Raw genomic sequence first — 138,036 nt, 5'->3', positions numbered from 1 at the left:
ATATGCTGTCCCACAGCGGAGTTTGGGCCAATAAGAAATAACCGAGGAGAAAAGGGAAAAGAAAAATAAAGGAAAAGAAAATAAAGGAGAAAGTGAAGAGAGGAGGGAGAAAAGAATGAGAACAAAGGTTTATCCTTGTGGCTTTTGAAGGCAAGTCTTTTGCTTGGAGCACTTGAGAGGGTCGGAAGACAAGTTTAGTCTAAGGGATGAGGTCAAGGTTTCACGCCAGTATTGCCTCCTCTAGGTACGTCTGTCTCCTCCTCGATGAGAGCAGCCCTGCCACTGCCGTTCCTTTGTCCTGTCAGAGCCAACAGCTGGGACATCTAACACCACGAAAAACCATAGCAGAAAGAAACAGGCCTTTCTATCAACTACAATGCACATTGCATACCGGATGATAAAGCTACCTAAGTCTTCAACTGAGCCAACCAAAGCCTTCCTCTTCCTCACTCAAAAAGTAGCTCATTTTCCAGATTTACTCTCTTCTCCTTAAATTATAATGAACCCACAGTGCTTGAAGATGTCAAGCTGATTGGCAGAGTCTAGACATTTTCATCCGAGCCTAGAATATCTTGCAGGAAAGGTCACCGGCAGATGTGTATTCGGCCCCATTTCTTTTTCCGCTTGGTCATCCAGGATGGCCCAGGGTGAAAGTTTGGAAAAACTAACGTTTAATGCCTTTTAATTTAGGACATCTGGGACTACTTAGCAAAGTGCTGAATCTACACACCTTCCAAATCTGGAAGACTCAAGAGAAATGCGGGGATTATTCTTTATGCCCTTAGGAAGAGGCCTAGAGAGGTCATTAAATATGGGGTGTGGTGCGGGGGGCGGGGGACTGCATTTTCTTTCAACCTATTGGACCAGGGTAAAACATGGTGAAATCGGTTGGCATTCTTTTTATATCAGATCACTTGTGAAATTCCCGATTTATGAAAAACCGGCTTTTACCAAGATCATCATAATCTGCCTTAGGTCCCTTTAGGGATATAAAAAAGGCTATAAATGAAGTTTGTCAAATATCAGCAGACACTGAGCACTGCCATGTGCGGGGCACTCTTCAAAAGTGCTTTCTGTGCGTTAAAGATCTTTAATCTCCACAAACATCTAGAAGGTAGACGCTATTACCATCATCCTCAAGACACCAGCGAGGCCAGGGGTGCCTGGCTGGCTCAGTTAGTAGATCATGTGACTCTTGATCTCGGGGTCATGAGTTCAAGCCCCGTGTTGGGCATGGAGCCTACTTAAAATAAAAAAAAAAATAACAATTAACAAAAAAGACACAAATGAGGACACTGAGGCACACAGATGAGATGAGGATTTGCCTCAGTCTCACAGCTAATAAGTAGGGAGCTGGGGGGGGGGGTCAAACCTGGAGATTCTGTCTCCAGACGCTATGCTTTTTTCACCATGGAGCTATTTTACTCCCATGATACCATCCCTGGGATGAGTGCTTTATATTTCCTGTTTCATGTAATCCTCACCCCAGCTTCATGAGTAAGCAATTATTACCACCCAGCGGCTCAGAGCGGTAGGTTTGTCAAACAGAAACTCAAAGACATTTGGGTAATTACCAGCCGGCTGTTTTCCTGCGTACAAAGCAATACATTGATTTCATCCAACAAAGTCAAAAAAGATGATTCTATAACAGAGATGGGGGGGGGGGGAGAAAAAGCCTGCAGAGTAAGAAGAGGATGTTACGTTTGTGCATTATTTTTAGTCTGGACAATCTGTTCTTACACAGACCAAGGAGGACTTTCAAAGAAAATAATTAGCGATTCTTCAGAAACTCTCAAGATTGTCTGTGGAGCACGGGACAGGCTGTCTCTGCATAGAATATTCCTCCATCCCTCAGTCACCACCACCATCTTGGGTAGGCCATGTCTCCACCATTTCTGGCACAGGAATTTCTCAACTCCCCCACGTTTGACTTTGGTCAAAAAAGGTATGAGAGTAATCACACACATATAAGTATTTGAAGTCAAGGTAGTCTCCAAGTGTTTAACTGGCTTGTCTTACTTAGAATAGTTCTCAAAGATCATTCTGATATATTTTAGTTAAACGTGTATCATTTTTCTTGACTATTTCCATTGTAATTTGAGCCACAGTCAGAAGCACTCATTCTTGTTTAGGAAATTTTAGCCAAGGTATGGAGGTCTAGGCTCTGAGGAATCCTATCCTATTCTATTCTATTCTATTCTATTCTATTCTATTCTATACTGAGGAAGACCAAATCCAAAGTCGAATTGTTGGAAAGACGGATACTGGAGAAAAAGGCAAAACAGAGAGGAAGAAAAAGGAAGAAAACAGTCGACTCTAGATCTCATCTTGATCTGTAGAATCATAAGAGCAAGACTTCTTATTTCCAGAATTCTGGAGAGTTTTTAATGAGTCTCGGATTGTGTTTCCAATAGGAACTTAGACCAAAGTGGTGAGATTCCACATATGTCTGCACTGAGAATCAAATATCCCTCTGTCCTGGAGCGTAAAAACAATGTTTTTAGTTAGAAGTCCTGCAGATGGCCTTTTCTACCATTGCTATAAAGCTGACATTTCTATTTGATTTTATTTTACATTACTATTTTATTTTATTTTATTTTATTTTATTTTATTTTATTTTTTAGAAAGGCAGACTGCCACGTGCAGGGCCTCATACGGACGTATCAGGAATCTTGGAAGCTTGAGTCCCCTACTTCCTCCTACAAATGGACCTTGAGAGCTTGTTGGGAGATTCTGGCGGGAGAGCACAGCTACTCCCGTACCTTTGACCACAGAATGGTCCTCCTGTATTGGGGAAGGTCATCCTCTCCGACCTAGCACAGCCCCGGAAGGGACTCACATGGAGTTGTGAGGGAGGAAGGGGGACGCCAGCCTAGCCAGCCAGACCAGCCAAATCAACCCTGGCCAGCAGTGGGGTGACAGATGTCATAGCAAGACACTTCTTGAAGTCTCTTTGAATGCAGTCTATAAGTGTATATTTTGTAGAAGTGAGTGTGGTGACATCTTTTCAAAGGTAACTTCCATTTGCTCAATTATGATAGTGTATGAATAGCATTAGTTATTCATAATATACAACAACGTCAGAACACCCCAAAGCAAAACATGTCAAAAGAGAAGAGAAACCAAGCCACACGGATCTTTTGGTACAATCTCTAATGATAAGAATTTATGAGAATCTTCAGGGGTGGACACGTTATCATTATTATTAGGGGAAAGAGTAAAATTTTGGCACCGTAAGTTTAAGTTGTTTGGGGCAAATTTTACTTTAAATTCTCTCATATAATCTACTCAGTAGATGGGGGATGATATGGACAGATGTCCAATATAATACTTTCATACAGATTTTTGAAGGTATTTTACCTATGATCTTTTTATCATTCACAAATAGTAAAGGCATTACCATGGGGGGGAAAATCCATAAATTTTAACAATAACATGAAATTGATTCGTTAATGTGGTTCTTAAGGTGGCTGTTGCAGCCTTGCCCCACCTTTATAGTTTTGCAATTTATATTAATTATAAATAAGGTGAGATTCAATCACTCGTCGCGTCTTTGGCCTAATCAACATATTGTAAAATTTGAACTGGTTTGTGCTTGTCGTGGGAGTTATTTTTTTGTTACATGACTGTAAAGTCTGGAGATGATTGGGCTATACAAGAGTTGTGAGAGATTTGTGATAGTCGATTTTCAATATTTTTTTAGTGTTAATTTATTCTAGAGAGACACAGAGACAGAGTGCAAGCAGGGGAGGGCAGAGAGAGAGGGGGACACAGAATCCGAAGCAGGCTCCAGGCTCCAGGCTCCGAGCTGTCAGCACAGAGTCCGATGCGGGGCTCCAACCCATGAACCGTGAGATCATGACCTGAGCCAAAGTCGGACACTTAACTGGCTGAGCCACCCAAGCGCCCCTGTGATAGTCAATTTTTATTGAGGGGCCGGTTATATTTGATTTTATTTTCAGAAATCAAACTAGAAAATTGTTGTTATAGTATTAATGGTGATGAAAACGTTAAGGGCTGTTTTTCACACTGCAGTTGGGGTATTTTCTTTAGCATTACCTTTAATTGTAACTACTCGTTCTTCCTTTTCCTCTCATGAGTAATTATCCTCCCCCCACTGAATTATTCATTATAGGGAACAGTTAAGTTAAAACATAACAGTAAAAATCTACCCGGATTACTCTTCAGAAACAATTAACTACCAAATAATGTGTCAAAAGTGTAATCAGGGTGGGACATCAGACAAACCAGCATAAAACGAGCTTAGTGTGAGAACAGTTGTTACAAAGTTATATGATTTACTCTCATCAGGAGGTTGGGAAGCTGGGTTTAGACTGGAAAATTTAGGAATTCAAGGTTCCTAGGTGGCTCAGTTGGTTAAGCGCCTGACCTCAGCTCGAGTCATGATCTCATGGCTGTGAGTTCAAGCCCTACATCACCATCTGTGCTGACAGCTCAGAGCCTGGAGCTTGCTTTGGACTCTGTCTCCCTCTCTCTCTGCCCCTCCCCCACCCGTACTCTCTCTCTCTCTCTCTCTCTCTCTCTCAAAAATAAATAAACATTCAAAAACAATGTGAAGGCAAGAAAATTTAAGAATTATATAAAAAGCAGACCAAGCAGTGATTTGGCAGTCAGTATTTGAAAAATACCAAACACACCTAATTATTTTATCGTCCCTCCTCTCATTAAGTGGAGGGAATAAATCGTTGGTTACCCAATGGCTGTCAAGCAAGGCCCAGTGTAAAAGAAATCTTTTTGGAGTTTTGATCTGTAGTCAGAGCTTGAATCTGGGACGGTGAAAAATAAACTTGTCAGAGCAAACTGCTTATTACATTAAGACGTAACCATAGGGGCGCCTGGGTGGCACAGTCGGTTAAGCGTCCGACTTCAGCCAGGTCACGATCTCGCGGTCCGGGAGTTCGAGCCCCGCGTCGGGCTCTGGGCTGATGGCTCAGAGCCTGGAGCCTGTTTCCGATTCTGTGTCTCCCTCTCTCTCTGCCCCTCCCCCGTTCATGCTCTGTCTCTCTCTGTCCCAAAAATAAATAAACGTTGGAAAAAAAAATTAAAAAAAAAAAAAAAAAAAAAAAAAAAAAAAAGACGTAACCATAAATCATAGGTATATAAAAATGGGGAAATGGTTGCAGTCATATTTTAGAGTGCCCTGTAAAACACAGCATAAAGTGATGGGAGCAGGTTCTTTGACACAAAGCACTTTTGTTGAAAATTATCTTACACTTGGCAGAGAGACAATATATTGAAAGTTCCATTTGAATCCTGAATTTTTCTCTTTCTTGTAGTGTTTTTTGCTTCTGTTTTTAACGAATCCTAGTAAACCTTCCTGTGCATGTGTTTTTAGATATACCCATACCATAGATAAATATAATGATAAAGTCTATAATGATCAATTCAAAGCCTTTAACTTCACTTCTGAAGTATATTTAACTAATCAGCATGCATAAAACACATATTAAGCTGAATTTACTACGTTAACAAACGGTAACAACTTCCATTTGTTACCGTAATAAATAAACACACTAAATACAGCCATGATCTTGTGTGCATATTTGTGTCTTTCTACAGCTGTAATACTTAATAGGATCAGAACTCTGTGTGTTAACAACAGCCCTTAAAAGAAGCAGGTGTGTGGGGCGCCCGGGTGGCTCAGTCGGTTGGGCGGCCGACTTCGGCTCAGGTCACGATCTCGCGGTCCGTGAGTTCGAGCCCCGCGTCGGGCTCTGTGCTGACGGCTCAGAGCCTGGAGCCTGTTTCAGATTCTGTGTCTCCCTCTCTCTGACCCTCCCCCGTTCATGCTCTGTCTCTCTCTGTCTCAAAAATAAATAAACGTTAAAAAAAAAAAAAATTAAAAAAAAAAAAAAAAAAGAAGAAGGTGTGACTCAGTCAGTTAAGCCTCTGACTTCAGCTCTGGTCGTGATCTTAAGGTTCGTGGATTCAAGGCCCACATCAGGCTCTGTGCTGACAGCTCAGAGCCAGGAGCTTGCTTTGGATTCTGTGCCTCCCTCTCTCTCTCTGCCCCTCCCCTGATTGCTTTCTCTCTCTCTCAAAAATAAATACACCTTAAAAAAAAAAGAAAAGAACCAGGCGATTGTGTTCTCTCCTGGCAAAAATAAGCGAATATATCTACCTCCATTCTCCTAAAGCATCTCCACATTCTCTAACTTTTAATCTAGGGTCATTCTCCACTGTGTAAAAATAAGGGCCTTGCATAGACCAAATTGTTTTTAGGGATGCATATTTTGTACCCTCTAATTCAGAAATTGTCCAGGTATCCAAAGATTAGGCATTTAAATACTCAATTTAATATGCCTTAAAATTCTTACAGTTATGTATAGGTTGTGAATTCAGCATTTAAGCTGACACGCTGAGCTTTTGTGATTTGTATGCAACATTATGAACATTAACTGTTTTAAAAATATTATCTATTATGATTTAATTTAGTTCAGTGTGTAATTTACAGATGTGTAATTTTAAATAAAGTGATCTTAACTCTTCTAACCAGTAAACCTACTGGAAGAAATTTAGTAAGTTCAAATTAATTAGGGTTGCTTTCTTTCTTTCTTTCTTTCTTTCTTTTTTTTTTTTTTTTTTATTTTAGAAAATAACCCTACCTATGACCCAGCAACAGCCCTGCTAGGAATTTACCCAAGGGATACAGGAGTGCTGATGCACAGGGGCACTTGTACCCCAATGTTTATAGCAGCACTTTCAACAATAGCCAAATTATGGAAAGAGCCTAAATGTCCATCAACTGATGAATGGATAAAGAAATTGTGGTTTATATACACAATGGAATACCACGTGGCCATGAGAAAGAATGAAATATGGCCTTTTGTAGCAACGTGGATGGAACTGGAGAGTGATATGCTAAGTGAAATAAGTCATACAGAGAAAATATCATATGTTTTCACTCTTATGTGGATCCTGAGAAACTTAACAGAAAACCATGGGGGAGGGGAAGGGAAAAAAAAAAGTTAGAGAGGGAGGGAGGCAAACCATAAGAGACTCTTAAAAACTGAGAATAAACTGAGGGTTGATGGGGGGTGGGAGGGAGGGGGGGGTGGGTGATGGGCATTGAGGAGGGCACCTGTTGGGATGAGCACTGGGTGTTGTATGGAAACCAATCTGACAATAAATTTCCTATTAAAAAAAAATAAATAAAATGAAAAAAAAAAAAAGAAAATAAACCCTAGACTTGTGTGAACTAGAATAGCATGCTAATGTTATTTTTACATCATGACAATAACAAAGAAAAAGACAAAAAGCCATTTCTAAAGCAAAAGTGTGAAGCCAATGAATGTATCCAAAAAGTTACTTCATTAAAAATATGTGCTATCTTCCTATAAAATTACATACCATGAACTAAAAATGTTAAGTTGTTCAAAAATGATAGAGTTCTGTTTTGTTTCTTATCCTATAACCTCTTACCTAAAACCACTAATTTGGGGCACCTGGCTGGCTCAGTGGGTTAAGCATCCAACTTGGGCTCAGGTCATGATCCCCCAGTTCGTGAGTTCAAGCCCTACGTCAGGCTCTGTGCTGACAGCTCAGAGCCTGGAGCCTGCTTTGGATTCTGTGCCTCCCTCTCTCTCTGCCCCAAACCACTCGCATTCTGTCTCTGTCTCTCTGAAAAATAAATAAACATTAAAAAAATTTTTTTTAATAAATAAATAAAACCACTAAATTCACAGTTAAACTTTTCTGTTTTCTCTGAATTATAGTTGAAAGGGGTAGCACACTTAAAACATTGGGAGAACGTTTATTTTGATTTGAGTTTCTCTTTTTTCAGTTTTTATTTAAGTCGCAGTTAGTTAACATACAGTGTAATATTAGTTTCAGGAACACGACAGGGATTCAACATTTTCATGCATCACCAGGCGCTGTTCACAAGTGCCCTCCTTAATCCCCACCATCCATTTAGCACACACACCCCCCCACCCCCCAACCTCCCCTCTGACAACCCTCAGTATGCTCTCTATAGTTAAGAATCCATTTCTTGGGGCGCCTGGGTGGCGCAGTCGGTTGGGCGTCCGACTTCAGCCAGGTCACGATCTCGCGGTCCGTGAGTTCGAGCCCCGCGTCGGGCTCTGGGCTGATGGCTCAGAGCCTGGAGCCTGTTTCCGATTCTGTGTCTCCCTCTCTCTCTGCCCCTCCCCCGTTCATGCTCTGTCTCTCTCTGTCCCAAAAATAAATAAACGTTGGGGAAAAAAAAAAAAAAAAAAAGAATCCATTTCTTGGTTTGCCTCTCTCTCTCTTTTTTCCCTTTGCTGCTTTTGTTTCTCAAATTCCATATACGTGTGAAATCATACGGCATTTGTCTTTCTCTGACTGACTTATTTCCTCTAGCGTTATACTCTCTAGCTCCTAGTGTCTCTTACGTGCAATTGTGTCTTTCAGTCTTTATATAAGCCCTTGAAAATGTAAATAAGTTTCCACTGTAATTTACTGATCCCCTGCTGAGGTAGAGTAGACAACTTGCTCCAAATCATTTGTATTCACAAAACAGAAAATATTCTCAAAAAAAGGTATCCGAACCCTTCACTTTTGGTCCGACTCAGTAGTGTGATTTATGATACCACGTGTCTTCTCTCTTCTCTCTAACCTTGAAAAGCCTGAAGCGACAATAATTTTGTGTTGCTGAATCATAAACTTCAGAGGCTTCTGCCTCGCAAGAGACAGGCCTTTGCACGCTGGAGATTTGCTTAACTTGTTTTCTTTCTTGTCATTAGTCTCCTGTAAGGCCTAACCGCTTTCTTAAAGTCAAAAGTTACTACGGATTGCCAGTCTGTGTTTGCATTATCTTGGAAGCAGGGATGCTGTTTTTGCAGATACTGACGACTATTTGGATATGTAAGGAGAAAACACAAGAAAAGAACGTTTGGAAAGGAGGAAAGAGACTCTTATCTTTAGTTTCAGGAATCCACAGCATACAAACATAAAACACCAAACCCAGGGGATCACATTAAAGGCCAGAAAGAAAAGACCAACTTCCTGTTCGTGTGTTCTCAAATGCCAGAGAATTATAAGAACAAATAGTACATAAACACAATCAACCCCAGAAAAATTAACAAATGATCTAGACTTCAGATTCCCTGTCCTTTGCCACCAACTAATCTCTTCACGATCTGACATAAAGCCAGCAGGGTGTACCCGATCTGCAAAGGGCAATCAGGAAAAGCCAAAATAAGAAACAACTTTGGGCAAGAATACGTTGCAGCCATCAAGAACCAAAGGAATATAAGCACAAAACTCCCAACAGCCCAGGGCTGGACAAGGTTCCTTTCCAGGTCACACATTTCTATTGATTCCTATGGTAGGACTTAGGTAAACAACATCTTGGTGGAACCTTCAGAAATAAATGGTCAGGTAGTTCATGAGTAGCCCGCCCTTCACTTGGATAGAAGGGAGAACAAACTATAGAATTATTTCATCCAACAAAGGCAGACCAGAATTTATATAAGACAAAAAGGGGAGAAGCGACGGAAAAAAACAAGAACACAAACAAACAACAAACAACCCCTTGTAGTCAACCTGGTAATAGTGAAGCTGCACGTTTTGGGGGTAACCTGATTCGCTGACAGGTGGTCAGTCTGGACTGGACCACCAGTCCTTAAGCAGGCTCAATAGGCACATAGGAGAATTTAAAAAATCCAATTTCAGTTGCTGAAGGACTCAGGAAACCTTCACGTTTGGCTGAGGAGCTAGTGACCAGCGTCTGCCACTGTCCTGCATTTTATCCGAAATTGTACGGGTCTTTGTGTCCTTTGTAACAAAGTGTATTCCCTGTACCCTCCCACGTTTTTAATGGAAGAAGCAAACTTGACCACTTGGTACTGAAACGTGTGACTTGAGTAAAACAAACGTAGAAGGCGCTTTTTACACCTTAAAACTTTTGCCTGGAGCAAAGTCCACGAGGGAAGTGCTTAAAGTGGAATTTCCCCACACACAGACTGCCTGCGGTATCTGGTACCGGAAGGTTCCCTATTGGGAGACTGAGTGTGCCAACTTCAATGGCGTCCTTCCCGTCGACCCACCTCCTTTCTCCGCCCCTAGTACTTGCTTGCCTTCAGTTCAGACTCCTTGGAGGCAAGTTACCCAGCAGTTTTGACCAGGCGTCTTCTACAGCAGTATGTGGATCCTAACTACAAGCCACCAGCCACCAATGAAGGTTGGGAGTCGCATAAGGCAGACAGCACGGACCCGAAACAGCATGCGTTTTCACTGAAAACTCCCCGGAGCATAGAGTAATGGAATAGAACATTTCGCACAAAAAATTCGGCAGTGCCTAGTACCACCTTCACTTCCGTCTCTTAGTACCGTTAAAAACAAACAAAAAACCTTATTCCTACAGTGCAATGGCATTTTCTAAAGTAGAATACCTTAAGGTAAATATCTTGCTAACTCCCCCATGCAAACTCAAGTGTTTGATTACAGCTCTCTTAGTGGACATGTGGGTGGCCCTGAAAAGAGCCTTTGGGGTTGGGTAAGAGGGCGCTTACTTGGCGAGTCTACTTGGAGCTGGTGTACTTGGTGACGGCCTTGGTGCCCTCGGACACGGCGTGCTTGGCCAGCTCCCCGGGCAGCAGCAGGCGCACGGCCGTCTGGATCTCCCGGGACGTGATGGTCGAGCGCTTGTTGTAATGCGCCAGGCGCGACGCCTCGCCCGCGATGCGCTCGAAGATGTCGTTGACGAACGAGTTCATGATGCCCATGGCCTTGGACGAGATGCCGGTGTCGGGGTGCACCTGCTTCAGCACCTTGTACACGTACACCGAGTAGCTCTCCTTGCGGCTGCGCTTGCGCTTCTTGCCGTCCTTCTTCTGCGCCTTGGTCACCGCCTTCTTCGAGCCCTTCTTCGGGGCGGGAGCGGACTTCGCTGGCTCAGGCATCTTAAAACCTCAGAACGCCAGAAGTGGAGTGAAAGCAGGAAGCGAATGTCTGCTACTTATAGGGCTTTTATGCTAATGAAGGATGCAGACCGCGTCTTAGTTCATTGGAAGACCAGCCGTGAGGCTGTCATCCATGGGCAGAACTATGCAAATGAGGTATGGAAATAAAGCTTTTCTATTGGCTACTTGACTGAGACTCGTTACTAGCCAATCAGGCAACCGGGTTTGCTCCCCAGGAAATGGCTATAAAAGCAGCGATGTTTTACCTACTTCCCGGCTTGCTCTCTTTTGGCAAGTGACTAGTTCTCTTGTCTTGGGATTTCTTTTCGTTGCTTACGATGTCTGGACGTGGCAAGCAGGGAGGTAAGGCTCGCGCCAAGGCGAAGTCTCGCTCTTCTCGCGCCGGGCTGCAGTTCCCGGTGGGCCGCGTGCACCGCCTGCTCCGCAAGGGCAACTACGCCGAGCGGGTGGGGGCCGGCGCGCCGGTGTACCTGGCGGCCGTGCTGGAGTACCTGACGGCCGAGATCCTGGAGCTGGCGGGCAACGCGGCCCGCGACAACAAGAAGACGCGCATCATCCCGCGCCACCTGCAGCTGGCCATCCGCAACGACGAGGAGCTCAACAAGCTGCTGGGCCGCGTCACCATCGCGCAGGGCGGCGTCCTGCCCAACATCCAGGCCGTGCTGCTGCCCAAGAAGACCGAGAGCCACCACAAGGCCAAGGGCAAGTGATCTGGCAGTCCTCTGAGTTTCCGGAAGCGCTTTCATACCCAAAGGCTCTTTTCAGAGCCCCCCCCACCACTTCAAAGGAAGAGCTAACACCACTTTTTAGGTTAAGGCGGGGAAGTCGATAAAGGTAAGTTGACTTTAGCCCAAGCCAGGATAGTGCGGTTCCTCGGCTTTTGAAAAAAGGTGTCCAGGTGTTAAAATCGCCCGGTCCTTGTAGGTAACGGCAAATCGAGTGTCCGACGACTGCTTGTGTTTTCTGACTTCACGAATCTAGGCACCTCGGATAGTAATGCCTAACTTAAAACTCGGCTAACTGCGCAGCTCCGCAGTGATTTCTTAAGCTGTCTTGCGAAGTTGCTCGGATGCCCTTGAAGGTAAACTTAACCGAGTAACACGGTAACTCCCTGGCCAGTCTCGTAGGTGCCTCGTCTTGGGCTGCGAGCAACCCGTCTTAACTAATCTATAAAGGAGTTAGCGTCTGCTCCTGTAAGTTTTCAAAGATTATCTGAAACTTCAAGTATGGGAAAGGGTCTCTGAAAAGTGGCTTTCCCCGAACAGGATAGTTCACAATACTGACTGAATCCACATTCGAATTGAGGCTTCTCCTGTTTACAAGTCAATTGGCTTTGGAACCAGTTTCTAACTCCTGGTACTCGGTCTTGTCATCCATAAACTGGTGGGAAATTGGTGTTTTCATTAGACCTTTCTGCCAATCAATGCATTTAGAGCCCCTAACCTAGAGCAGTGCTGGACTTTCAACCAACTGCAATTAACACTTTATTTCAAGAGGCTCAAATGCCTAGGTTCCTAAGGCAGCCTGAAAAAAAGGTAGAATCGGGCCACAGGCCTCTCCAAAGCAGTTGCTACTAAGGATCTAGTCATTTAGCTGCTCCCAACACCAAAAGCTGCAATCTGGGACCGTGCAAAACTTCCTGCAATCTTATTTTCTAGGATTGAGTCTCCAAGTGATTCTTTGGGGTGACTGGGTTAGTGCTCTGGAAAGTTCTTAGGCAGAAAGGGTGAGTGGGCCACGGGTTGCCCACACCCCTGCACTCGGAGACTCTGGCGGCCCAAGGAGAAACAAACAGCTTCTTGCACACGCTCTTGGAGCTCCCACTGAAGCATTTCAGGTGGCAGTGTTGGGAGCATTCATATCGGAATATGCACGGGGAGGGGAGGGGAGATCGTCTAAACAGAAGCTGGTTCCCCGTGGACATGCCTCCCACTTTCTAAATGGTGACGCTTCTGGAATGGTCTGGAAGCAGCCTCCACCCTCCCAGCCTTCCTCCTCCTCCACTCCCACCCACCTCCCTCCTTCCCCGAGTCCCGCCTCCTGCTCCCCCAGCCTGATAGTCACCCTGGAAAAAAGGGGCTAGGGTGTCTGGGAGTTTGGTGACGACAAAGCAGCAGAACAAGTGAGCGCCTTGATTCTAACACGTTAGAGTTTTCTGAGTTTGTAAGGATTCTAAGGGGTAGGCTGGCTGAGACTGCACACGGGGAGGTTCCAGCCTGGCAGCGGTCCAGACTGGGGTCCGCCCAGAGGACCAGGTTCTTTGCACCCAGAATTTCTTGTATGCTGGAGAACGTGGATCCTTAGGTCCGAATTGCTTTATACGAGCCTAGCAATGCTCTTCATGAACTTTCCAGGTTGGTTTTGAGCCCAGCTCCAGCACTGACCAGGTGGGTGACCTTGGGCTTCGTGGTCAATTCCCCCCTGCCTCCATTTCTTCCTGTTCACCTTCGCTCACCTAGTGGTGAAACAAGTAGGCTCAGCAGTGTGGGTTCTGAAACTAGAACACAGGCACTCAAGGGCAACAGCTGACACTAAGCACTTTACTGTGTCAGGCATAGTCCTACCTGCTTCCAGAAAATTCATTTAAGCCAACAATCTACAGGTAAGTGCTATCGCTCTCCAGACTTGAAAGCCTAGGTAACAGGAACAGAACACAGACTTAGACCTTGTCTAAGTCCCAAGGTCAGGAAGCCAATACTTTAACTGCTGGCTGTTCTGCTGTAAGCACAGCTCCCTTAATAGGTGATTGTCGGAATAATAAAACCGGTAAAAACTCAATACATAATGGCTTAACTTTGTCCATGTACCCGACTGTCACCAGTTGTATCCTCAGCTGTGAAGAATTCAAGGGAAAGAGGAGAGGTGTTCTCCCTGGAATCTACACAAACGGAGGAAGGTCACCCATGGTATTAGCACTGCAAACCCAGAGGAAAAGCCCCTCGGCTTGAAACAAGGGGAACAATCAGGAGGTGGTTCGGTAAAGAGTTACAGGACTTTATCAAGTAATTTCTTGTGCATGAAGAAGGAGTTAGTGAAGATATGATTTTGAATTCTCCCCTCTGGGCTTCAGTAACAAAACTCTGTATTGTTGGGTTAAGGATACATTGTGTTAATTTTATTTGTTTTCTCTTCAGCAAGACCTCCTTAAAGTCAAAGACCCCATCTTGTTAAATTAACAGTCAGCATGGACCCTTACATAAGATAAACACTCGAAAATTCGGCAGTGTGTAAATGTTGAGCTGAGTCAGTGGCTGGGCCATCAGGAAGCACTTTGTTCTAGAGGGTCTGCTTATCACCAGAGGAGACTAACAGGTTGCTAATAACATCTTCTCTTTGCAGTAGAAAATCTCTTCTGAAAAACTAGTTTGCATTGGCATCTTATTTGGGGAGCTTCGGAGAAGCACAAAAGGTGCCAAGTGACCAGCTCTTACCTAAGAGGACAGCCAAGAGGCCGTTCCCCGAGCAGAGGACACTGCTTAGAGATGTGTCCTAGCTCCCCCTCTCCAGCATACTTCTTTTCCTTCCTCTTTGAAACGTCACTGTTTATATCCAAAAGCCCTAGCTACTCCTTTGGAAAATTCTCCAGTGAGCAATAAATTCTCAGTAGCTTCAGTTGGTTTCCAGCCACCGAGCAGGTCTCCATCCGCCGTGCCTCAAGGGTCCTGGGGAGGACCATTTCAGTTGGGGCAAGTTGATGAGAATGATAAACCCAGGCCTTCCAATTACTGGAGACACCCGGACCCCAGGGACAAAAAGTTGATCTCGGGGATTTACTGAGATGTGAGGCTAAGCTGAATCATTATTTGGTTATTTAGGGCATCCCCAACAATGCAGACCAGGATGATACAGCATCACCAGCTAGAAAACCCCTTTTTACATTTTGAAACCACCTATGCAGTAGGTGTTGAGGCTAGAGTTGAGGCTGTTTCCCAAAGAAGTGAGTGTGCTAAGCCTCAGGCTCTTTGTCACATGTGGTTTGTCTGCCAGGTGGAGCTTAACCCTTTCCCACATTCCTCACTCTCGGGGACACCAGGCGGTGGTGATACCCAGAACCGAAAGAACAGGACTTGACCTTGCACCACAACAAATTGCCTTTGCGTTAAAGATGGATCCCAACACGGTCAGACTAGACCACGTGCCCTAAAGTTCAGAACCTTGACGCTTGGTACTTGTTCCCGGTCTTTCCCCGATGCCCTTGATGTTCCATCAAAACTGCAGTTTCCGAGGCTGTTTTATGCGCAATAAACTTCCAATTTTACATCTCCAGCCCCGACCTCCACTGTGAAATGCGAATGCGTGTATGCACGTTTCTCCCCAACTCCTTTACGTGCAACTCTCTTTTCAGCCTGAATCCACCTAAGACACAGGAGTTGACGTCGTAAGCCTGTTACTCCCTCTATTCCTTCCCACTCAGGAAGTGACACTACCCTAAATCCATTCGCTCAAGCCAAAACTTTAGGGGGTGAGCCTTCCTCGCTTCCCTTCCTCTCCACAAATCCAAACTATCCATAAGTCATGTCACCTATACCCTCAACACGTGTCTTCCTGTATTCTCTACGCTCCTTGCCATGACCTGAGGGGCCACCCATGACCACCTCAGGCCTCTGGCCTCTGGCCTTCTCTCGGACTTATCTCCATCTTTCTGTTCCAGCCGCACTGGTCTCTTTCCACCTGCCAAGCTCTTTCCTGTTTCAAGACATTTTCACTGTTGCTCTTTTTCTCCGAAATACCTGTTCCCTGACTTGTCTTCTGGAAAGCTCTCTCTCACCCTTCAGGACTCTGCTTTTCTTCAGACAGTCCTGTTCTGACAGACCTACCCAGACAGATCAAAGATCTGGATACAAAATACAAATACTGGATGACACTTTAGGAACCATCTTAACTTCAGGGGTGTGTGTGTGTGTGTGTGTACGTGTGCGCGAACACTGAGGGTCAGGTGTTATTGTTAAGCAAGGCAGGAAACAAAGCCGTAGAAGACAGGACATAAATTACATAGGCCAGAAGGAGATTTAAGACAATATAATAGAAGAAAATGACCAACCAGGATATTTTGTATCTTTTATTAAATTCAAGTGGCCAGGGGCGCCTGGGTGGCTTAGTCGGTTAAGCGTCCAACGTCGGCTCAGGTCACCCTCTCACGGTTCTTGAGTTCGAGCCCCGCATCGGGCTCTGTGCTGACAGCTCGGAGCCTGGAGCCTGCTTCAGATTCTGTGTCTCCCTCTCTCTCTGCCCCTCCCCCGCTCGGTCTGTCTCTCTTTCTCTCTCTCAAAAACAAAATAAATAGACATAAAAAATTTTTTTTAATAAATTCAAGTGGCCAATGCATATCGGGGTAAAAAAGTTAACCTTTCTAGTAGTTAAGCTTTGTATATACCAGTAATAACGGGATGCCTTTTCCGCTCCATGGAGAGACATCCACGGAAACTAATAGTACACAGGACTACTGAGGGCGGGGAAGGATTGCCACGGCCTATACTCTTTTGAAAAATTCTCCTGGAAATATCTATTTAAATGTAGTATTAGACCCTTGGCCTTGTGTACAACAAATCAGTTCTAGATAAATAAAGACAGAAACCAAACAGGAAAAAAAAAAAAGTTGGCCCTTGAAAAAAGAGGACATCTACCTTCTAGAAACAAGCCCCCATGATGTAAGGTTATAGGAAGAGAGGTTTTTCACCTTTACAAGCATCTGAGTGTAAAGTGTTAAAATGGGCGTGTATTAAGTTGGTAACTTCAAGTGTCAAGAATAAAGTTAAAAAGTAGCCTCCCTCTGCTCGCTGCTCCGGCAGGTCACTCTCTGGCCGTGACCCTGTGTAGATTCTTTGAACTACAGTCCCAGATTTTACCTATTGGGTCTCACAGCTCTGGCGTCTCCCCATTCCAGCCTCCGCTCCATGAAATGGGGACCTCTCTGCATTCTCACTGTGCCTTCCCTGCATCCAGCAGAAGGTCTGGGAAGTGGCAGCCACTCAACTCCGCCGAACGCGCAGGGAGGGGATGGCGTAGCCCAGAAAGCCCTCTCTGAGCCCCGCACGTGGTTGTCTACACGTCTGCAGAGAGGGGTCTGTCCACTCACCGTCACCCGCAGCTCACCCCGTTAGCAGGCGTGCAGCGAGATCGGGAAGTGCGCCCCGCTTGCCTTCCACGCTCCCCCTTTTCGGCTGTGTGCACTAACCTCCCCAGATTTAAGGTCTTCATGACAACCCTCAGGAAACCCTTCATTCTTTTAAGGGCCTCTTCTCTGCCGGCTGATACCCCCGCATAAAAGAATCCTCTTTAATGTGCTACTGGGTCTGTGGTTATTAAGGGTTCGCTTGGAATCCTGGAAAGAAAAGAGTCACGCAGCGGGTGCGTGTGACAAAGTCAATACTTTTTCATCCACTCACAGTGTCTGCTCTGCACAGAAGGGCAGCTCCTGGCTCCTACATTCCAACGCGCGGATTATCCAGTTAACACGCTCCTCTCCAGGCTGTTTGTGGAAGAATCTATCCCACCCGTGTCTATACCCTGGCACTTTACATTCTCCCCACATGGTGGAGTTTCAGTAAATACTCCGAATGAACGTGCTGACCACAAACCTTAGATGTGCCCAGAAATGGAATAGTCACCAAGCCGCAGGGCCTTGAGGGTTTATCCCTGGGGTATGTACCATTTTAGCCTCCACCCAGGCTTACATCCCAGTTACTCACTTTGGAGGGAGATCCATGATGGTTCTACAGCTGCCGTGTCCAACACAGTAGCCACTGGCCACATGTGACGTTTTCAGTTTAAATATAGCATAATTAAATTAAAGAATTAAGTGAAATTAAGTTGAAAACTCAGGTTTCAGTTGCACTAGCTACAGTTCAAGTTGCTGGTGGCTACGGTCTTGGATAGAAAGATACAGAGCACCTCGGTCATCCCAGAAAGTTCTATCGGTAGGCACTCCTTGTCCTTCTAATTGTTCACGGGCACTTACTCGATGCCCTCCAGGTGGCATCTGAGTGTGTAACGTATGGTCATCAGACCAAATACAGGATGCTCAGTTACATGTGAATGTCAGATAAGCAGCAAATAATTGTTGAAGACTAAATATGCTTTAAACTATTGCACAAAATATACGACGCTAAGACGAAAATTGTTGTTTATCTGAAATTCAGATTTCACCGGGCATCTTGCATTCTTATGCGCCAAATCTGGCAACGCTGCCTGAAGAACAAAATGAGAGCATCTTCCCTGGGAGCCTGGGTCCTCTTGACCGTGCGGAGTTTCTATAGGAGCAACTGAGAAGGTCTGACACCAGAGATGAGCCTGTGGGTCTTTCTGCCTGTGTTGAGAAAGGCCGAGGAAGAAGTTCCTAACGGCCTTTACTTTGGTTTCAGATCTTTCCTTCGGTTTCCAAAGCTTCTCACTACAGAGATGTCTGGGTGCAGAAAGTGTCTGTGAAAGTCATCGGTTCTCAGAAATAAATGGATAAATGGGGGGCCATGTTCAGTCATGGCTGACTGATTCTGCACCTGCAATTTTTTTCCTCCTGAAAACTTATTCCGGGTCTATTTCTTTGTGTGTACACGTATAGCTTGGGGAGGAGAGTAAAGGCGGGAAAATATTATTGAAGAGAAGCTCTGTCTCGTAGGCAGTATGTCTAAAGGTTTGAACAAGTCATCGATTCAGAGGGTTCAAACAAATCAAAGTAACAAGGTATGTGTTGAGAATCCACCCCTCCACTGGATTACTCTACGAGGTAACCATTAATTCCCTTGTATACCTACGCACTAACTCACGCAGATGTGAGTCAAGCCACCCCCTCCCGCCTTCACTGCTGAAAGACAGCCAGCTGTATACACTGTTCTGCCCTTACTCTTTTCCTACAACAGTGTATTTCGGAGAACTTTCCAGATGTGAAAACAGGGAGCTTTCTGTACACTATCCTGTGGGATTGCACTGTGTCCCTACCTCTTAGTGTATGTGACCCGTCCGCTATCGGGGGGCGTATAAAACGAGATGATAAACCCGGATTCACAGCACGTCCTGTTGACGGTCCTCCCGTTCTGCTGGGGTTGTGGAAAGTGAACAGAAACGCGTCACTCTTGGGTGAGAGACTCAAGGTTCTTTGCCTTAGAAACTCTATGGCCCTAGCCGAGGTAGCAGTTTTGAACCTCACTTTCTTCATCTGTACAATGGAGGTAATGCCTCCCTTACGTGACTGTAAGAATGAAAGAGGACCGTGTGATTGTTTGAAGCTCAAAAGAACAACACGGATAAGATCGTGTAACTTTCAACACCATTTCGCTTGCGAGAGTGAGAGATGATACGTTGTAATGGGAACAGTCTCCAAAGTCCAGCCTGCTGCTGGGGCGTGAGGTGGTGCAGGGAGGCAGGAAGGCCGGCTCTCAATTACCTGCTTGAGACATCTCCCGGGTGACATGGCCCTGTCCTGCCCACCGGAGTCAGAAAATACCCTCTCCCAATTTCCCCCGGTCCTTCTCCCTATTGCTTTTTTTCCTTCAACCAAGGCCAGCTTTTGTCTATTTGTTTTTTTGTTTTTAAGGTCACGTTTTAAGAATGTCTCTGCTAAGCTGTAAAGTCTGTGTGTGTTGGGGGCTGGGGGCTGTGCTGCCCGCTGTGAGCCTGGGGACTGACGTTGCCTGGCATACACTGGTCAGTCCAGAAACAGCTGGCGAATCCATCAGGCAGGCAGGTGTGGGAAGGGGGCATCGATGTACCGAGTCTATACAAAGTGGCTTGTGCACGGGCACGCACACACAAATACATGTAGTTGCACAGCAGACACGCAGTGAGACCTTCCGGGAAGGCATGGGAACCTGGAGTTAACTGCTGGGGTTTGTGTCCTACCTCTGCTCCGCCCCTTACCACGTGTCTGACTGGGCGTAAGTCACCTGCCATCCCTGAAGATCAGACTTGCCATCTGTAAAATGGGACAGCGCCTCCCAGAGTTTTGAGAACCAATCCAATGGGAGGGTACCTGAGGAAACACAGTGTTCCTCGTGAAGCTTAATATAAACATGCGCGAAACGATGCGGATAGAGATCCATCCCAGTCTATCTATCTATCATCTATCGATCCATCTGTCTATTTCCAAATATGGAAAAGCAAAAGCAGGAGAGGATATTGGGATTCCCCTCCGGGATCTGCTGGCTCCGCCTGTAGAGACAGAAGTAACCGGGCTTATGCTAAGCTGGAATACTACCTGCTGCTGGTGGCAACCAGGCCCATGGCAGGAGGAAGCTTCTAGAAGAGAGGGCCCAGCAGACATTCGCCGCTGAAATGGCAGCGGATGCTGCCACTCACCTCCCCCCAAGTCTCTTCCAGGTACGGGAGCAGCAGCCCCAGTGGAACGGGTGGGCCTTTCGAACCCAGCTGAGCTGTCTTTCCAAGAGCAGAGGATGTCAAGGCACGGATGCCCCATACGCTGCCCCCTCCACTTTGGGCTCGGTTCACTCCCTGGACGTGGAGAATTCACCCCGACCGGGGATCTGAGCAGCCTTGACACAGGAAAGAAAAATGCAGACGGCTATTAGAAAGAAGGGTCCTGGGTAGATGGGCCCTGGGGGAGGACAGAATAAGTGAGCGTAGAGCACAGAAGGAAACTTCTGTTTCCTTTGGCTCAGTCCCTGCAGGTGGTGAGTGAAGAGACCAGGGCCCTGAATCAGTTGGCCTTGTGCACGGTTGCTAAAGAGATCAGTGGTTTGTACACGTCCACACCCTGAGGTATATTTCTGCCCTTGACGTCCTGACTGTCTCACGCCTCCAGTGGACAGCTTACGTGCCATTTTGGATCTTTCCTTCCTCTCTTGCTACTCTGTGTTCAGTGTAGGGCTGGTAGCCTTAAAACCGCTGCTGCTTACGGTACCAGTAGTTACTAATGGGGATTAGTAAATGCGACACATCAGGGTGTTTGGTTTTCTCCTGGAGAGCCAGTTGTTAAACAGTGAGCAGCACACCGCCGCCTTGAACAACCGTCGCTCCTCTCCGGTGAGGACACACACGTTTGCTCACACTATTTTCCTACCCGGAAAGGTCCCGTCTCACTTCCCATGCTTCTGGGCTAATTTAAATCCCACACTCCTGCCCCCCCCTCCCCCCCCGAGTGGTTCAGTTGGCTAAGCGTCTGACTTGGGCTCAGGTCATGATCTCGCGGTTCAGTAGTTTGAGCTCCCTGTTGGGCTCTGTGATGGCAGCTCGGAGCCTGCTTCGGCTTCTGTCTCGCTCCCTCTCTCTGCCCCTCCCCTGCTCACACTCTCTCTTTCTCTCTCAAAAATAAACATTAAAAAATTGGTTTTCAAAGATAAATAAATCTGTACCTCCCATGTATATTTTCATATTGTTTCCCATCTGTACCTCCCATGTATATTTCGTATTGTTTTCATGCCTACTTTCCAGATTGTAGGAGGACATCTAGCACACTCTTGAGCCAGACAGATACTCACCTGCCCCAACCCTAACTTCCTTCATGGCTTTTGCTCCCTGATTATTCTCCTACTTCCAGAGGGGGAGAGTGGCCATGGCCTGGCAGGTGGTGACGCTGGGAGTGAGGGCTGTGAGCACAGCCGGCTCCGAATGCCCCGAGCAAGACACCACTAGGGCACAGCAGGGCTGTTTAAGCATTGACCCCAGGGACTTCCTCGGGGTTGCCTGGTGATAAACTGAGAACAATGGCTGTTTCTTTCCCAGTGGGAAGATCAGCCAATGTTCCCAAGTGCTGGGAGGCTGGCGCTCGCAGCTGACGCCCACACAGAAAATGTTTCTTCTCCCTATTCAAGTCTGCTTGCGTGTTTTTTCTACTGAGGGAACAGCACAGGCAGTGGGTGCCCTTGGGGAGCACCGCCCCTCTGGGCACCAGGGATGCGCCCCTCCTTCCCCGGAGATGAGCCCTGAGCGTTGCATGAGAAAAGCCAGTACCCTGGCAGACTTCTGCCCCCCCACCTAGTTCCAGGGGCCACAGCCAAGACCACCGGAGGCCCCAAATAGGAAGGCCTGGTCCGAGCCGCATGACCTCTAGAGGTTGAAGTCAGTGGAAAGGAGTGGAAAGGAGCTTCCATTAAGGGCCTACATCTAACTTTTTGATCATGATGGAAATCGCCTTGTGTCTGTCTTCTCCAATGTCCTTCATGAAAGCTAGAAACCAATTGCTGTTTCTATAATTTCCCATTTATCTCCTGTAGGTCCCCTTTCTACCGTCCCTCCTCTGCCCGCAATCTCTTTCCTCTCCACGTACCATCAACTATCTTTCAAGGAACACTTTTTGAAAGCGTCCTTGTGGGGGGAGCTGGATGGCTCAGTCAGTTAAGCGTCTGACTCTCAGTTTCGGCTCAGGTCATGATCTCACGGTTTTGCAAGTTCAAGCCCCACGTCGGGCTCTGAGCCTGCCTGGGACTTCTCTCTCTCTCTCTCTCTCTCTCTCTCTCTGCCCTTCCCCTGCTCACACAGCTCTGTCTCTCTCAAAATAAGTAAATACACTTAAAAGATTTTTTAATGAAACTAAAAAAATTTACAAAAACCCATGAAAGTAACTTCTTGTTTTCACACTAGATGGTCGGTGTTGGAATACGTGCAGACCCGCCACCACCGCGCTCCATGGATGCTCCAGGGGGACCCAGGCTCAGCTCGGCTTCGGGCGCCCGCGTCCCTGTGGCGGAACAGCAGGTGCACAGCGGTACTCTGGCTCCATCATCAGGAACCTCGCTGCCGGGATCTCACCTGTAGCTCAGAAGCTGGGCCTCAGAATCAGACAAATTGCCCGTCTACCCAAATTCACCGCTCTCCAAATTAGCGTTAGATTGTGACGGATGTAGTTCCTGCCTCGTTGCAGGAAGTAGATTATAATATTCACTGCGTGCCGAGCGCTACCTTCTTTTATCTTCATAAGGAGTTTATGAGGTAGGTGCTCTTATGATCCCAGAGACCTAGGGACGCAGAGACATAGGGAACTTGCCCATGTCGTCATTTTTCGTTACGCGCTGACCCCCGGGGTCTACTGGCCCAAGGAGTTGTGAACTGCCTGTCGCTTTGAAGGTTCGGTTTATTTGACTTGGTTGCCACTCCCATCTTGTAATGTCCTCTTGTAGCTTAGTCTTTAACCAAGGAACACCAGAAATGAGGCCCGACTCATTTGTTACTTTTTGGTGATTTTCGTCCTTCTGAGAGAGAGAACTTCTGAGAGAGACGTTCACCTTTAAGGAAGCAAGAAGATACCTGATATTGAACAATTTGTTCTTTTTCTTTGTGCCCAACCCAAAGGAGACGGACAGCAGCCGTGGAGGCTGGACACTGTAATTTCTGGGACCCTGTGGGATAATGGAAGTAAAAACACAGGTTTGGCCATACGTCAGCCCCTCCTTTGCAACACTACGTGACCGACTGAGAGCAAACCATTTCCCCTTTTTATCCTCAGTTTTTCTTTGTCTGGAAAATGGAACCAGTCCTATCACCTGCCTCGGGGGATGGATGTCAAGGTTAAGTGGGGATAATGTACTGGGCACATAGTAAACACTGAAAACAATGCCCCCTCCTCCTTTCTTTTCCCCTTACCTATGAGCTTGGCTCATCTCTAGGTGTATCCATTCTCTATCACCACGTCACCAATTATCCCCAAACTTGGCCACTTCAGGACCGGAACCTGGCCGTGCCGGGCCCTCTGGCTGTCTCGCAGGCTGCTTTGAAGATGTGGTGGGTCTACAGCGATGGCTGTAGTGGGGCCCAGTGTGTAGCGAAGGCCCAGTGTGGGATCAATCCACTCACAAACCCGTGTACGTGGCTGTTGGCAGGATTCAGACCCTCGAGGACTGTTAGACTCAAGTCCTCGTTGGTTGTTTCTTGTCTTGTGGGCCTTCCAACCGGACAGCTTACAGCTTGACTTTCTTCTGAGGGAGTGAGCATGAGAGAGGGCGCAAGTGAGGGCCCCAGACAGGGGCCACAACCTTTGGGAACCTAACGTGAAAAGGGACCCGCCGTCGCTTCTGATGCATTCTACTTGCTCCTAGAAAGTCCCCAAGTGCAACGCACAGTCACAGAAAACGGATAACCCGAGGGTGTGAACCCTCAGAGGCACAGGGTCACCTTAAAGGATGCCCACCACACGGAATATATCACGACCCGTGTAAAACAAGGTGAAACTGTCTTCTTGATCCAGTATCTTTAGAAATGAAAGAGTATCTCTGAGTTCTCACACACACAGGCCTGGTTGGGTGCAGGTTGGGTCATGTGCTCAGGCATCAAAAATTGCCCAAGTATTTACATTGCTGAATGTCCCTGGAAACTACATTTCCCAGGCTCCCTTGCTCTCTGGTTTCCAGGAGTCTTGACCAATGGAGACGCTGGTAGGCCATGTTGGTGAGACTGGGCACTTCTCCCTTCCCTCTTCACTTCCTAGGGTCTCCCCAGTTGGTACTCTATGGCTCTGTCTCATCAGAGGGCCTTCACTTGGTGCTCTGAGCTCCTGCCTTACCAGCCTGTGCTGTTCCGGCTACACTGGGGGGTTCCAGCCCCAGCTCCTAGTTAACAGGAGTTAACACCTCTTCCTCCCTTTGTCCCAGTAGCCCTGGGAGACACACAACTTCCTGCTGCCGCATATCTTTTGGTTACTCCCCACCCCTCTTTTGGTTTCTCAACTCTCTCATCACCCGTTTATATAATTATCTCAATTAAATTCCATCTGTATGAAATCCCTAGAGTGCCTTCTCGTTTTTAACCGGACTGTACTCATCCACTGGGAAACAGTGGGACCAAACACAGCTGACGAACACTGATCTTCCTTGAACAACTAATGTGCAGACCAGCGTTTACAGCGTTTTCTAGTCCTAAATATCTGCCCGGGTCCTCATGCTGCTGGAAGTCCAGCTCAAAATATATCCTCTAATCTGTACCTTGATCTCCTGACCAGAAATTAAGCACACATCTGATACTTTATTTAATATCAAGTGGGTCTCATTATACATTAATTAACGGTATGGCTTATAAACTCAGTTCGTGTGAATTTAGGATTAAAAAGTAACCTATATCAGGGTGCCTGGGTGGCTCAGTCGGTTGAGCTCAGTCGGCTCAGGTCACGATCTCACCTTTCATGAGTTCGAACCCCACGTCAGGCTCTGTGCTGACAGCTCGGAGCCGGGAGCCGGCTTCAGATTCTGTGCCTCCCTCTCTTTCTGCCCCTCCCCTGATCACACTGTCCCTCTTTCTCTCTCAAAAATAAAAAATAAAACATAAAAGAATTTTTTAAAAAGTAACATATATGGTCACTTACTATGTGTCAAACATTGTGAAATCACTTCAGATGAGATCAGGTGCATTCAGGGTGCATATGGCCCTAGACTGTTAAATCGCTTCAAAAAAATGACCTCATCTGATCTTAGCAACACTCCTACAAAGGAGATAAGAGTTGTATCTATGAGATTTTTGCCAGATTCTACAACAAACAACCCCCAAATCTTAGTTCCTAGCAATAGCAAAGGTTATTTCCGACTCACACTGTATATCTTAGTGGATCTGCCATGGCTCTGTTCCGTGGTTTCTTCATGGAGGGACCCAGGCTGAATGCGACATAAAGGGATCTTATTGCTGTTAATGATTTTGCTGGGAAGTGGGCACACGTCACTTCTAATATTTTATCAACCAAAGCCACTCCTGTGGCAATGACTGATGTTGATGTGGAGGAGAAATGTACTCTTCATATGGGGAGGCATATTGTAAATCCATATTGATGGGCAGGGATGTGTAATCCTCCCAAATATGCAGCAAAAATTTGAGAGTAGTAATTCGATCTACCATATTATTGTCATCCAAATTTTGAACATGAGACAACTGAGAAATAGAGGCTAGTAAATTTCTTAAACTCATAAATCTAGTAAGTGACAGGATTTGAATTTCAAATGGAGTCATCTGCCTTCAGCACTGTGACAGCCAGGTTCCAAGATGGCCCTGGTAATCTCACCTTCCAGTATGCACACACACGCTTGGATCATTCCCTCCCCAAACTGGATACACTGACCTATGTAAGTAATATAATTCTGTGGCTTCTGGAATTAGGTCATAAAAAATACTGTGGCTTCAGTTTTGCTCTCTTGGATCACTCACTTTTGAGGAAGTTAGGTGCCACCTAGGGAGTCCTGGAGCAGACCTACGGAGAGGCCAAAGAACTGAGGCCTTCTGCCCAATAGCCAGCACTGACTTGGCAGCCATGAGAGCCATCTGGGAATTGGGTCTTCCAGCCCCCATCAAGTCTTCAGATGACTCCACTTCCAGTGAATATCTTGACTCCAGTCTCATCAGATATCTCAAGTCAAAACTACCCAGTTAAGCGGTGCCTGGGTGGCTCAGTCAGTTGAACGTCCAACGCTCAACTTCGGCTCAGGTAATCATGTCACGGTTCGTGAATTCAAGCCTTGCGTTGGGCTCTGCCCTGACAGTACGGAGTCTTCTTGGGATTCTCTCTCTCCCCCTCTCTCTCTGCTGCTCCCCTGCTCTCTCTCTGTCACAATAAATAAACTTAAAAAAAAACTACCCAGTAAAGTCATCCCCAAATTTCTGACCCACGGAAACTGTGTGAGATAGTAAATCCTTTTTATTATTTTAAGCCATTAAAGGTTGGGAAAATTTGTTATGCAGCAGTAGATAACTATAAAAGAGTCTGCCATTATGCCAAACTGCCACCGTGTATGAATGAACAATCTGTGTAAATATATAGGCCTTACATTTACAAACCAGCAAATGCATATAATGCAGGGGGAGTGAAGAGGAAAAGTAAAGGGATCCTGAGGAAATAATAATCGGAATTATGATGGATAAAGAGGGAAAGTGAAGAACAGAGTAGAGATATGCAAGAAGGCCAGATGCAACCTATTCTTATTCATTGAACCATCTCTTCTAAAGACACCGGTGACATCTTCGAAGAAATGGATGCCGAAGATACTGAGTTAGACAATGATTATGAGTTCAATGTTAAGGTTAATGAAGAGGTAGTTAATATCTCTGAAGTCATTGTTTCTCTAGGCACTCTCTTTCCAGACAGAAGACGGTATTTGTTGGGATTTTTGCCAGGATTAAGGGATCTGGTTTTGACTCTTAAGAGTATATATGTAGACACTTATGCTTTATACTTTTATGCACTTCCAGCGCAAGAAAAGACACCCCAATCCTTCACCTCACCCCCAGATCCGAAACGTTCTCCACCTCCACCTTTTTCAAGGATCCTTCCTGCATCCAGATTCCATAGGATCTCCTTGCTGGTAACGCAGAGGACAAGTCCCTGACCTCTCTCAGGCTTTCATCTTGAAACAAGATGGATTCGTGGAGACTCAATGTGCTTCAACATCCAAATTAAGTTTAGATTTCTTAGATTTTCTCTTGCCATATTTTTTATCTTTATTCCACTGATTTATTTAGCCTCGGGCCAACGTAGAACAACTTGACTGAGTTCAGAACTTAAAATACATGTAGGTACATATATATACCGATGTAAATATGTAAGATAGATATAGAAATACACGCACACTCTATAAGGTATAAAAATGAGTTTGAGATCACCTCTTAAACTGCAACCTCTAGCACAGATTTCCTTCAGTCTGCTGATTGAGACCTATTATTTATAAAAGCAGTTTAGTTGCCAGTAGTCAACTTCGTTGAAATTAAATAGAGAAGGGAGGAGAAAGAAGGGAAGGGACTGAAAGGGAAGGGAGGGGCGGGAGGGGAAGGGAGTGAAGAAGAGACAGTAGCAGAGCAAATTGCACAGAAAAAAAACATACCTATTACTTTTGTTTTGTCTTCAGTCAGGACACGCAGGACGAGGGGTAGGCCAGGGTGAATATAATGTTGTAAGACGTGTTTCTTTTTTTTTTTTTAATTTTTTTTTAATGTTTATTTATTTTTGAGAGACAGAGAGAGACAGCATGAGCGGGGGAGGGGCAGAGAGAGGGAGGGAGACCCAGAATCCGAAGCAGGTTCCAGGCTCTGAGCTGTTAGCACAGAGTCCGACGCGGGACTCGAACTCACAAACCGTGGGATCATGACCTGAGCCGAAGTCGGTCTCTCAACCGACTGAGCCACCCAAGGCCCCAAGACGTGTTTCTTGATGCAGGCATTCACCAAAATGTTTTTAAGGCCACCGATCAGCTAATAAGTTACATGAAAATAAACTGAAATCATTACTGTTCAAGTTACAAAATATCTCAAAACTTAATTGCTAAAAACAACCGCCATTTTGTTATGCCCACAGACTTTGGACCAGGAATTTAGATAGAGCAGAACGGAGCTGGCTTGGATCTCTGCCATTATGTTTGGGACTTCAGATGAAAAGACTTTACCACTGTCAGTTGGAATAACCTGGAGCCTCCTCTCATATTTCTGGTCCTAGAAGTAGGATGGTTCAAATATTAAGACAGCCAACCAGAGTGCCCAAACTTGGTCTTCAACAAAGGTTGGTTTCCTCACAGCCTGGTGGCCTCAGAATCACCAAAATTCTTCTGAGATAGCTCAGAGAGCAAGCCTGAGGGCTCCAGCAAATAAGGCAAAAGCTGGTTGCTCCGTACGACCTGGGCTCGGAAGTCACACAGCCTCAATCCCCCCACCCTCTTGGTGTGAGCTGTCACAAGTTCACTCAGCCTCGAGGGGACAGGAATTAGATTTGATGAGGGCACAAGAGCCAAGACACGGTGGAGAAGGGAGTGTGGGTCAGGAAAAATTGCGGCAAACATTTTTGGAAAATTAAAGTTGCTTAATCATCTAACCAGGAGGATGTCCAGGCACAGGAAGCTAGATAGTAAATACATTGGGCCACGTTTATAAATGAAATATAACACAGTGCAACTTGACAACTAGAGCTCTCTCTTACCAATAATACAGAAGGGTGGTTCTTACTGAGGGAATAATCAAGACACAGAGGAGTAAGTACACTATGGTTTGGCACATATACATTTCAAAATCAGGACAAACTAAACCAGAACGTTCATGGATGTATATAATAAATCTTAGATAAAAACCAGAGAAATAATTTCAGTGAAAGCCCAGAGAAAGAGCAGAATGGTGTCTCAGCCTGTACTACCTGGTGTCTGGGAAACTTAGCATACAAAAAAACACAACAAAACAAAACAAAAAAATCTTTATCATATTTTTAAGGGAAGCATGTTGTTTGCTAATAATAAAGTAATTCATGGATCCATGGCTATGGTGAAAACTTGGAAGAAACGTAAAAGCTTGGACACAAGAATAAAAGTCATCTACATTTCCACCACTATGGAGAATCTATGTCACATGGATGTTTTCCCTTTCTATGAAAAATGTTACAACATGGTGAGATGTGAAGAGAAACTTTTTTTAGAAAACTTTTTTTTTGAACTAATTTTAGATTATACAGAAGTTACAAAACTGGTACAAAAATTCCCTTGTAGCGCTCAACTGGCTTCCCCTAATGTTCATGTCTTACATAACCGTTGTACAACGACAATACAGGAACAACGACAATACAGGAAATGCGACAAAACAAAACAAGCAAACGAAAGAACAGGAAATGGACATTGGCACAATGTTATTTACCAAATTTAGACTTTTTTTCAAATTTGACAAACTTTTCCACCGGTATCCTTTTTCTGTTCCAAGGTCTTATTCAGGATCCCGTGTTGAATTTACTTATTGTTTTTCCTCAGGATTTTCAGGTCTATAATAGTTCCTTAGTCTGTTCTCATCTCTCGTGACCTTCACACTTTTGAGGACTACCGATGAGTTATTTTAAAGAATGCCACTCGATTTGAATTTGTGTGATGTTTCCTTTTCATTGGAGTGAGCTTATGCATTTCTGCCAGGAAATATCCCCAAAACAGGTGTTTTCTCACTGCAAGGAGTTCGTGATGTCCATATGTCCTATTACTTGTCACATTTACCTTGATCACTTAGTTAAGGGATGTCTTCTGGGGTGGACCACTGTAAACTTATTACCTTTGTCTTCGTAGTTGATAGGTATCTTAGGGAAGACACTCTGAGACTGAAAACCCTGCTGTTCCTTAAACTTCTGCCTGGCGATTTTAGCATCCGCATGTGGATTGTATCCGCAACGAGGGAGAGTTGTCCTTCTCGTGACGTATGTATGTACTTATGGATACATATTTTATTCTAGGGAGCTAAAAAAGTCCAACGTTACCGATTTTTATTTTGTTGCTCAAATGGCAGCAGCTTTGGTCATTAGTAGCTCCTTGAGACTGGCTGCCATGTTTTTTCAAAGTTTCCATCTTTTAGAAAACATTTCCTTGTCTTCTGGTACCACAAGATGTTCCAGGCCCATCCTGTCTTTTGCCTGTTCCCTCCTTGGAATCAACCACTTATCCAAGGAGCCCTGGTTCTTTTTATTGGAGAATGATGCTTAAAGGCCAGATGTGCTAGGTTCCTTCCCCAACCCTATCGCTTTTAACAGTTTATTTTACTGGTACATGTAACATTACTATAGTTGGAAGAGTCAGTTACACCAACAGACATATTCAATAAACCGTTACTCCCTCCTCACCCTGAAGCTCTGTTCCCCTTTCTCCCTTCTTTATACTCCTTTCTAACCCTCCCCCACTGCCATAGATAACCCATCTCCTTTATTTTTGGTTTATCCTTCCTGTACATCTTCCACACAAATAAGTAGAAGGTGTGTTTTCTTATGTCCCCTTCTTTCTCCTATGGAGGGTGTCATACTATGGATACTCTTTTGCACTTGGCTTTTTCACTTAGCCATACATCCTAGAACTTGTTCCTTATTACTTCCGAGAGATCGTTCTTACCCATTTCTGTAGCTTCGTATTCTTAAGTATTGCAAGTGTACCCTAGTTCATTTCAACGTTCTCTTATGGGTTGATAATAAAGTTCTCCCCGACGTTTTATAGTTCCAAACAATGTTGCAAGTCAATAGTCTAGGGTGTGCAATCCACACTTGGATTGAATGGTGTGCAATCCACACATGGTTGAATGAGATAGAAAGAATAAGAATTTGTAAGGTAACATACAGGTCCTTTTAGGAAAATTTGCCAGAAATGTTCTACACCAAAAGCTAAGATAGAGTACCTATTAAAAGTCCACAGAGGGGAAGTCTGTCCCAACAGACAGAGTTCCAAAGGTGATCCACACAGTGACCACAGTCCACGGTGCCACGTCCTTTGCGTACGTAATACACCTCCTGTGCGGAAACTCGGGAAGGACTCGTTTGTCCTGCAAAAAGCACCTCATCCCCAAACTCTGCCTTCACTAAAGCACTCATGACAACATTAAAATAGCCAAGTGCAGAGTCAAGTGCTTGGAACCCAGAACAATGGAGTAAAAGGAACCAAGTACAAGCTTCCTATGCCTTTAACTTATCTGCAAATCATATTGTTGTGCTTCTTCCCACAATTGCTATCGTGTCCACCATTCACAGCATGCTCCCCATTGTCCATCACTTGGGTTTTTTTTTTAGAGGCTTAAAAAAAAGTCCGTACCAGGAAATCCCCCCTTTTTTTCTTTTAGCTCATTAGAGATTAAAAACTTGAGAATACTTCATGAGTTCAAGAAATTCCATGAGGAAGACTCCTCCCACTCTAGCCTATGATCCCACACAGCAAAAAATACGTTTCACATGGGAGGCATCAGCACACAGTCAAAGAACTGAGTGCATAACTGAAGCCACAGGCATTGGGCACTGGTATTGGATATTCTAGTCTAGTTCAGGAAGAAGAAAGAAAGAAAGAAAGAAAGAAAGAAAGAAAGAAAGAAAGAAAGATGGAGGAAGGGAGGGAGAGAGAGAGAAAGAATAAATGAAAGAAAGAAAGAAAGAAAGAAAGAAAGAAAGAAAGAAAGGTGGAGGAAGGGAGGGAGGGAGAGAGAGAGAAAGAATGAAAGAAAGAAAGAAAGAAAGAAAGAAAGAAAGAAAGAAAGAAAGAAAGAAAGAAAGAAAAAGAAACACGTGGCCTGTGCTACTAAATTGATTTCACAACCTCTAGTGATTATTCAGACCTACAGTCTGGAAAACACATTAAGAGCACATACTTTGAAGTCAGACAGATGTGAGCTGGAAACCTAGATGTACCTGTCAGCAACAGCCTGCTCAGAAGTCCTTAGCCGGTGCAAGCCCATATGCTCCTTTGTAAAATAGGGACAACAGCCCAGGCTACGGATGGTTACATTGACCAAGTAAGAATGTAGGTAGCACAGAGTACAATGACCAGTAAGTGGAAAGGGTAGCTTTTATTGAGAACGATAAAGTGAGAGGGGCACCCGGTGGTTCAGTCCCTTAGGCTTCCAACTTCGGCTCAGGCTATGGTCTCAAGGTCTGTGGGTTCGAGCCCCACTGCAGGGTCTGCACTGACAGCTCAGAGCCTGGAGCCTGCTTGGGATTCTCTGTCTCCCTCTCGCTCTCTGCCCCTCCCCCACCTGCATGCGCACGCTCGCTCTCTCTCTCAAAATAAGTAAGCGTTTTTAAAAATAAAAAAAAAAAAAAAACAATGATAAAACGGGATGAGGAGCAGAGATGCCATACTAGGGGCTTCTGGGAGTCCACAGGAAACCAAGGCTTATCCACCCCATGTGGATGGAAAATCATGAAGCATGGGAGGCTATGCCATCACTTTCTCACCTTCCAGAGCCCACTTGAGTGCCCAGTCAGGTGGGAATCCAAGGGAGTCAGGGTTGGATTGCTACAACACACCCTCTTAACCTGGGGTCACGTCTGGCATGTCACAGGCAAGTCCAGAAATCTGCAGGAACCCTCGCATGACAGAAAACGGGTTTGACCTGTTGGTCACCTCCAGGGACAGCAGTAGTTCCCAGACTCAGCTGGGCATCAGAGGGAACCGAGAACTTGTTAGATATTCTGAGACTCCCTGGAGTTACTGGTTCAGAATCATCTGAAGAAAGACTTTGGAATCTAAACTTAAAATACAAGTACACACACACACACACACACACACACACACACCCTAGTTGGAATAGGGCCAGCCAAGCTGATAGATCAATAGTAAAGTAGAGCCTTTGGTGTTACTCTTATGCCATCATAGAAGAGTGTCAAATAAACATTTGTTTTCATAGTGGGAGATGCTCAATGTATTCTTTGAACCCATCAGTTCATTTTATTGATGGGAAAACACACTGTACCAGAGGAGACAAGCATAGGTGAGTTGAAAGATCACAGAATTTGGAGACATTAAGTCCCTCAATGTCAGAAGTGTAAGGATTACATAGGCTCAAACCAGACATTTAAGAGGAAACTTCAATGGGTTGTGCAAATTTCAGCTATTTGCAAAAGTTATTGTTTGTCATTGAAAATGAGTATAACACACTATTCTGGGATTGAATGCCCATAAATCAGTTTCCCTAGTAACTATCAACTGGTCTGTTTTGGAACCTTATCCTCTCCCTTTTTATATTAATATATACCAAAGGGCATATTTATTTTTCACTAGCATGCACTAATTACATTGAAATGTTTATACATTAAGGCTTTAAAAATACAGATTATTTACGTTGATTTTGTACCAGCATTAACTTAAGTAGCACTAATCTGAAACTTGTAATTAATGTTGAATCAAAGGTATATATTCTCTTTGGATTTCAGTAGTAAGGTCTGTTGTGCAGGGAGATTTGTGGCAACAAAACTAAAAATTACCGTGATGCCCAATGCTGTGTTACAACCAGCTACACTCAAAGAATGGTGTCGTATCACTTTATAGCACTGGCCAAAATGGTACGTTGTCTCTCAAGTACATGGCTTGCAAGTTTTTAGAGACAATTCCAGCCAGATCATTTTCCAGGAATGATTTCTTTAGTTGGATGGTCATTGCTAACATAGACTCTCTGTTGATTGGGCAATTACCCAAACAAACCCATCTTTCACAGATCTTGCAAAGGATGTCTTCAGAGGACCATGACTTAACTTGCATAGTCCCGCAAAGATCCACCTCTAAGATGCAAATCTGAACTTGCAATTCAATCCAACACGTAACTTGTTTTCTTTTTTATGGATGTCTGGGAAGCATAGGGCCATAATCTTCATGACGGAAGCCATATTTCGTAGGTGGACTAGCCATTCATCAGCTATTGAGTAATGACAGGATCTGGGTTGCTCTAATAATGGGAGTAGATATGTTATCATTTACACTTCGAACGTATTTCCCCATACGATCAACGCTTGAATTTCATCTCTAACTCGTTTCTTACAGTTTAATCCTGAAGAATGTGCCAAAGAACCCCGCAACACTGCAAATTCCTCAACGTGTCCCTCCACTTCCAATGATTTTATGGACCTCATCTCTGTGTTATTTGAAAATTAATCCTTTTGCATCTGTCCACCCTGACTATGTTTTGGGGTCCCCTTACCGTCCCAAATAATCCTGAATTCAAGGTATCTAAACTCATGGAGCAGTTGTCCAGGGAAAAGAGAAGCAACAGCCCCGCCCCCAACCCTTGGGAGCAGAAAGGAAAAGAATTATCCTAAAGAATTATTTAAAAACCCAGATGCAGCCGACAGAAATAAAACCATGACTGCATAGACTGATGTCCCAGGGGTCCAAAATCTAACCCCAAATGGGCAATAATTTGTTTGCCATTAAACTAAACCAGTTTGATGAACTCAAATGCCCTCGGCTCAATAGGCAGGACTCTCCGAGGAGCCTGTGTTACTTCCCTCACTTAAGCGCAGATTTGTAATAAAAATCTTAGTGCCAGTGGCACGGTTTTTGGACATATAAGAAGCTAACCACTTGGAGAATCCTATTTGAGAGGTCAGAAAACTCCACAGTTAAAGATCGGTTTATAATTTACGAAGAAAATAGAAAGTTTTGTTTCTCTGAGTTGAAATTTGAAGAGCACGGCGGGAAATATTGTAAGTTTCTGGCATAAAGCTTTGTGCTTTCTTCATAATTTGAGACCGGCGTGAAGCCTGAGGCTTCAGGGATCATTTTGTGAGAAAAACCGGGCGATTCGATGTAGAGAATTTTGATATTTTTGGCATTTTTTGAGGTGTAACAAACACAACTCGGGATCCGAGAGGACACTCTGCGGCTGCCAGCGAGGCGGGCTGGACAGCGCACCAATCACGGCGCAGCTCCGCCCTATATAAACGGGAGGGCGCAGCGGCGCGGCCCGAGTCCCGGCCAGTGCCTCCGCTTCCGGCTCGAGTCGCTCTCCCCGCGCCCGCCTTCGACATGTCCGAGACCGCGCCCGCCGCGCCCGCCGCGCCGGCCCCCGCCGAGAAGACGCCCGTGAAGAAGAAGGCCCGCAAGTCCGCAGGCGCCGCCAAGCGCAAGGCGTCCGGGCCGCCGGTGTCCGAGCTCATCACCAAGGCCGTGGCCGCCTCCAAGGAGCGCAGCGGCGTGTCCCTGGCCGCGCTCAAGAAGGCGCTGGCGGCCGCCGGCTACGACGTGGAGAAGAACAACAGCCGCATCAAGCTGGGCCTCAAGAGCCTGGTGAGCAAGGGCACCCTGGTGCAGACCAAGGGCACCGGCGCCTCGGGCTCGTTCAAGCTCAACAAGAAGGCGGCGTCCGGGGAGGCCAAGCCCAAAGCCAAGAAGGCGGGCGCGGCCAAGCCCAAGAAGGCTGCCGGGGCGGCCAAGAAACCCAAGAAGGCGACCGGGGCCAGCACCCCCAAGAAGAGCGCCAAGAAGACCCCAAAGAAGGCGAAGAAGCCCGCGGCGGCTGCAGGAGCCAAAAAGGCAAAGAGCCCGAAAAAAGCGAAAGCAGCCAAGGCCAAGAAGGCGCCTAAGAGCCCAGCGAAGGCCAAAGCCGTGAAACCCAAGGCGGCCAAGCCAAAGACCGCCAAGCCCAAGGCAGCCAAGCCAAAGAAGGCAGCTAAGAAGAAATAAGTTTCTTTGGCCTACTGCTTAGAAGCTCAACACAACCCAAAGGCTCTTTTCAGAGCCACCCACAGACCTCAAGGAAAGAGCTGTTACACTGTGTTCCTTAGGGGGCGTGGCCGGGGGGAGGACACCACCTCGGTGGGGCGGTCCCTCGAGCACGGTGCGGCGTCTCCTGGCAAGGCTTAGTTGCGTGCTGCACCCCCTAAAAACTTGTACGTGCAGGGGTTTCAGTAAAGGCCCCGGAAGCCTATCCACGACTCAAAACTCGAGCTTATTTCTCGGGTAGGCTGGTCAGTGGTAAATTTCTCCCGCGCTGACGGGCAGGGTGAAAGTGCGAACAGAAGTCTGGGAAGCCGTATTTCCCAGGCATTTGCTAGTACAGGTACGTACGGTGTTTCTCACCTCCTGACCAGCCCGGCGCAATAGAGCAGGTTGCTAATCAATGAGGCGAGCTGGGAAGGACTATGGGTTTCGGGCCAACGACCACTTATTACCCGCCTAAAGCCTGACAGCTCCAGCATCTAGGGCATCCTAACCGCCAGATACCGACTGGTGCAGGCCCCAGACTCCAAGCACGAAGCCATACTAGCCAGCAGGGAGTGGTCTACACCTATAAACCGAAAGCGAGGATGTCCTCCGTAAAAGTTTCAGTGACTGAAATCTACGGCGCAAGTTCTTTAACAGGCTTATTTATAGTAGCTTTAGGCAGCCTACTCTAAGCCTTCTGATTGGCTCGAAGCAAAGTAAGGAAGCAGCCAATGAAAAGCTAGACCTGCAAGTATCTTTTACATCCGCATTTGTGACGACACACTAAAATTAATCCAATCGCGGACGAAATCTTACTAACCTCATTTGAATACCGCATCTATAAATAAACGTGGCTTTGGTGTCGCGAGTTATTTTCCCAGCTCTTAGTTATAGCGTGTTAACTTCACGGCGCAATGCCTGAACCCACCAAATCCGCCCCGGCCCCGAAGAAGGGCTCGAAGAAGGCGGTGACCAAGGCGCAGAAGAAGGACGGCAAGAAGCGCAAGCGCAGCCGCAAGGAGAGCTACTCGGTGTACGTGTACAAGGTGCTGAAGCAGGTGCACCCCGACACCGGCATCTCGTCCAAGGCCATGGGCATCATGAACTCGTTCGTCAACGACATCTTCGAGCGCATCGCGGGCGAGGCGTCGCGCCTGGCGCATTACAACAAGCGCTCGACCATCACGTCCCGGGAGATCCAGACGGCCGTGCGCCTGCTGCTGCCCGGGGAGCTGGCCAAGCACGCCGTGTCCGAGGGCACCAAGGCCGTCACCAAGTACACCAGCTCCAAGTAGACTTGCCAAGTAAGCGCCCCCTTACCCAACCCCAAAGGCTCTTTTCAGAGCCATGCATGTTTTCAACAAATGAGGTGTAACCCTTTCATTACGGACGCTGTTTTCAAGGATCTGGTAATCTAGCACGACTCAATTTTTGGTTAGGGCTGCGTAGAAAGTATTTTCAAGTTACTCTGTCAGTAACACCTACAGTATAAATTGCGTGCTCACCATAAACAACGATTCTCTACATCCATTATTCCTTCGGTTTCACCAAACTAGACCTTAATTTTAAATGAAACGCCATTGCAAGTGTACAACTCCTGGTTCCGTGGGCCGAGCTCCAAATTGATCGTCACGTTGTTCAGGCAGTTGATAAGGAAGGAGCTTACCCAGAGCACAAAGGAGCCTGCTCTGAAAACTTTATTCTCCTCACTTTTTTTTCTTTTCCTTTTTAATGTATGGAGGTGATACTGAAAACAGCCGAAGGCCGTGGGAGCGTCCGGTAAATGTTCGTGGGCTTTTCTGGTCGGCCTGCCTTGCAGCGGCTCCCATATCTGCTTGCTCTGAGCAGCCGGCCAGGGAGGGGGCCTCTCTGGGGGAGGAGGGTGGCAGAGTCTATACTGTATCCAAAAGTCGCAGCGGGACCGGAAGGGAACGTGTCCGGGCTCTGAGAGGCCTTCCAGTCCTGTCAGTTACCGTCGCCTCTGTCCTAGGAAGTCCTATTTCGCTTACAGTCTCTGGGAAGCATTCAGCTGTAAGGTCCTCTGGGCCACGAGACAGAGGCCCACTACTCAGTCCCATCAGGTGTGTGACTGTGATGAGGTGATGGTTCCCCCCGGGACCGAGGCCCCCTTCTCAGCACGCCGGCCGCTTCCCTGGCGTACCCTTGAGGTGAGGCCGGAGAGGAGGTTGGAAGGGAAGGAAAGCCTTTCGGGCAGGCAGCGGTTTCTGTTGCACAAGCTTCGCCGGCCTGAAGGGTTTCAGCTGCTGGGGAGTGAGGAAAATGTAGACTTTCTTTATTATTCGCCAAGAAACCTGATGAGAAATCTTGCCTGGTGACGCTGATGCCGGGTCACATCCTCAGGGTAGAAGGTGAGCTAGAAACGAGCACACACACAGACACACACACATGCACACAGACCCACACTCGCCACGGACAATGGCAAGGAAGAGGGTGCCCCGAGCCTTAGTGCTGAGCAAGGTAGATTCTGCCACCGGCAATCTGGACAATCCATTGGTTTCTGGCATCAATATCACAGGGATTCAAACACCCAGGTTGAGAATTAATTTAGGGATTAAGCCCAAGCTGGCTTTGTGCCCCTGAGCACCTGGGTAATGCAAACGCAAATCCTCTCTGGGGGAATGAGCTTCATTCTGGGCCTCAACAAATCCCCGCATAGGACACCTGGAAGGAAAGGAACCAGAGGCTTCGTACAGGACATTAGCACATTATTCAACAAGACACTGTGACCCAGAATAAGAGCAGGGAACTAGAGTAAAAGGAAATTAACAGATACAGATTTCAAGTGGCTCACTTTAATAACTCTTAAAAGAAAAAGGGGGAGACACCTGGGTGGCTCAGTTGGTTGAGTGCACAACTCTTGATTTGGGCTCAGGTCAGGATCCCAGGATTGGTGAGATCAAGTCCCATCTGGCTGAATGTGGAGCTAGCTTGAGGTTCTCTCTCTCTCTCTCTCTCTCTCTCTCTCTCTCTTTCTCAAAATAAGTAAATTATTTATTATTTACAAAGGGGGAAAAAAGGACTATTTGAAATACGCTGAGAACCTAAGAGAATGCAAAGAATGACCACAAAGATTTGAAAAAAAGAACCAAACACAAATTCCAGACACACACACACACACACACACACACACACAATTAATTATAAGAAAATTAACATTTAAAAAGCTTGCTGGATAGGCTAAATAGCCAATTGGACCCAGCTGAAGAATTTTCATGAACTCTGTAAGCAGGTCTTAATTACCCAAAATCCAGAGAGAGAAAAGTAAAAGTGAATTCAAGAGATCTGGAATTAGTAGCAAAATTGTCTGAAATACATCTAATCTTGGTACCAGAAGGACAACCAGAGAGAATGATGCTGATGTGAGCTTTCAAAGATCATGGCTGAGGATGTCTTAGAGTTAATGGTTTACTCGTGTAATTAAAAATAAATAAAAGAGTGAAAACTGATATAAAAAAGGGGGGGTCACTGCATCACACTGTGACCTAAGCCCCATAAACTCTCACAAGAGATAGAAGGCTGATTACAACAAGGTTTTGTCTTCGACCTGTTCTGACAGGTGTCATCAGACTGAAATACTGTTATAAATACTTGGGGGGGAGGGGAGGATAATTGAGAAATTATTTACATGCACTCTATACCTATCGATTACTAAACTTTGTAATTCTAATCGATATTTAATGGACTGTCTTGCTTTTCGGTGCATATAATACTATAATTAGGAAATTTTAAAAATTAATATTCTTTCCAATAACTATTTATGTTAATTACATTATCATGTTATTGTATCAGGTAAAATCACAAACTGGATGCCATATAGGTATGCTCTCAGTCATCATGGTCTTTTTCCTCTTTTTAATCAAAGTGGCTTTGGTAGTTCATGACATAAAAATTTGTTTCCCTGCTCGTTCACGTGTGCACGTGAGTGTGTGTGTGTGTGTGTGTGTGTGTAATCTGTATGTGTTGCTTAGTTTACTTCTAAATTTATTTTAAGTCTTTTTATTAGGAATGATATATGAATTTTTGCCATTTGATGAGCTCATGTGCTTTTTCTCCTTTATCCTGCCACAATGAATATATGTAGATTTCCTAATGTTAATCTATACTTGCATCCACCGCCCCAATCTTATGTGGTCATGTTATATTATTATCTTAAATATCAGCTGCATACATTTTAATATTTTAGAGTGGGTTTTTTTTTTTTCCCTACTCGAGTCACACTCTCTTTTGGGTTTAGCCATATCAGATTTTGTCATTAAGATTATGGTAACTCTCCTCTATTATCTACTGCTGTGTAACAAACTACCCAAAACTCAACAGCTCAATCCATGAACATTTCTTCCCTCAATTTGTTTCTGGGGATCAGGAATCCACAAGTGACTTAGCTGGGTGGTTCTGCCCAGGGTCCCTCGTGGGGCTGAAGTTGAGATGTACACACAGGCTGCAGTCCCCTGAGGGCTTGACCACAGCTGGAAGATTCCTTATTCCTTACCAGAGTTGGCTGGCTGCCCTCCTGCACGAGTTCCTGTTGGCTGTTGGCAGGAGAACCACAGTAACACCTCAGTTCCCTGCCAGGAACCCTCAGGAGGGTAAATCTCTTAAAAATGTGGTAGCATTTCTCTTGCAGAAAGAGAAGTCAGGCAGAGAACGTACCCTTGAAGTCTCTGTGACCTAGTTTTGAATGTCACATGCTGTCACTTCTGCCACTTTCTACTAATTAGAAGCAAGTCACTTTAAATGTGGCATGTAATCAGAAGGGGAACTGGGTTCCAGCTCACCTTTCCAGGTAAGGATGTAAACATATTGTGAAATTTTCACATCATTTTTTAATGCTTTAATTACTCGATTATAAAAAGTATTTGTTATTTAAGGAGTAGTCAGAGATCATCTAGACCTAATTCCTTTAGGTCGTTAAGAATTCCAGGAGTTAGACTAAAATTGACCACAATCCACAAAGACAAAAGCCAATGAAACTCCTCATGATGTCCTGATGGACTTCTCCCTGAGATTGTAAGGACCGAACAGTTGTCTCTGTAGTCAAATAAACCAGCACGTTGCCAGTATATAGAGAAAATGTTGAATTAATTGAATGAATTCAACAGAGAAATCGTAAACAGCCATCTGTACAACAAATCTCTGCTTCATGATGGTTGTAGGAATATCCAACAAAACTAGTAGGTTTGAAAAAGATAAATTAAAAGGGAAAACAAACACAATAAAAAGATAAAACCCCAAGCAGAGCGCTAGCCTCTTCTCTGCTGTCCTATCACTCCCTTTCAGTGTATTCAATAAACTTCTAACTCCTGGGGGGGGGGGGGGGGGGGGGAAGGTAAAATCTGAAAAATACTTTAGCCTATGCAAATATAACAAATTAATGATATAAAAATCAATGATATAAAAAATAAAAATTAATAAAATTTAAAGTGGGACAAGAAGTAAAAGCTCAATTAGTTGATTTAAGAGGTGGAATTTGAACTGATGATTGAGTCAGACTTAAAAGTAAACTACAATGTTTCAAGTGTAAAGTAACAGATTAAGAGTAGGAGAAAGACATACAAGAAGAAACTAAAGAGATTAATTTAGTCATGAAGGCTTATAAGGAGATCCATGACATGTGTCAAAATTCTTACTAGATTGTAGCATGGCAACAGTTCAGAGTATTATTATAAATCAGCTCATTCAAGATAGTCAATTGAACATCTTTGAGTCAGACACAGGCATGGGCACTGGAAATATAAAAAGAGGTGAGGGTGTCCTTGACCTTCTGGAGCCCTCAGGTTAGTAGACCACCAATGAAATTTATAGCTACTTTTTCAATTTTTTTTTTTATTATTATTATCACTCACTAAGACCTAAAAAAGTGTTTACCACTCTTTGGAAATCCACTGGCAGGGGAATAGACTTGGGCTCCCATGGAAACTACAAAGCTCATTAAGACAAAATGTTCATCCCAATATTTGAGTACTAAACAGAATCTAGTAATACTAATATCATTGTGACACAGTGCAAAGTTCAGGTATACTCCCATAAGCGTCCCCTCACATCTGACACCAAGTGCAAAGATGAAGGGTCTCCAAAACCATCCTCGGATTTGGTCATTCACTAGAATTATACCACAGAATCCACTAAACTTTATCGCACCCAAGGTTGGGGGGTATTAATTACATCAAAAGGATACAGATTACACATAAGCCAAGGTGAAAGGCGCATGGAGCACAGGCTTCCCAACTCAGAGCTTCTGGTAGGTCCTTTCCCAGTGGAGGCCGGGGGAGGGTTTATGTCTCCCTGCCGCACAACAATATTGGCACAACACACAGACATTGCCAACCTAGGGGATTTGTCATATGAACATGGTTGACTGTCCACGTGGCTGAACTTTAGTCAGCAGGCCCTCTGGAGGTAGTCCACATGCCACATGACCCAAAGCCCCCAACATAAGTGACATTATTACCCTATCCTGTGCAGCCCAGGGCTTCTAGGTAAACAAAGATCATCTTATCATGCAGGACATTCCATGAGCCTAGAGATTCCCTCCCAGCAGAGGGCAAAGGCCACATCTCTCTTTGGATAAAATTGGTCCTTCACCATACACATCGTCATAAGAAAAACCATAGGTTTACCGTTTTGATTAGATGGCTATGTTTGACCATAACTTGAATTCTCCAACTATTTTCTTTTTTGATGGTTCTGTCAATGGTTTGGGTTTATTTAGATCAACTGTGGACCCAAAAGTTATAAGGAGATTTCTAATTGAAGGCAATGTTTTTGTACTTTATTCAGATGAACAACTTCAGCAGTCTCCTCCTTGACTTATACTCCCACTGCCCTCCACACCCTGGCGGCAGAAAAGAAGACTTAGGAGAGGTGGAGATCACGCTGGGGAAAGTTCAGAGTTCTTAACCTTCATTTTGGTGGCGTGGGCACACAGCGCTACATAGAAGAAAACGCTCCCTTTGCTTTACGTGGACAGCGGCACTTGACTGACCTTTCCTTTCACCAACCATGAAATTCGCTACCGTGGAAAGGGAACAGGAATTGTAGAAAAGTGAAGGACTAACGTTTTCAAATTTTGTCTAAAAGTTTAACCGTGAATGTTAAGCTGCATTTCATAAATACAAAACAATAAAAGTATCACAGCCAAATGGTGGCTATTTTTTAGGAATAGGGAGAAGAAGGAAGGTGAGAGGGACTGAGAAAAAGAATGGAAGAAGCAAATGGCTACTGCGAAAGGGAGCGCCAAAGCCTGAAGACCAAGGGGAAGGCACAGAGGAAGATAGTAGGAGAAAGCAGAGAGGGAAAAGAGGGAGATGAAGAGCTAGACCTTGTTACGTGTTTGACACTTCAACTGGGAATAGCACATTTTACGTGCTGACATTCGCCCCACATTTCTTGGGTTTGGGGGTGAGTGGATGGTTACAATGTCACCACATCTGGGAGACACTCTCTGACCAGCAAATGCACATGGTGCCCTTCAATCCGGCTCTAAACTTGTTCTGTTCATTCTTCTTCATTACCCTTAGCATAACTGACATGAATTTGCATATTCTTGGTTTTCTCTTCCCATTCTCCAGGCTCTAAGGTCCATTGGGCAGAGTTAGTCCTTTTTGCTGCTGACTCCCCAATGCCTAAGGCTGTTCCAGACACACAGTAGGCTCTCCATTAGGATTTACAGCAATCATAACGAGGTAAAGTACACATATAACAACAGGGACAGGGGCCAGAGGTGAGTTGTTGCAATGGCTCCAAAGAATGAGAGACAGCATTCCTGAGTCTCACTTTCCACATCTACACAACAAAAATAATAGTATACTACTTCTTAGAGCTATTTTAAGGATTAAGTAAGATAATTCATGCAAAGCTCTTAAATCAGTCTTGAAATAATTTTGTAAGTGCTTAGCCAATGTTAACGAGTATTAGATTTCTTTAGTCATTGAATTAAAATGAAATCAGAGGGGCCAATTCTCTTCAGGTCAGAAACTAAAAGAAGAAAATGCAAGCCTTTGAACTGCTTGAATTCCACCTGTGGAAGGATAACTGGAGGATTTGGAACAAAGATCTTATTGTCCAGGGTTCTCTTTACTGGTTTGAGTCATGTGTTCATGCTAAAAATGACTAAAGTGTAGGTAATATTGGAGCAGAGATTCATTATACAAGCACATGTAAAAAACAAAACAAAACAAAAAAACATCTTTCTTGTACATCAAAGAGTAAGGCTGATGGCAAAATGGCACCTAACAAACCCTTTTTATTTCTTCAATTGGGGAGAGATATGAATGCAGAGAAGAAATGAATGCAAACAGTAACTGAAAAGTGAATCAGCCATAGAATTATGAAGTATGAAAAGTGATCTGCCCGAGAAGGATTGATTAGTATGAATATTCTGCCCGAATTTAACCCATCCTGGTTTGGTGTTCACGGATTCATTAGAAGGAGAGCCTTAGCGAAGAAGAAGAAACTAAACCGTGTTCTAGCATTTTCGTTTTATTTGTTGTTTTAATTATGAAAATAGAATTTACTGCTGTTACAGGCCTACAGAGAATCATTATTTACCATGGACTATGTTTGCTGGAGAAGTCTAAATGAGGAGGGCAAAAAGTCTGTAAATGAGATGTTAGGGTCAATAAAATTTGTGGAGAAATGGAATTCCACATTCCTTGTTGACCCAAATCATTCCCCGAGATCTCTCCTTTTTAGACACACATATATTTTTCACTTTATCTTCTGGCATCGAAGTCTGAGTGGGTAAAGCCTAAGCACTGTTTTGGCTCTGGTAACGATCTTGAAGGTAAACAGCTTGGGTTAGCTCAGCTGACATTTGAGGTGTCACTTCCAGCACCTGAATTAAGGGAAACACAATACTTCGAAGCAGTCTCAAAATTCAGCGTGTACCAAAACTACCTGGAGCATTTTTAAAACATAGATTACTGCCCTTCCCCCCCTTCCCCCCCCCCCCCCCCCCAGCTTCTGATTCACCAGATCTGTAGCAGGATCCGGTTATTTGCCGGTTGTATTGTCCAGGTGATGCTGATGCAGGAAGGCCAGGGAATCACACCGTGCTTTCAACCAGAAGAAGGGATTTCCTTAAATTACGAATGCCAAACAGCAACACAAACCCGTCACATTCAGGTCTAAACTGGAACTGGAAAGTCCTAAAAATTCGCAGCGACTGTCCTGCATCCTCCGCGTCCACGCAAGCATGGAAATGACCCTGTGGCCCGGCAGGCCCCGCCTCCGCACCGCCAGTCTCATAGCCACGCCCCCACGTCGGCTCTCTCATTGGCCCGTCCTGCGACGCCCCCACACGCCGGCTTTCTCATTCGTCTGTCCTGCCGCGCCCCCCACGCTGGTTCCCTCAGTGGGCCTTCCTGCAACGCCCGTCCATGACGCCCCCTGATTGGGCCTTTTCCGCGGCACGCGTCCCGCCCCCAACGAGCCTCACGTTGCGCCTGCGCCACGTTTCGTTTTTCGGGCTCCGCGGTGGGGTCGTTCGTTTTCTCGGTTGGTGGCGTCGCCGCCGGCAGGCTGTTTCCCGTTTCGTCCCTTTCTGGTGCGCAAACCGTGGCGACCCGGCCTCGCCGCGCGGCCGCTGGCCGTTCGCAACAATCCAGCGGGCCGTCCGCAGATGAGAGCGCGGAACCGAGCGGTGCGCGGACCGAGCCGCGGCGCAGCAGCTTCCCTGGTCGGTCTCCTCTCCGGCGGTTTCTGAGCTGGCCCGGCCTCGCTGCCCAGTGGCCGAGGAGACCCTCGCAGTGGCCGCGCAGGACACCCGGCTTGCACAGCCCCTGTTTACCGTCCTCGTAATTGTAGGGGATTTCGTGTGAGCACTGCGTGTGCCTATGTCTGTGTATGTGGGTAATTTTATTTCCTACTCAGATAACCATGCTTTTTAATTTCATATTCGTGTGCACGCAGGTCTAAATCCTTTAGGCACGGTCGGCACAGAGCCCAGGCCCCACAGTACTTTCAATGGCTCATGAAAATTTTGTCATTTTCTCTGAAATCAGAAGATAAATATTAACTGTGAAGTTGACCAAAAGGCTCTAGTATGTAATGTTAATATATTTACGTTTGTGTAATTTTAATAACGTTATTAATGTTATTATTTTAATGGAGGGAGAGGCCCAGGAAGGCAAAAGTCCCTAGGGCCCACAAAAATCAGTGAAACTGCGAGCAGATAGCACACAATCCTTCTCATCTATCTTTGTTTATTTAATTTTTTTTTTTTTTTTTTGCAAACACCCAGATACATTTCTGAGTACTTTCCAGATGTTAACTCAGGTGTTCCTCATAATACACACGTGAACTATTGTTATTCTAATTACCCCCATATATATTGAGTCACCCTAAGCTTAAAATTATTTTTACCCAATGTCCTACCATTAGTAAATGGCAGAGGGGATTCTTATTCTAACCCAGGCAGTTTAGGTCCAGGGTCCCTGCTCTTACCCACTAGAGTAAAGACATCATCTCTTGGCAACCATATGCAATTAATTCAAGTAACAGCAGGTAAAATTTACACCAAACTCTAGCCAGGCTCCTCTGAGCCTTCTTCTCAACTTGACTTATAAAAGCTTGGACAAGCATTAAAATCGTTTTAACAGATCAAAGATATATCCCTAAGATGACCCTAGCCCTTCTTAAAGTGCATGCCCTAAATCAAGACCCACCGTTCTTTATTTTTCCTTTTCTCTTCCTTTCTTTCTTAGAATCATCTTCAATGTTTTAGCTCACGAACGTGCGTTTTACAATGTTACCAAAAATCCAGCGACGTTTTGTGGCATAACATTAAATTTTTAGTTTATTCTGGAATTTATGAACATTTTACCATGGTGTCATCACAAAACATAAACACGGTGAAGTGTAGGTCTAACTCTTTAAAGTTAATCTTGTTTTACATCCTTCGATGACATTTTATAGTTTATTCATATAGATTCGAATTTTTTTTTTCTTGGACTTAGAATCCTTAGAATCTAAAGTACTATTGTGAATAACGTCTGGTTATTAATTTCAGTTCCAGCCGAGGCATTGCTAATGTATACAAAGGTCATGAATTTTGTGTGCTGATCATGTGTCCACTAACCCTGTTGAGCTCTCTCAGATCTGTTTGTAGAGTCTCGCGGATTTCTTAAATGACATCATTATCGAACAATAAAGATAACAGCTTTTTCTTACTGAATTTTTATCTATACTTATTCATCCTCCCCTGGTCTCACAGTGCTGGCCAGGCCTTTAGCACCATGTTGAATGGGAATCATGCCACTGAGCTCTTGTCTGGTTTTTGTTTTTTTTCTTCTTACTTCCTAGAAATTCTTCTAAAAGTGTACCATTATATGTCATGCTCACTATAGCTACTCTTTATAAAATAAGTAGCTACTCCCTCTTGTTCTAGTTTGCTGAAAATGTTTATGATGAAAGAATGTTGGGGCGCCTGGGTGGCTCAGTCGGTTAAGCATCCGACTCGGGTTCGGCTCAGGTCATGAGCCCACAGTTTCATGAGCTTGAGCCCCACATCGGGCTCTGTGCACCCGTGCACCTGCTTGGATTCTCCCCCAACCCCCCCCCTCCCCGCTTTCTGACCCTCCCCCACATTGTGCTGTCTCTGTCTCAAAATAAACTCAAAAAAAAAAAAAAGAAAGAGTGTTATATTCTAGCAAATATTTTCTCAGTGTCTGTGGAGATGACCATACAGTTTTAACACTAGTAATATCTTACACTGGCAGATTTAGGATGTTCAACTTTTCTTCCGTTCTTGGAATAAATCCTGCACAAAATGCTATTATTTGTTAAATAACATGGCTTCTTCGTTTCCATTTTCTTGCTTTTTAAATAGAGCTTTTCTTTAAGTGTTCACAAGTAAGACAAAGCCATAATTTTCTCTTTTTTTGAATTGTTCCTGTTCAGTTTTCATAATAGATTACAGACTTTCAAAAGAAAACACATAAGAGAGATCTATTTTTCCACTGAAACAGCTTTTGTAAAATAGGGATTATCAATTCCTGTAATTTCACTTAAACCTGTATAACCCAGCTCTCCTTAGTACCATTTGGGATGAAGGGCATAGAAGAGATTTTTTTTTTTTTAACTGCCCTTCCTGTTCCCTTATAATCATAATTTGCTTATTCATCTTGTTTATTGCTTCATGTTTTGTTCTTGAAAGACATTCTTTTCTGTTACATTTCCTTTCTTTATCTCCCTTCCTTCATTCCCCCCTCCCTCCTTCCTCTCTCTCTCCTTTCTTTCTTTCTTTCTTTCTTTCTTTCTTTCTTTCTTTCTTTCTTTCTTTTTTTCTTTTCTTTTCTTTCTTTCTTTCTTTCCTTCTTTCTTTCTTTCTTTCTTTCTTTCTTTCTTTCTTTCTTTTCTTTCTTTCCTTCTTTCTTTCTTTCTTTCTTTCTTTCAACTTATTCAAAGCATTCTCATGGTTCTTAATAACTCCCTTTCGGTAGCAACGTTCCCTTCTTAATCCCATAACTATCTCTCAACCGCCACCCCCACCCTCACGTGCACACACACTTTTTTTTCCTAATTAGTTTTACTAGAGGCTTGTCTATTATTAGGTTTTTCAAAGAATAAGCTTTTGGTTTACGAATCATCTCCATTTTTTCTATTTTTCTTCTTTTAAAATTTTGAAATTGACATATTAACAATAATATGTCAATGCAAAACTCCATGGAGTTTATAAATAAACAAACAATTAGATCTAATAAGAGTTCAACAGGGTATAAGAGCACCACGTAAAAATTCATGGCCTTTCCCCACATGAGCAATGACCTATCTGGAAATAAAATAGAAAACAAAGACATCATTCCTACCAGTACAACAGACACTAAGGATTCTAAGCCCAATTCTCAATTTACTATCATTTTTATTCTAGCTTTTTTGGTTGAATACCTAGGTTATGTATTCTCAGTGTTTCTTGTTCCTTAACTTGTGCATTTAACAGTATGTATTTTCCTTTTAGTACCATTACAAATACACCGTACATTTTTCATATGTATTATTCATATTTAGCTCAAAACGTTCCATAGCTTCCTTTCTAATATCCAGCCTAACCCATGTGCTTAAAAGTATGCTTTTAGTTTCCAAGCATTTGAGAAGAGTGCTTCATTTTTACCATCTATTTTTTTAGCATAGTGATTTGCCAAGTCTGTACATTATACTGTGTTGACCACAAGTGTCGCCACCGTCTGGCACCACACAACGCTATTACCTTATACTTCCATTGACTACATTCCCTATGGCGTACCTGTCATGCCCCTGACGTATTTATTGCACAAATGAAAGCTGTTCCTCCTACTCTCCTTCACCCATTTTGCCCATCCCCTCACCCTTCTCCCCCTGGCAACCATCAGTTTGTTCTCTGTGTTTATGGGCCTATTCCTGCTTTTTTGTCTGTTTTGTTGTTTAGATTCACATATAAGTGAAATCGTACTGCATTTGTCTTTCTCTGTCTGATTTATTTCACTTAGCATAATACTCTCGAGGCCCATCCATCCATCGTGTTGTCACAAATGGCAAGATCTCATTCTTTTTTATGGCTGAGTGATATTCCATGATGGACTGGACATACTCCACACGGATATACACACTCCACATCTTTATCCATTCATCACTGACGGACACTTATGATGCTTCCGTATCTTGGATATTGTAAATAATACTAAAAGGAACATAGCGGGGATATACATCTTTTCTAATTAGTGTTTTTGTTTTCTGGGATAAATACCCAGTAGTGAAATTACTATACTCTCTGGTATTTCCATTTTTAAGTCTTTGAGGAAACTCCACACTGTTTTTCTTTTTTTTTTTTTTTTTTTTTTTTTTTTTATGAGAATTTCCTCTCCCTCCTCCCCCTTCTCACTCTCCATTTTATTTATTTATTTATTTTTTAATTTTTTTTTTCAACGTTTATTTATTTTTGGGACAGAGAGAGACAAAGCATGAACGGGGGAGGGGCAGAGAGAGAGGGAGACACAGAATCGGAAACAGGCTCCAGGCTCTGAGCCATCAGTACAGAGCCTGACGCGGGGCTCGAACTCACGGACCGCGAGATCGTGACCTGGCTGAAGTCGGACGCTTAACCGACTGCGCCACCCAGGCGCCCCTCCACACTGTTTTTCATAGTGCCTGTACCAATTTACATTCCCGCCAACAAAACATGAGGGTTCATTTTTCTCCACATCTTCAGCCCTAGTTATTTCCTTTTTTTTTTTTTTTTTTTGCCATTCTAACGGGTGTAAGGCAATATCTCATTCTGGTTTTGATTTGCATTTCCCTGATGATAAGTGATTTGAGCATCTTTTCATGTATCTGTTGGCCATGTGTATGTCTTCATTGGAAAATGTCTATACACATCACCTACCCATTTTAAAATCTTATTATTCCTGATGTTGAGTTGTATAAGTTCTTCGTATATGATTTGGATATTAACACGTTATTGGAAATATCATTTGCAAATATCTTCTCCCATTCAGCAGGTTGCCTTTTCATTTTGTTGTTGGTTACCTTCTCTGTGAAAAGCCTTTGATATAGGTGTAGTCCCAATAGTTTATTTTTGCTTTTGTTTCCCTGGCCTGCAGAGAAATGCTAGAAAAATGTTGCTAAGGCAAACAGAGATTGTTAAAGAGATTATTGCCTGTGTTTTCTTCTAAGAGTTTTATAGTTTCAGGTCTCACATTTAGGTCTATAATCCATTTTGAGTTTATTTTTGTATATATGTAGGAAAGCAGTTTCATTATTTTGCACATAGCTGTCCAGTTTTCCCAACACCCTTTATTGAAGAGTCTTTTCCCCATTGTGTATGCCTACCTTCTTTGGCATAGATTAATTGACCGTAACAGTTGGCTTATTTCTGAGCTCTCTATCCAGTCCATTGATCTATCTGCCCATTTTTGTGCCATTACCATATTGTTTTGATTATTATAGCTTTGTAGTGTACCTTGAAATCTGGGATTATGATACTTTCAACTTTGTTCCTCTTTCTTTTTTTTTTTTTTTTAATTTTTTTTTTTTTCAACGTTTATTTATTTTTGGGACAGAGAGAGACAGAGCATGAACGGGGGAGGGGCAGAGAGAGAGGGAGACACAGAATCGGAAACAGGCTCCAGGCTCTGAGCCATCAGCCCAGAGCCTGATGTGGGGCTCGAACTCACGGACCGCGAGATCGTGACCTGGCTGAAGTCGGACTCTTAACCGACTGCGCCACCCAGGCGCCCCTTTGTTCCTCTTTCTGAAGATTGCTTTGGCTACTTGAGGTCTTTGGTGGTTTCATACAGATTTTAAGATTATCCCAGTTCTATGGAAAATACTGTTAGTACTTTGTCAAGAATTGCAGTGACTCTGTAGATTACTTTGAGTAGTATGGACATTTTAACAATATTAATTCCTCCAATTCATGAGCACGTAATTTATGAAATGTATTTCCACTGTATGTGTTATCTTCAATTTCTTCATGAGTGTTTATAGTTTTCAGAGTACAAATTCTTCACCTCCTTGGTTAAGTGTATTCATACTAATTTCTATTACATACTTTCTTTAATGATATCCATTCTAATCCACGTGTTTAGAAGTGTGCTTTTAGTTTCTAAGAATATGAGAAGATTGTTTCAGTCTTACTATTCCTAAAAAAAAAAAAAAAAAAAATTATTTCTATTGCTCCATAGTTAGATTATGATAAAATAGTGCAATATATACGAAACTGTTTTCTTTATATGTATGTATTTATATGTATTCTGAAGCCAGTGTTGACAATTTGAAATTATTAAATGGGTCCTTTGACAAATTCAGAAATACTCTACGTGTTAAGTGAAGGAATCACAGATAAATGAAGTTTGTTCATTGTGTTGTTCAATCTTCTATAACCATAAGCATTTTCCTTCGTTGTTATATGAATTTCTAAGAGTACAGTATTGAACCTTGCCCTACACTTGTAAACCTGAAATTCTCCTAAAATTTCTGGAAGTTACTGCCATACACAGTTAGTGGCTATGCGGTCAGGATTATCAAGGCCCTAAATGTTACATCTTATCAGTGGATTTTTATTTTATCATTATGAACTATAGATCCTTTTCATTTTTAAAAGTTCAATTTCATTAATTTTTTCATAGGTCTGGTTTTGATTGTCCCTTGCTCCTAGAGTGTATTATTTCATTTGTATTTCTTTAAACGTTCAGTAAATATTTTATAGTCTGTATCTGATAACTTTACTATCTGAGATTCTTTGTGTGAGGAAGAGGTGGGGATCGAAGGCTAAAAGCCTGACTCTTCAAAGTGTCTGTTCTCCTCCTAGGTTAGGTCACATGTATGATGAGTTTATATTTGAACATCCCAAATTCCTAGGAGCGCCTGGCACATAATACGTTCTCAACAAATACTAGGAAATAAGTAAGCAATTTATGCGTATCTAGAGAACTTGGATCCTAGATGCTTCCCTCCTAAAGGGGTGTGAGTTTGTCTGCATGAGGCACGAGGGGACACACAAGCTCACGCCACACATTAATGTCAGGAAGCTTTCACCAAAACTCTCTACTCTAAGTAGGTCTATGGTGAAATACTTGTAGCAAATTTCCTCTACCCTCCTCCACAGAGCCCTGCAGAGACCAACAGGTTTCTTGTTAGGGATCTTTGCTAGATTTTTTTCCCCTACAAGCCTTTGTTTTCTCAAAGAGCCCTGGCTTTTTGCTACAAGTCTCTAGTTCAGTTTAAATGCTGAGAATCCTCTTTTCCCCAACAGGCTAACATTGATTGACAAAGCATAGAATTCTGATGATGGTATTTGCCCCTAGGAACCAAATCTGGTGGGTTTAGCAGGCTGGCTTCAGCCCCGAGGTGTTTATTGTTCTGGGAGATTTAGGGAGTTTTCCTTGGTTTCTTGTGATTTGGCCATAATGTGCTAGAGTGTTTTTGTAGTTTATCTAGTCCTTAGCTATTTTGCTTCAGGACAGCTTTCCAGAATATCTTGTTTTCCACATTGGATCTAAAAGTCCTTATAGTGCATACCTCTCTACCCCCACAAATACTTTGAGCTTTGAAATGTGTTTAATATTAATATTACCATAGTTGCTGCCTCTTGGAAACGTTTACCATCATTCTTATTTTTTCTTTATTATTATATAAATCCAGTAATGGTTTCTTTTCAGACTCAAATAAGAGGAGCACTTTCTTTTTTTTTTTTCTTTTTTTTTTTTTCAACGTTTATTTATTTTTGGGACAGAGAGAGACAGAGCATGAACGGGGGAGGTGCAGAGAGAGAGGGAGACACAGAATCGGAAACAGGCTCCAGGCTCCGAGCCATCAGCCCAGAGCCTGACGCGGGGCTCGAACTCACGGACCGCGAGATCGTGACCTGGCTGAAGTCGGACGCTTAACCGACTGCGCCACCCAGGCGCCCCAAGAGGAGCACTTTCTAATCCACATTTTGTATTACACATATTTTTTTTTGGTTTGTAAAAAACATGGTAAATATCATAAAAAGATAAAATATTGAACATGTTCCAGAACTCTAACATAATGCTTTTCTGGGGAAGGCAAATGAAAGCTTAAAAAAAAAAAAAAAACTTCCATGAGACCACAATCATATAGCAAAACAACTAAAAAATATTACACGTAAGTTAGTATCTGCCATTATTTTGGAGTTACATTTTATGTAAATTAAAAAAAAAAAAATCTCTATTCTTAGATCCGGAGAGAATTTTGATGGGGAATAAGCCCACCAGAGGAATTCACTGATTTGAAAGCATACTTGTCAATTTTGCTTCTTTTTTTTAATGTTTATTTCTTTTTGAGAGAGAGATGGGGAGGCGCAGGGAGAGAGGGAGACACAGAATCCAAATAGGCTCCAGGCTCCGAGCTGTCGGCACAGAGCCCAGCATGGGACTCAAACTCAAGAACCGTGAGATCATGACCTGAGCTGAAATCGGACACTTAACCACAACTCTACCTGCCGGGTTGTCCACTGCTGATTGGCTTGACTCCATTGTATGATACTGGGTGGTCTATGGCCAAACCATCCCTTGTGGATCAAATGTTTTATGGTCTACTGCTTATTTTTAGTCAGGCCTTTTGTCAAATTCCTGAGGGAAACCTGAAGGGGAGTAGGTGGCGACTGTTGGCCTAGGCTGTTTGCTGTTTGCATACCATCCCAAAATATGTGTTTCCTCCCCCCAAATCAGGGACCTCAGGTCCCTCTCTGCCTATTTTACCCTATCTTTCCCAATCCTACAAGGTCTTGTGTTTCCAGGCAATGTGTCAAAAAGTGGTCACAAATTATTTGCAAAAAGAGAGGCCCTTTTCAGAGTGAAATCTCATGGGGAGGAAGACATTTGAGTAAAGTTAGAGAAATCATCATGCCTCAAGTGATTGCGCATAGACTTAACTCTATTGTTGGCTCTCAATCTGTAGCTTTCAAATTTACCCATAATGAAGATATGCAAAATTCTCAACTAGTAAATTAATAAAGAGGTCACAGTGGCAAAGCTAATAGAGACGAACAAATAAAACCAATGGCAACGCGAATATACACTAATAACTAAGTGATCATAGACAAAGAATTGAAAAGGGCAACTTGTTTAACATGGAGAAGAAAAGACATTCAAATAAAATCTGCCCCTTTATGCTCTTTGTTTTCTTGGGCCACTCACCCCGCCACATGCGCGAAGACACATACCTGCAACCATACAGACAGCACCCTAGATTGTGCTTCCCAAACTATGGCGTTCACCCAGGTTACCTGGGGATCTTGTCTAGATTCAGTCTGATGTGTAGCTCTGGGGTGGGGCTTACAATCCTATTTGTAACCAGCTCCTTTATGACATCCTGCTGGTGGTCCAGTGGCTATAATGTGAGTGCTCAGCCCTCGGTCAGGGGTGGGGTGGAGGTGATTAAATAAATTGCGGACCAAGGGTCAATGGGAAATGAGACCATTCCTCCAGGATGCAGGCCAGCAAAAGAAAGTGGTGATATATTTGTCTATGATGAAAATTCAAGGGGCACCTGGGTGGCTCAGTCAGTTGAGCGTCTCGCTCTTGATTTGGGCTCAGGTTATGATTTCAAGATCCTGGAATTGAGCCCCTAGTCCAGTCCTGTGGTCAGGCCCCAAGATGAGTTTGGAGCCTACTTGGGATTCTCTCTCTCTCCCCTTGTAGATTTGTGCTTTAAAAGAAAAGAAAGAAAATTCGAGAATCTCTCAGAGGAAGTGTTGTGTAAAAAAGGTAACCTTGAATCCATCTGCGCAATGGTAATGACAGCAACAAAGCATGTTTAAAATTTTGCAGCTCTGAGGATAATCAGTGTTCATGAACTAACTTCAGGAGCTGAAAACGAAATAGCCAGATACCTAACCGATTAGAAAAATGAGGTAAACTTGTTTTTTACCGGTACAAAATCTGAATCTCTGCTACTTTAGATATTCATCTTAAAAGGCTTAGGATACTTTGTGACCTAGATGGCTGATTTGTGCACGACAGCAACTATGTTCCTTTACCCTCTGGTTTCTGGGAGGGATAAGCAAGACATCTGAAGGGGGGGGGGGGGGGGGGGGGCGGAGCAGGGAATGAGAGTATATTCTTATTCCTCTTGGCTCCCTTCCTACAAAACTGGGCAGAAACTGCCTTTGTCTACCGACAGCCACAGCTCCTGTCCGACAGCCGTCTCCTATGCTCACTGCTCTCTTCAAACCCTGCTCTTCTCCTGCCTCTTCTGAACTAGGAATAACAGCCCAGCGTCCTTCACCATTCTTTGTTGATATCCTTTAACCCTGCTCACAACTTTGGAAACAGTCCCTCTATTGTTTAACTGTCCTAAATAATCCTATGGCAGACAGCTGAGAGTCTCTTCAGGGACTCGCTGCCCATGTGTGGAGTGTGGGTATCTAATAGCCTCCAGTGATGAGCTTCATCAGGGTCCAGTTCAGCGATCCATCTTAGGTCACGCTGGTCTTAGGGCAGGTGCTCAGTCACTGAGCAAGGCAGCTGTCAAGGGCCTGGTCATTTGACCCAATTAGGAATTTCTGTGATAGACAGTGTGCCCAGAGTTCCCCATTGGGCTGGCAGCGTCTCCACCTCTCTCTCACTGGTCTAGAACCCGGATTTAAATGCAAAGGTACGCCTTTTCCAGGAACCGTACAGGGGGGTTGCAAATCGGAGATGTGACCTCGACCTGACTACTGTCTCTTTGGCAATTCAAAACACAAGGGAGAGCTTCTACTTTCTAAAATTAATCACCAAAGTAATCTGGATGTTCATAAAGTAGTCTGAACTTGTTACCAAATAGGTTAAGAAGCCTGCCTGAATGGGGGAAACGACTCTCAGGAATACGTCCAATGGGACCGTAGAGCTGGAGCCAATCATGTGCAGGCAGGTCACACCACGAGTCAGCGAATCACAGGCCGCGAAACGCATTCCTCATTTGCATACCACTGACTACAAATAGGCGGGATCCTGGCGCGGACTCCATTTTCTCTTCACTCGGAAGAAAGCCGAGTTGAGATGCCTGAGCCCGCGAAGTCCGCTCCCGCCCCGAAGAAGGGCTCGAAGAAGGCGGTGACCAAGGCGCAGAAGAAGGACGGCAAGAAGCGCAAGCGCAGCCGCAAGGAGAGCTACTCGGTGTACGTGTACAAGGTGCTGAAGCAGGTGCACCCCGACACCGGCATCTCGTCCAAGGCCATGGGCATCATGAACTCGTTCGTCAACGACATCTTCGAGCGCATCGCGGGCGAGGCGTCGCGCCTGGCGCATTACAACAAGCGCTCGACCATCACGTCCCGGGAGATCCAGACGGCCGTGCGCCTGCTGCTGCCCGGGGAGCTGGCCAAGCACGCCGTGTCCGAGGGCACCAAGGCCGTCACCAAGTACACCAGCTCCAAGTGAGTGCTGGGAGGCACGATCCAACCCAAAGGCTCTTTTCAGAGCCACAGATTTTCACCACCAGAGCTGTGCGCTGACACGCGCTGGGGTCTTTCTGGGCATTCAGGTTACTGGGAACACACGGAACACCGTGACATGTTGTCGGCTTTGGGTGGGAGATTTCGTCGTGGCCTGTAAAGACGTCCTCACCGGCGAAAACCTCGCGGGCAGAACAGCTAGCGCTCTCTCCCTGGGCCGTTGCAGCTCCAGATCGCCTTCCTTAAAAGACGCACAGGCGCGGTGGCTACTGGCGCCGCGTCTCAAAGCAGACCCTGGTGTCTACTTTACAGCAAGTATCACCCTACCGGTGTAAGCAGCCACAGTGACATTTGAAAAGCCCGCCATCTAGAGGCGGGACTTCCTCTCCCGGTGCCGCGGGGACCACAGCCCGGGTTCTTTGTGTGGGTCGAGCGCCCTCGCACTGCCCTTCCCCCACCCGTTTGCTCAAGGCTCCCAGGGTCCTGCTTAGGCGTGTACCACGGGCCTTTAAAATGTGTGCCTTCACCGGCTGCCGCTCTCCAGTGAGGACGCGACGATTGTTACCATTTTTTAATCTTGCTTTACCTCTTTCTTAAGTTGCCCTTAAAGGCTCTCGTCATTACATTTGATGTTTACACTGTAACGTGACAATACATTCCTCTCCCACTCCCATCCGTGACACCCAGGTGACCGCCAAAAACAATTCTGGGTATTCAAGCGCCAGAGTCTCCTTACTAGTGCAGCCCCAGAATATGAAGTTGGCACAGCAGCCCCCAGGCCCTCCTTCTCTGTCACTTGCGAGTTTACCCCTAAACCGTCCACCTGTCCTGTCTCCAGCTCTGGTCCCCAGCTCAGCTGAGCAAATGGGCGATCCGGGAGAACACGGGGACCCAGGGGAGGTCAGAGGGTGGAGAGCAGGAAACGTGGACTCAGGATATGCGTTTTACTGACCTGATGCTGGACACCAGGACCCGGAGGGCTAGGGGTTGTGATCACGTGATGCCAAAGAGCCTAAACCCAGAAAATTAAAAGCAGAATCTGTCTCCCCTCACTCAGCAGACATTGTGACCTGAGGCTTCTTTCTGGGAAGTTAGCTGAGAAAGGTTGGGCTGGCGGCACCTTACTTATGAATGGAAATAAAACTGTACTCAAGAATCGCTACCTCTATCCTCCAGAAATTTCTAGCCAGCCTTCCCAGCCAGTCTATCTGATCTCTATTCTCTCGCAGAGGCAAAATAAACACACCAAAAAAGAAAAGGAAAAAAAAAAAAAAGAAAGAAAGAAAGAAAAAAAAGAAAACAAAACAAGTAATTGTTTTCATTGCCAAGTTACAACTGCATCTCAACTTTTTGTGATCACCTTGATTTCAGTTTGAGGTAATACTAAAACTCCTCTGTCCATAGCGAGCCTCCTTTTCATTCCAGGGGAGTGGTTTTGTGAGAAAGCATACGTGACCACGTATCATCCCTCTCGGTGCCTTTCAATGATCCCCGTGCTGGCTGCACGATTATCAGATATCAAGGTCCGTAGACAGCCACTCACCGAACGCTCAAAGCAAACCTCGGTGGATGCTTTTCCTCCCATTTTTTTTGTTGCTTTGCTTTTTGTTTTGTTTTGTTTCTTGCTTTTTCACACTTTTTGGAATGCCCCCTGACCTCTCCAGCCTCCAGGCCTTTGCAACTGTTCTCTTCCTGAAATGTCCCTGATTCCACTTTTCTCCCCAACACACACAGTTTTGTAATCAACAACTCTCCCTTCGGCTAGCTCAAAATGTTGAGGAAGCTTCTGAACTGCCCTGTTAAAGGCTCTCACAGCTGCAAAGAACTGGCCCTATTCTCAGCCCCAAATTCCTCATTACTGACTGGATGGGACCCTCAGGACTAGTGTGGTTGAATCAGGGCCTGCTCCCTGAGACCAGCAATAAAGGATCCCTTCTCTACAGCACAGGCAAGGAGGGAGGGGGGGACCTGAACAAACCCGAGGCTGGATTAGGAGGGGAAGTGGCACTGACTGCCTCATACAGACGCCTTCTAGGCAGAAACAAGGAACATCCATTTGTCTCATTGGCATTCAAGTGCCAAGCACTGAATTATGCACCCAAGATACAGAGCAGCGCTGCTAACCTTGAGTGTGCTTCAAAGTCACCTGGAGGCTTGTTAGAGGACAGATTGCTGGCCCCACTCCCAGAGCTTCTGTCGTCTCCTTAGCTCTGAGGGATATCTGGGAACTTGGCTTTCGAGCAAGTTCCCACAGATATAAATACTGCTTCTAGCTGCTCTGCTCTGAGCACATCTGATACATGGAGAACAAGCTGACCAAAGCCCCTTCCTGTGTGGAGGTTTCCGGTGGTAAAGATGAGGTTATGCTAGAGGAGGACAGAAAAATCAGAAAGCAGTTGAAGGGATTTCTTTCCGTCTTTTGTCAAATGGTGATCGATTTCCTCTGTGTGAGGCGTTAAGTGACAGCAGTAGGCATGACAGACGAGAGACTGCTCTGTGGGGCTGAGATCCTAGCGGGAGAGGAGAGAGAATCAACACACTGATTCCTCAACTCGATCATTCCAAATAGGAGTTCTCACTGCTATGAAACTATGGGAAATAAACCAAGTGCCGTGATACTGACCAGGTGAGGGAACCAAGGAACCAGGGGAGACGACTCGACTCGCAGGCCAAGAGACTGTTGCTACAACAAAGCTCTGAGGCCGGGAGAAGTCGCTGCTCAAAAATACAAGTTCTGTGTGCTGGGAGAGTAGTAAGCAAATATGAGGTGTTCGGGGGAGACACTGAGGGTTAAAGGGGGGCCTGAACATGTTGGACCTTAAACGCCAGGAGGGCACCCAGACTTTTATTGTGTCGTGAGAATCTATTAGAATTTTAAAGCACGCAGGCTGCTGTGTGGGAAATGGGATTTATGGGATTGAAGGTAGAAAGAAGCAAAGACAGAATTGAAGAAAGAAAGCAAGACGTAGACATGGGAGGAGAAACTCAAAAGAGTTCATTTATGAACTGAGTTTCATGGGTGAGGAAACGTTGCTGACATTTACTGAGTACTTTCCATGTGTTTAAGAAACTCTACCAGAGGCGCCTGGGTGGCTGTCAGTTAATGGTCGGACTTTCGATTTCAGCTCAATTCATGATCCAGGGGTTCATGAGTTTGAGTCCTGCATTGGGCTCTGAGCTGACAGCATGGAGCCTGCTTGGGATTCTCTCCATCCCTCCCTCTCTCTGCACTCCTCCCTCTCTCTAAATAAATAAAAATTAGAAAAAAACAAAAAACAAAAAACCTGTGCTAAACTTAGTTTTTTAACATCTCAACATCCGCATTATCTAGACATAACAATTCTCTCCTTCTAATCGACTGGGGACGAGCAAGGTGTGGGGCTGGGGTTGGAAGCAGAATGTGTGCCCCCAGCCTGTATGCTTATCCACCGCTTTCAGTGTTGCTGAAATTCTTGCATAATTACCAAGAATTCTAGGAGAGGATGAGGTTTCAGAGACCGGGACATGGCAATGTTTAAATCCCCTAAAGCATTCCATAGAAGGTAGCAAGTGAGTAGTTGTACATGTGAATCTGGGAACCAGAGCAAAGTGGGGACCGAACATAGAAATTGTGACAAGAGTTTGGAAATAGAAATGTTATTGTTGTTGGCATGCAACGGAATTGGAATTTTCCCGTGGGTAAAGAAGAAAGGAAAGAAAAGAAGATGGCCAAAGATTCTAAACGGTGAGGACAAAAACCAGGAGATTAGAGTCACAGAAGTCAGGAAAATAGTGTTTCAGGAAGGAGGACGTGTGTGACCAGCCTGCTGTGATGTCTACTGAAATGACAACATGGGAGACCTTTGCATACGGTAAATGGAACCCACTGGGAATTCGAGTTACAGGGAATAACAGGCAACCCAGACATTGACAGCATTGGGACTCAGGAATGTGGCCTCACCCTTGGGACATAAGAGTCTCCACTGCGTTGTCACCCTTTCTCTAGGGCCATGATGTCTGATTGGAGCCGGCACCTGCCCAGCTAGATCTGTCAAATCTACTTTCCTAGAAGCTGCGGACAGCGACAGAAGTGAAAGGCCTGAGGACCCAGCCATTTCTTCATTGATCAGGGAAATTCCCTTTCAAGAGTCTCTTGGTTTTTTTGCTTAATATTAGTGTGTATATTGGGGTGGGGGGTTGTTTTTAAAATTATCTGGAATTGAGTTTTTATGGTTGTATCCACAAAACATTCGTTAATACACTTGCAACTTCTTAAGAATGTACGTAAACTCGTATTTGTGGAACCCACACACACACTGTGACCATATTATTTATCCGGGGTTTTCGCACTCAAGCCTGAAAAAAAAAAATATGAAGCTTCCCCTGCATTATAGATGACAGACGTGGTTCGAGATTTGCCACAGAACATAAAGATACCAAGTGCAAATTGAAAACCTGAAGAGTATGTGTCACAGTTTAAATTCACCTTCTTTTTCTCTGGGCATCTCTCATTTCATGAGAAATAACAATACTAGTAATAGCAATCATAATAAAAGACAAAACGGAGCAGATACCAGGCACGAGGCACTGGACAAAATACTCACCAGAGGCTTAATTTTATTCACCCCAAACCTATAAGGTAGACACCGCTGCTATCTCCCTATCATAAAGGAGGAAACAGACACAGAGAGGGTAAGTGAGCTCACCAAAGACGACACAAACACAGAGTCAGGTGTCCAGTTTCTTTTTTTATTTCTTAAGGGATAATGGGAACTTGTAAACTTAATATATGAATTGCTCAAGGACGTAGACGACTGCATTCTTACGCCTCGTTAATATATTTTTCAAGACTGGCGATGGAAGTTCAAAGGGCCTTACCTAAGAGGATTCACGGACTTCTTCCTGACCCGGGCTGCAAATCCATCCTCATTGTTTTTATTTACTCCCAAATCGTGTGGGATTCAGTCCGTTTGGACTTCAGGCCTCTGAAAATCATAATTTCTCAGATGGGGCTAGCTTGCATTTCCAAACTCACTTCTCGAGAATAGATACGCCTACGGCCCGTAGTGAATAAATTGGGATGTTATCGTTCAATATGCGCTCTCTGTATTATGTCTGCCCTTTCCTCTCTTCACGTCTGCATCTCTAGATCCCAGATCCTGAAGTCCTAGACTCCAGGTCGTTGACGAGAATCCAGGGAGCCCTGGGGTTTCCCTGAATGAGCCTCGGAGGGGACTTGAGCCCCCTAACAGATTCTCAAACGAGTCTGTGGTCCACTTATTGTGAAGATCAACTCTACCAAAGGAAGCTAGTACTTTCAAATCCCACATTACAATGGCTAAGATGTTTGCGCAGTCCACGCGTTTCTAACACATAATAAGCCCTTATTATTATTATTATTATTATTATTCCATTTCGTGTTTTGTCCAGAATGGAACACAGTGGCACACATACCAAGGAAACGGCCCCACTTGGAATCAGCTTCCCTTAAAACCATGTTCAGGTCCATAGAGGACTGTCCACACTGCTACAGAAATTGAGAAACCCAAACCGTATTTGGTTGGAAATGTTAAGTGGCTGTAACAGTCTCCACAATAAATTCGCTTAAAGACAGTTCTTCGTGTCACACGGGACAGATCCTTGTGATTAATCCACCTCTTCCTGATCAATCCAGGACTCTTTCCTTCAAGTCACTCTTTTACCAGTCCCTAAAGACCTGATGTTTCTCCTAGATCAAACAAGGTCAACTCCTTCTTACCAGATAAGAGGGAAGAAAGTTTTCAAGCCCAAACCTGGCAGTGACTTCGGACTCATCTTGGGCCCCGGTGCCACAACCTAACTTCAGCTGCCAGAAAAGCCAGGGCATAGTCTGGTGCCAGAAAAGCCAGGACATGTGGCCTAAAGTGACAGACCCACCTACTCAGCTATGCCTTTGTATTCCAGGGAACAAATTTTATTGGAAATAGACCAGTTGACACGGCACAACGGTCCCGCAAGAATCTTCACAAAATCAGACCCATTGTTAACACACGGTGGCAATGTTGACAGTCTGAGACTCAAGGTTTACAGACCCTGAGAACAATGCGTAACCCATCTGCGAGCTGCTAGTTGAGCACGCATTTCCTGACGCAAAGGTGGGATCTGAACCAAGGTTTGGGGTCGAAAAGCACATGACCTCACTAGCAGGAATTCAACCATCTGTCAACGCAAATTTAAGTGGACTTGTAAGCAAGCCGAAGACTACTCGGGATAACGAAGCAGCACGATGAGAAGAGAAATCTGTAGAACGCTAACCGGGAGTACAATAGAAGGTTCTGGTGGGCTCAGAAAGAAACCAGCCACGCAGGACGGGGAATTCCTCTGAAACACGACGGGGACATAGGTTCAAACCCACAACTTAGCACAGGCTGTTCCGGATCCTTTCATTATCGGAGAGCACCAGAAATGCAGTGTTAGTTGTCAAATCAACTTCACTTCAAAACCGCAAAACGCAGCGACTACTTAACCTGGCTCAACAGCGACTGGGAACACGAAGTGGACAGCGCTTTTGGAGGACGCGGTAGGTGGCCCTGAAAAGGGCCTTTGGATGAGAATTGCATGCTTTCGGTAGGGTGAACGGTGACACTTAGCCCCCGAAGCCGTAGAGGGTGCGGCCCTGGCGCTTGAGCGCGTACACCACGTCCATAGCCGTGACCGTCTTGCGCTTGGCGTGCTCCGTGTAGGTGACGGCGTCCCGGATCACGTTCTCCAGGAACACCTTGAGCACCCCGCGGGTCTCCTCGTAGATGAGGCCGGAGATGCGCTTGACGCCGCCGCGCCGGGCCAGCCGCCGGATGGCGGGCTTCGTGATGCCCTGGATGTTGTCGCGCAGCACCTTGCGGTGGCGCTTGGCGCCCCCCTTGCCCAGCCCCTTCCCGCCTTTGCCGCGGCCAGACATCCTCACCACACCACCGCAACGCTACGGAAGCACCACTCCCGGCGGCGCCAAGCAGCCCTTTTATAGCAAAGTGCCGGACCTGTTTGAAAACCCCGACAGCAGGGGCGGTAACCACACTCTGGGCCCGCCCATCGCTCGTGTCTCCTTTGCTGCGAGCGGCGCCGACCGGGCGGGGCCCCTGAGCCGGAGTCGGGCCCGGAGGGGCTTCCGGGAACCCTCCCGGCTCCGCGCAGCCTTGCAGCCGGCACTCCGGGCGACGCTTCCGACACCTTCCACACACAAGCCTCACGCTTGCCCCTCACGTCTCCCAGACCAAGCCGGAAATGCTCACCGAATACTCGCCGTCGTCCCCGAGACGCTTGAGGTCAGCTTTGACGCTAAGCATGTCTTTATTGCCAAGTGTCTTCTGCTCTTCTCGATCGATGGATGTCTGCGTCCCTCACCGAGCCTCGCTGGATGCAAGTGTCGAGAACCCTGTGCTGCCTGCCGGGAGTCTCCAGTTTATATATGATCGGACCGTATGGTTCCTTGGGGACGGCTTCTGGCTGCCACTGTCCCTGCATCACAGCCCAGTCCTCCCCCCAGTCGCACACGCCGAGCCAAGCTCTGGAGACAGCCTGCTGCCACGCTCTCCCTATGACCTGGGCGGTGTCTGCTCGGCTTGTTCTTTGCGAGTACGTAAGAAAGTCCGAGTTCTAGAGCAGTGAAGCTTCGAGGAGATTCTGCATGGAAAGTGTTGGAGGCTGCACGCAAGCACTCACTCGACATTATATGTTGTTGTGAATGCTCTCCGCTCCTCTCCTCAGTAGTCACCCCTCTAAAGGGGTTGCAGCTCCTAAACGAAGAGCGCATCCTGGTTTGCTACGACGTTCTTTTGACAACTCCTTCAAATAACAAACACTTACACATTTGACCTGCCATTCATCCCTTTGAGACTTTGTGTAGATGTGGCCTCTCCTCCAGGCTCTCTGAGGAGCACCTGCTTCATCGAAGCTTGTTTTCTGACTTCCTGGTGCACGGGGACAAATTCCAGAGCGGGGCTCTTAGCCTCGGCTACAATGGCAGGCTTCAGGACTTCTAGGAACTGGCAGAGAACAACAGTTCCGTCTTTATTGGCGCTATTGACCAACTGAACCCTGGCATTGTCTCCACTGAGGCACACAGGCAGCAAACAGTGTGACCGGCAGGACCCGCGATGTATTCTTCTCACTGGCAGGTGCAGCCGTCAGTATCGCCAATATCTTTTAAGCATATCACCCCTTCTACACTGTGGTAATTGTTGGTCACGAGGGCAACGTTGGTACTTTAATGTATTAACTAAAAAACACATATGTGAACACTCCAACAATTTTCGTTGTTGACAATTTGACGTTGGTGTTTTAATGCAACTCTTTTCCTTTGTCAATCCTGGGTATGTTATCTTAAGCACTTAAAAGCATTGTGCTGGGAAGGGGCCCATAAACTTAATCACATAGCCAAAGAAGTCCATGACACGAAATGATAACTGAGCCTTCTTTGGGCTCCTCAGAGCCTTGAAAGGCTCTGGGTTTGGAAAATGTGCAGACAGGAGCCCTGGGAAATGCTGCGAATGTTGGAATGAAAACCATAGGTTAGTAACAATAATCTGATGAGGTTGTATAAGGGTAACAGGCAAGATCTCCACTTATCAATAGCAAAGAGGTTATAGAGAGAGTGTATCTGGTATACGGAGGTGCAAAGGCAAATAGCCAGCAAGCACCCAGGATACAAGTTTGACATTTAGGCAAGAGGACAGACCTGAGGGAGAGACTTCAAAGTTATCCATAGAAAGGTAACTCATGAACCCACGAAGGTGAATGGAGCAGTACCTTGGAGACTCCCTACATTTAGGTGGCCAAGAGACAGCCCTTCCTTTGTTGGTAATGCACCTCTGTTATTTCCCAGATCATGGTTGTGATTCTGACTTTCTCTTTCTTGTCTGCACTGACAGCTATCACATTGTCATAGCCTTCTTATGGCTCAGCTTCTCTGCCCTTCATGTTCCTCCCTGCTGTCAATGAATATTCTTGAGTTTCAAAATCGAACATAATGAATCAAGCCACTTTAAGAGGATTAGGAATACATAAACGCTATAAAATGCAATACACAAAATACACACAACAGTGATTTATGCTGAGCTGATCCCTCGTCGCATCACACCTATCTGAATCGTGTTAGTACTTAATATTTAACTTAATATTTAACCTTTGGTGCTGCAAGAAGTAATCAGTCATTTCTGGATTTTGAAGGGATCCAAAAGGAGGGTGAAACCCTCGTCTCTTGGGGTTTGCCCTGGGTATTCTCAACATTTCTTTCTTTCACCATCTTAGGGAACCAGAGACTGGTACACGTTTCAAAATAAACATAATAACTTCTTAAAGACAAAGAGAGAATTTGCACAGTGAAAAAAAGCCATTAAATCACTCTCCACCACAAATCGATTTCCTATTCAACATCAAGCATATGTTGTAATGTGTTTCCTTCTCTAAAAAATGTAGTCGTGAATATAAAACATGCTTTTAAACACTGTTCCTTTCTCAAGGGAAATCTGTGTGTGAATGTCTGCGTGTATGTGTGTATGCTCTTTGATTTTGTTACTTTCCAAACTTCTCATCCTCAAACATGGCAGATTTCTGACCCAAAGGTTGTAAACATTTTAGTAGCTGATCCCCCCAAATAAAATCAATGTAAACAAAATTTTTTTTCCACCAGTAAAGGGGCCCAACCCTCCATTATGCCTCTTCTGAATCTTCTGTCATCATCAATGGGAAACATAGGCCAGACAACGAGGTCAGGACCACACATTGCTACATTTCCCATTTTCCTCAACAAATCGGGAATGCTTGAAACCCCCAAAGTAACTAACCCTCCAAATTGTCACTAAAAGCAATGATGAAGGCTTTTTGGACAAAGTAGTGACTGTCCTTGTCAGTACAAGCTCTTATTACAACCATCATTTACTATCACTCTTGCAGAGAAATGGGGAAAGAGCCTGTGCTATTTCCCTTCATCTGAACCAGATTTTCCGGCTCAGTCTCAGTGAGAACTAAGCAGTTGTTGAACGTTCGAGAAGCCAAGAATGTACAGACTGTTACGAGAGAGCAAGCTAGTGACAGCACAGACGGGAGGACTTCTATTTTACACGAAACTCGTGAAGTTGTCTCCCTGACCTGTGAGTCTCTCAGAGTGTCAGGGGCTTTTGGAAAAGGCTGAGACTGACGTGGTAAAACCTGGAAGAAGAAAACAGGCAGATCTCAAAGCACGAGCTGTCCCGCGTCGCTATACAATAGACTCGCTGTGATCCGTCCACGGGAAATTTTCATTTTTTTGCTTTCCTCAAGGGTAACAAACACAATTCCGGGACAGAGCTGAGACTAGGTTGCGGTCAAGTGGCAAGGCTGAGCTGGGAACCAATCAGCGCGCCGCGCCGTGCTTGTATATATACACACACACACTCCAGGGCCAGGCAGCTCAACTCCGAGACTTTATTATTATTATTGTTTTCTGTACCTTCCGCCAGCCAAGCCCAGAATGTCCGAGGCCGCACCCGCCGCGCCCGCCGCGCCGGCCCCCGCCGAGAAGACGCCCGTGAAGAAGAAGGCCCGCAAGTCCGCAGGCGCCGCCAAGCGCAAGGCGTCCGGGCCGCCGGTGTCCGAGCTCATCACCAAGGCCGTGGCCGCCTCCAAGGAGCGCAGCGGCGTGTCCCTGGCCGCGCTCAAGAAGGCGCTGGCGGCCGCCGGCTACGACGTGGAGAAGAACAACAGCCGCATCAAGCTGGGCCTCAAGAGCCTGGTGAGCAAGGGCACCCTGGTGCAGACCAAGGGCACCGGCGCCTCGGGCTCGTTCAAGCTCAACAAGAAGGCGGCGTCCGGGGAGGCCAAGCCCAAAGCCAAGAAGGCGGGCGCGGCCAAGCCCAAGAAGGCTGCCGGGACGGCCAAGAAAGCCAAGAAGGCGACCGGGGCCGGCACCCCCAAGAAGAGCGCCAAGAAGACCCCGAAGAAGGCGAAGAAGCCCGCGGCGGCGGCGGCGGCGGCCAAGAAAGTTGCCAAGAGCCCGAAGAAGGTGAAAGCGGCCAGACCGAAGAAGGCGGCTAAGAGCCCCGCCAAGGCCAAGGCCCCGAAGCCCAAGGCGGCCAAGCCCAAAGCTGCCAAGCCCAAGAAGGCCTCCAAGAAGAAGTAAGCGTATGGGTTCGTGGAGAACGTCGTAAAGGCTCTTTTCAGAGCCACCCACCGGCCTCGGGAAAGGAGCTGTGGCACCGTGCGGACGCAGGGGGCGTGGCGGACAGAGCGCACTGCAGCTGGGGGGCGGCCCCTACGCAAGGGACGCGGGTCCCAAGAGCGACGCCTAAGTTCACTGCGGGCGGTGAGAATTATTAGTAGGGTTTGGAAAGTCTGGGGACTATTTTTGGCACTAATTCCCCCTCCCCAACGTCCGATGGTTCGAAATGGCCCACACTCCACGCGAAGGCAGGAATAATTGCGGGGGGGAGGGGATAGCTCAACTGCACGCTAACCCAGCCCTGTTTGGGGAACCCTGGTTGTGTTGTGTACGATTTGCCCACTTTGAAATTTGCACTTGACCAGCCAGTGCCACTCTTAGGTTAGGAAAATACTTTAGCCACCGCGGCTTTTCTGCACCGTCTCCTGGTAGAAAACCAAGACACGAAGGCAAAGTCCAAGGGTTTCCTAGCCAAACATACTGCAGAAACCCAGGTCCCTTCCAGCTCCAGCATCTAGGACGTCAACACGCCACTAGGTGTCCATTATGCGAAACCCACCCCAACGCAAACTGTACTAGCCAGCGAGAAGCCGTGCCCACCTACCCACCCACAATTAGGATTTCTCCGGGAAGGTTTCACTTTAGATTGAAAAAAAAAACCAACAGCTAACGTCCTTGAAGGCGCACTTATACTAGCTTCCGGTAGCCTAGTCTAGACCTTCTGATTGGGTAAAAGAAAAGTAACGAAACAGCCAATGAAAAGCGAGACCTGCAAGTATCTTTTACATTCGCATTTCTGACAACACGCGAAAATTAATCCAATCGCAAATGATCTTACTAACCTCATTAGAATACCGCATCTATAAATAAACGTGACCTTGCCGCGGCTGATTATTCCCGTAGGTCTTAGCCACAGTGTCTTAGGTTTTATCGCCGCGATGCCTGAACCCACCAAGTCCGCCCCGGCCCCGAAGAAGGGCTCGAAGAAGGCGGTGACCAAGGCGCAGAAGAAGGACGGCAAGAAGCGCAAGCGCAGCCGCAAGGAGAGCTACTCGGTGTACGTGTACAAGGTGCTGAAGCAGGTGCACCCCGACACCGGCATCTCGTCCAAGGCCATGGGCATCATGAACTCGTTCGTCAACGACATCTTCGAGCGCATCGCGGGCGAGGCGTCGCGCCTGGCGCATTACAACAAGCGCTCGACCATCACGTCCCGGGAGATCCAGACGGCCGTGCGCCTGCTGCTGCCCGGGGAGCTGGCCAAGCACGCCGTGTCCGAGGGCACCAAGGCCGTCACCAAGTACACCAGCTCCAAGTAGACACGCCAAGTAAGCGCCCCCTTACCCAGCCCCAAAGGCTCTTTTCAGAGCCACGCATGCTTTCGAGAAATGAGCTGTAATCTCCTCTTTTGGAAAACTGTTTTCGGGTGTTTGATAAGTTTGTATCTAGCTATGACTCCCACCAATTTTCAGTTACAGGTGCGTAGAAAGTGTTTGCAAGTTACCGGGTCAGTAACCATACCTACCGTAAACTACGTGCTCACGTCGAACGAAAATGGTTCTAAACAACTATTATCCCTTCAATTTCACAAAAGTAGATAATCTGAAGTGAAAATCCCATTTGAGGACACAGCTCTCGACTCCCTGGGCTGGGCTGCAGATTGATGATGAGGCACTTGGTAAGGAAGGAGCATACCCAGAGCACAAAGGAGGCTGCTCTGAAAACTGTTCTCCTCACCTTTTTTTTTTTCTTTTCCTTTTTAATGGATGGAGGTGATACTGAAAACAGCCGAAGGCCGTGGGAGGGTCCCCAAAAATGTACGTTGGCTTTTCTGGTCGGCCTGCCTTGCAGCTGCTCCCATACCTGCTTGCTCTGAGCAGCCGGCCAGGGAGGGGGCCTCTCTGGGGGAGGAGGGTGGCAGAGTCTATACTGTATCCAAAAGTCGCAGGGGGGCCGGAAGGGAACGTGTCCGGGCTCTGAGAGGCCTTCCAGTCCTGTCAGTTACCGTCGCCTCTGTCCTAGGAAGTCCTATTTCGCTTACAGTCTCTGGGAAGCATTCAGCTGTAAAGTCCTCTGGGCCACGAGACAGAGGCCCACTACTCAGTCCCATCAGGTGTGTGACTGTGATGAGGTGATGGTTCCCCCCGGGACCGAGGCCCCCTTCTCAGCACGCCGGCCGCTTCCCTGGCGTACCCTTGAGGTGAGGCCGGAGAGGAGGTTGGAAGGGAAGGAAAGCCTTTCGGGCAGGCAGCGGTTTCTGTTGCACAAGCTTCGCCGGCCTGAAGGGTTTCAGCTGCTGGGGAGTGAGGAAAATGTAGACTTTCTTTATTATTCGCCAAGAAACCTGATGAGAAATCTTGCCTGGTGACGCTGACGCACCTGCCGGGTCACATCCTCAGGGTAGAAGGTGAGCTAGAAACGAGCACACACACAGACACACACACATGCACACAGACCCACACTCGCCACGGACGACGGCAAGGAAGAGGGTGCCCCGAGCCTTAGTGCTGAGCAAGGTAGATTCTGCCACCGGCAATCTGGACTACTATCCATTGGTTTCTGGCATCAACATCAGAGGGATTCAAACACCCAGGTTGAGAATTAATTTAGGGATTAAGCCCAAGCTGGCTTTGTGCCCCTGAGCACCTGGGTAATGCAAACGCAAATCCTCTCTGGGGGAATGAGCTTCATTCTGGGCCTCAACAAATCCCCGCATAGGACACCTGGAAGGAAAGGAACGAGAGGCTTCGTAGAGGACATTAGCACATTATTCAACAAGACACTGTGACCCAGAATAAGAGCAGAGAAATAAACAGAGTAAAAGGAAATTAACAGATACAGATTTCAAGTGGCTCACTTTAATTTCTTTAAAAAGAAAAAAAAAAAAAAAAAGAATTTGAAATATGCCAAAGGACTAAGATGCTAGTAAGATCCTTGACATATGTCAAAATTCCCTACTAAATTGCTACATGGTGATAGTTCACAGTATTTCTGATGAATTAATTCATTCAAGAGATAGTTATTGAACGTCTTTGGGTCAGACACTGGCACGGGCACTAGAAATACAAAAAGAGACGACGTTGTCCCAGACCATCTGGAGCCCTCAGATTTGTAGAAGATCAAGAAAACTTACAGCTAATTGCTTCCTTTTTTTTTTTTTTTTTTTTTTATTCATTACAATCTAAAAAAGTGTTTATCACTCTTTGGAACTCTGCTGGCAGGGGAATAGACTTATACGTGAACTACAAAGCTCATTAAATTAAGGTAAAATATTCATCTCAATATTTGAGTACTAAACAGAATCTAGAAATACTAACAGACATAGTGCAAAGTTCAAGTACACTCCCAATAGACCCCCCTCATGTCTGGCACCAACTGCAAAGTTGAAGGGTCTCCAAAACCATCCTCAGATTTGATCATTCACTAGATGACTCACAGAATCCACTAAACTTTATTGCACCCAAGGTTGGGGGGTATTAATTACATCAAAAGGATACAGATTACACATAAGCCAAGGTGAAAGGCGCATGGAGCACAGGCTTCCCAACTCAGAGCTTCTGGTAGGTCCTTTCCCAGTGGAGGCCGGGGGAGGGTTTATGTCTCCCTGCCGCACAACAATATTGGCACAACACACAGACATTGCCAACCTAGGGGATTTGTCATATGAACATGGTTGACTGTCCACGTGGCTGAACTTTAGTCAGCAGGCCCTCTGGAGGTAGCCCACATGCCACATGACCCAAAGCCCCCAACATAAGTGACATTATTACCCTATCCTGTGCAGCCCAGGGCTTCTAGGTAAACAAAGATCATCTTATCATGCAGGACATTCCGTGAGCCTAGAGATCCCCTCCCAGCAGAGGGCAAAGGCCACATCTCTCTTTGGATAAAATTGGTTCTTCACCATACACATTGTCATAAGAAAAACCATAGGTTTACCGTTTTGATTAGATGGCTATGATTGACCATAACTTGAATTCTCCAACTATTTTCTTTTTTGATGGTTCTGTCAATGGTTTGGGGTATTTTTTTTTTTTCAACGTTTATTTATTTTTGGGACAGAGAGAGACAGAGCATGAACGGGGGAGGGGCAGAGAGAGAGGGAGACACAGAATCGGAAACAGGCTCCAGGCTCTGAGCCATCAGCCCAGAGCCCGACGCGGGGCTCGAACTCACGGACCGCGAGATCGTGACCTGGCTGAAGTCGGACGCTTAACCGACTGCGCCACCCAGGCGCCCCGGTTTGGGGTATTTAGATCAACTGTGGACCCAAAAGTTATAAGGAGATTTCTAATTGAAGGCAATGTTTTTGTACTTTATTCAGATGAACAACTTCAGCAATCTCCTTGACTTATACTCCCATTGCCCTCCACACCCTGGCAGCAGCAAAGAAGACTTAGGAGAGGTGGAGATCACGCTGGGGAAAGTTCAGAGTTCTTAACCTTCATTTTGGTGGCGTGGGCACACAGCGCTACATAGAAGAAAACGCTCCCTTTGCTTTACGTGGACAGCGGCACTTGACTGACCTTTCCTTTCACCAACCATGAAATTGCTACCGGGGAAAGGGAACAGGAATTGTAGAAGAGTGAAGGACTAACGTTTTCGAATTTTGTCTAAAAGTTTAACCGTGAATGTTAAGCTGCATTTCATAAATACAAAACAATAAAAGTATCACAGCCAAATGGTGGCTATTTTTTAGGAATAGGGAGAAGAAGGAAGGTGAGAGGGACTGAGAAAAAGAATGGAAGAAGCAAATGGCTACTGCGAAAGGGAGCGCCAAAGCCTGAAGACCAAGGGGAAGGCACAGAGGAAGATAGTAGGAGAAAGCAGAGAGGGAAAAGAGGGAGATGAAGAGCTAGACCTTGTTACGTGTTTGACACTTCAACTGGGAATAGCACATTTTACGTGCTGACATTCGCCCCACATTTCTTGGGTTTGGGGGTGAGTGGATGGTTACAATGTTACCACATCTGGGAGACACTCTCTGACCAGCAAATGCACATGGCGCCCTTCAATCCGGCTCTAAACTCGCTCTGTTCGTTCTTCTTCATTACCCTTAGCATAACTGACATGAATTTGCATATTCTTGGTTTCCTCTTCCCATTCTCCAGGCTCTAAGGTCCATTGGGCAGAGTTAGTCCTTTTTGCTGCTGACTCCCCAATGCCTAAGGCTGTTCCAGACACACAGTAGGCTCTCCATTAGGATTTACAGCAATCATAACCGCTTAAAATACACATATAACAATAGGGATAGAGGATGAACTGAATTGTTGCAAATGTTTAGTAGACTTAGCGACTCAGTCTTTTTGGGTCTTTCCACAACTATATAACAATAATAAAATGTTCTAATAAGTAGTGTATTACTAAGGATTCAGTCAGGTAAATCTTGTAAAAGGCTTAAAGTACTATGGACATTTATTAACACTTAACAATTGTCAGCAAGAACTATATTTTCCTTAGTTGCTGAATTAAAAGGACAATCAGAGTAGCCAATTTTTCACAGGTCAAAAACTAAGAGACAAAATATGATCTTTGAATGACTTGAATCCCACCACAAGAAGTATATTTGGGGATTTGTAACGAAGATCATGTTGCTTAGGAATATTTCTTGATGAAGGATGGTTTGAGTCATTATCTGCTCATGTGAAAATGACTAAAGGTAACATTGGAGTAGAGATACCTCATAGCGCATTATACAAACACATGTGAAAAGAACTCTCTTCCTTATACAGATTCCTTATACAGATATCAGATATACACTGATATCAAATATCAGTGCTGATGGCAAAATGGCACCTAACAAATAAACCCCTTTTTATTTCTTCAATTATAGGAGAAATATGAATGGAAAGAAGAAATGAATGTAAACACTAACTGAAAATGTGGATGAGCTCATAGAATTTATCAAGTATGAATGTCTGTTTTGCCTGAGAATGATTGATTAGTGTGCCTACCCTGCTCCAATCTAACCCATCCTGGTTTACTGTACATGGATTCCAAAAGCATTATCTCAGTGTAAGAGCCTAACTAAAGGGCTTTAGTATTTTCATTTCACTTGTTGTTTTAATTACGAAAACAGAATTTACTGCTGTTACAGGCCTACAGGGAATCATTATTTATAATGGACTATGTTTGCTGGAGAAGTCTAAATGAGGAGGGTAAAAAGTCTCTAATTGAGATGTTAAGATCAATAAAATTCGTGGAGAAATGGAATTCCGCATTCCTTGTTGACCCACATCATTCCCCGAGATCTCTCCTTTCTAGATACACATTTATTTTTTCACTTTATCTTCTGCTTCAAAGTCTGAGTGGGTAAGGCCTAAGCACTGTTTTGGCTCTAGTAACGATCTTGGAGGTAAGTAGCTTGATTTAGCTCAGCTGACATTAAAAAAAAAATTTTTTTTTAATGTTTAGTTATTTTTGAGAGAGAGAGAGAGAGAGCATTAGCAGGGCAGGGGCAGAGAGCAGGAGACAAAATCCCAGGCTGGCTCCAGGCTCTGTGCTATGAGCACAGAGCCTGAGGGGGCTCGAACCCACAAACCATGAGATCATGACCTGAGCCTCAGTCCCATGGTCAACCGACTGAGCCACCCAGGCGCCCATCAGCTCACATTTATGAGGGCACCTCCAGCATCTGAATTAAGGGAAACACAATACTTCGAAGCAGTCTCAAACGTCCGCGTGCACCAAAATCACCTGAAGTATTTTTTAAAACGTAGATTGCGGGGCCCCACCTCACAGATTCTGATTCACCAGATCTGTGGCAGGATCCCATTATTTGCGTCTCTATATTACCCAGGTGATGCTGATGCTGCTGGTCCAGGCAATCACACCTGGAGAACCGTGCTTTCAACTAGGAGAGGGGATTTCCTCTAAATACGAATACCAAACAGCAACACAAACCCGATCACATTCAGGTCTTAACTGAAACTGAAAAGTCCTAAAAATTGGCAGCCGCCCTCCTCCAACCTTCGCGACCCCGTGGCCCGGCAGGCCCCGCCCCCCGGCCAGTGTCACAGCCACGGCCCCCGCGCCGGCTTCCTCATTGGTGGGTCCTGTCACGCCTCCACCCGCTGGTTTCTCATTGGCCCTTCTTGCCACGCCCCCTCACGCCGGCTCCTTCCGTGGGCCGTCCTGCAACGCCTGTCCACACCGTCCTCCTATTGGGCCGTTTCCGCGGCAGCCGGTGGGCCCAACGAGCCTCACGTTGCGCCTGCGCCACGTTAGGTGCTTCCGGCTCCTCGGTGGCGGGGGTCGCGCGTCTTCTTGGCCCTTCCGGCCACCGGCGCCGGGCTGCTTCCCGTGTCGCCCCTGCTGGGGCGCAAAGCGTGGTGACCCGGCCTCGCCGCGCGGCCGCTGGACGTTCGCAACAATCCAGCGGGCCGTCCGCACATGAGAGCGCGGAACCGAGCGGTGCGCGGACCGAGCCGCGGGGCAGCAGCTTCCCTGGTCGGCCTCCTCTCCGGCGGTTTCCGAGCTGGCCCGGCCCTGCTGCCCAGTGGCCGAGGACACCCTCGCAGTGGCCGCGCAGGACGCCCGGCTTGCACAACCCCGATTTCCCGTCCTCATATTTGTAGGACACTTCCTTCGAGTATTTGAATGTTACATAGTTTCTTTTACGATATGCACACTAACCCATGTATTTAGAACTACTTTGTTTCCAAGCATGTGAGAGGCTTTCATTTTTACTATCTTAAAAAAAATACTCTTTAACTGCTCTATAGGTCGATGATGATAAAAGAGTGCAGTATAGGGGCTCCTGGGGACTCAGTTGGTTAAATGGCGGACCACGGCTCAGTGTCCAGCTCTGCGTTGACAGCGTGCAGCCTGGAACCTGCTTAGGATTCTGTCTCCCTCGCTCTCTGCCCCTCCCCCCCTCCTCAAAAATAAACATTAAAAAAAAATTTTTTTTTAAATGCAGTATATACGAAACTGGTACCTATTTGTTCGGTACCTATTGTTACTATTCTGAAGCCAGGGTTGAAATTTTGAAATTTTGAAATGAGTACCTTGAAATAAGTCAGATATTCTTTATACGTTAAACGCAGGAATCACAGATGAAGTTATGTTTATCGTGTTGTTCAAATCTTCTATAAGCATAAGCATTTTCCTTGCCTTTTATATGACTTTCAAAGAGTAGTATATCGAAAGCTTGCCCTACACCTGTAGACATGAAGTAACCTTGAATCTGGCCGTTGCTGCCATACATAGTGGCTGTTTCGTCGGGTACATCGAGGCCCTGAAGGTTACATTTTATCAGTGGATTTTTATTTTATCTTTATGAATTATAGCTCTTTCTCACCTCCCGAAGTTCTATTTCATTACTTTTAAAAATGGGCCTGGTTTTGAATATCCCTTGCTTCTTGCCTGTATTATTCCATTTTTATTTCTTCAGACTTTCAGCAAATATGTCATAGTCTCTGATAATTTCCATATCGGAAATTCTCTGTCTGAGGGAGAGGAGGGGATCTCTTTTGTTTGGAAGCCTGACTCCTCATAGTGTATTTTCTTTCTCAATTTACACATTTATTATGAGTTTCTGTTTAGACACCCCAAATTTCTAGGAGAGTTCCTGGAACGTAATATGTGTTCAATAAATAGTGGGTGAATAGTTAGTTGGTGATAGATAGATAGACAGATAATAAATAATCTGTGTACCTACAGAATTGGGGTTAAAGAGGTTTCCTTCCTGAAGTGGTTTGTTTGCCTCCACAAGGCACTAGAGGGCGCAACGAACCCGCCGTTCTTTAATCTGGAACCTTTCGCTGAAAAAAACTCTAGGCTTTTGGTGAAATCCTGCTTGTAAATTTCCTCTACCCTTCTCCACAGCTCCACCTCTGAGACAAAACAGGTTTCCTCTTAGAAATCTTTGCTAGATTTTTTCCCCCTCAAGCCTAAGCTTTCTCAAACGCTCTGGCTCTCGCTTACTAGGTGTCTCCAGTTCAGTTTAAGGGCCTAGAGTCCTTTTTATCCCCAAGAGGCTGACATTGACACAGTGCAGAATCTTAACGCTACTTGCCCCCAAGGGAACCCAGTCCGCCGTATTTATCAGTAGGGCTTCGGCTACTAGCTGTTTATTGTTCTGGGAGATTTGGGGAGTTTTCCTTGGCTTCTTGTGATCTAGGCCATGACATGCTAGAGTGTTTGGGCAGTTTCTCTACTCCTTAGCTTTTTTGCTTCAGGACAGCTTTCCAGAATATTTTGTTTTCCACACTGGAACTAAAATCGCTTGTAGTGTGTACCTCTCTATCCCCACTAATACTTTGAGCTTTAAAATTTGTTTAATATTAATATTGCTACGCTTGTTTTCTCTTGATAAGCAGTTTCCAGGCATATTTCCCTTCATTCTTATTTTCCTTTATTATGATTTTTTAAATCCATACATGATTTATTTTCAGACTCAGGAGCACTTTCTAATGCACATTTTGAATTACACACAGCTACTTGGTTTAGGAAAAAAATCATTCACATCATAAAAAGATAAAATATTGTACATATTCCAGAACTCTAATGTTGGGGAGGAAGAATTCCTCTGTACTTCAAAGTCCTTGTAGCTGGACTAAGAATCAAATTGATATGGGACGGGTTAACCGTTGAAAGTCAGAATTAATGGAGTACACACACAGAATTCACACACACATGGGAATTTCAAAGACCGGCAAAATAAAGTATGTATGCCGTCCTGAACTAAGGAGAAAGGGGTAGGGGTGTGGGACTTCAGGGGGAGGGAAGGCAATTCACAGAGGGATCAGAAGAGCACGTGTTTAGTATTTACATGTTTGCCCTGCTTTACAAATGGATCGCTCGGATAAAATTTACCTTTGTGAATCACCCTTATTCAAGGAAAGACACCCCCCCCCCCTCCCCAACTTAGATTCTTCTGTTTGGTTAAGGGAGGGACAAAAGTTTTCTTGAGCTGCTGGGTCTCAAGTGCCTTGAACTCAAAATGTGTCAAAATGGCATAAGCTGGGAGGGTGGGGTGGGAGGTACACATCCTGAACCCCTTCACTTTCCCCAGCTGAAACTTCCTTGGGAGTTTCACTTATTCAAGGTCGGTAGTTTCATCTCCTTGATCTGGTCTCTTAGTCGTGACCATAGTCAAACTCATTTCAGGAGGCAGTGATCAAGGTGTATTCTCCAAGGCAGGCCCATGGTTCAAATACTCAGGTATTAAGAGGCATTTCTATGGAAACAAAAGAAAAGCAATGGTTGATGATTGGATCTAATGTAAACCCAGTTTTTGAGTCACGGGATAACCAGCTGAGAAGACTTCTATATGGCAGAGTTGAAGCCATCTTCAGACAGAGCGAGGGCAGGGACTGGCAATCCGATAGATCTTCCTAGATTGTAGTTCAGGGGTCTCTGGAGATCCTTTGAGGGGTCCATAGAGCAACCGCACACAGGTTACGCATGAACTTTTAGGGCAATTTCTTCACATCAAATCATTTATACTTAGTTTGCAGGGCTTCGGGGAAAAGGGGAAGCTTCAGCTCTCAAAGAATTCAAAGTCAGAAAGACGAAAGAAAAATCAAAATGTTACCTTAGAGACTTGTGGCCACGTGCTGGAGGACGCCAGAAGAAATCACGATCCAGTTCAGTTTATAACATATAGTATTAAAATCTAATATCTACAAAGATGTGTGATTGAAACGTATTTTCTCTGTATACTCACCCTCATTTTTTACCAAAGATAGCCATACTAACAGTATTTTCTTTGCAAAATAAGTCTAGTTTTAAGATATCTTGGCCCGATTATTTCCGTAAGCGCAGCAAGAAGTGTGGCTGACGGTATAGACTCTTGAAAACCTGCTTTGCTGGAACTTCTCATAAGGAATCTCCAGATCAAATTGGTAATAGCCTCTCAAGACCAGAAGCCAAGCCAAATGCTTGCCCTCAGACTTTGCCTGAGATACCTGTACATCTGGGTGAATTCCTCTCTTCTTGAGGTCCCCCAGATATCCTGAGGTTCCTGTGCCTGCCAGAAAGTAACCTTCTCTACTCACCTAGTAAGGTAGCTTGGAATTCTGTAAGCAAGGTATCACGGTGATATTTCCTGGCTTTATTGGCTCCATAAAGCCAGCCTTAGTTCCTCAAAGTTGACAGGTCATAACTGAGTCCCTGCACATCTCTCTCAAATACGACAATCTAGTCAAAGACTCGGTAGTATGACCATTGTTCCCAATTACATCTTGTCATAAGGAGAAGACGTACTTATTGAACTTATATAAATAAACATATTGCCATCAAAATATAAGAATTCTCACTGAGACTTTCTAGATGGTTCAGATAGGGACAAGAGATGAAACTTTCAATTTGTTCACAGAGGCATATTTTGTCACATTGCTGAAGTCAGTGAGCTAAGAGGTTTTCTTAATCTGGAAAACAAAGCAAAACATTTGTTAAAAGTCAGCAATATTTGAAAGACAAAGTCATACACAGCATAGTTATCTTCCTCAATTCGTTCGGTCCCATGTTATTCTTGTTTGCTTGGATCCAGTTTTTCCACTAGTCCTGGAAATTTTTACATAGTTCCGTTTTATGGTCTTAGGGTTACCAGAAACCCACAGAGTTTTTTCCATGAGTGTCACTAAGATGAAGGACATTTGAGGGAAACTTTATAGTGACATCTGAGTAAAGGTATAGCTGTATCTTATAAAAGACTTAAAATGGTCGTGGTTAAGGATCTGATTTGAGTTTCATTACAAAGCAATTGACAAGGAAACTTTGTTATCTTTTTGTGACCTAGAACACTTCAAGACCTCAGATTTCTAGGAGTTTCATATCATTTTAGATGATGTATCTATATGAATACCCACTAACAAGGTTTATCGCTTCTTTCACAATGCCTCCCATGTAATTTCACATACTAAATAAGCCTAATTAGTTTAATTTCTCATCAAAAATGTTTTTTGAAATGTTACAGGGGCCCGCTAGAAAATTTCACGCAGATTATGGTCAAAAGACTTCATTTTAGAATATGATTCTGGGAAATGCGTCCAAAAAATAATAATAACAAAAGATGTGAATATTCAATCGTGGATTGAATCATAAGGAGCACAATCGTTATGAAACGATCCATTTGCAACTAATATGTAACTATCCATTTAATTGTAACAGCAGTAAAAGATACCAGAGACAAATTCAGATGGTTACATAGTTGTGAGTAAAATTTAGCTTTTTTTAATATGAACACTAGGTTTTCTTAAGTAATCAAAGACCTGATAAACATGGGAAATTATTCTGGCAAACAGAATCATTGTTTTTTTAGGCGGATAACTTAAAAGGTCAAGAAAACATTTGTTCACAATTTTTTATGAAGAGCAGAGCAATAGTTGAAGAAAATTTTGTACTTGTAGCAAAGAGAAAACAAAAACTTTGCACCCACCAGTGTGCATCTGATACTGAAACTTGCTTACTAATTTCAATTTCTCCTAATCTTAGCCAGTACTGACCACATACAAAGTTTCCTTCCAAAGAATCTTTCTCCATAAACCTACAACTTTCTCTATTTAACATTCCGATCTTGACTTGAATGTTCTGTCTTTAAGCAACCAGTCTTGTTTTAAGGCTTTCTTTTGTCTCAACAAACATGTCTTTTTATTACTCATACCCCTTACCAAAAGCACATATCTTACTTTCCTTGCATACAGAGCTGTCATTTCTAGCAGTCTTTGCTACATTTATTAAAATGATTTATTTCGATGATTAATGCTTAGGGGCGCCTGGGTGGCTCAGTCAGTCAAGCATCCGACTTTGGCTCAGCTCATGGGTTGAAGCCCCATATCATGCTCTGTGCTGACAGCTCAGAGTCTGGAGCCTGCTTCAAGTTCTGGTGTCTCCCTCTTTCTCTGCTCGCACTTTGTCTGTCTCTCTCAAAAATAAAAATCAAAAAAAACCTTTTGAAAATGATTAATGCTTGGAAACCTTAATTCCTCTTGACAACTAGGTAGGAAGCAATTGTGAACTGTTAGTTTCTCTGTGATAAGGCAAAAGTAGATAAACATGCTCAGTACTTAATATCTCATTATTTTGTTTTATTCGGAACAGAGCTAGATCATCAACAAACTTCACTTTTACCCATTATTTAACTTACAAAACTTTAAAAGGTTAGCTTCCCAAAGATTTGGGAAGTTATTTAGTTTGCCTATAAAGCTTTTTACTTTATTTACATCTACATAAATTATGGGTTTTAACAATTATGCATGGACTACCCAGCAAAAACTTCATGAAGTAGGTATTCTAAGTTTTTTTTCCTTCCTAACAAATTTTGCGACAGACATGATGGGGGTTTGGGGTGATGATGCGGTGGTCCAGAGCCAATGGCCAAGAAAGAATTCTTGAAGATGTCTTTGGTGCAAAAAAGTGATTTTGTTAAAGCATGGGGACAGGACCCATGGGCAGAAGGAGCTGCAGGGGGTTGTGACAGGTAACTCATTACATACCCTCAGGTTGGGAGGGGGTCAGGGATAGAGTAAGTCTCTAGGGTATTTTGGAAGCAAGGTTTCCAGGACCTTGAGGGGCTGGTGTTGTGAGGAAAACACCATTTATTTACCATTAAATAAAACCTCAGCCTGAGACCCTTCAGATGTGTATCAGGGGCCATAAGCTTGGAGTATAATTGCCAACATATACTTGGGGGTGAAAGATAAAGGAGGTTTGCAAAGGAATTTGTACGTGTTTAAGGAGACTTACAGGATCCTGGGGTGGGGGGGGGGAGGGTCAAGATAATGTTAAGCCAAGACTCCCTTTTGCCCCCCAGCAAAGTGTCACCATCAAGGCAGCTGAGCTCCTAGAGGGAGGTCACTCTACTGGTTTCAAGGACTTGTCACTGGGGGGTAGACAGTTAAGGAAATTTAATTTTTCATTTGCCTTAGTTTCCCATCACCATGGCAAGCACTTAAACCCCCTTCCATCTTGATGAGGGTGATATTCGGGCTCCAGGAAGTGGAGTCTATAGGTGTCTGGGGATTAGGCTGTGGATAAGATTGCCTTTTTCTTGCAGTTTACTAAGCTCTCCATAAACTGAAGGAGACTCCTGTCCTGCAGGACTGTAATCTCCACGAGTCAACCATCTGCTTTCTTTCCTTTCCCCTGTTCTTGGGTGGCCAGGAGTGTCCGAGGAATATCACACATGCCCCACCTGGCGGGGAGGGGTGGGGGGGCATGCTGTGGGAGTGGACAGAGGGGTGCTGTTAGCCTGTACTTTGCCCTCAGCTCGCCCCACACCCCCTCATCAGAAATACCATGAACTTCCTGGACTCAGTAAACACAAACAGGATAAAAATTTTATATTTCGTGGTGATAACTCAAAAAGCACGTGTATTTTAATGAAGCCAACAAACTGCAATTAGCTTCAATACCAAATATGTTCCCAGATTCTGTGAATTTGAAAATCATTTGGATTCTTTTCTACCTTTCTGAGTGTTAGAGTGCCCAATCTTTACAAGCGTGTGCCAGCTTCCAACCAACTAAATATTGTACATTTAGTTATATATGAAGTGTATATAAATATAGTACATATTCATTGTAACAATACCATCCAGAAGTAGAGAAAATCTCTCACATTAAAACATACATGGACAGGGGCGCCTGGGGGGCGCAGTCGGTTAAGCGTCCGACTTCAGCCAGGTCACGATCTCGCGGTCCGGGAGTTCGAGCCCCGCGTCGGGCTCTGGGCTGATGGCTCAGAGCCTGGAGCCTGTTTCCGATTCTGTGTCTCCCTCTCTCTCTGCCCCTCCCCCGTTCATGCTCTGTCTCTCTCTGTCCCAAAAATAAATGAACGTTGAAAAAAAATAAAATAAAATAAAAAATAAAACATACATGGACATATACACACATATCCTAATATTTGTGGGGAGGACATTATAGGCCCAATTATCTATATATCCAGCTATCTGTTTATTGTTTTGAAAAACTTTTCCCTTAAGTTTGCCTGTCAGAAAGATTGGCTCCTGGGTCCCAGAGAAGATGGGGGTAAAAATTTTACATCAAAAGACAGAGACAGTTTTCTTCAAGGTGTATATTTGGAGCCCACCTGCCTGTTATGGTAGTTGCTATAGTCTGGACAAAAAAAGTCATGAATTTGCATTTTAAAAAGGCCTCTTCCCCATCCTCCCTTTTTCGGTCTTTCTTTTTTTTCCATTCAGTTTCAGGAGAGTGTGGGATGTGTTTACATTTCAAAGACATGATGACATTTATAATTTCAAGGGACAGAGAAAGAGCGCAAAGAAATTTTTCTCTAGAGTGTCAGGGTAACTGCTATTTAGAATTTACTCTCTTTTAAAAATACAGAACAATTTTCTTTCAATATCCTGATTTTTTTTTAATAATAGCCACAAACATTTTCAAAGGAATATGCAAGATCTGAAAGTTGATAAAGACAGGTGGGCTTTAACTTGTTTCTAGAGTTGTGGTTGTGGTTGTGGTTTGGTAGAGATTTGTAAAATCAGGACACGTGACCCTAATCCCCCAAAGACTGGATTATAGACCAAATATCAAGGGATGGCCCATCTTCTTAACTGAATTTGCTTCTTTATATCAGGGAGAATTTTAACTAAAATGGGAACCAAAAGATTTACACCTTTGTAAAGTCTATATGTAGCCATTTAACAGCCTTGTTTCTCTGGGCACACAATTTAAATTTGGCTTCTATTAGCCCCTGAGTATTGGCCTTCTGCAAATCATTTTCAGGAAGGCCTGGGAGACACGGTGATCATCTATTTCCTCAGAAGGCAAAGTTGTGAATGTAGTCAAATAATCTTTCTAATTACTCTCTAAATTTGGTAGGATCTTTTGAAAGCAGATGTAAAGGGGCTTTATAGTTTAAAAGCTCTGCTGTTGCCCAGGGGACACTTCCCCCCCCCCCCCCCCCCGCAGGGGCGAGTAGGGAAGAGTGGATCTAGGCTACCACTGCCAAGGACATGGTGTAGCAATGCTGAGGCTTGACAGAGCCCCATTACAGAGCCTTGGAAAGTAAGAGCATGGGCACCCCTACGGCCAGTCTCCGCTGCTTTTGTTAAACTCATTTCCAGGGTTTCAGTAATTACGTGAGCAACATCTATACTCGGAACCAAGAGATTAGGTTACGTGAGCAACATCTATACTCGGAACCAAGAGATTAGGCCAGTGATCTCTGTAAATCCTGTAGGGAAAGGGGAATTAAAAACAGGCAGATGCAGCCAAATTTTAAGAAGGAGAATTTGCATTAGCTGCGGACATTTCCCTTTGTCTTGTGTCTAATTTCCTTTCTATTACCTCATCAAAGGAGTCACCAAGGTGAGCCGTTATAAGACAACTGGGAGCTCTTTAAATATATTTTTCAAATACAGCCAATCTAAAGGATCCATTGTATGGCCATTGACGAGTAGGATCTATTAATAATGACTTAAAACAAAACACCTTTTAATGGCTTACTCCAAGACACAACAGGTGTCCAAAGAGGGCACAGAGGATGCAGACTCCTGATCCAAAAGTTTAGTTCCTAATTCGTCTAAGAAAGCAAAGGTGTTCATCGCACAGGCAGTAAGGATGCTATAGTGAAAAAGATGTCTCTGGTCTCCCATGAAAACATGATACACCTCCAGTCACAGACCCACGAATCAGTGATAAGCGGGTAGGCGCTTCTGGAATGGAACTTTCCAGCTCTAAGAAGTGGGGAAAGTTGAGATGACAAAGATTCCTACGGGCCAGAACCTCTCATGACAAACACACCCGGGAGGTGGCACAGCCAGCCAGCCAGACAGGGAATCTGGGATCCCCAGTCTATTCAACTGGCCATCGGCGTGCACCTGATAAATGTACCCTCCAATTGGTCGAGACCAAAGAGAATATTCTCATTGCTCAGAGGCCAAGCTCTTAAGACACAGAACAAAACAAAAGGAAAGTATTAACAGATCTAAGCCTTGGGTCTCATGGAGCCAAACTAATTCCTAGGAAGTATTTGCTGTGGGGTTGGGGACTGCGGGTTGTTTTAGAGTGTACTTCCGTGCACAGGAGTTTTCTTTTTTCTTTTTTCTTTTTTTTTTTTTTTGATGTTTATTTACTTATTTTTGAGAGAGAGAACTCAAAGTGGTAGAAGGCAGAGAGAGAGAGGGAGAGAGAATCTCAGGTAGGCTGTGTGCCCTGTCAGCACAGAGCCAGATGCGGGGCTCGAACCCACGAGCCGTGAGATCATGACCTGAGCTGAAATCAAGAGTCAGACGCTTAACCGACCGAAACCCACAGGCGCCCCTGCATGGAAGTTTTCTCGAGCTGGTGTACCTACTATCCATATAACCATTTCCAAGAGCAACTCACCTTACCGCAGGAGTTTTCTTGAGCCGGCCAGCCCTCTAACAGCTTCTAAGTGTTCAACCCACCCTCACCCATTCTGGGGTGAGGGCTTCCAAGAAGTCCCTTAGCAACGAATGACAAGCAACCTAAAGGACACACAAACGAAGACAAAGCCCATCTCTGGGAGGAAATAGATCGGTTACCAAAGGGTACCCGGCCAAATCAACCAAAGAGCCCTTTAGCCCAAAGAACTAGTTCCACAAATATTTTCTCCTGCTAATCTAAATGTCAAAAGAGAGAAAAAGGACGCTCACCACTCTTGCTCCATCAGACTCCACAGACAGAGACTCCAAGAGGCTGATGTGGTAAGAAATGTGACCTTCCAGCTACATGTCGGACGACCCAAGGCGCTCTAAGCTGCTGCAGTATCCAGGACAAACAGTGTCCAGTGAGTTAAAGTACCCTGTAGACTATGCCAGCCTTTGGGGAGCATGAATTTCTGTCTGTCCCTTCAAAGCTCCTTCTACACAAGTTGGCATGAAAACATTTACAGGAGAAAACCAAATTTATAGTATACATACAGGGAATCCACAAATACATGGAAATTCCAAAGATAGGCTAAATGAGGTCAATAAATCATTCTCGACTAGGGGGCAGGGGGTAGGGGGTTGAGATTACAGAGGAAGGGAACGCACTTCATAAGGCAATGAGAACAGATGTTTGGTCATTAGATGTTTGCACTTTCATTCACAGGGGATGGGGCTTCAGAGCTGACAACCAAGAAAGGATTCTTGAGATGTTTTTGGCACAAAAAAAAGGTGACTTTATTAAAGCACAGAGACAGGACCCATGGACTGGGATTGTGAGTGACTGGCTATACACTATGGAGTAGGAGGAGTGAAGGCAAAAGGGAGGCCTCCAGAAAGACTTGCATATGCTAAACAGGACTCCTAGTAGATGCCAGGGGCCTTGCTACTGCCAAGCTAGGGTTGTTTTCCCACTAGTAAGACCTTAACATTAGAACACTAGGGGGTTCCTGGAGAAACGTTATACTCTATAATTGCCTCAAATATTTGTCAATGGGCTGCAGGTTATAAGGAAATTGAATGTTACCTGCCCTCTCCTTTAAAAACATTTTTTTTTTAATGTTTATTTATTTTTGAAGGAGAGAGACAGAGTGCGACTGGGGGAGAGGCAGAGAGAGAGACACAGAACATGAAGCAGGCTCCAGCTGAGCTGTCAGCACAGAGTCCGACACGGGGCTCGAACTCACGAACCCGCGAGATCATGACATGAGCTGAAGTCAGCCGCTTGACCCACTGAGCCACCCAGGGGACACTACTGGCCCTTTCTTTCTTGCCTTTGTTCCCACATCACTATGGAGGGGACGGTGATGTTGGGGCTCCAGGAAACTGAATCTAAAGGTTTCTGGAGATTAGATTATTGATAAGATTGCCCTTGTAATTTACCAAGATATTTGCAAACTGATGAAAATTCATATCCTGCAAGACTGATCTCTATCAGTTAACCATTTGTTTTCTTTCTGTTCATTTGTTATTAGGTAGCCAGGAGAGCCTGAGGAATATCACTCCTATCCTGTTGCGGGGGGGGGGGGGGGGGGGGGGGGGGGGGGGGGGGACTGTGCTACCTTGCGCTCCGCCCTCGGCTTGCCTCATGCTCCCTCATCAGATGGATCACTCACAAAAATCTTATCTCTATTAATAATACTTATTTTGGGAAAGACTCTACTCCCAATTTAGATTTATCTGTATGGTTAAGAGAGGGAGAAAAGTTTCTCTTGTGCCTGCAGAGTCTCAAGCGTTTTCAGCTAAAAATAACCCACATGCCAGACAGGCACGGTAGAGGGGGGTGGCCAGGCCTAACCCGAAACACTATAAAGTCATCAGCACTTCTCACACAAGATTGCTTCCCTGGCATTCCAAAACAAAAGAACATGCCTTCTAATATCCAAAATTAATCAACAAATTAATCTACATTGCTACACACTAATCATAATTTGTTATAAAATGGTTTAACGGGACTAAAGCGGCCAGGAAGAACAGGGGAAAATTTCTCTCCGGATATGACCAATAGGAGAATAGAGCTCGAACCAATCAGGCCACACGACGAACCCACCAATCAGAAGTCTCAAAATGAATCCTACATTTGCATAAAGCTGCCTACAAATAAGCAGGATCCTGGCGCCCACCCCATTTTTTCTCCCTTCCGAAGAAGACAAATTTGAAATGCCTGAACCAGCGAAGTCCGCCCCGGCCCCGAAGAAGGGCTCGAAGAAGGCGGTGAGCAAGGCGCAGAAGAAGGACGGCAAGAAGCGCAAGCGCAGCCGCAAGGAGAGCTACTCAGTGTACGTGTACAAGGTGCTGAAGCAGGTGCACCCCGACACCGGCATCTCGTCCAAGGCCATGGGCATCATGAACTCGTTCGTCAATGACATCTTCGAGCGCATCGCGGGCGAGGCGTCGCGCCTGGCGCATTACAACAAGCGCTCGACCATCACGTCCCGGGAGATCCAAACGGCCGTGCGCCTGCTGCTGCCCGGGGAGCTGGCCAAGCACGCCGTCTCCGAGGGCACCAAGGCTGTCACCAAGTACACCAGCTCCAAGTGAGTGCTGGGAGACACGATCCAACCCAAAGGCTCTTTTCAGAGCCACAGATTTTCACCACCAGAGCTGTGCGCTGACGCGCTGGGGTCTTCCTGGGCATTGTTAGGTTACTGGGGACACCCGCGGGAGAACCCGCTACCGGTTCTTTGGGAGATTCTGCCTTTGGCTCGGATCGCCGAGGGCTGTACAGATGTCGCCAGCAGCATAACCGCCCGTGGGCAGAACGGCTAGCGCTCACTTTACGGATCCTTGCAGGTTCTGGCCCCTTTCCTAAGGCTTGCACAGGCGCGGAGGCTGCTGGCCCCTTCTCGAAGCTGACCCCGGTCGCCACATGGGAAGTGTCACCCCATGGGTGTAAGCAGCCATAATGACATTTGAAAAGCCCGCCGTGTAAGGGCGGGACTTCCTCTCCCGCTGCCGCGGAGACGGCGGCCCGCGTTCTTTGTGGGCATTTGATCCTCTAACTGCCCTTCCCCACCGGTTTGCCCAGGACTCCAGGATCCTGCTTAGGCGTGTGTCCTGGGTCTTCAAAACGTATTCACCGGCTGCCGCTTTCCGGTGAGGACACGACAGTTTTTAGCAAAAGTCTTTGATCTCGCTTTACCTCCTAAGCTGCTCTCAGGAAGGTGCTTGTCAGTACGTTTGGCTTTTACGGTGTAACGTGACAATATATTCCTCTCCCACTCCCCTCCCTGACTCCCAAGTGACTTCCAAAAACAATTCTGGATATTCAAGCGCTACAGTCGCCTCACAAGTGCAGCCCCCAGAATACGAAGGCTGGCTCGGCTGCCCCGAGTCCGTCCTTTTCCCTCACTTGGCAGAATTCGTCCACCTGTCCTGTCATCAGCTCTGGCCCCCAGCTCAGTTGAGCAAAAGGGCGATCCTGAGAACTCGGGGACCCAGGGAAGTCAGAGGGTGGAGAGCAGGAAACGTGGACTCAGGACATGCGTTTTACCATCCTGATGCTGGACACCAGGGTCTGGAAGGCTAGAGGTTGTGATCACATGACGCCAAAGAACCTAAACCTGAAAAATGAAAAGCAGAATTTGTCTCCTTCCCTCTTTTCTACAGACCCTGCGACGTAGAGGCTTCCTTCTGAAAGTTAGATGAGAAAGTTTGGGTTCGTGGCACCTTCCCTGTAAATGGAAATACCAAGTACACCCAAGAATCCCTAACTCTGTCCTCCGGAAAATGCACTCGAAAATCACTAACTCTGTCCTCCAGAAATACCTAGCCAGCCTTCCTAGCCAGTCTACCTGGTCTCCCTTTATTCTCTCAAAAAGGCAAAATAAGTAAACCCCCCCCCCCCAAAAATAAACAAGTATTTGTTTTCACATTGCCAAATGTACAACTGCATCTCAACTTTTTGTGATCACCTTGATTTCAGTTTGAGGTAATACTAAAACTCCTCTGTCCATAGCGAGCCTCCTTTTCATTCCAGGGGAGTGGTTTTGTGAGAAAGCATACGTGACCATGTATCATCCCTCTCGGTGCCTTTCAATGATCCCCGTGCTGGCTGCACGATTATCAGATATCAAGGTCCGTAGACAGCCACTCACCGAACGCTCAAAGCAAACCTCGGTGGATGCTTTTCCTCCCATTTTTTTTGTTGCTTTGCTTTTTGTTTTGTTTTGTTTCTTGCTTTTTCACACTTTTTGGAATGCCCCCTGACCTCTCCAGCCTCCAGGCCTTTGCCACTGTTCTCTTCCTGAAATGTCCCTGATTCCACTTTTCTCCCCAACACACACAGTTTTGTAATCAACAACTCTCCCTTCGGCTCGCTCAAAACGTTGTTGAGGAAGCTTCTGAACTGCCCTGTTAAAGGCTCTCACAGCTGCAAAGAACTGGCCCTATTCTCAGCCCCAAATTCCTCATTACTGACTGGATGGGACCCTCAGGACTAGTGTGGTTGAATCAGGGCCTGCTCCCTGAGACCAGCAATAAAGGATCCCTTCTCTACAGCACAGGCAAGGAGGGAGGGGGGACCTGAACAAACCCAAGGCTGGATTAGGAGGGGAAGTGGCACTGACTGCCTCATACAGATGCCTTCTAGGCAGAAACAAGGAACATCCATTTGTCGCATTGGCATTCAAGTGCCAAGCACTGAATTATGCACCCAAGATACAGAGCAGCGCTGCTAACCTTGAGTGTGCTTCAAAGTCACCTGGAGGCTTGTTAGAGGACAGATTGCTGGCCCCACTCCCAGAGCTTCTGTCGTCTCCTTAGCTCTGAGGGATATCTGGGAACTTGGCTTTCGAGCAAGTTCCCATAGATATAAATACTGCTTCTAGCTGCTCTGCTCTGAGCACATCTGATACATGGAGAACAAGCTGACCAAAGCCCCTTCCTGTGTGGAGGTTTCCGGTGGTAAAGATGAGGTTATGCTAGAGGAGGACAGAAAAATCAGAAAGCAGTTGAAGGGATTTCTTTCCGTCTTTTGTCAAATGGTGATCGATTTCCTCTGTGTGAGGCGTTAAGCGACAGCAGTAGGCATGACAGACGAGAGACTGCTCTGTGGGGCTGAGATCCTAGCGGGAGAGGAGAGAGAATCAACACACTGATTCCTCAACTCGATCATTCCAAATAGGAGTTCTCACTGCTATGAAACTATGGGAAATAAACCAGGTGCCGTGATACTGACCAGGTGAGGGAACCAAGGAACCAGGGGAGACGACTCGACTCGCAGGCCAAGAGACTGTTGCTACAACAAAGCTCTGAGGCAGGGAGAAGTCGCTGCTCAAAAATACAAGTTCTGTGTGCTGGGAGAGTAGTAAGCAAATATGAGGTGTTCGGGGGAGACACTGAGGGTTAAAGGGGGGCCTGAACATGTTGGACCTTAAGCGCCAGGAAGGCACCCAGACTTTTATTGTGTCGTGAGAATCTGTTAGAATTTTAAAGCACGCAGGCTGCTGTGTGGGAAATGGGATTTATGGGATTGAAGGTAGAAAGAAGCAGAAAACAGAATTGAAAGAAGATCTGGGTTTCATAGGTGAAGAAACATGTTGCTGACATTTGTTGAGCACTTTCCATGTGTTTAAGAAACCGTAACAGTTTCGGGGCGCCTGGGTGGCTCAGTCGGTTAAGCGTCCGACTTCGGCTCAGGTCACGATCTCGCGGTATGTGAGTTCGAGCCCCGCATCGGGCTCTGTGCTGACTGCTCAGAGACTGGAGCCTGTTTCAGATTCTGTGTCTCCCTCTCTGTCTGACCCTCCCCTGTTCATGCTCTGTCTCTCTCTGTCTCAAAAATAAATAAACGTTAAAAAAATAAATAAAATTTAAAAAAAAAAGAAATCGTAACAGTTTCTTTACAAAGGTTAACTCATTTCGTGCTCTCAACTACCACAGATTATCTAAACACAACTATGATCTCCTTCTAATCGACTGGGGATGAGCAAGGTGTGGGGCTGGGGTTGGAAGCAGAATGTGTGCCCCCAGCCTGTATGCTTATCCACCGCTTTCAGTGCTGCTGAAATTCTTGCATAATTAACAAGAATTCTAGGAGAGGATGAGGTTTCAGAGACCGGGACATGGCAATGTTTAAATCCCCTAAAGCATTCCACGAAAGGTAGCAAGTGAGTAGTTGTACATGTGCATCTGGGAACCAGAGCAAAGTGGGGACCGAACATAGAAATTGTGACAAGAGTTTGGAAATAGAAATGTTATTGTTGTTGGCATGCAACGGAATTGGAATTTTCCCATGGGTAAAGAAGAAAGGAAAGAAAAGAAGATGGCCAAAGATTCTAAACGGTGAGGACAAAAACCAGGAGATTAGAGTCACAGAAGTCAGGAAAATAGTGTTTCAGGAAGGAGGACGTGTGTGACCAGCCTGGTGTGATGTCTACTGAAATGACAACATGGGAGACCTTTGCATACGGTAAATGGAACCCACTGGGAATTCGAGTTACAGGGAATAACAGGCAACCCAGACATTTGGGACAGCTTCAGGACTCAGGATTGTTGCCTTGACTCTGGGACCCAAGGGTCCCTACTTTGTTTCGCTCCTCTCTCTTAGGCCATCATGTGATTGACGCTGGCATCTCCCTAGCTGCATCTAATAGATTGCCTTTTCTAGAAACTAGGAAAAGGGACAGAACAGAAAGGACGGAAATAGACATGAGTGCTCAGGGTGTGCTAGGGGAACGTCTCTTTCAAGAGAGTTTTATTTTATATATTGTTTAAATAATATCAAAAACACAGAGTCAGGTCTCCAGTTTCTTTTTTTATTTCTTAAGGGATAATGGAAATTTGTAAACTTAATATATGAATTGCTCAAGGACGTAGACGACTGCATTCTTACGCCTCGTTAATATATTTTTCAAGACTGGCGATGGAAGTTCAAAGGGCCTTACCTAAGAGGATTCACGGACTTCTTCCTGACCCGGGCTGCAAATCCATCCTCATTGTTTTTATTTACTCCCAAATCGTGTGGGATTCAGTCCGTTTGGACTTCAGGCCTCTGAAAATCATAATTTCTCAGATGGGGCTAGCTTGCATTTCCAAACTCACTTCTCGAGAATAGATACGCCTACGGCCCGTAGTGAATAAATTGGGATGTTATCGTTCAATATGCGCTCTCTGTATTATGTCTGCCCTTTCCTCTCTTCACGTCTGCATCTCTAGATCCCAGATCCTGAAGTCCTAGACTCCAGGTCGTTGACAAGAATCCAGGGAGCTCTGGGGTTTCCTCGGATGAGCCTCGGAGGCGACGTGACTCCCATGAAATGTCTATGCCCACATGCGTATTTTCTAACAGATTCTCAAAGGAGTTATTCATCCACTTATTGTAAAGATCAACTCTGCGAAGGGAGGACAGCACTTTCAAATATTCAGATTACAGCTGCCTAAGGTATTTGACAGTCCATGCATTTCTAACATGAGCTCTTACCCTGTGCCCTGTCCAGAACGGAACACGGTGCAACACATAGGAACACAGGAAACAGACCCGTTTGGAATCAGCTTTCCTTAAAGGGCTCTCAGGTGGACAGAGGGACTGTCCACAGTGCTTCATAAACTGAGAAAACAAATCCGTGTTTGGTTTGTAAAGTGAAGGGCTGTAACCGAGACTCCATAAATTAGCTTAAGGACAATTATTCATGTCACAGGACAGATCTGTTGTGATTAACTCAGCTGCTGCTGATCAATCCAGGACTCTCCCTCGAGTGGCTGTTCTGCTATCCCCCAGGCCTGAGGTCTTGTAGAGGACAAACAAGATCAACACCTTATCTGGAGGCAAGAGGGGAGGTTTTAAAGCCCACACCTGGGAATGAGTTCCGCTGACTTCCTGACTTTTCCACGTGCTCCCCTGTAGCCAGAAAGGCCAGCACCTGTTGCCTGGGGTTAGGAAGCTAGTAGTCCAGCTATGCCTTGATTATGCTGAACAGCCTTCAGTGGATAAAGGCCAGAGTACATTGCAAAGATCCCCAAGACTCTTCAAAAAAACAAATACACCAGGACATCAGAACACAGAGTGAAATGCTGGCGGTTAGTACAAGGTTTCCAGCAGCTTAAGAACAAGATACAGATAACCCACTGCAGGACAGCGTTCCTCTCAACAGCGGACAGGCTGAGAAGGCGGGGTTTCAATCACGAAGACCCTGCTTTGAAAAACAACTCACAGGATTGTGAGGCGGGGACGTTGGAACGCTCATCTGTAACGGAGACTTAAGTGGAGAACAGGGAATGGTGTCTGAAGACGGAGATAAGCCCAGACTTGGTAGAACAAACCTGAACATGGACAGCAGCCAAGAAAATGCTTTTGAAACCGGGGGAAAAAAAAAAAAAAAACGGGTGCTGGAGGAAAACGGCCGACAGAAAGCACGCGGGCGACCTCTCCACACTACCTTTCACGGATTGAACCTCACAACCTGGAAAAGATTTAAATAAACAACAGAAACAAAAAACGTGCCAACTCTTTCTGGGACTAAATAGGTGGCCCTGAAAAGGGCCTTTGGGTGAGAATCACATGTTTTTGATAGCGTGAAGGAAATACTTAGCCCCCGAAGCCGTAGAGGGTGCGGCCCTGGCGCTTGAGCGCGTACACCACGTCCATGGCCGTGACCGTCTTGCGCTTGGCGTGCTCCGTGTAGGTGACGGCGTCCCGGATCACGTTCTCCAGGAACACCTTGAGCACCCCGCGGGTCTCCTCGTAGATGAGGCCGGAGATGCGCTTGACGCCGCCGCGCCGGGCCAGCCGCCGGATGGCGGGCTTCGTGATGCCCTGGATGTTGTCGCGCAGCACCTTGCGGTGGCGCTTGGCGCCCCCCTTGCCCAGGCCCTTCCCGCCTTTGCCGCGGCCAGACATCCTCACCACACCACCGCAACGCTACGGAAGCACCACTCCCGGCGGCGCCAAGCAGCCCTTTTATAGCAAAGTGCCGGACCTGTTTGAAAACCCCGACAGCAGGGGCGGTAACCACACTCTGGGCCCGCCCATCGCTCGTGGCTCCTTTGCTGCGAGCGGCGCCGACCGGGCGGGGCCCCTGAGCCGGAGTCGGGCCCGGAGGGGCTTCCGGGAACCCTCCCGGCTCCGCGCAGCCTTGCAGCCGGCACTCCGGGCGACGCTTCCGACACCTTCCACACACAAGCCTCACGCTTGCCCCTCACGTCTCCCAGACCAAGCCGGAAATGCTCACCGAATACTCGCCGTCGTCCCCGAGACGCTTGAGGTCAGCTTTGACGCTAAGCATGTCTTTATTGCCAAGTGTCTTCTGCTCTTCTCGATCGATGGATGTCTGCGTCCCTCACCGAGCCTCGCTGGATGCAAGTGTCGAGAACCCTGTGCTGCCTGCCGGGAGTCTCCAGTTTATATATGATCGGACCGTATGGTTCCTTGGGGACGGCTTCTGGCTGCCACTGTCCCTGCATCACAGCCCAGTCCTCCCCCCAGTCGCACACGCCGAGCCAAGCTCTGGAGACAGCCTGCTGCCACGCTCTCCCTATGACCTGGGCGGTGTCTGCTCGGCTTGTTCTTTGCGAGTACGTAAGAAAGTCCGAGTTCTAGAGCAGTGAAGCTTCGAGGAGATTCTGCATGGAAAGTGTTGGAGGCTGCACGCAAGCACTCACTCGACATTATATGTTGTTGTGAATGCTCTCCGCTCCTCTCCTCAGTAGTCACCCCTCTAAAGGGGTTGCAGCTCCTAAACGAAGAGCGCACCCTGGTTTGCTACAACGCTCTTTTGACAACTCCTTCAAATAATAAACACTTACACATTTGACCTGCCATTCATCCCTTTGAGAAGTTCCCGTTGACTTTGTGTAGATGTGGCCTCTCCTCCAGGCTCTGTGAGCAGCACCTGCTTCATCGAAGCTTGTTTTCTGACTTCCTGGTGCACGGGGACAAATTCCAGAGCGGGGCTCTTAGCTTCGATTACAATGGCAGGCTTCAGGACTTCTAGGAACTGGCAGAGAACAACAGTTCCGTCTTTATTGGCGCTATTGACCAACTGAACCCTGGCATTGTCTCCACTGAGGCACACAGGCAGCAAACAGTGTGACCGGCAGGACCCGCGATGTATTCTTCTCACTGGCAGGTGAAGCCGTCAGTATTGCCAATATCTTTTTTTTTTTTTAATTTTTTTTTTCAACGTTTATTTATTTTTGGGACAGAGAGAGACAGAGCATGAACGGGGGAGGGGCAGAGAGAGAGGGAGACACAGAATCGGAAACAGGCTCCAGGCTCTGAGCCATCAGCCCAGAGCCTGACGCGGGGCTCGAACTCACAGACAGCGAGATCGTGACCTGGCTGAAGTCGGACGCTTAACCAACTGCACCACCCAGGCGCCCCAATATCTTTTAAGCATATCACCCCTTCTACACTGTGGTAATTGTTGGTCACGAGGGCAACCTTGGGACTTTTAATGTATTAGTAAAGAAACACATACGTGAACACTTCAACAATTTTGGGTTTTGATAAGTTTGATTCTGGAATTTTAATATAATTCTTTTCCTTTATAAATTCTCTGTACATCATTTAAGAATTCATCGTACATATATAAGCTTCATGGGATATCCAAAGAAGTCCATGACACGAAATGATCACTGAGCCTCCTTTGGGCTCTTCAGAGCCTTGAAGGACTCTGGGTTTGGAAAATATGCAGACAGGAGCCCTGGGAAATGCCATGAGCATTGGAAAGAAAACCATAGGTTAGTAACAGTAGTCAGACATTGTGTAAAGGTACATGGCAATGGTTTCTCCACCCATCCACAACAAAGAAGTTATTTCCTCACCCTCTTTTCTTTACAGAGCTTATCTTGGAGAAAATAGTGCGTCTGTGTTTTCACGTTTCCCTTAGGAACATAGAGAAATTTTTCTATGGATTAAGCCCCGTCTCCTGTTTTTTTCAGTGGAGAGATATTTCCTAGGTTGAGGAGATATAGTCTGTATATAATATATTATTATCCAAGTCATCTCTAGGTGTGTAAAAATGTCCCTCTGGGGAGCCTGGGTGGCGCAGTCGGTTAAGCGTCCGACTTCAGCCAGGTCACGATCTCGCGGTCCGCGAGTTCGAGCCCCGCGTCGGGCTCTGGGCTGATGGCTCGGAGCCTGGAGCCTGTTTCCGATTCTGTGTCTCCCTCTCTCTCTGCCCCTCCCCCGTTCATGCTCTGTCTCTCTCTGTCCCAAAAATAAATAAACGTTAAAAAAAAAAAAAACTTAAAAAAAAATGTCCCTCTGGAATTAGCTTCCCGGTCTGTCACAAGAAACACAGGACGTTGTCACCCCTGACTATCCAGAGATAAGAGGAGTCATAGTTTCATTTGCTTTGCCATATGAGATATGTGATATTTTTTTCTCCTAATTGTAGTCACCACTGTCCTGAGTTATACGAAAGGAAATCTGCTAATACTCAGCATTATGTGTTCCTCTCCGTCCTCTATATTGCTACAGAAGGGTCATTTTGTTGACACTATTCTTTTACCTCTCCAACATGTGAAGGGGACCAAAACGCATAAGTTCCATATTCCTTTATCATATCCAGTAGGATATGGTTGCTGAAACATGCGTCCTTTTGTATAAATTGATGTAAGGATCAAAACTCTCTGAGGAGAAATGTAGTTGGCCCACTCTGAGCCTACTGGTAAACGTTGGAGCCATCTATTTATTTCAAAGATGCCTGGACCTTCGATGGGCTAAAAGTCCCCAAACAAATCAGGTGTGGCTCACTTAATAAAGAATGGGGGTTTTATAAATAGAATTTACAGAGATGACAGGTGGAAGGTTATCTTTTGATTGGAAACTACGTAGATGAGATAGGTTATGTAGAGAGTATAGACAGAGTGTATCTGGTATACGGAGGTGCAAAGGCAAATAACCAGCAGGCACCCAGAAATACAAGTTTGACATTTAGGCAAGAGGACAGACCTGAGGGAGAGACTTCGAAGTTACCCATAGAAAGGTAATTCATGAACCCATGAAGGTGAATGGGGCAGTACCTTGGAGACTCCCTACATTTAGGTGGCCAACAGACAGCCCTTCCTTTGTTGGTAATGCACCTCTGTTATTTCCCAGATCCTGGTTGTAATTCTGGCTCTTGTCTAGACTGACCACCGTCACAGCCCTCTTACAACATGGCCTCTCTGTAATTCATACTCCTCCTTGCTGTCTATGAATATTCCTCAAGTGAGTTTCAAATTCAACCATAAGAATCAAAACCTCTTAAGAGGATTAGGAATACATAAGTAAATACACAAAGTAAAAATGATTTATGTTGAGCTGATTTCCGATCTCATCTCATCCATCTGAGTTGTGTTAATATTTAGTCTTTAGTAACACTTCTTTCTTTTTTCACATTTCAGTTGAATGTGCTACAGGAAGTAATCAGTCATTTCTGGATTTTGAAGGGATCGAAAAGGAGTGTGAAACCCTCACCTTTGGAGCTTTGCTCTGTGTGTTCCCAGCATTTCTTACTTTCAACGTCCTAGCAAAACACAAGATGAGTACATGCTTCAAAAGAAACGTGTTAAAGAGAAAGAATTGGAAGAGTGATGAAAATAAAAATTAAATGCCTTTCTACCATAAACATATTTCCTATTCAACATTAATAATACAAACCTGTCTCCTTCATAACTAAGAAATGTACTAGTGAATATAAAACACGCTTTTATAAAAATTGCACTTGTCTCAAATGAACTGTGCGTGGAAGTGTAAGAATGCATGTGTGTGTGTATGAGTGTGTGTGTGAGAGTTGCATGTGTATATTCTTTTTTTTTTCCAAATAAGCCTCAATTTTAATAAGTTCCTCTACATACACATTTGCTACTGAAAATTGAACTACCACAAAAAAACTTTTATTACAACTCTAATTTTTGAAACCCAGAAAATCTAGCCTATGCACTCTGCCATGACTATAATTATTCTCTCTAGCCAAGCCACCCAATAGTCTCTCTATATTCCTCCTGCGCAAGTTACTTGGCTTCCAATTTGATGTTACGGGGGTTTTTTTGGTGGTGTTTTTTTTTTTTTTTTTTTTATGTTTTTATGGTTGAGAGAGAGCATGAGTGGGGGAAGGGTAGAGAGAAACACACACACAGAATCTGAAGCAGGCTCCAGCCTCCCAGCTGCCAGCACAGAGCCCTACTCTACAGAGCGAGAGTCGGACGCTTCACCCAACTGAGCCACCCAGGAGCCCCGTGTTAGGTTCACGGATCTTCATGACTTTGGGCTTCTCAAACACCCAGGCAATACTCAAAACCTACTAGGACTTCCTTGGGTCATATCAAAAAGTGGAACTAAAGTATATTGAAGTCACTCAAATGCAAACTACAGGATTCCTCACAAAATGTTGGTACCAAGGTAGAAAAGACAACACAGAGCTAATATCACAGATTATCAAAATATCATAGTGTGTCTATGACAGAACAGCTCTCCCAAGCTGCTGCATACGGATTCTAAAATTACCAGCAAGAAAAACACCGTATAAGATTTATGTTTACATAGACTCGATGTCATAATTATTCTCCGTGCTGGTATCCTCAGGAGGTCTAGGATACAGGCAATAATGACATCTACATCTAGATCCTTCCACTCTGGGTTCACCCGTGGAATGCTGGCTGAACTAGCGATGGTCTTTAATAAACGACATCAGCCTTTTCCATCGTTTCTTTCCGAGCAGTTAACACAGTCCTTACTCCACCCCTCCTCCTGATGCTGAGTATTCGGGCCACAAGTCCCTGTGGTTCCTTCTCCCTGTCCTGCTGTTGGGGTGGATATTCTGGTAGAGGGGAAGAAGTTTGATACTAGGGTCGAGAGTCAATTTGCTAAGGTTCTTTATTAATACTTCAAGGATGGTTTGAGAGCTGAGCCTCCCTGGGAATTTTCTTCACTGACCATTTGAGAAGGTTCCGGGCCACAGGCTGGGTAAAGCTTCGTTGGCAAATCCATCGAAAGCCAAGTCTCAGACCGAAGCTCCCTCTAGACCTTTGGATTCCAGCAGAAAGTAATGAGCACAACTAGCTACAAAGTAGCCTGGGAAGAACAAGATAGCCCAGAAAGGGCCAGAAAAACTGAGGCTCCAACAAACCATGGCGAGAGAAAGAACGCGTGTATATTCTTTGATTCCGTTACTTAATTAGGTTGCCCAAGTTTATCTTCCCCAAGCACAGCAGATTTCTGTACCGAAAAGCTTATTAATATTTTAATTACCGATCCCCCCCAATAAAGTCAGTGTAAATGAGAAATTTTTTAAACCATAAAGAAGCCTCTTTTATAGCCCTCCTAGATATCCTCTGTCATCATCAATGGGAAACATAGGCCAGACAACGAGGTCAGGACCACACATTGCTACATTTCCCATTTTCCTCAACAAATTTGGAATGCTTGAAACCCCCAAAGTAACTAACCCTCCAAAGTGTCACTAAAAGCAATGATGAAGGCTTTTTGGACAAAGTAGTGACTGTCCTTGTCAGTACAAGCTCTTATTACAACCATCATTTCCTATCACTCTTGCAGAGAAATGGGGAAAGAGCCTGTGCTATTTCCCTTCATCTGAACCAGATTTTCCGGCTCAGTCTCAGTGAGAACTAAGCAGTTGTTGAACGTTCGAGAAGCCAAGAATGTACAGACTGTTACGAGAGAGCAAGCTAGTGACAGCACAGACGGGAGGACTTCTATTTTACACGAAACTCGTGAAGTTGTCTCCCTGACCTGTGAGTCTCTCAGAGTGTCAGGGGCTTTTGGAAAAGGCTGAGACTGACGTGGTAAAACCTGGAAGAAGAAAACAGGCAGATCTCAAAGCACGAGCTGTCCCGCGTCGCTATACAATAGACTCGCTGTGATCCGTCCACGGGAAATTTTCATTTTTTTGCTTTCCTCAAGGGTAACAAACACAATTCCGGGACAGAGCTGAGACTAGGTTGCGGTCAAGTGGCAAGGCTGAGCTGGGAACCAATCAGCGCGCCGCGCCCTGCTTGTATATATACACACACACACTCCAGGGCCAGGCAGCTCAACTCCGAGACTTTATTATTATTATTGTTTTCTGTACCTTCCGCCAGCCGAGCCCAGAATGTCCGAGGCCGCGCCCGCCGCGCCCGCCGCGCCGGCCCCCGCCGAGAAGACGCCGGTGAAGAAGAAGGCCCGCAAGTCCGCAGGCGCCGCCAAGCGCAAGGCGTCCGGGCCGCCGGTGTCCGAGCTCATCACCAAGGCCGTGGCCGCCTCCAAGGAGCGCAGCGGCGTGTCCCTGGCCGCGCTCAAGAAGGCGCTGGCGGCCGCCGGCTACGACGTGGAGAAGAACAACAGCCGCATCAAGCTGGGCCTCAAGAGCCTGGTGAGCAAGGGCACCCTGGTGCAGACCAAGGGCACCGGCGCCTCGGGCTCGTTCAAGCTCAACAAGAAGGCGGCATCCGGGGAGGCCAAGCCCAAAGCCAAGAAGGCGGGCGCGGCCAAGCCCAAGAAGGCTGCCGGGGCGGCCAAGAAAGCCAAGAAGGGCACCGGAACCGGCACCCCCAAGAAGAGCGCCAAGAAGACCCCGAAGAAGGCGAAGAAGCCCGAGGCGGCGGCGGCCAAGAAAGTGGCCAAGAGCCCGAAGAAGGTGAAAGCTGCCAAGAGCCCCGCCAAGGTCAAGGCCCCGAAGCTCAAGGCGGCCTTCTTGGGCCGGAAGGAACTCAGAAGTTGGGCTTAGCTGAGAATACCTGAAGGCTCTTCTCAGAGCCACACAATTAAGCTTATGCAAGGACTTGTAACACCTGGTTTCTCCAGGATCTTTCACAATTTACAAGAACAAGAACAAAGCACTATCTCATAGAAAAGGTCATTGGCTCTGAAAAGCGCCTTTGGGCGTTACAGTTTTCACTGGCTGAAGGAACTTAGGCCCGCTCCCCGCGGATGCGGCGCGCCAGCTGGATGTCCTTGGGCATGATGGTGACGCGCTTGGCGTGGATGGCGCACAGGTTGGTGTCCTCGAAGAGCCCCACCAGGTAGGCCTCGCACGCCTCCTGCAGCGCCATCACGGCCGAGCTCTGGAAGCGCAGGTCGGTCTTGAAGTCCTGCGCGATCTCGCGCACCAGCCGCTGGAACGGCAGCTTGCGGATCAGCAGCTCGGTGGACTTCTGGTAGCGGCGGATCTCGCGCAGGGCCACCGTGCCGGGCCGGTAGCGGTGCGGCTTCTTGACGCCGCCGGTGGCCGGCGCGCTCTTGCGGGCCGCCTTGGTGGCCAGCTGCTTGCGCGGGGCCTTGCCGCCCGTCGACTTGCGCGCCGTCTGCTTCGTGCGAGCCGTCTAAAACTTCCCACAGCAGTTAGCTGCGGGAAAATGCAACCATACCATCCTCGGCTACTATATACAACGAGACTCCCCCTGTTTGGACAGGTATGTGTTTCCTATGGCTCCAAGTGAAGACATTGGTATTGACCTTCACTCCGATTCACATGACCTCTAGTACATTTAGACCCAAAATTAACATCTTCCATAAAAAAATAAAAGTAACAGCTTCTTCCGATCCACCACTGCTGGTGTTTTCAACACTTTCCGGCCTCTACCTTATTTACAAAGATATATCACTTATCTACCTCGCCTGTTTCTTCACAAAGTTCTTTGGCTTTTGAAAGCTGAATCTAATACAAATTATTCCAAAGCTATCTATTGTTGGCTGAATAACAATGTAAGATATGACCTCTGAAACCGGCTTTCTTTCGATCGTTTTGAAAAGACACCCTATAGATGTCACTGGCCAAGTAGGTTTTTCTTTTAAGTTTGTTTAAGAGAGAGGTGGGGGGGCAGAGAGAGAATCCCAAGCAGGCTCTGCACAGGTGGCCGAGAACCCCACACCTGGCTCCAACTCGGGAACTGTGAGATCATGACCTGAGTCCAGAGTCAGACGCTTAACCCACCAAGCCACCAAGTGCCATGGCAAGGTAGTATTTATTTTACCTTAATTCCACTTTAGGAAGACAAATTACATGTCTATTTCTTGATGTCTCTATTCAAACTCAGATGTTTAGGTATGTATTTATACAACCCCTGAATGCACCGACCTTTAAGCCTGATTTGATTTCATATTTAATGTTGTAAGGTTATGATCTTATTAACACGTACTTCCTTTACACACACCGAAGTTTGTGTAAAATGGTGTGGAAAGATACCCAGAGTTGTAAGTGGTACAAGGTTGCTGTGTGTTCTTAATACTGATTGAAGGAACGGGTTCTAGGGCATGTATTGTATTCCGATTGGCAACTGATTAGGCCCCAGGCTCATTAACACTGGATCTGGTTTGTTTATAAAATGTGAATTGCAGGGGATTCTGTCCATTAAAAGGCAAACTGCTTTCAACAGCATATAATATTAAAGGTCCAGTTCTATCGTCCTGTAGGTCACTAACTAGATTTGGATCTCCATTTCCAACAGAGAGGAAACATCAACCTTCCCATTACCTGATGGTTTACAACGCTGGGGACGGCAGCACTGATCTGTTTAACCCTTGTGGTACATCTCTACATCCGTCTTAGTTTACTAACGGGAACCATGTTTATGGTAACTCTAGAGTGAATGGCTTGTTCACCTTTGTGAAGAGTTGTGAGCACGTACCCCTATTCCTGGATTGACGAACTACCCTGAAGGGCATTTCCAATTAGCTACAATTAAGGAAAATGTAAGCCCTTTTCATGAATACGGGGGTGGCTCTGAAAAGAGCCTTTGGTTAAAACTGTCCCCTCAATGACCTAAGGTGCTATTTTTCCAGCTTACTTGCCCTTGGCCTTGTGGTGGCTCTCGGTCTTCTTGGGCAGCAGCACGGCCTGGATGTTGGGCAGGACGCCGCCCTGCGCGATGGTGACGCGGCCCAGCAGCTTGTTGAGCTCCTCGTCGTTGCGGATGGCCAGCTGCAGGTGGCGCGGGATGATGCGCGTCTTCTTGTTGTCGCGGGCCGCGTTGCCCGCCAGCTCCAGGATCTCGGCCGTCAGGTACTCCAGCACGGCCGCCAGGTACACCGGCGCGCCGGCCCCCACCCGCTCGGCGTAGTTGCCCTTGCGGAGCAGGCGGTGCACGCGGCCCACCGGGAACTGCAGCCCGGCCCGCGACGAACGGGTCTTGGCCTTGGCGCGAGCCTTGCCGCCCTGCTTTCCGCGTCCAGACATTTTAACACTCTCCAACCAGTTAGCTTGGTAAGGAAAAGTGAAATGGGGGCTCAAATCCTCTCAGCAAATGAGAAGCAATTATACTTGCAAGCCGAATTGTAAATGACGCGTTTTGATTGGCTAAAACTATCCAGAAGTTTGCAACCAATTACAAAGGACGACTAACCCCACGCAATTTTCACGTAACTGCCTTACACTTTAGGACAATTTATCCAATCAAAGTCTAACTCGTTTAACGCCTCGTTGGCACAGGCGCCCTACGAATATTATGAATGCTAGAACGAGGGCACATATTTCTTATCTCAGAAGCAGAGTTTTTCATCGTCATGCCACACCCAGCCAAGTCGGCCCCGGCCCCCAAAAAGGGCTCCAAGAAGGCGGTGACCAAGGCGCAGAAGAAGGACGGCAAGAAGCGCAAGCGCAGCCGCAAGGAGAGCTACTCGGTGTACGTGTACAAGGTGCTGAAGCAGGTGCACCCCGACACCGGCATCTCGTCCAAGGCCATGGGCATCATGAACTCGTTCGTCAACGACATCTTCGAGCGCATCGCGGGCGAGGCGTCGCGCCTGGCGCATTACAACAAGCGCTCGACCATCACGTCCCGGGAGATCCAGACGGCCGTGCGCCTGCTGCTGCCCGGGGAGCTGGCCAAGCACGCCGTGTCCGAGGGCACCAAGGCCGTCACCAAGTGCACCAGCGCGCCACGTAATCCTGACAAAATGTCTTCGTATCGAAACCCCAAAGTCTCTTTTAAGGGCCAGCCAGTTTTTCAGCGAGAGTGGTAATGGTTTTAAGAGTTTATGTGACTGCTCAAGAGGTTTTGTTTTATTTTGCTGAAAATATCCGGCTTGCCTTGTGTGGCAGCAACACCTTCAAGCACACATACATTGTCACTGGTAGAGAGAGGAAAATGTCCAACGTAGTCAACGGTGTCTTGGCTCCACCGCCCATTTTGACTAAAAGCCTGGCCAAAGTGGTGACAAGTAAGTTTCACTTAAGCTGCTGTGATGCGGTGTCCTTTACACATAGTTTCTGTGAAAAGCAAAGAGGGCTTAGATTTGCTAGGACTGCTTTGTTAGTGCTGTGTTGTGGTAAAAAGAAACTGGTTGCTTTCCACGTTCATCATTGTACCCTTCTAGGAGTTTTATTTGCCTAAGGCAGTATAACTTGCAAATAATAGTGGGAACGGGCCTATGCGCGAAAACTGAAAAATGAACATCACTGACTCCAAGACGGGGTCACTTAATTGTACTGAGCATTCTCCGAAGGCTTGTTAAATGAAAGGTGATCGTTGGCAACATGCCACAGTAATGATGCCGGCCGTCCAGGAAAGAAACAGCCTTTATACTGATATTTTGGTGTCTCTCCCTTAAAATTGTTATTTTCATCCAGGGTGGACTTTATGTCAGGTTTTTTCTATCTTGACCAACAAAAACTCTTTTTAAATTAAAAAAAAAAAATTCACAGGTCGTTGCAGTTACACCGCTGCCCGGGTCCATGCAGATATATAAAATGGTAATGAAAATATGCACTTTTCTGCCTGTTATTAGGAAACTACTTAAAGTTATAAACTGCCATGGATCCATGAACGGCATCCTACATGAATTAAATGCTAAGAATGGACGTACAAAATATTTTTAGGGGTTTAACCCAGGTCGGAAAAAAAGTAAAGCTATTCTGTATTCTTGTTTAATTACTTTCGTGAATAACAGACTTTCTACTCCCCACAGAATACAGATGCACACGCACAATACAACATACACAAAGAATATGTAAGCCTTCAAACAACAAAAGCAACAAGGGGAGAAAAGTAAAAGAAAGAAAACTGAAACTGCCAGGTTAGGCAGTTTATACTACCATAGTCAATGATTGCTTTATGTAGTAGTCCCAGAAGGAAAGAAATACCTAAACAAAGTATATATGACTTTCCTGGGGTACAGGAGCGCCCTGAGAATATGTACGGCACTGTGCCTGCACGTTCTTCCCCCTCACAGAGCAGCAAATATATAGGCAGAAAAATGCCATCCCAATTACATTTAATTTCTAATCTCTATGGATCTGTGAATCGGTTAGGGTCCAAGACAGAGGGCAGTTAAAGTTGCAGATGGCATCAAGATTGCTAATCACCTGAATTTTAAAAAGGGAATTTATCCTGGATTCTCCAAGTGACCCAATGAAATGCCATGGATGCTTAGAATTGGAAGAGGCAACCTGAATACAGAACCAGAGAGATAGCAGGGGGCTGATGTGGCCAGAGACTTCTGGCTTGGAACACAGAGAAGAGGAATGGAAAGCCAAAGAAAGAAGATAACTTGGAGCAGCTACAAAAAGCAAGGAAACAGATTTGCTCTGAGAGACCCCAGAAAGGAAAGCAGAATTCCTGACACCTTGACTTTCGTTGAGTGAGACCCACGCCCAACTGCTGATTTACAAAATTAGGAAATTATAAATTTCTACAGTTTGAAGCCACAACGTTTGTGATCATTTGTCAGACCACCAGGAGGAAATTGACACATCCACGCAGCTTAAGAATTATTGATTCCGGATTCAATGACATTCTCTAAAATTAGAGTAGATAAATATTTAAATTTAAATGTGTAGATGCACGGACATTCTCCCTAAATATCGCAGACTCCCATAGTTTTGAAATGTCTCTGATTCTAACGGCGGCAACTTCCCATTCCTTCTTTGCTAGTGTTCAAAAGGTCTGGATTTATCAGCAGTAACTCTTCTTCTTTGAGTAACACTTCCTCCACTCACTATAGTTGTATGACGTCTGATTATAATTCTTCTTCAAAAAGTTTGCATATGTTGCACGTAGAGGAGTGATGGAAAATTTTAATTCGTAACGTCCATGAAAGCCTTATGAATTGTAAAGCCCTCTCGAAGGCGAGTTTTTACCGTAATTCTTGCATCTGTTTTCACAAAAGTGTCCATCGAATGGTTTATTTTAGTCATTTATTATGTAGTGACGTGCTCATTTTATAAAGTAAGACGCAGTGGGTGTGAGAACCAAAGTTCACTTACATGGCAGAACATGCCAACCAATGTCTTCTGACTCTTTCAAAGATGTCTAGAGAGAATTGAGACACTTCGCATCGAATACATTTCTCACCACTTTTATTAAGGACCTTAACGTAGATTATCTCCTCTCTCCAGCACTAGGCTCCATATCTCATCTCCTTCCTTGGTGCCTTCTTTGTTCAGCTTTCCTTAAATGTACGAGTCAGCCAAAAGAGAAAGCCTTGGTTGGCCTAGGAAAGGAAATCCCACATCCCTACGACTGTCAGCGGACCTCAAATTCAATTCACTTCTGTATCCTGGAATAAATACTTTCCCTGCCTGGAAGAAATGACGCTGATAAACCTGAGACCGGCAATCCCTTGAAAGCAAGAAGGGTATCTTGTATGATTACCAAAGTGCCAATGGAGAGAGGAAGTGCACTACCCAAATGCTTTCCAATGTAAAGGAGTAATGGCCCTTTAAATCAATGGAGGCTGAGGGCCATGCATCATGAAAAGTTTTCGTTTTTCTGGATTTTTACAAACAGAATTTACAAGTTACACACGTCGCGGAATACTTAAAAGCCGAAACTAAGGTATTCCCAGAGACAAGTGAAGGAAACAGTAGCCACATAGAGGGCTTAAGGCACACAGGAAACAAGTTGTCAAAAATTGTAAGGTTGGAGAACAGGCAAGGTGGAATTCAGCCTGAGAACGAATGGGGAGGGGGGGGGACGGAAGGGGGGGGGTGCGACACAGGGTGGAAATGATTCTGGGAGTGTAGAAGCCAGAGAGGGTGGATGGGGTGGTGGCATTGCTGTTGCCAGAGTAAGGCAACTGCTAGGGTTTAAGGAAAAGGGAACTTTCTTTTCACATCTCCCTCGCTGTCTCCCAAACCTTTAAGACCCAACTGCAAATCACATATATGCAAATTTCCAGGCCCCATATCATGTAGGGTAGGAAAAGTGTAGAGAAATTCTGAAGTAAAGGACATGTTTTACCAAGCACGGAGGAACAGGTCATGTTTCTACTTTAAAGAATATCTAAGAAAACGCAGTGACAAAACTGGGAGGATGTGCTATCAGAGAAATCCTTAATGTGACAACTCTTTAGATGAGAATTGAAGTGGCTCTGAAAAGAGCCTTTGGGGTTGGTTAACAGGACGCTTACTTGACGAGTCTACTTGGAGCTGGTGTACTTGGTGACGGCCTTGGTGCCCTCGGACACGGCGTGCTTGGCCAGCTCCCCGGGCAGCAGCAGGCGCACGGCCGTCTGGATCTCCCGGGACGTGATGGTCGAGCGCTTGTTGTAATGCGCCAGGCGCGACGCCTCGCCCGCGATGCGCTCGAAGATGTCGTTGACGAACGAGTTCATGATGCCCATGGCCTTGGACGAGATGCCGGTGTCGGGGTGCACCTGCTTCAGCACCTTGTACACGTACACCGAGTAGCTCTCCTTGCGGCTGCGCTTGCGCTTCTTGCCGTCCTTCTTCTGCGCCTTGGTCACCGCCTTCTTCGAGCCCTTCTTCGGGGCCGGGGCGGACTTGGCTGGCTCAGGCATCTCAACTACTAACAACTCAGTAGACGGACTAAAAAAACACAAACCCTAAAATGTCTGTCTTTAAGCAGAGTCTCCTCTTTTATAGGGCATCTATGCAAATAAGGTATGCAGAAATACCCCGATCTGATTTGATAATGTCTTTGGTGACGTGAATATGTAAACTCGATTGTGTCATATCTTCCTTCTTATTGGTTGGATAGCGAACGGTGATCTTTTTAACCAATCCCAGCTCGCGTTTTACACTTCCATCCACCAGTATAACTGGCATCTTTTTGCTGCTTCCAGGACATTTCTTTTTCGCTTTTCCTGCGGACTTTCTCTCGCCGATACCACTCGCTATGTCTGGACGCGGAAAGCAGGGCGGCAAGGCTCGCGCCAAGGCCAAGACGCGCTCGTCGCGGGCCGGGCTGCAGTTCCCTGTCGGCCGCGTGCACCGCCTGCTCCGCAAGGGCAACTACTCGGAGCGGGTCGGGGCCGGCGCGCCCGTGTACCTGGCGGCCGTGCTGGAGTACCTGACGGCCGAGATCCTGGAGCTGGCGGGCAACGCGGCCCGCGACAACAAGAAGACGCGCATCATCCCGCGCCACCTGCAGCTGGCCATCCGCAACGACGAGGAGCTCAACAAGCTGCTGGGCCGCGTCACCATCGCGCAGGGCGGCGTCCTGCCCAACATCCAGGCCGTGCTGCTGCCCAAGAAGACCGAGAGCCACCACAAGGCCAAGGGCAAGTGAAACGTTTACGGAATCTGCCTGCTCTCCCAATCCCGAAAATCAAAGGCTCTTTTAAGAGCCACCCATCTTTTCTGGGAAGTGCTGAAATACTACAGAACTCCTGGGACGTTTGTTTCCTTACTTGCTAATCTTAAGGTAGCCTATTTCGAAGTTTACTATTGTAAAGACTGGACAACTCCTCCCGGTACTCCCACACAATGGTCAGATGAGTTTAAGATGTTACATGTCTAATGCCTGGAGGTTTATGAAACATTACATAAAATGCTGCCGCCAATTGCAAATGCACAAGCCATTCGCAGTGAACCAAGTGGCAATTCTCTGAGGTCATAACTTCGGGGTGTAGGTTACATATATAACAACGATAGTCATCGAGAGCATTATCTGTATATTGAGATTGTTTAAAAGCGCAGTGTATACACATGTACGTAATTACATACACACTCTGGTCAAAGTTGCGGCCACAAAGTCAAACACGCACGAAAGCAATGAGAGAACAAAGGAGACATACCTAACCAATCACATATCAGGGCGGGCTTTTCGAATTCTGGGGCGGCCTGAATTCCCGCTGCAAAAAGTTGTGCGTTTCCGTCTTTTCACACAAAAAGGAAATGAATGAAGTCCGCTGAAACACACGAAATGAAACCTCGGTTTTATGAACTCAATTTAAAGTGCATTAGGAAGAAATAGAAACTGGAATAACTTTTGATTCTATATTCAAATCTTACTGGAAATCCAATCATTTCTCGGGAAGGCAACCCGAGAACCAATTAGATCACAGCGCGGGACCTGCGAACCACACTGATCTCTCCTATAAATAGAGTCAGAAACGGCTCCTCGCTACTCTCCAGTTTCCTTTTCTGTGTAATTGTCATGGCTCGTACGAAGCAGACGGCGCGCAAGTCGACGGGCGGCAAGGCCCCGCGCAAGCAGCTGGCCACCAAGGCGGCCCGCAAGAGCGCGCCGGCCACCGGCGGCGTCAAGAAGCCGCACCGCTACCGGCCCGGCACGGTGGCCCTGCGCGAGATCCGCCGCTACCAGAAGTCCACCGAGCTGCTGATCCGCAAGCTGCCGTTCCAGCGGCTGGTGCGCGAGATCGCGCAGGACTTCAAGACCGACCTGCGCTTCCAGAGCTCGGCCGTGATGGCGCTGCAGGAGGCGTGCGAGGCCTACCTGGTGGGGCTCTTCGAGGACACCAACCTGTGCGCCATCCACGCCAAGCGCGTCACCATCATGCCCAAGGACATCCAGCTGGCGCGCCGCATCCGCGGCGAGAGGGCGTAATTCCCCAAGGCTGTTCCCTCCGGATTTTAAAAAGGCTCTTTTCAGAGCCCCCTACTTGGTCAAAAACTGTTGTAACGCTTTCTTTCCGATTGCTCCCTTGGTGAAAGTAAGTTTCTCTTTTTCAAGAATACTCTGAAACTGTATTAGATGGATCCGCCGGCTTTTACAACAAAGAATCGGCTTTGGATTCAGGGTACTTCTGTGTAATGTGTAACATTCCGTTACTTAGTCTTTCAAACTGCAGTTGTTTGATTGATGAGGGCACAGAATGGCTTGTAGGTATTAAAGATCAAAAGGGATACTATTGTTGAGGAGATTTCCCTCTTTACATGCAGCCTTTTATATCCTTTTGGGGTTGAAAGAAGAGAGCAACGTTTCCGATTTCCATCCTCAGCAGAGTCAAAGTCTAGGTGAATCAAGTGAAATGCATTATTTCTTTTTAATGGATCTCCAGCCCACTGGATCGGCCCCAGTAGACTAAAAAGTAAATACAAACATGATTCCTTTTGAGGTGGAGAAATTGGTCTTCATGCCATTACATTATATGTTATCGAAGTGTCAAGTTCAAAATAATAAGGTGTCTCATTGTGAATTATTCTGATATATAACCATCAGTAAGGGAACATTGGCAAGATGAACCAGGTTCAAAGCAATATAGGACATTATCAAGATCAGCAATAGTTCAAGAAAGTGAAGGAAACTAGGACAGTCTCCCCACAATATTCCTCTTTGACATAAAAATTGGGGGCTAAAGGCAGTTAAGCAGCAATACAGAAAAAGTGTTGTGGGCCCTTCCCCTTTTCCGCCTTAAGACAGGATATAAATTCTATACTGGAGACTCTTAAAAGCCCAGAGAGGGACCAGAGGAAGCCGCAGACAAACCTTAGTGTTAGCGTCCTCCCATATACCTACCTTGCCATGGTTTTCGGTCCTTCAAGGCCTAAAACTGCCTTCCCTTGTCCAGTCATTTCTCCACACATTCTTTGTCGAAGACGCTGTGTAAGCTGCAATGCTAAGGAACCTCTTCCAAGGGTTCTTCCCTGGGTTTCTCCCATGTGTACGCGAAATAAACACGTTAATAAACTTCTCATTGTTTTTATCCTGCTAATCGGTGTTTTGTAAAACGGGCCCCCGCCAAGAACCAAGATGGATAGAGGAAAAACTCACCTCCCTTACAAAAGAATGAGGACTGGAATAAAACCAAAAGAGCAAATTTAGATCCAGAAAGTGTTATTATTCTACAGCACAATTACAACCTTTAGATGATCTTTTCTAATGACATAATTTTCATCTCCAACCGACAAAAATCACTGAAATTATCAACATCCTACAAGTTACCTAAATTCATAGATTTTTCACAGATACTGGACCCTAATAAGCAGTCTAACAGAAGCACATCCCCTTGAAATAAATTTAAAAAACAAAAACACTGGCAGGCCTTTTAAACCACGCTCATATGAGACAATGTAAAGAAATGCAGTCTATCCCTTTACCTTAATTAGATATTTGGATATTTCTTAATATCTTAATATCTTAATCTCTTAATAGGTTTCAGATCTGTTCTGGTCTGTGACCAGAGTCTTTCCCTTGTCCTCAGTGACCTCATGCCTGATGATGAACGTGCCTTCTCATTTGTGCTTTCCACCTCCCTGCTTACCAAGGATTTACCATGACACTGAGGGACTAGTGTTGAATTTCCCAGGCCTAAAGAAGTAGAAAGTACCAGCAGCTCTGTGACACCCTGTTTATCTCCAAGTCAGAGCCACGTGACATCACTTGTTTAACTTGTTTCACAAATGTGAAATTGTGATTCAAAAAATATAAAATAAACATGTGACACAGAGAGTACTTAAATCATCAGTGACTGAAACGGGTAAAATGCTCTGAAAGGTTCAAAGAATATTGAAGAAATTAGGGTATTTATAAACAACTTAACACAGAAATATTGGAATAGGATTATTGAATGAGGTTAAAACAAAATTAATAATGTCCAAGAAGCCATAAATCTTTGGAGTCAGAGCTGTTCCACCAGACAGAAAATACTTACAGCTCTACCAAATAAACCCCTGCTGAATTTGATACATTCAATCAATAGTAAATACGGAGATGATCAAAGTCCATGGTCCTGCAAGTCTTGTGTAGTCTTTAACCTTTTAGGATACTAAACATCATGGCCCATCCTTTTGTTCCCTATTTCCAAGCCTCAGATAAAGTGTCGCCTACTGTGAATCCTTACTGGAAAGAAATAAAAACATAGGACCTGCAAGATAAATTTCTATGCAACCGCATGATGTGACTCCTTGACATTGTACTCATTAATCAAATACACGGTAGACACCGTAACCTTGTATTGTTTCTAGACTCCGAACTGATTCACCTGATTTTCTTATCCGTCTCTCTTGGTCTTAGGTTCCAGAAACAGCAAACCATTCTCGGGCCTTCGTTTTCATGAGATGCTTTTACATTTCCACAGTGATTACTTTGCTTCTTAAAAAAAAAAAAAAAAAAAGATAAGAGATTCTACATTCTCTTGAACAGAAGCTTAAGCTCTTTTGAACTATAATTGCATTAGCAAACATTTTTGGATGTTCTCTCGCTCAAAAAAGTATACTTTTGGAAAAAAAAAATTAGCATAGAACTTCAGGAAGTCTCCATCAGCCCGCCCTTAAAGAATTCTAAGGTTGACAATTTTTCGAGTTACCCCTCTTTTCTTGCTTTGATGGGTAATGTTTTCTTTGGCAAGCCTGTGTTCGCTCCCTAACGTGATTTTATTTGTTTTATTTTTTTACAATGCTTCGTTTGAGTTTGGGGCCAGTCTCTGGGCAACTGTATTTCTTAGAAACATAGATGGCCCTTGAACAAGGTTAGGGGTGCTGACCCCTTGCATAGTTGAAAATCTGGATAAAACTTTTGATTCCCCAGAACTTTATGACTAACAGCCTACAGCTGACCAGTAGTCTTACGGATAACATGAACCGTTGATAAACGCATACTTTGTATATTGTATTAGATACTGTATTCTTTTTTTTTTCTTTTTTCTTTTTTTTTAATTTTTTTTTTCAACGTTTATTATTTTTGAGACAGAGAGAGACAGAGCATGAACGGGGGAGGGGCAGAGAGAGAGGGAGACACAGAATCGGAAACAGGCTCCAGGCTCTGAGCCATCAGCCCAGAGCCCGACGCGGGGCTCGAACTCACAGACTGCGAGATCGTGACCTGGCTGAAGTCGGACGCTTAACCGACTGCGCCACCCAGGCGCCCCGATACTGTATTCTTATAATAAGGTAAGCTAGAGAAAAGAAAATGCTATTAAGCAAATAGTATTTGCAAGTACATGGATGGAACTAGAGGGCATTATGCTCAAAGAAATTAGTCAGAGAAAGACAGGTCTCATACGACTTCACGCATATGAGGAGTTTAAAATACAAAACAGATGAGCATAAGGGAAGGGAAGCAAAAATAATACACAAACAGGGAAGAGGACAAAATATAAGAAACTCTTAAATATACAGAACAAACAGAGGATTGCTGGAGGGGTTGTGGAGGGGGGATTGGCTACATGGGTAAAGGGCATCAAGGAAGACCCTTGTTGGAATGAGCACTGGGTGTTACACAGAGGGGCTGAATCACTGAAATCTACTGAAATCATTGTTGCACTGTATGCTAACCAACTTGGGTGTAAATTTCAAAATAACATTAAATAAATAAATAAATAATAAATAAAATTATTCCTACAAAAAAAGAAAGAAAATCATAAGGAAGAGATAACACATTTGCAGTGCTTTATTGTGTTTACTGAAAAACAGTGTGCATATAAGTGGATCCATGCGGTTCAAACCCCTGTTATTCAAAAGTCAACCTGACATTGAATTTCCACCATATTTCAAAGCGCATGATGGCAAGGTTGGGTGAAAAATCAAGCAGCAGAGAGGGGCAAGGAAGAATCCCGGAACAGCGCTGCCTATAGAAAATAATGCAAGCCACGTACGTTATCTTAAATTTTCAACTAACCACATTTTACGAAGTGGAAAGATGCAATCATTTTAATAATACATTCTATGTAATCCTAAATCTCCAGATATATTTGTTCCAATCAATGTAAAAACATGAATCATGCAATATTTCGATTCCTTTTTTCATCCTAAATCCTCTAAACTGGGTGTATATTTCATTCAATCTGCTACTAAATTTTGATTGGAAATAACTTGATTTGCATTTCAATACCATGAACTTTACTGTTGGCAAATTGAGTTCACATGCCCACGTTGTTCAAACATACGCCAAATTTTCCAATAACTGAACAGAGTAATAGCTCTTCAATTTAAATTATTTAATATTAAAAATTCAGTCCCTCACAGCATTAGACACATTCCGAATGCTCAAAAGAGGGTCCAGAGCACTTTATCAGACAATGCTTTCTTAAAAGGAATTGTGTTTGGGGTGTGAAGGTGGTGATGGAAGCTGGTGGTTACATGGGAAAGTATATAAATTTAAATGTAACCATGTAAGGGTAGCACTGACCTCGAAAAGCAAAGATTTGCCCATACATAGATATAGAGGTCATTAGGAAGAAAAACAAAAACAAAAACAAAACCTGAACATAAATCCAGATGACAAAATACCAGCTTGAGGGATTTAAGAATATGGAGGGGCGAGTGGGTGGCTCAGTCAGTTCAGACTGACTTCGGCTCAGATCATGATCGCAGGGTCCATGAGTTCCAGCCCCGCTTGGACTCTGTGCTGACAGCTGGGAGCTTAGAGCCTGCTTGGGATTCTGTCTCCCCCTCGCTCTGCCCACCCCTGCTCAGGATCTGCGTCTCTCTGTCTCTCAAAAAAAAAAAAAAAAAAAAAAACGTTAAAAAAAATTAAGAATATCGAGAAGGAAGGCAAACCCTGGGGCAGGAAGACAGAATTTTCTCAGGCAAAGTGGCCGTCCCTGTGTCTCACACTGGACCTGACATGTACCCTTTGACTGCCAAACCATCTTTGTGATTAACATTTCCATCCTGCGGAGGAAGAACCTACAGTGACAATGAGAGAACACAAGCCACAAAGCAGGACGTGGGCCTCAGAAGGTGAAGGGCAGGGAGTGCAGGCCGCAAGCCAGGGGACAGGCCTCCCCATGCAAAGCCCCCACCCGTCACACTCGTGTTCGTGTCAGGCTGCGGACTGCAGTTCTTTTCTCGCTCCCTAAGACCATCCTCCCAACGTCACTACTTGACCTTGATGTAAAGTGGACAAAACTGCTTGAATGGGAGGACAGAAGGGAAACACTCCAATACATTTCAGACATGAGACTAGAATTCAAACCAATGCCGAATGTCGTCTGCGACTTGCCCGAGGTGTGTAAGGGTCCTCACAGTTCAGCCCGGAGAAGCAGATGTTAGCTTGAGAGCTGCCATTATTTCGGTCCCTTGATTGGCCTGAGACTTTCCTTACAGGCCCTTAAACAGAGCCTTCTTGTGTCTCCCCGGCTACGCGCGGCCTCGCGCACTTGTGGGCGGGGATAAACTCGCTGCCCCGCCCCCGGCCCCGCCCCCGGCCCCTCCGGCCCTGTTCTCAATAAGGTCCGCCACAGGGTTATAAATGAGGATTTCGTCGCTGTGTAACCTAACTTCGCTACGTTGTTTTACTCACCGGAGGACATGTCTGGTCGCGGCAAAGGCGGGAAGGGCCTGGGCAAGGGGGGCGCCAAGCGCCACCGCAAGGTGCTGCGCGACAACATCCAGGGCATCACCAAGCCCGCCATCCGGCGGCTGGCCCGGCGCGGCGGCGTCAAGCGCATCTCCGGCCTCATCTACGAGGAGACCCGCGGGGTGCTCAAGGTGTTCCTGGAGAACGTGATCCGGGACGCCGTCACCTACACGGAGCACGCCAAGCGCAAGACGGTCACGGCCATGGACGTGGTGTACGCGCTCAAGCGCCAGGGCCGCACCCTCTACGGCTTCGGGGGCTAAGACTTTGCGTACGAGAAGTGAATTCTTTGCCAATCCTAAAGGCCCTTTTCAGGGCCACTTACCCATGCACTAGAAGGAGCTAGCGACGCTGTTTATTTCCTTTTCGTGGGAACTGAGGTTACTGAATGTATTTTGGCGATCTGAGTTCCATGACTTCCATATAATTTAACCATGTTTACTCCCTTATCCGGGGGCATTAAACATCAAGGCAGCCTTTAAAGTTTATGTTCACGGGCTTTGTCTACGGGTTTTTCTATTTTTGAGACGTGCCCACACTTTAAGTTGCAATCCATTTATAGACATGTCCCAAACGTGAAATTGTACATTTTTCAAACCCAGTTGCTATCTGGAAATAAAGCTTGAATATGAACTAGAGGAAACACCATTAGCCTACTCTGTTCAAGGAAAAGCACAGTGAGAATGCCCAGTTACTACTTGGTAACTAGGGGGAAGGGTTTGATGTGAGAAGCTTAGACTGAGCTGTAGACTGCAGCCACCTATAAGCAAGCCTCCTAGGTGGCACGTGGGGACTTTTTCGCCCCTTTTCTCTCTCATATTTGGGTTATGTAAAATGATTACCAATAAAATGTATTTAAGCCACAATGATTTGGGGGTTTGTCTTAACCTTGTCACATCTATTCCCTGATATTCTATAATAAAAAGCAGCAATGTTAAGTCCTCTCACAAACCCGCGGGTGCCTCCTTTAAAGCCAGAAAGGGAGCTACACAGACACCTAGCCCCGTGCTAGGGCTCAACCACCTGCAGTGTTTTCTGATGTGTCCACACTTACAGAGGAAAGGGGGAGGAGGTCTCCAAAATAATAACCAGGCAAATTGTCTTCTCTGTCTTCACTTCAAGAGAAAGTCACTGGCAGTAGCCTAATTAAAAGCACTTCAAGGTATTTGTAAACTGTCTTTACCTCTGAGCATCAAGTCCTGCCTCCAGACAAATTGAACTAGAGTAATGAAGGGACAGGGGAAAGGAGGAAAACCGCTATGTTAGTGAACTTTCTTTGGGTTCTTAGCCTTGATTTTTCTTGACGGGTCCTGTGATGGCCTCGTAGGGTGTCCGCCAGGATTCCCCCTCCTAGTGCTCACCCTTGTGATCTAGCCCCCTTGGGTGTGGACATGACTTGTGACTGATTTCCAACCCACAGAGTACTACAAAAGTGACTGGATGTAATTTTTCTGTATATGATTATTGTTAACTGACGTGTATGTTGTGTAATATCTACCCTCCTTGACTTTAGCATGCTGGCTTTGACCAAGTATCCATGGCAGCATGCACAAACGACAAGAAACCCAGGGGCTCTTTAGGAAGTGAGGGAGGCCTAAAACCAAAAGCCTACAACCATTCAAGCCAACAGCCAGCAAGAAAGAAAATGAATTCCTCAGCCCTACAAGCACAAAGAAACAAATTCAGTTAAGCGGTGAGTTTGGAAGATGATATTTCCCCACGCGAGCATCCAAGAGACCTCTATCCGAGGTAACATCTCAATAGCATCCTGATCTAGGGCTCCCCTAAACTCTGCCCAGACCCACAGAAACTCACATTGTACATGTGTATTGTTTTAAGATAGTAAATTCAAATGAATTCTTATGCAGCAACAGCTAATACAGTTAGCTAACACACTTAGCGTCTTCAATCAGTGTCCCATCTAAGATAACATAACATGAACTGAAACTGCAATCATTATCTAATGGAAGACATACATTTTAAAAAGGGAAAAAAAAGGGGGGTGGGGGGAGAACAAACCTATAATAGGAATATTCCCTTTGACAACTGTGTAACCCTCACACGTATCTCCAACGTAAGTATACATAGGTCATGCCTCGCAGGCTTCCCTAATATCAAGCCTATAAACAATGACGTGCTCAACAGCAATACATCTAACTCATTTTACTTTCAGCAGCACAAAAACAAACTGTCTACTTTCCCATAATTAACACATGAAACCCACTGATTTTCATCCGTATCTTCTGTGATCCCTGCATACCTAGATCTTTTCTTATTTTTGCTTCATTTTAGTTTTTCTCTGTCTAAATGAATACAGGACGATACACCAAAGGCAAGAAAAGAAAAACCATGTAAAAGTGGATCAAAATTAGGGTTTAGGAAAATGACTCAACATGCTGTGCAGTTGATTACATCAATAACGTACAGGCAAAATAAAATGGATGATAAATTCATTTTAATGTACATTTGAAGAATTGTCGAAACGGCCTACAACAGATGCTATGATTAAATTCTGCAGTTCAGTAATACCCATGCCTAATTAAGATCTATTATGGGATGAATGAGAGTTTGGTGTCCTGTGCAAAATAATTTCTCATTGCACGAGTTGGCCTTTGTGAAATACATATAATTATCTTGTTATAATGTGGGCATTGTAATGAAAACAAATAACCAAAGTACATGTACTTAAGTACAGACAACTGTAAGTTACAGCCACCCAGTGTGAAATTATTGTAAAGTCTAATGATTGAACAAAGAACCAAGTAAAAATTGAAAGAAACCACACAAAAACTATTCTTTCAGGGCTTTAGCCAAGTTCCTACTATACACATTTCACATAACCTATGTGGCTCTAAAGATTAACATAAGTTCCAATAAACATCTCATACTATAACAGTTCTCACATCTTATGGAAACAGGTCTGTAAAAAGACAAAACATGCTTTTAAAGCCAGTTGAGGAACCTTGCTATTACAACTCTTTATATGCAAAAGTGAGTGGCCCTGAAAAGAGCCTTTGGGGTTGGGTAAGAGGGCGCTTACTTGGCGAGTCTACTTGGAGCTGGTGTACTTGGTGACAGCCTTGGTGCCCTCGGACACGGCGTGCTTGGCCAGCTCCCCGGGCAGCAGCAGGCGCACGGCCGTCTGGATCTCCCGGGACGTGATGGTCGAGCGCTTGTTGTAATGCGCCAGGCGCGACGCCTCGCCCGCGATGCGCTCGAAGATGTCGTTCACGAACGAGTTCATGATGCCCATGGCCTTGGACGAGATGCCGGTGTCGGGGTGCACCTGCTTCAGCACCTTGTACACGTACACCGAGTAGCTCTCCTTGCGGCTGCGCTTGCGCTTCTTGCCGTCCTTCTTCTGCGCTTTGGTCACCGCCTTCTTCGAGCCCTTCTTCGGGGCGGGAGCGGACTTCGCGGGCTCAGGCATGATAAACAATACCAAAAGCAGAAAAGTTGTGACCAACAAAGAAAAGAGTGAGGGGGAAATAAAAAAATCCCGAGTATTTATATCACGTATATGCAAATGAGGGTCCAAAAGTCTGAATTTTGATTGGACCAAAACTGACCAATAGATTAATAGCCTGTAAAAGCATCGTTGCAAACCTGCTTTTTTATTGGACTAAAAAACTAACTCTTCCAGAGAATCCAATAGGTTAATTTACAATACCGCTTTATTGCTCAAAGTGCATTCACCAAAAATCAAACAAAGAAAAAAGAAAACCTCTCAATAAAACCTTATTTTAAATTATGAAAGTAGAAACTTTCGAACTGGCACGCGAAAACGAGGGAAGGAAATTCTATGATATAGCCCAGTACATTCCTAACTACTGCTCCTTTGGGTTTGTCATAAATTATCCAGGACACCTCGGGTCTCTTCTGACAAGAATCATGATATGCTAGATTATTATCATTAAGATTTGTTGCAAAAGACTCTCGATCACCGCCATCTTTTTCAAGTTTCAGCATTGCAAACGTTTTCCTCAATGCTCACCCCATTAGACCCCGACTGACATTTTAAATTCATTAAAACCAAACATCAGAGTCCAATCACCAGTTTGAGTCAAATACGGTATTAAAAGGAACGAGGGGCTCCAAAACATTGGAATTTTAACGTGCGAATCCTGAAATATAAAATTCCTTATGTGTTTACATTATGTCCTAGACCATACTAGAGTGAACTAGACATTTGCTGTAAATATAATGAAGTGGAACTCATGAGATACTTACACAGTGGGATTTTCAAATAGGACAGGAAATACCTTCCGGATGAAAACGAGATAACTATGCAGAAAATGGCGAATTTTTTAAAGAGAAATTCTCAAGTACTGTCTTGTTTCAAGAACACCGTACTTTGTATAGACAAACAGAAGAAAAATTCAACAGAATTATTTACGAGAATTATGGAGTTTGTCGGGCCTATTTGTTGTGTGCCAAGCATCACAAGGGAAACAAATAGCTTAGTGATTTTTTTTTCCCCCAAGGGGGCCGGGAACAAGTCGGTTAATTGAAATTAACCAATCAGAAACTAGCACGAAACAGATTAAACCAATGCTAAATCTCAGGGAGCACTTCCGGAATGGAGCTCCAGTTGACTCACCGGGATTGCCCACAATCCAATCAGAGTGATTCTGCTCCTGTATAAATGCAGGGGCGAGCTGTTACCCTGGTTTCCTGACTTGGCAGTTGGGCCATGGCTCGCACGAAGCAGACGGCGCGCAAGTCGACGGGCGGCAAGGCCCCGCGCAAGCAGCTGGCCACCAAGGCGGCCCGCAAGAGCGCGCCGGCCACCGGCGGCGTCAAGAAGCCGCACCGCTACCGGCCCGGCACGGTGGCCCTGCGCGAGATCCGCCGCTACCAGAAGTCCACCGAGCTGCTGATCCGCAAGCTGCCGTTCCAGCGGCTGGTGCGCGAGATCGCGCAGGACTTCAAGACCGACCTGCGCTTCCAGAGCTCGGCCGTGATGGCGCTGCAGGAGGCGTGCGAGGCCTACCTGGTGGGGCTCTTCGAGGACACCAACCTGTGCGCCATCCACGCCAAGCGCGTCACCATCATGCCCAAGGACATCCAGCTGGCGCGCCGCATCCGCGGGGAGCGGGCGTAAACTTGATTTCCTGATTCTGTGCCAACTTTGAACCCAAAGGCTCTTTTCAGAGCCAACCACTTTGATCTATAACAGATGCCGTGACACTTAAACAAGTAAGTTCCGTTGCTAACCGAGCTCGAGCTCAAACTTGAAGCAGGCCTGAAAGACATTTAGGGCTGTCTTAAATTAAGCTCTCAAGCCTTTGGTCTCCTGAAGTTTTCCTAGTGTGTTTAGTTACATGGTTTTACTTTCAAACCCCTATTTTTCCGTATGTTGCGTAGGTCTGACAGGTTTCATTCTGGCTCTCGGATTTATGGGTTTTATTCTAAACTTCGAGAATGGTCTGTTGCACGTTTTTGGTATCGTGTCCGTTCCCTTGCCTCTTCCATCCTACAGGCTCTGACTTTTGCAACGTTACTTGGCGCTGTTCGAGGGGTGGCCCGTTGTGTCTTTGGGGGCCTGGGCTGAGCCTTCAAGGCTTCTGGTTATCTATTTCTCCCAGGGTTCACCGTGTTGAACTTCTAGAATCCCAAGGCCCCAGAACCCTTGGTCGGCACTTAGCAGAATTTGGGGACCCAATTCACTAGCAACCGCCAGACCTTTATGAAAGGTGATCAAAGATCTCCCCCTAAGCCTCTTAAGGGGAGCCAAGGCTTGGGTTATTAGCTGGAGCACAAAAAAGACGGTAGCGTTTCCTGAGAACTTCTTACCGTCTATCCTTCCCGGTATATCTACCAGACTAAGCAACCAAGAGCGGTTTGGGTGGGTCTCAGAAAGTACCTCTGGAAATGAACGCAGGAATGAGGATCCTTTCAACTGACGCTTTTAACGCAGGAATGAAGATCCTTTTAACTGACGCGCTTTTTTTTTTAAGGTTTTAAGGAATTTCTACACCTAAATTGGGGCTCGAATTTACAACGCAAAAATCGAGTCGCATGGTCTATTGACTGAGCCTTTAACTGCCATTCAAAAAGGCACTTTTGGTTTTCCTAAATTCTCTATCTTACTCTCCATTTAACTCTTATGAGACTACCTCATATTTATCAGTAAAACATGACAATCCTTTGGAAGCTGGAGAGTTTTCTTAAATTATTCTGTTCAATGCCTATAAGAAAATGGTTTGATGCTATTATTAAACAGATGTTCCTTTTCCGTGAAAATAACAGGTTTCTCAATGTCTAAACCGGTAACTGAATAGAAGGGAAATCAGGAATTCTGTTCTAAAACCATTCAGGGAGTTATTTGGAAATGTAGAAGGATGTTTACTAATTGGGATACACATACTACTTGGAAGGATTTCATCTCTCATGTATTTAAATGCTTCGGCAAATTTGAGTTTGAAATAGGAAAAGGTATCCTTAACTATAGAATTGAGAAGCTTCTATCAAAAATAACCAAAAACTTTTAATGGACTGTTTCACCTCAAGGGTCACTAAAGAAAGGGACTACTGGGGTGGTATACTTAACATTGACAAAGCTATACATAAAGTGCAGAGACAAGTCAGCCATCGTAAAAAGTCCTAGAGGTTTTATAGAAGAAATTTTTGTTCTTGCAACTCTTTCAGACATTGAGACTTGGGGATTTGGGAATAGGGAACTCTGGATCCATATGGAAAAGAGCTTAGCTATCCATAGCTAAAATCCGTGGAGTGTTTTATATGTGTAATGTTGGATAAAGGCATTCATATTAGAGTGTGGTTTCCTGCTTCCTTTGAAATTCTAGCACAGTGAGTTTTTTAATCTGTGTTCTGTCTCACCGGATGTTGGTCATCAGGATATGAGGACCCAGTGGGCACAGAAAACATCTTTTTAGGTCATTAAATCCACCAGAATATGTAGAATGGTCCTTCGCCTGAACAAACCCTCAGAAAACTTCTTAGTTAAATTGGAATTTAAAAAAATTATTGCACAAACAGATTACTGCTTACTACAGTCCTGACTATAGAAATAAAACATTAGGGGCACCTGGGTGGCTCAGTCGGTTAACTGAAGTCGGTGTCCAACTTTGGCTCCAGTCATGATCGCTCGGTCCATGAGTTCAAAGCCCCACCTTACGTTGCGTGCCAACAGCTCAGAGCCTGGAGTCTGCTTTGGATTCTGTGTCTCCCTCTCTGCCCCTCCCCTGCTCGCACTCTGTCTCTCTCAAAAATAAATAAACATTTTTTTTTAAATGGTAGAGTTTGTGTAATTTTCATATACAATTTTCCTAAGTAGAAATAAATGTATTGAGTGGTTACAATGGGCCAGAAGTCAGGTATAAGGTTCCACAATGTAAGAAAAAATAGTAGTACTTGATATCAAATTGTTTTTAATGAATTTTTATTTTATTGGAGAAAGATCACAAATTATGACTCAGGTCACATTTCATATGTACCTACTGGTAATTAAGTCGTATATGCATTTCGGGTTTATCTGGTTGCCTGAAACTACATCACTTTTTTTCACTGTATAATCTCCGAATGACCAGGAACTTTCTCTCATGGAAATGATAGCTAAAATCAAGACAATTCAGAAATTTTATTTCATTTTGCATACACTTCCTACCGCAACTGGCAGCAGAGGGATATTGATTTTTTATATCTGGAGATTGTTTTGCCATGAAAGCATTATAAATATTTTTGGTTTTCTTTTTGTAGTAACCCCAACACCTTCGGCAGCATAGCACGAGTCAGAAAGTAAGGGAGGTAATACCTAAGTCAAGCCATGGGGAAGAGGGGCATAAAAGGGGCAGAGAGATTTATTACTCTTGGCTTCCTTCATAGAAAGACAGAAAATAAAATTACTAATTCTGATTAATATCTGGGGATAATCCCACCTATTGGACAGGATTAAAAACTCAGTCAATTAAAATGAGATATCGCCTCACACTTGGCAGAATGGCTAAAATCAAAAACACCAGAATCAACAGGTGCTGGCTAGGATGTAGAGAAAAAGGAGCCCTCACGCACTGTTGGTGGGAATGCAGATTAGTGCAGCCACTGTGGAAAACAGTATGGAGGTTCCTCAAAAGGTTAAAAATAGAACTCCCTTAAGGCCCAATAATCACATTACTGGGTATTTATCCACAAGATTTTTTAAAAAACACTAATTCAAAGGGGTATATGCATTCCTTTGTTTATTGCGGCATTATTTACAATAGCCAAACTATGAAAGCAGCCCAGGTGTCCATGGATAGATGAATGAATAAAGTAGATGTGGTATATAGACAATGGAATATTATTCAGCCATAAAAACAGAAGGAAATCTTGCCATTTGGCAACAACTTGGATGGAACTAGAGAGTATAATGCTAAGCGAAATAAGTCAGAGAAAGACAAATACCATATGATTTCACTCACATGTGGAATTCAAGAAACAAAACATGAACAAAAGGGAAAAAAGAAAGAAAGACCAACCAAGAAGCAGACTCTTAACTATAGAGAACCAACTGGTGGTTACCAGAGGCGGGGGGTAATGGGTTAAATCGAGAATGAGGATTAAAAAGAACACTTATGGGGGAAAAACAACAACAACAACAAAAAACCTTAGTCAATTAAAAACACAAACCTTAGAGTAGTGGAAAACCATGACTGAGGCCCTAAGGTGTAGTTTAATGAGAGAAAAGAATAGAAGCATTATAAATTTGCCACTGATAATAATGGCACCCAATTGTTAAATGTCATCAAAGCACATTATCAGAGGCTAGACATGTTAATTAGAGGAATTTATTCAAGGAGATGGAACTTGAAATGGAATTGGGAAAACTCTCCTAGGCAGAGAGGAGAGAATGGCAGGTGAAGAAAGGTGTTTAAAAAAAGAAAAAGAAAAACAAAAGAACAAATGAGAAGGCACTGAAAAGAAAATGTGAGTTGTTATTAGTGCTAGTTAATGCAAGCAGAAAGTATTATTATGAAAAAAAAATTTGACTGCAAAGTTCCCACCTGAACCTAAGGCAATGGGAAGCCAGTCACCCTATGCGTAAGACAGATCACAGAATGACCAGAATTGCAGAGTTCGGGGCTGGAGAAATTAGAATTAGGACCCTGGGTGGGAAACAGTAGAATCATCCCAAGCCGGAGAAGATACAGAGAGCATGTGAGAAAGGCGGAAAGATCACTTACCAAGACTCTAAATAAACATCAACCTGATTTAGTGACTGAGTGACAGGAACAATTGGGGCCTCAATACAGTGACAGGAATTCAGTGTGCCGCCTCCCGTTATAAGAAGTCAGGCAATTACTAAGCAGAAGGAGAAAGTGGTTACTTCAGACTGGTCCTGAAAATTGTATTTATATTGATTGATTGATTGATTGATTGACTGGTTGTGTGCTTCTGAGAGAACAACTCACAGGGGCTCCTGTCTGATATTTGCCATCTGTAAGTGTCAATCTCTCAGGTTGTTCTAAACCTGGGCTTTTGCAACAATAACGGACAGACCATCTTGGTTCACCAAGAGAGCATCAGAAACCCAAGCATGAGCATTTCAAGAGACCCTCAAGGGAGACCGTCCCAGGGACGTGGTCAGTGATGAAACACGGTGACTGGGAATGAGCTTCCTGTTCCCTCGTCCTCTGGGTGCAGAACACTAAGACAGCGGTGGTCTTCCGTACCCAGGACGTTAGCTGTAACAAAAATTGGGGGAGATGGAAAAAGGTTGAAATAAGTTCTGATGCCTGTGAAAACCCTCTCCTGTCCCAGGGAAGGGAATCCGAATACGAATATACGGAAACCATAGAAAAACTAGGACCTTGATTAAATCATACTTAGCTGTGTCTGAGGCATTCCAAAGGGCTTGTGAAGTAGTTAAGTCACAACGGGCCTGAAACAGAATTACAATAACTCTACCACCGTTTGGACGAGGCTGAAAATGAAACCAAGAACTCCACTCCCTTTGTAGCTGATACAATACATGGGACACACGACGAAGTAGAAACAAAGAAACTTGTACTTGAGACCCAGGTCCACCGTTCAGTGACAAGCCAATTCTGGGCAGATCATCCTTCCAAGCCACAATTTTCTTTTTCTTTTCTTTCTTTTTTTAATTTATTCTTCAGAGAGAGAGAGAGAGAGAGAGAGAGAATTGCAAGCAGGCTCCGCACTGTCAGCACGGAGCCCAGCCCAGGACTCGACCTAACCTGAGCTGAAACAACAGCTGAACGCTTAACCAACTGAGCCACCCAGGCACCCTCAAGCCACAATTTTTTTTTTTAACTGTGAAACCAGCATTTTAACTATACCTAATGCCAAAGCCTCATAGGGAGGTGGTGACAGAGCGTCCTGTAAACTGTAAGGAACTGCAGAGACACTCGTAGTCATTTTGACCACTCACTGAATGCCCCGTGCTGGCCTCATTCTCTGATCCCACCTGGCTCTGCATCAGAAGCGAGCTCTCTCATCCTGCGTTCGAGAAAGCGCACGGGTCTCTTGCCACTTCTCTTTTCCGATCCATACAACCTCTTGTCTTCAAAAAGATTCTTTTGAGTCAATATGTCACATTCCCCCATTTATCCAGATCTCATCCTCAAACAAGTCACTGTCATAAAGAGTTTGGGGGGCTCTTGCTGGAAAGAAGAAATTATGAGCTGCAGCTGTGATTCGGAAAAGTTGAACCCCTGCTTAGAACAGCTAGGAAGAGGGGCGCCTGGGTGGCTCAGTCGGTTGAGCATCCAACTTCGGCTCAGGTCATGATCTTGCAGTCATTGAGTTCCAGCCTTGCGCTGGGCTCTGTGCTAACAGCTCATTGTCTGGAGCCTGCTTCGGATTCTGTGTCTCCCTCTCTCTCTGCCCCTCCCCCAGTCACGCTGTTTCTCTTTCAAAAAGTAAATAAACATAAAAAAAAAAAAAAAAAAAAAGAACAGCTAGAAAGATACTCTCGGATACATCCCCCAGGCCTGTTTTAACAAAGTTTGAAAATAATGTTAATAAGCTATTAAGCCTAAGCGTAGGGGAGGAAGGCTGCAAATCAAGAAACAAAGTCAAAAGGGACTTGAACCTTGAGTAATCTGTGCCCACTGGAGATGTGATCAGCAGTATCTGAGTTCTTTCCTGCTATGGACTCTACGGACGGTCTGAGGAAATCTAGATACCTTCTCCATACTTAAAGCATACTGGATAAGAAAGCGACATTAAAACGCAGTTACCAAAGTGTATTTCTTTTCAGGATGTGTATGCAATGATGTGTTTCATCAGGGACACATCAAATAACAAGGGGCACCAGGTGTAATGATGAATGTCAGTGCCAAGAGCTCAGAGGAGTGCAAACTTCATTTCAAAATACCTTCAGTACTTGAAACTGATAAGAAAACATCCGTGGTTGTCATTACTGGAAAAGCCACAGGCACTAGCAAAATGCATTGTGATTAGTTGCCTACACACATAATTGAGGGAAATGACAAATTGCATGTACTCTTTGAGAAAATAAAGATGTTTCCCCATCCACCTTTACAGCCCCCATAATGATCAGATTTTTGCCAAGATTTCCCAGTAAAATTAAGTGGACTCCCTTGAAAATAAATAAATAAATAAATAAATAAATAAATCAATCAACCAACCAACCAACCCACCCACCCACCTCGGCCCTCGTGGAAGATCAACCCATGTAGAATCCAAATATTTTGTTCTGGTCACCGCAACTCCAACTCCGGGAACTTTCTAAAAAACCACGCAGACTCCCAGAGATTTTTCTTTTATTGCGTTTCACCCTTTCTATTCTTTCATTATTCGGCATAAATAATTCAAACCAACCATGCCTCCCTGGGACCTCTCAGCAATCCAGGGGAAGGAAATCTGGCAGAGAGGATGAATAACAAACCTCCAGAGAAGACTTTTACACTTTTTAATGTTCCTTAGCCTCGGGGTGCTAAATAATTATTCAGCTTTAGAGGAGAATAGCGTGAATAGTGCCCCAAAGGAGGCCTCAAACTAACCAAGGGGGAAAAAAACAAAAACAAAAACAAAAAAACAAGATTTTCTACTGCTCCACAACATATACAAGTTTTAATGTCAACCTCTAACTGACGCAGTATTTTTCTACCACTGGGGGCAGAGCCAGTCAAGAGTACCTTCTGATTGGCTAACTCGGAACAACATCTGCAAACCAATGGGAAAGAAACATTAGGAAACATCCAGTGACTATAATAGCCCCTTCTTCAGACCGGCTTTTTACACAACAGCCCCTTCTCTAAACACGTGTGGGCGCGGGAAACTGGGCGACAAGGCTCGCGCCAAGGCCAAGACGCGCTCGTCGCGGGCCGGGCTGCAGTTCCCGGTGGGCCGCGTGCACCGCCTGCTCCGCAAGGGCAACTACGCCGAGCGGGTGGGGGCCGGCGCGCCGGTGTACCTGGCGGCCGTGCTGGAGTACCTGACGGCCGAGATCCTGGAGCTGGCGGGCAACGCGGCCCGCGACAACAAGAAGACGCGCATCATCCCGCGCCACCTGCAGCTGGCCATCCGCAACGACGAGGAGCTCAACAAGCTGCTGGGCCGCGTCACCATCGCGCAGGGCGGCGTCCTGCCCAAGAAGACCGAGAACCACCCCAAAGCTTAGGGCAAGTGAGGAGTTACCCACTCACGGTCCCTGCCCCAAACAGTGAAAGGTTCTCTTCTCAGAGCCACCAAACTTCTCGAGAACTGTAGCCCCAGTGACAGGAGCTTACAGATTAGAATTGCAAGGAGAGGCGGCAGGTCCCTCTAGAGCCACTGAATTCGAAAGCCGCGGACCAATCACATGCTCCGGCGGGAGTATTTGAACAAGAGGGGAGGAGAGAAACTAAGGCTGACGACGGATGAGGGTTAAGACGAAACAGAAAAAGTACCTTACAGATACCAGTTAAGCTCTTCCGCTTGAAATAGTTGGGTGGCTCTGAAAAGAGCCTTTGAGAACTCGGAGGGAGGACATACCGCTACAACCTTCACTTCTTCTTAGGCGCAGCTTTCTTTGCCTTTGTCGCCTTAGGCTTGGCAGCTTTGGGCTTGGCCGCTTTGGGCTTCGGGGCCTTGGCCTTGGCGGGGCTCTTGGCCGCCTTCTTGGGTTTGGCCGCTTTCACCTTCTTCGGGCTCTTGGCCACTTTCTTGCCCGCCGCCGCCGCGGGCTTCTTCGCCTTCTTCGGGGTCTTCTTGGCGCTCTTCTTGGGAGTGCCGGCCCCGGTGGCCTTCTTGGCTTTCTTGGCCGCCCCGGCAGCCTTCTTGGGCTTGGCCGCGCCCGCCTTCTTGGCTTTGGGCTTGGCCTCCCCGGACGCCGCCTTCTTGTTGAGCTTGAACGAGCCCGAGGCGCCGGTGCCCTTGGTCTGCACCAGGGTGCCCTTGCTCACCAGGCTCTTGAGGCCCAGCTTGATGCGGCTGTTGTTCTTCTCCACGTCGTAGCCGGCGGCCGCCAGCGCCTTCTTGAGCGCGGCCAGGGACACGCCGCTGCGCTCCTTGGAGGCGGCCACGGCCTTGGTGATGAGCTCGGACACCGGCGGCCCGGACGCCTTGCGCTTCCCGGCGGCAGCGCCGCTCTTCTTCGCCTTCTTCTTTACAGGTGCTTTCTCTGCGGGTGCGGGAGCCACAGGAGCGACTGGCGCGGTCTCCGACATCCTTCCGCGTTGCCAACTAAGACAAAAAGTAAACTCAAACTGTCAGGGCGGCGCGTCTCGGAGGCCGGCGGCGGGGGGTTTATATAGCGAGTGGCTGAGTGATGATTGGTTGCCTGCGCCGTGCGCCGCGCCGCTCAGAAGGGCTCCTCCGCTCTGCAGTGTGGCTGTGTTTCTTTCCCCTTAAAAAAGAAGAAAAACGTAAGAAATCTGGGCATGAAATAATTAGAGATTTGGGGGAAACGGATCCGAGAGTGTTCAGGCTTCATCCCTGCCTTATTTGCTCTCCCTAGTTTCAAAACCAGTACCCTGAAACTTTCCTGATTCCCCCAACTCTCTTTAAAACTTCGGTGAAATTGAGGCAACTTTCAGATTTTCCTTAAAAATACTATTTCTCTCTGTTCCCATTGCACGTCTGTCTTCCAGGACATGGATCTGCACATTCTTTTCTTTGCAAATTTATATAAGTAAGCTCATTTTTATTCGAATATACAAGGAAAAACGCTTTTTTCTCGGGAGCAGTAGCACAACTCTCCTGCAGTTGTTTGCACTAAGCCCTGGGAATTGGCAAAGGGATAGAAAATTCTACGTACAAGATGGATAACTATTTTTTTTAATAGAATCTTTTTTAAGTATTTGAGTGACCAGTGTGTAAACTGGATTTGATCCCCGTATTTGGGGGATTTAAACATTTCAGGAAGGATGGGGGGCGAGGTGGCTCCATGGGTCTTCCAGATAAACAGTTCTTAATAGCAGCTTTCCTAAAATAGTAGTATAATAGGTTTTTCAGACCTAGGATCGGCATTATAGATCAACCGCAAAGAGGAAAAGAGAATCATGAAACAATAGAAGGGCGGGTCTACATCATATGAGTTGAAGAATAGAAAGTTACGTGTTTATATCCCATCCGTCTCCTTGAAACTAAATTACTTAATGACAGACAGCCTAAGATTTTTTAACTCCAATATTTAACATAGAATTGTGTACATGTGTCCTGTATTTCAAAATGAAATTTAAAGTGCAAATGTTATTTGACTCTTTTTCAACATTGCAAGTAGGGACACAAGATTAGAAAGAAAAAAATGTCATTGAAATCACTTTCTGGACTTTCATAATTCTCCCTGGGCTTTTGACTAACAGACTATGAACTACGCTGTGACAACCTAACTTACTTGGCTACCTATGCCCACCAAAGGAGTTGAACAAACATTTCACGGCAGGTATGACCCACTTTATTATTCCATCTCTTGTAGTTTGCAACACAACAGAGCTAATGAAATTGGGTAAATATTGGATAATGAAACACAAATTTAATATTATCAACCAAATAATCAGACAATCAAATTAAACTACATGCTTGTAAAAATAAATAAGTATTTTGGTGTTATGTTTCTTCTAACAAATATCCTTCTTTCCAAAAATGTAGTCATTCCAGCTTCCATCCAATGATGATTTAAGAATTTTCTCACATAAGTCCAAAATAGGATAATCAGCTTTAAAGATGTCATCTCTCCACACTTAACTGATTTCATAAAAGTCACTCGGCTTATTTTTAATTAGTCAGGTATCGGCTGGCACTGACTGAATACAAGTCTGTGGGACTTGAGCCCATGTTATATACCAAATACAAATACTGTGTATAAAGAGGTAAACTTACAGGATTGGATATGCAGCATTTAGTTCTCCCTCGGCAGGCATTTTAGGAGTGTCTAGAAGGGACTGTTTGTCGTCCTCTGTGGCATCACCGGCAATAGCAATGGCCCCAAACATTTTTACAGGCCCTTTTCAGACCGGAGCCTACTAGCTAATATTATCTAGACCTAAAGATAGAATTTAAATTGAGATTTTTAAAAGTTTACCATTTGGGTCATCATGGTAGTCAAAACATCACTTGTTGAATAATCAGTGGAATTGTCCCCTAGGTTGCAAAGACTCAATTTCAGATAGGTGAAAAGTGGGGGCCTGGGTGGCTCAGTCGGTTGAGCATCCAACTTCGGCTCAGGTCATGATCTCACGGTTTGTGAGTTTGAGCCCCGCTTCGAGCTCTGTGCTGACAGCTCAGAGCCTGGAGCCTGCTTTGGATTCTGTGTCTCCCTCTCTCTTTCTGCCCCTCCACCACTCATGCTCTCTCTCTGTCTCTGAAAAATGAATGCACCTTAAAAAGAAAATAGGTGAAAAGTTCCTACAGCAGATGTCACCACTGCATTCTTGTACAACTCTTACTGGTTCGCACATAAGGGAGAGGACATCAGGGCTATTTCCTTAATTGTAGGTAACATCTGCCCTTCCTAGAGAAGCAATAGTTGAGATTTGATTTCATCTGAAAAGTTCTTCCCCACATGTTTAGACAAGGATGGGGTTTGGCTGTTCTAGTTACTTCTACTGTCTGAGACCCAGGTACTTATCCTCTCTGTGACTGTAGCATGGACGAGGATCTAGAAAGCTGGCTCACCCCCAGGTATGATACACTTGAAACGTCCCCCCTTTCATTTTCGTAGCCCACACAAAAAAAGTTGTGTTTGTTACTTTTGAAGCCCAAATCTGTATATATGTTAAAACAATTGATTTTTCCGTTAGACCGAGACTTGAACCGTTTATTTTATACATGTAAAAATAACTGAGAGGAACTCCAGTTAGATGGGTGATGGCTAGCTCACTTATGAATTCATGTTCTCCCCATTTTGGTGTTAACCTCCCTCTCCTCATAGTAAACCACGGTGACAGGTCTAGATAGTGCTCAGCAGGTCAGCCCACAGCAGCTATGCTTAAATGTTCCAAAATTCAGTGAATTTCGAAGTTCAAGGAGAAAAGGGACCGTGTTGAATAAATACCAAACGAGTGAATTAAAAATAAAGGCTATATAGCAGATAGAGCATTGTGTTAGAACCAGATGTGTTCACAAGGACCACAAGAAATCACATCTGTTTTAATTTCCTATCACGAGGATCTCATCTGAGGACACTCTCCCACTTGAAACTGCTCTCCAAGGTGAACCATATCTCATTGTATTTCCTCAGAAGCGCACTACAATGTCAAAGTTCCAATTTCCTTTTTATATGTTCTTCTCTATGTAGATCTGGTATACTCAGAAGGTGCCTGCGCTCTATCACACTTTGAAAATATTCCCACCCCCACTTCCTGCAGTAAGCCTCATTTTCAAATACCCTTCCCAGTCTGGACTAGAAGTTCCTCAGAAGAAGTTCACTGTCACAGCACAACCCAAGAGAACTTACATGCAATGATGAAAACGTTCTGTATCTGTACTGTCACACAGACAGCCACTACCGACATACGCTCTTGAGCAGTTAAATGTGGCTGGAGTGACCAAAGAGATCTTGAATTTGATTGAATTTTAATTAATGGAAATTTAAATGAGCACATGTGGCTAATGGCCAACATGGGGAAGCCCCGCTTCAAAACCACTCTTCTCAAACTTGAATAAGCGTACCATCCACTTGAAGATCCTTTTAAAAATGCCCCTATCAATTCAGGAGACTTGGCGTGGGGCCGGAAAGTCTGTGTGTCTTAAGCTCCCAGGTGATGTTCATGTTGCTGAGATACAGCTGGTCCACCCATTGCTGCCAGGCAGAAACTAGTATTCTGAGCTGATGTCTGACTCCTCACCGTTTACTTTTCTCTTCCCTCTCCTAAGCTTTCAGTTCTTTGAAAGAACGTGTAGGATGGTCTTTGCAGACCTGGTATTTATACACCGATCTTGGCATGTAAGTTCTTGAACGAAGAAATTAGTGATTCTTCTTTGGTGCCTGGGATATCACTGTGTGTTAAGTCTGCAGGTAGCTGTAACTGAGCTATATCTCAAATAGTGTCTAAGGGAAATGAATAATCTTCTGACTGCCTATATCGTAAGTACCAGCAGAGAATGAATTTTTTTTTCTTTTTTTTTTTAATTTTTTTTTCAACGTTTATTTATTTTTGGGACAGAGAGAGACAGAGCATGAACGGGGGAGGGGCAGAGAGAGAGGGAGACACAGAATCGGAAACAGGCTCCAGGCTCTGAGCCATCAGCCCAGAGCCTGACGCGGGGCTCGAACTCACGGACCGCGAGATCGTGACCTGGCTGAAGTCGGACGCTTAACCGACTGCGCCACCCAGGCGCCCCAGAAGGAATTTTTTTTAATTACCTTTTATAGTAGGAAGAAGTCAAGTTCTTAATGTGAATGTATGGAAGATGCGTAACTGTTGGAGTTTGTCTATTAAGCATATCAATGCGTCATCTGTGTGACGCCTTAATTCACTTCCCTTAACTCACTGGACGAGTTCCAGAGTTTCTTAGCGGTATTTTTATTAATCCTGTTAATTTGCAAACTTTTACTCAGCATGATGTATCTGCAATGTTTTACTGACATAGATCTGTGGTAGGTGGCAAGATCCTAAGACCAGAATTAGAAGACCTCAGTTCCACCCCGTAAAATACCACTTATGAGAACAGGGTTAGCTCTCCAAGCCTGGGATTCTTCATCTTTACAATGCAAATAGTGCTTTATAAATCTGGAATCAGAATAGAAATTCAATTCACATTTGCTCCCCTTCCTAGAGTTCCTTATCAAGAATGCTGAAAATCACGTAAAGTCTATGTTCTGCCAGAGGGGAATGATTGTTCCATGATCCACCAAATTTAAATAAATGCTGCTAAAATTGTAAGAAGGCATTCTTTTACTTTTAAAAGAAACTTCACGTCTAAAAGCTAATTTTAATTGTTTACAAGTTGTCATTTACAACTACAAATTACAATTACAAATTACAAATTGTAATTTACAAATTACAATTACAAATAACAATGCCTCGCTTTCATAGGCACCTGTAGGGTCACCGCCTCCTTTCTATAAATGGTACGAGGTTACGAGACTTCTCCAATGCCCATTGTCTGAGACCCACCCCCCACCCCCCCCGCAGGCACAGGACTAGCCACAGAAAGCGACAGCTCTGACCCGCGCGAGGAAAGGGACGCCGGCCCAACCCACCCCCCGCCCCCTCCCGGCGCCCCGCCCCCGCGCTCCGCGCCCCGCCCCCTCAGCCGCGACCCGCGAGGCGGAAGTGGGAAGAGGCGGGGCAGAGACTCGTTCCCGCCCGCGCCGTTCCGGTTTCCTAAAAGGTCCGCGACCGTGGTATATAAAGGGCTGCAGCCGCAGGTAAGGTACCACACCGTGCGACGACTTGCTACTGCAGTTATGTCAGGTCGTGGCAAGGGCGGGAAGGGTCTGGGCAAGGGGGGCGCCAAGCGCCACCGCAAGGTGCTGCGCGACAACATCCAGGGCATCACGAAGCCCGCCATCCGGCGGCTGGCCCGGCGCGGCGGCGTGAAGCGCATCTCCGGCCTCATCTACGAGGAGACCCGCGGGGTGCTCAAGGTGTTCCTGGAGAACGTGATCCGGGACGCCGTCACCTACACGGAGCACGCCAAGCGCAAGACGGTCACGGCCATGGACGTGGTGTACGCGCTCAAGCGCCAGGGCCGCACCCTCTACGGCTTCGGGGGCTAAGCTTCGCACCTGCAGTCTCCGCGCAATCCCAAAAGGTCCTTCTCAGGGCCACCCACTCGGTCACACGAAGAGCTGTTAACCGAGGAAGGCTTGTCCGTGGTCCCTTTAATTCTGACTGCAGGCGGGCAGCCACGTGACCTGGCCGCGGTCATGTGCGCGGAGCCAGGGGAGGGAAGCCTCAGCTGGGAGAATGCTGCATCCAGTGCGTGTGTTCTAGCCGCTTTATGGCGCAGGGCTTTCTAGCCAGCGACTGCTCTCTTCTCCACTTTCCTGTCCGGCAGGCAGCTGGCCTTGAGGCCACGCCGGACCTGCCCTGCTACCAGTTTTCTGACACAGAGTTCGTACTTGTCCTCATTGTTAACAGGGCCCACAAATACCACCAGTAAGTTTTGATTGGACAAGTTTGCTAGGTGCATATCCTAATCTGACAGTGATGGCCCAAATTAAGTCTCCATATTCCTCTACTGGCTCCTTCCTATCTCTATATCTGTATGTCTATCACTATCTCTATATATCTATATATCTATATAATTCAGTATCAACTTAACCCATACCTCTATCGTTCACTACGTGCTTAACATTTTATTAAATCTCCAAGTAATCTTGAGTAGGTCCATGTCTCAGTCACTCTTCATGATTATGTGACTTCACCACTCACTAAAAATACTCTTGCCGAGCACCTGGGTGGCTCAGGCGGTTAAGCGGTTAAGCGTCAGACTAACTCAAGTCATGATCCCATGATTCGCGCGGGTTGGAGCCCACGTGGGGTTCTGCGCTGACAGCGCAGGGCCTGCTTGGGATTCTCGCTTCCTCTTTCTCTGCCCCCCCCCAATTGCGCGCATTCTATCTCCCCAAAAATAAAGTAAACTTAGAAAAAAAAAAATACCCTTGCCATGGTTACCAGTGACCTGCTAATTGCCAGATCCAAAATCACACAAAAAAATGTCATCCCTGCTACAGCTGATCCTGTTGCATCACTTCTCCCTCCACAATCTCCCAAGTTTCTGTGGTAGTTTCTTCCTGACCCAGATCCTGTGTTCTCCGTGATTCTTCGGTTTGCTTTCTGGGCCCTATTCCTCTGCTTGTGATTCTTTCCAATGAACAAATGGGTGTTCTCTTCACATCAGTCCAGAGATCCTCCTTGAGCCATCTCTTCCCGACTGTTCCATCGATGGTGAGACATCCAGGCACCCAGAAAAGAACCGAGTATCAGCTGAAAAGTAGCAGAATAGGCCACCCCAAAATATGGCACTTTGGCATGAGGATTATTTGAGCTAAAGGCACTTGGAAAACAGCAGATGCGAGAATGGGGCTCTGACCTTCCCATTTCTCTCTGAAAGCAGAGAATTATCCCGTGTGAAAGGTGTCACCCCTATATCAGCAAGAGAAGAACACTTATCACCAGAAATAAGGAGTCAGGGCTGAGAGAAATCTATACAAACAGACCTTGTTAAAATAACCCCTTAACCCCCCTCTCCTACTTTTGTTTTTATTTCATGACCACTAATCTTTATTCAACCTAGTCTTTGTTACAACCTAAGTATGTAAGCACTTAGGCCTAACCACTTTTTGGGGTCTTCATTTTCCTGCAAAGACCCCAGTGAACACATAAAAACATTAAATAACATTTGTATGCTTTCTCCTTGTTAATCTGTTTCATGTCAGTTTCATCCTCTGGCCCAGCCAAAGACCTTGAAAGGGCAGAGGGAAGTTATGCCTCTTCCACAGAGCCTTCCAATCCTATTCTCAGTGCCTTTGTATGACCGCAGGGTCCTGACACTTGTCCGCCTGCGTCCTTCCCAGCTACAATCCCTCTGCCTCGCCGCAGGGACCTGAGTGACTACACATTTCATGATGCCATCTGGGCAAGACTACAAAAAATAAAAAGCCTTCATTGGTTCTCCTAACATCTGCAGAATAAAATCCAAGTCTTGTGCTTTACCTGGTCCTGGCTCACCGGCACAGGCCATCTCCAGACCCCTTCCCCCACCCCCCACGGACTTCCCTAGCTGAGAATACGGAACAACTCATCCTACGTGGAACTTTCTTTTCATCAGCCGTCTCCTTTACATATACTTCTTCATCCATAAAGAACCTTCCGCTCTTTTTGGAGGTTTCCAGGATCTTTTTCCTGAACCACTCACTCGTAGGTTCGCTGCGGGGGCCCTGTACATAAGGCTAAGGAAACACACAGCCTAACAAGGAAAACAGACGCTGAGCCTGTCTATCAGAGATGCACAAAGGAGCACTCAGCGGGAGGTAACTCAAAGCGGAAGTCAGAGTTTGGGGGTGTATGTACCTAATTTAGTAGGGGACAGGGAGGCAAGAAGGGCTCTTATGGAAAAGCAAATGACTTTTTGAAAGATACATAGACCCTAAAAGAATAGATGGCAGGTGTGATAGTCTCTGACAAAGTCTGTCTGGGTGTGGTACCAATTTCTCCTTTCCAACAAGACACTAGAGTTGCTCCTGAGGAGCGGACGGATTTTGGACAACCGAGTTATTTTGAGAGGATCTGTGCCAAGGTCCAGCCCCAGCAGGTCCAGGGGTTCCCGAAGGATGAACGGCGTCGGCGAAAAAAATTAAAAATAACAAACTAAATGGACACAGACAACAACAGTGTGTTAGACTGGCTGCTTTATTGTAGCAGGGGTGGCATTATATTTGTTAGCAAATTCCTTGCAGCCGCGTTATCTATGTTTCTAGGCATTACCTAATTCTAAAAATGTTCCTTTGTGTGATCACCCATAAAGGAACAACATAGTTATTTTCTTGTAACATTCCCTCCTGCCCTTTCAAGGTCATCTAGCTCTCGACGCCTCAAGTGGAACGTTTACAGGGATAGGACTTTTTTAATTGTTTCTTTGAACCATTTGCAGTATAAGGAACAAAGGCATTCGCTTTGGTCTGGGGTGCCGGGAGCGAGCCAAGAGGGCCCTGGGAACCCACGCTTAATGCATTCCCAGAGAAACAATGTATGCCTAGGAACTAATGAACCATTCTGTACCTTAACCCACCAGGTCCGGTTATCATCTGGAACGCCTCCTGGGGGCCAAGCGGGCCTAGGGGTTGGAGTAACTTGTATCCATAGATACGTTCCTTTGTTGCCAGAGTGGGGATTTCAAACCCATTTGTCCCCTCCTTGGCTGGGAAATATATGGGCCCATCCTTCCTTTAGGTAGAGAAGTCTTTATAGGGGGTGGCATGGGCTGGATGTGGGGCCGCACAATTTCCCCGCGGACAGTTTCTTTCCCCAATGGTTCTTTTCCTGGGGGGCCTGGTGTGGGCAATTCCCCAACTGACAATTCCCCAGGTACTTTCATTGGTAGGGGGGCTGCCCTGACCAACCCTAAGGCCAAATTACATAAAAGCGGGAGCACGAGAAGCTTC

At 45.5% G+C, this 138,036-nt stretch overlaps 21 protein-coding genes and 2 long non-coding RNA genes across 28 annotated transcripts in view; 13 read left to right on the top strand and 10 right to left on the bottom strand.

Moving 5' to 3' along the window:
* The window catches only part of LOC123609482 (histone H2B type 1-C/E/F/G/I), a 15,441-nt gene extending 4,502 nt beyond the window's left edge, over positions 1-10,939 (bottom strand). The window contains exon 1 of one of the 2 annotated variants that reach the window (XR_006717781.1): positions 10,515-10,939. Coding sequence is in view for 1 of the 2 variants with exons in the window: in XM_045500560.1 (XP_045356516.1) it covers positions 10,524-10,904 (381 nt within the window). In the remaining variant the exon portion in view is untranslated. The remainder of the gene's footprint in view (positions 1-10,514) is intronic. The other variant, XM_045500560.1, reaches the window with a different exon arrangement.
* Positions 10,940-11,209: 270 nt separating this feature from the next.
* Positions 11,210-11,698, top strand: LOC123609475 (histone H2A type 1-C). The gene has a single exon (XM_045500551.1). It carries the CDS (start codon positions 11,243-11,245, stop codon positions 11,633-11,635), a length of 393 nt encoding a protein of 130 aa, XP_045356507.1. The 5' UTR covers positions 11,210-11,242; the 3' UTR covers positions 11,636-11,698.
* Positions 11,699-35,011: 23,313 nt separating this feature from the next.
* Positions 35,012-35,781, top strand: H1-4 (H1.4 linker histone, cluster member). The gene has a single exon (XM_045500534.1). The coding sequence runs from the start codon at positions 35,063-35,065 to the stop codon at positions 35,717-35,719; it is 657 nt and encodes a 218-aa protein (XP_045356490.1). The 5' UTR covers positions 35,012-35,062; the 3' UTR covers positions 35,720-35,781.
* Positions 35,782-35,891: 110 nt separating this feature from the next.
* Positions 35,892-44,406, top strand: LOC123609483 (histone H2B type 1-M). The gene is made up of 2 exons (XM_045500561.1): positions 35,892-37,044; positions 42,539-44,406. Exon 1 carries the CDS (start codon positions 36,655-36,657, stop codon positions 37,033-37,035), a length of 381 nt encoding a protein of 126 aa, XP_045356517.1. The 5' UTR covers positions 35,892-36,654; the 3' UTR covers positions 37,036-37,044; positions 42,539-44,406.
* On the bottom strand, positions 44,224-45,025 carry LOC123609524. Its single transcript, XR_006717795.1, has 2 exons — positions 44,732-45,025; positions 44,224-44,594 (listed from the first exon to the last, which is right to left on the bottom strand). It is a non-coding gene; the product is annotated as an uncharacterized LOC123609524 (long non-coding RNA).
* An 11,198-nt stretch (positions 45,026-56,223) lies between these two features.
* Positions 56,224-56,665, top strand: LOC123609492 (histone H2B type 1-C/E/F/G/I). Its single transcript, XM_045500573.1, has one exon. The coding sequence runs from the start codon at positions 56,239-56,241 to the stop codon at positions 56,617-56,619; it is 381 nt and encodes a 126-aa protein (XP_045356529.1). The 5' UTR covers positions 56,224-56,238; the 3' UTR covers positions 56,620-56,665.
* A 5,874-nt stretch (positions 56,666-62,539) lies between these two features.
* Positions 62,540-65,570, bottom strand: LOC123609505 (histone H4). Its single transcript, XM_045500585.1, has one exon. It carries the CDS (start codon positions 63,547-63,549, stop codon positions 63,238-63,240), a length of 312 nt encoding a protein of 103 aa, XP_045356541.1. The 5' UTR covers positions 63,550-65,570; the 3' UTR covers positions 62,540-63,237.
* Positions 65,571-67,083: 1,513 nt separating this feature from the next.
* Positions 67,084-67,796, top strand: LOC123609460 (histone H1.4-like). The gene has a single exon (XM_045500535.1). It carries the CDS (start codon positions 67,099-67,101, stop codon positions 67,744-67,746), a length of 648 nt encoding a protein of 215 aa, XP_045356491.1. The 5' UTR covers positions 67,084-67,098; the 3' UTR covers positions 67,747-67,796.
* An 828-nt stretch (positions 67,797-68,624) lies between these two features.
* LOC123609484 (histone H2B type 1-M) lies at positions 68,625-73,998 on the top strand. Of its 3 annotated transcripts, none has more exons than XR_006717782.1 (2): positions 68,625-69,985; positions 73,619-73,998. XR_006717782.1 is itself a non-coding variant. In XM_045500563.1 (2 exons), the coding sequence occupies exon 1, from the start codon at positions 68,724-68,726 to the stop codon at positions 69,102-69,104; it is 381 nt and encodes a 126-aa protein (XP_045356519.1). In that variant the 5' UTR covers positions 68,628-68,723; the 3' UTR covers positions 69,105-69,113; positions 72,110-72,467. The 3 variants fall into 3 exon arrangements, 2 of the variants coding, with proteins under 2 accessions (XP_045356519.1, XP_045356518.1); XM_045500563.1 differs by lacking the exon at positions 73,619-73,998 and adding an exon at positions 72,110-72,467 and having other exon boundaries at positions 68,628-69,113; XM_045500562.1 differs by having other exon boundaries at positions 68,634-69,113.
* A 7,066-nt stretch (positions 73,999-81,064) lies between these two features.
* LOC123609543 lies at positions 81,065-94,833 on the bottom strand. The gene is made up of 3 exons (XR_006717816.1): positions 94,823-94,833; positions 89,865-89,870; positions 81,065-81,350 (listed from the first exon to the last, which is right to left on the bottom strand). It is a non-coding gene; the product is annotated as an uncharacterized LOC123609543 (long non-coding RNA).
* LOC123609497 (histone H2B type 1-C/E/F/G/I-like) lies at positions 86,737-89,911 on the top strand. The gene has a single exon (XM_045500577.1). The coding sequence runs from the start codon at positions 87,303-87,305 to the stop codon at positions 87,681-87,683; it is 381 nt and encodes a 126-aa protein (XP_045356533.1). The 5' UTR covers positions 86,737-87,302; the 3' UTR covers positions 87,684-89,911.
* LOC123609504 (histone H4) lies at positions 93,606-95,035 on the bottom strand. Its single transcript, XM_045500583.1, has one exon. The coding sequence runs from the start codon at positions 93,979-93,981 to the stop codon at positions 93,670-93,672; it is 312 nt and encodes a 103-aa protein (XP_045356539.1). The 5' UTR covers positions 93,982-95,035; the 3' UTR covers positions 93,606-93,669.
* A 3,402-nt stretch (positions 95,036-98,437) lies between these two features.
* On the bottom strand, positions 98,438-103,258 carry LOC123609464 (histone H2A type 1-E-like). The gene is made up of 2 exons (XM_045500539.1): positions 102,855-103,258; positions 98,438-99,093 (listed from the first exon to the last, which is right to left on the bottom strand). Exons 1-2 carry the CDS (start codon positions 103,241-103,243, stop codon positions 98,955-98,957), a joined length of 528 nt encoding a protein of 175 aa, XP_045356495.1. The 5' UTR covers positions 103,244-103,258; the 3' UTR covers positions 98,438-98,954.
* LOC123609344 (histone H1.4-like) lies at positions 100,144-100,795 on the top strand. The gene has a single exon (XM_045500385.1). The coding sequence runs from the start codon at positions 100,181-100,183 to the stop codon at positions 100,793-100,795; it is 615 nt and encodes a 204-aa protein (XP_045356341.1). The 5' UTR covers positions 100,144-100,180.
* LOC123609343 (histone H3.1-like) lies at positions 100,861-102,019 on the bottom strand. Its single transcript, XM_045500384.1, has 2 exons — positions 102,002-102,019; positions 100,861-101,390 (listed from the first exon to the last, which is right to left on the bottom strand). Exons 1-2 carry the CDS (start codon positions 102,017-102,019, stop codon positions 100,980-100,982), a joined length of 429 nt encoding a protein of 142 aa, XP_045356340.1. The 3' UTR covers positions 100,861-100,979.
* A 296-nt stretch (positions 103,259-103,554) lies between the features above and the next one.
* Positions 103,555-104,028, top strand: LOC123609396 (histone H2B type 1-K-like). Its single transcript, XM_045500409.1, has one exon. It carries the CDS (start codon positions 103,570-103,572, stop codon positions 104,026-104,028), a length of 459 nt encoding a protein of 152 aa, XP_045356365.1. The 5' UTR covers positions 103,555-103,569.
* A 2,318-nt stretch (positions 104,029-106,346) lies between these two features.
* LOC123609489 (histone H2B type 1-C/E/F/G/I) lies at positions 106,347-107,805 on the bottom strand. Its single transcript, XM_045500570.1, has one exon. It carries the CDS (start codon positions 107,803-107,805, stop codon positions 107,425-107,427), a length of 381 nt encoding a protein of 126 aa, XP_045356526.1. The 3' UTR covers positions 106,347-107,424.
* Positions 107,806-108,128: 323 nt separating this feature from the next.
* LOC123609477 (histone H2A type 1-B) lies at positions 108,129-128,204 on the top strand. 2 transcript variants are annotated; one of them, XM_045500554.1, is made up of 2 exons: positions 108,129-108,517; positions 128,112-128,204. In XM_045500554.1, the coding sequence occupies exons 1-2, from the start codon at positions 108,144-108,146 to the stop codon at positions 128,119-128,121; spliced, it is 384 nt and encodes a 127-aa protein (XP_045356510.1). In that variant the 5' UTR covers positions 108,129-108,143; the 3' UTR covers positions 128,122-128,204. The 2 variants fall into 2 exon arrangements, with proteins under 2 accessions (XP_045356510.1, XP_045356509.1); XM_045500553.1 differs by lacking the exon at positions 128,112-128,204 and having other exon boundaries at positions 108,129-108,601.
* Positions 109,100-121,982, top strand: LOC123609342. The gene is made up of 4 exons (XM_045500383.1): positions 109,100-109,813; positions 111,415-111,437; positions 115,482-115,769; positions 120,191-121,982. Exons 1-4 carry the CDS (start codon positions 109,407-109,409, stop codon positions 120,613-120,615), a joined length of 1,143 nt encoding a protein of 380 aa, XP_045356339.1. The 5' UTR covers positions 109,100-109,406; the 3' UTR covers positions 120,616-121,982.
* LOC123609506 (histone H4) lies at positions 115,431-115,832 on the top strand. Its single transcript, XM_045500586.1, has one exon. It carries the CDS (start codon positions 115,463-115,465, stop codon positions 115,772-115,774), a length of 312 nt encoding a protein of 103 aa, XP_045356542.1. The 5' UTR covers positions 115,431-115,462; the 3' UTR covers positions 115,775-115,832.
* On the bottom strand, positions 117,950-120,126 carry LOC123609488 (histone H2B type 1-C/E/F/G/I). The gene has a single exon (XM_045500569.1). The coding sequence runs from the start codon at positions 118,939-118,941 to the stop codon at positions 118,561-118,563; it is 381 nt and encodes a 126-aa protein (XP_045356525.1). The 5' UTR covers positions 118,942-120,126; the 3' UTR covers positions 117,950-118,560.
* Positions 122,904-129,220, bottom strand: LOC123609458 (histone H1.3). 2 transcript variants are annotated; one of them, XM_045500532.1, is made up of 2 exons: positions 127,147-129,220; positions 122,904-125,394 (listed from the first exon to the last, which is right to left on the bottom strand). In XM_045500532.1, exon 1 carries the CDS (start codon positions 129,146-129,148, stop codon positions 128,486-128,488), a length of 663 nt encoding a protein of 220 aa, XP_045356488.1. In that variant the 5' UTR covers positions 129,149-129,220; the 3' UTR covers positions 122,904-125,394; positions 127,147-128,485. The 2 variants fall into 2 exon arrangements, with proteins under 2 accessions (XP_045356488.1, XP_045356489.1); XM_045500533.1 differs by having other exon boundaries at positions 122,904-125,197.
* Positions 129,221-134,319: 5,099 nt separating this feature from the next.
* LOC123609510 (histone H4) lies at positions 134,320-134,693 on the top strand. Its single transcript, XM_045500590.1, has one exon. It carries the CDS (start codon positions 134,335-134,337, stop codon positions 134,644-134,646), a length of 312 nt encoding a protein of 103 aa, XP_045356546.1. The 5' UTR covers positions 134,320-134,334; the 3' UTR covers positions 134,647-134,693.
* The last annotated feature ends 3,343 nt before the right edge of the window (positions 134,694-138,036 follow it).

Source organism: Leopardus geoffroyi, chromosome B2 (assembly GCF_018350155.1).
Source record: "Leopardus geoffroyi isolate Oge1 chromosome B2, O.geoffroyi_Oge1_pat1.0, whole genome shotgun sequence".
NCBI lineage: Eukaryota > Metazoa > Chordata > Mammalia > Carnivora > Felidae > Leopardus > Leopardus geoffroyi.
The sequence above is the reverse complement of the archived record's forward strand: the minus strand, read 5'-3'. Positions and strand labels throughout refer to the sequence as shown.

Bases quoted from the DNA above. Each gene is read 5' to 3' on its own strand.
- LOC123609460 (XM_045500535.1), top strand. From the start codon at position 67,099: ATGTCCGAGGCCGCACCCGCCGCGCCCGCCGCGCCGGCCCCCGCCGAG.
- H1-4 (XM_045500534.1), top strand. From the start codon at position 35,063: ATGTCCGAGACCGCGCCCGCCGCGCCCGCCGCGCCGGCCCCCGCCGAG.
- LOC123609477 (XM_045500553.1), top strand. From the start codon at position 108,144: ATGTCTGGACGCGGAAAGCAGGGCGGCAAGGCTCGCGCCAAGGCCAAG.
- LOC123609504 (XM_045500583.1), bottom strand. From the start codon at position 93,981: ATGTCTGGCCGCGGCAAAGGCGGGAAGGGCCTGGGCAAGGGGGGCGCC.
- LOC123609505 (XM_045500585.1), bottom strand. From the start codon at position 63,549: ATGTCTGGCCGCGGCAAAGGCGGGAAGGGGCTGGGCAAGGGGGGCGCC.
- LOC123609488 (XM_045500569.1), bottom strand. From the start codon at position 118,941: ATGCCTGAGCCCGCGAAGTCCGCTCCCGCCCCGAAGAAGGGCTCGAAG.
- LOC123609506 (XM_045500586.1), top strand. From the start codon at position 115,463: ATGTCTGGTCGCGGCAAAGGCGGGAAGGGCCTGGGCAAGGGGGGCGCC.
- LOC123609342 (XM_045500383.1), top strand. From the start codon at position 109,407: ATGGCTCGTACGAAGCAGACGGCGCGCAAGTCGACGGGCGGCAAGGCC. The intron at 109,814-111,414 runs GTAATTCCCCAA...CCTTGTCCTCAG, and splicing joins CGCATCCGCGGCGAGAGGGC to TGACCTCATGCCTGATGATG. The intron at 115,770-120,190 runs GCTAAGACTTTG...TGGTTTCCTGAC, and splicing joins CACCCTCTACGGCTTCGGGG to TTGGCAGTTGGGCCATGGCT.
- LOC123609483 (XM_045500561.1), top strand. From the start codon at position 36,655: ATGCCTGAACCCACCAAATCCGCCCCGGCCCCGAAGAAGGGCTCGAAG.
- LOC123609458 (XM_045500532.1), bottom strand. From the start codon at position 129,148: ATGTCGGAGACCGCGCCAGTCGCTCCTGTGGCTCCCGCACCCGCAGAG.
- LOC123609464 (XM_045500539.1), bottom strand. From the start codon at position 103,243: ATGTCTGGACGCGGAAAGCAGGGCGGCAAGGCTCGCGCCAAGGCCAAG. The intron at 99,094-102,854 runs GTAAGCTGGAAA...TGGAATCCAAAG, and splicing joins CACCACAAGGCCAAGGGCAA to GTCTAGAGGGAGCTTCGGTC.
- LOC123609492 (XM_045500573.1), top strand. From the start codon at position 56,239: ATGCCTGAGCCCGCGAAGTCCGCTCCCGCCCCGAAGAAGGGCTCGAAG.
- LOC123609475 (XM_045500551.1), top strand. From the start codon at position 11,243: ATGTCTGGACGTGGCAAGCAGGGAGGTAAGGCTCGCGCCAAGGCGAAG.
- LOC123609497 (XM_045500577.1), top strand. From the start codon at position 87,303: ATGCCTGAACCAGCGAAGTCCGCCCCGGCCCCGAAGAAGGGCTCGAAG.
- LOC123609396 (XM_045500409.1), top strand. From the start codon at position 103,570: ATGCCACACCCAGCCAAGTCGGCCCCGGCCCCCAAAAAGGGCTCCAAG.
- LOC123609489 (XM_045500570.1), bottom strand. From the start codon at position 107,805: ATGCCTGAGCCAGCCAAGTCCGCCCCGGCCCCGAAGAAGGGCTCGAAG.
- LOC123609484 (XM_045500562.1), top strand. From the start codon at position 68,724: ATGCCTGAACCCACCAAGTCCGCCCCGGCCCCGAAGAAGGGCTCGAAG.
- LOC123609344 (XM_045500385.1), top strand. From the start codon at position 100,181: ATGTCCGAGGCCGCGCCCGCCGCGCCCGCCGCGCCGGCCCCCGCCGAG.
- LOC123609510 (XM_045500590.1), top strand. From the start codon at position 134,335: ATGTCAGGTCGTGGCAAGGGCGGGAAGGGTCTGGGCAAGGGGGGCGCC.